The sequence below is a fragment of the Nansenia antarctica genome, assembly GCF_963989245.1.
Source record: "Nansenia antarctica genome assembly, chromosome: 5".
NCBI lineage: Eukaryota > Metazoa > Chordata > Actinopteri > Argentiniformes > Microstomatidae > Nansenia > Nansenia antarctica.
Genome location: NC_137690.1, coordinates 25,930,107 through 26,074,285, shown reverse-complemented (window position 1 = coordinate 26,074,285; position 144,179 = coordinate 25,930,107). Strand labels below are relative to the sequence as shown.

The 144,179-nt window shown below is 41.2% G+C and overlaps 1 protein-coding gene across 1 annotated transcript; it reads left to right on the top strand.

The window, feature by feature from the left end:
* Positions 1-29,711: 29,711 nt before the first annotated feature.
* On the top strand, positions 29,712-137,367 carry adamts3 (ADAM metallopeptidase with thrombospondin type 1 motif, 3; the record flags this gene model as incomplete). Its single annotated transcript, XM_080531521.1, has 25 exons — positions 29,712-29,780; positions 30,438-30,459; positions 31,872-32,317; positions 48,479-48,635; positions 70,873-71,060; positions 79,528-79,611; positions 80,480-80,636; positions 82,111-82,216; positions 85,750-85,893; positions 87,629-87,761; positions 91,483-91,596; positions 91,746-91,891; positions 92,219-92,394; positions 96,024-96,157; positions 96,537-96,660; positions 104,176-104,259; positions 104,874-104,954; positions 110,411-110,574; positions 114,313-114,469; positions 114,915-115,047; positions 118,004-118,211; positions 119,168-119,285; positions 121,216-121,680; positions 132,957-132,961; positions 136,936-137,367. The coding sequence occupies 25 exons, from the start codon at positions 29,712-29,714 to the stop codon at positions 137,365-137,367; spliced, it is 4,047 nt and encodes a 1,348-aa protein (XP_080387647.1).
* Between the last annotated feature and the right edge of the window lie 6,812 nt (positions 137,368-144,179).

The window sequence follows — 144,179 nt, the reverse complement described above, 5'->3', positions numbered from 1 at the left end:
TTGCAAGATATTGATGGCTAGTCTACGAACTAATAATGTAATAACTCGTAATAGAGTGTGTGTAGCTCGCCATCTAAACATAATATGTTATATCTCTCCAGTAGTGGAGATTCATAGCCGGCAAATGAGGAGCACAGTACATCCCACATAATCCAGACGTGTGTGTGTGTAACTTAAAAAACATATTTGTTTTTATTTAATTTCCATGGTTAAACCGGAAGGTCACCTCAGCTACCAGGAATAAGAATTGATACGAACTGAAGAGTAGAACAGTTAATAGATAATCCAATCTCAAAATGAGCATTGAATAAATAACTTGTCAATAGTTAACCAAAACATGTGTTTTCATACTCCATTTAATATATTTTGATCTAATTGATCCTATCAGAGATGCAACTGCATTACAGGACCAGGTTACCTAACATTGTGTACCATTTCACAGGGACATTTGTCGAAATTAAAAAATATTTTAAATAACAATACTACTACTACTACTACTAATACTGTTGAAGTAGTAAAAGTAGTTTCTAAAAGTATATAAAAGTTCAAAAGATAAGAAATAAATGATACTTAACTAATATACTTTCCAGGGATGACAATAAAGTGTTCTTTATTTAAGTATTATTATTATTTAAGTATATTTTTATTCAAAGCATCTTATATTACAGAGAGTGCGTACATGTTTCTGTGTGTGTGTATATATATATATATATATATATATATATATATATATATATATATATATATATATATATATATATATAATCTTATATTACAGAGAGTGCGTACATGTTTCTGTGTGTGTATATATATATATATATATATATATATATATATATATATATATATATATATATATATATATATACTGTATATGGTCCCAGTGGGGATCGAACCCCCAGCCTAAGCATTGCTAGCACCATGCTCTACCAACTGAGCCACAATACATTTGAAATACAGGTAATTATGAATACACTCGAAACATACTTTTCTTGATCCAGTGTATCCTCTTCAGCACAGTATCCTAACTTGTCGTCCTCCTCAGCACCAGGTGGGTTGTCGACTAGAGGGACCCCTCCTCTGACTGTAGTACCCTGAATCCTAACACTTGAGGGCAGTAGAGGGGCCCTGAAACAGCTGGAATGGGAGATCAAAACATCTTTCATTTTTGTATTTCAGCCATTTTAAACGGAGCTATACTAAGCTGATTCCACTGAAGAGCACACATCCATTGGGCCCTGTTTGTCTTGCTCTTTGATGTTCAGAGCTATTTAGATAGGGCTAAGCCTGTGAAGAAAGAGATAAATTGGACGTTAATCCTTGTCTGAGAGCCAGAGATGTCAGCTGGAAATAGTCAGGTGCCAGTGCAATTTCTGCTATTCTTCTGTAGCTTTTGTCAACGGGCCCCACCATCATCACATTCTACGAGCGGCGATAGCGTGGGCCCTCACAACCCCGCACCGATTCAAGGAATTCCTCTCAGAACCCTAGTTGAAATGAGTCATGTATGATTAAATGAAAGGGCCAGGTGCTCTCTATTATTAGAGAGCCTAGTGATCTAGTGTTGTATCGCGTTAACTTTAGTAGGGGCCAACCGGCCCTATGAATACTGACTCTTGCACCACTTAAAAGGACTTGCGGGAAGAGGCATTGTCCCGCTTCAGATTCCCGGGTTCGCTATCGGTTTAACGCATGATTGAGAAAGGCTCACTTCCATACTGTACTGAGCCCTCTCATTCTCCCAAGCAATGCCAAAAACAATAATGGTCCAAAGCATGAGAGAATGGTTTTCCGTGACTTTTGACGACAAAGTATTCAATTGCTACAGATAAGGATTTTTCTGCAGACAAGTCTATCAGAAGTGTTTGCAGAGCAGCAGCAGCAGGGAATTGACAATTGATTTTGAAAAACAGCATGGTGCTGACATCCTGTCTGAGAGGTCAAACACAATTCAACTTCTACTGAATTCAATGAGATTTCTATCCTAATTAGTTCCCCTGATAATAAGAACTATAGAGGCAGTACATGATGACATGATTATATAAAAACAGAAACAGAATCTCCATTACCTCGGGCATTTGTGCTTCTGTAGCCTCTGAGGAGCCACCTCTGCGTGGTGGAGGCATGGTGTTGAATCCATCACCCACCCTATTGTATAACATGAAAGGTTCATTCCTTATCGGTCTTTAAATGAGATTCATGGAGATTCTCACCACGCTTTTGACTGTCACCTCAAAATCGGTCTCAAAGCAGACTGTCACATTAAAACAGTCAACAGCAGTTTTATTATGGGAGTATTACATCTCGTCAGTACCAAGCCATATCTCCTTTGGCAGGTTTTTAGGAGAACCAACAAACGTTGTATACAGTACATCACTTGAGGATGGTATTCATGCACTGTTAGGCATGATGATAATGTTTGTGTCCGCCCATAGCAGTGATTGGCCAGTCCCTTTATTGTCTTTGACAGCACATGTCACTCCAACCAGAACAGTGCAGGAAGGCAGCCAGTAGTGGTAATGTGGCTATCATGTGGCCATGCACTTTTGCTTGTTTTGAATGCACCCACCATCTAATTGAGCCTAAGTGTATGTGACAGGCAGTATACAGATACATGCTGCTACTTCTGCATCTGCTATGAGAGAGGAGAGGATTGAGGCAATGTGGAACAGACTACTTGACAGGAAAGGTTTCACTATCAAGTTGTTTTTATGAAAAAAACATTCAAAGCATGAATTTATGATTTATGATGATCTCTTTCTTTCTGAAACGGTTTGCCTTGAATATTACGGTGGTCACGGTGGGTCATAGCAATGCTTGTCTTAAGTAACATGACCATTTACAATCTGTTCCTGGCATTTTGGAATGGATATGTACAGTATATGGGACATATGGAACACATGGATCTAAACCTCTGTTTCTGGTTGCACTGACCACCATTTGTGATGTTTAATTTGGTTAGATAAGTGTTTTGTAGCATGTTTGTGTGACAACCTTCACTTTGGCTGAATCTCATTACAATAAATACCACAGTATTTGAGAATGGTTGGAACCATAACAGTGCTGATGGATGTGATGTTTAACGACAATATATGGCTTGCCTCTTAATTTTTCATACATGTGGATTTAGTTGTACTTTTTATTGTACTTAGTTGTACAATTATTGTAATTAGTTTCTAAAGGTATTGTTCCCTGTCGTAGTTTCTAAAGGTATTGCTCCCATCGTTGCCTTTCATTTTTGATTTTTTGCCTTTTTAATCAGTGTTGGATTTACTGTAAACCTGTGACACATCACATGGGTCACGTTCATTATCTTATAACGAAAGCAATCGCTTGAAAATGGCACTGTGCCACTTCTCTTTTCTAGTATGGTAACTTGTAGTCCTTGAAAACCACTCAAGTAGACCAACTAAAACATCCCATTGGGATCCTTCAGACATGACAAGTCAAACGTAACTGCTAACATGCCTGATTCTAATAAGAGTGCAGATGAAACATACATCAAGTTTCTGAAAACAGCTCCCTCACTCCAAGCTTAAACCAGTCTCCACCCTGTGTGCTCCGTATTGCCAACTGACGTGACCGTCTCCTAATTACCCGATGGAAACCAGCTATGCCACTGAAAAGCTAGCAATTCAATGGTGCAGGGTGGGGTCATTTGAACTATACAAGTTTACCATCCCAACCTGGTTACACAGATTTAATTGTGTCCTATTAGCAAAATTCACGTTATTCTTATCTAAATTTGACCTTGATGGACTTGGAATAGCCATTAGCAATATAAATAATAAGTCAAGAACACAAATAGAATTTCAACTGAATTCTAGGATGACTGTATTACTGTACGTATCGAACATAGGCTGTTCCTGTTGACAGAGTATAAGCTAAAGCAGTGGTGAAAAACCATTTGTTTCTGTCCAACATCTTTGGAATGGAGTGGAGATAAGTAAAGCCCCCCTGGCTGGTGTTGAATTATATATAACACACTGTACCACTAACTATTGATGATGTCTTGGCACCACCTTACAAGCAATCCTTCAATCTGGGGGACGTGTTGAATATTCTTTGGGCATGTTAATGCTCAATGTTGGTGTTAAGTTAATACAATTAGAGCAGCAATTCCTAGCCATCACAGCTGCATATTTAGATGTAAGTAGTACTATCTATCACAGCTCTGTTCTGTGTGCCGGGGGAGGGCAGGTGGAAAGGCTATGGCTGGATGAACAATCATTGTTATAAGTGTGATTGTAGGCTAAGGGCCATTACAATACACTTGTACAAGGGTCAATCTTCATAAGGACAAACTTATTTATTTATTTGACCTTTATTTAACCAGATAAAATCAGTTGAGAACAAATTCTAATTTTCAATGATGATCTGGCCAATGTGTGAAAAGAGAGCGGGGTGTGTGTGTGTGTGTGTGTGTGTGTGTGTGTGTATGTGTGTGTGTGTGTGTGTGTGGGGGGGGGGGGGCAATCAGCAGGAACAACAGTCAACTGAAGGAGTTGCGGCCGAAAACAGTGCAGGCTTTTGGGATGGTGAGCTTGATGAGATCCCTCGACCTTGAGTGGTAACTGTTGTGAGAGAAGTGCAGGAGAGATGAGAGGTAGAGAGGTGTTTTTCCCAGGATTGTTTTATAGATTAATTGAAGCCAGTGAAGAAGCCGCCTGGTATGGAGGGAGGGCCAGTCAACCAGTTTATAGAGATCACAGTGGTGAGTAGTGAAGGGTGCACCAGTGGCAAAGCGAATGGCTGAGTGGTGGAGTGTGTCAAGTTTCCTGAGGGCACTCTTTGATGCCATTTTATAGATTGTGTCACCGTAGTCCAGCATAGGAAGAATGGTCATCTTCACGAGGGTGTGTTTGGCGGAATGAGTGAAGGATGCCTTGTTGCGAAACAGGAAGCCCAATCTAGCTTTGACTTTAGCCTGAACGTTATTAATGGGAGTTGTTAAAGAAAGAGATGAGTCCAGCCAGAGGCCTAGGTATTTATAGGACATGACAAACTCCAATTCAGAGCCATCGGCAAAGGAGATATTGGGGGGGCTGGGGACATTATTTACCCGGTTGAACAGAATACATTTCGTCTTTTTGGAGTTAAGGAGTAGACGGAGTTTATTGTATAAGATGGTGTCGTCAGCATACAGATGTATCCGGGAACTGCCAGCAGCCTTGGCTGCATCATTGATGTAGATGGAGAACAAGGTTGGGCCCAAGATGGAGCCTTGAGGCACCCCTTTAGAGATGGTAAGTGGTTCCGACACAATGTTTTCAGTCTTCACCTGCTGAACACGGTTAGTAAGACAGCTGGCAAACCAATTGCAACAAGTAGAGGACAGGCCGATGCTGGAGAGCCTATGCAAGAGGATGTTGTGATCGACTGAGTCAAAAGCCTTGGCTAAGTCAATAAAGGCAGCTAAACAGACCTGCTTACTGTCTAAAGCAGTGATGATGTCATCAAGGACCTTCAGGGTGGCTGTAATACACCCATGACCAGGCCGGAACCCAGACTGCAGATCGGACAGGATGTGGTTCGAGTCAATAAAGTGACTTAGCTGTTTATGAACCAGCCTCTCCAGGACTTTGGCCAGGCAAGGCAAGATGGAAATTGGTCTGTAGCAGTTGGGGTCAGAGCTGGAGCTACCTTTGAAGAGGGGGAAGATCATGGCAGATTTCCAGTCAGGAGGGAAGACAGACAGTTGAAGAGACAGGTTAAACAAGCTTGTGATGGGGGCAGCAATAATATGAGCGGCTGCTTTTAGAAACAAGCCCGTCATAGCCAGCAGACTATCTATCACAGCAGACTATCCATCACATAGGACGAACAGACTGAAGGACAGCTTCTACCACAGGGCCGTCCAGGCCCTGAACACAGAAAAGACCTAGGTTCTGGGCCCTGGACAGTCTGGACGGATTGATGGCAGCTGCTGGACTGAAAAAATCAGGTGTAGTGCTGAGGCACAAATATGTACATTTCAAGCCTGCAAACTGCGACACTTTAAATAAATGTGCAATAACACTATTGTGCAATATGACAACCCTAGTCGTCTATCTGTACAGTATAGTATAGTGGATAGTGTACATAGCCTTTATTTATGTAAACCAGCTCCTTCCCTTCTTGTGATTTTTTATAAGTTTTTTTTTTTCTTTCCTAACACCAGGGGAGCCACCCCTCCTAAATTTCGTTGTTTGGTACCTGTACTGTAGCAATGACAATAAAGACCATTCATTCATTCATTCATTCACATAGGATCAAGCCCGTCATAGCCAGCAGACTTGTTTGGATCCAGCTTAGTGAGTTCATTTAGGACTTCTGAGACCAACACTGGCTGAAAGGGGAAGCCGGTGACACTAGATGGGGAAGAAGGAGTGTGTGGTGGGGCAATATTGGGGGCCGGAGCAGAAAGCACATGAGTTCACAAAGTGGTGATTGAAGAGCGAGGCCATGCGAGGCTTATCAATGACAACAATGTCGCCAAATACTATTTATACCGAATATTATTTATACCAACGTATTCATTTATTGTTCATAACAAACATATGAAGCATGTATCACCCCAATAGTAAAGTGATGTGCCAAGCAATACTCATGAATGATTCATAACATATCTATAGAGGTTTTTGGATACCACATAGTAAAGTGACTTTTACTATATATTTACTATAATTCTATATATATGAATACTTCCAAAAGTTAAAAGAAAAAAAGAAAAAGGGTATTAAAGGAGTCAATGAATAACACCAACAAACAAGTTTAACGTTTTTATTTGACAAAAGCTCACTTTGAGACGCAGCCAGCAAAACAGACTGCTGTACAGTATACATATGCAACAAGTGTTAACTTCTAACATCTCTCCTCCATTACTGAACGTATGGAGGATCCATTTCAATAAATTTTCTAAATCAAGCATGGCATCCCATTTGTGGTCGATTCAACGTTGAAAAGACGTCTATGTCAGGGACATATTTGAAAGTAGAAAAGAGTTCTGAGGCTGTTTCAACGGTTCTATTGCAACCCAATTACAACATCTAAGCATACATTAATCCACCCCAATGTCTGACATGTACAGAGTCATGAGTCATCTCAGGAACATATTTCAGTATGATCAGCTTTTTTGTATCCATCACCAACAGATCTCCCTGAAGAGTGCCTAAGGTCTCATTGCGGGTTGACTGTGGATCCTTATTCATGACTACAGCAGCCACATGAACAGAGACAGGAAAATAAAGCAGAAATGTAATGCATTACATTTACATTTTTGGCATTTAGCAGACGCCTTTAACCAAAGCAACTTACAACAAATACATTTCACTAATGTATTAGTCTGTATTAATGCCATGTATTAGTTTGTACTAATGCCCCCAGAAGGGCAACTATGGATGGGTTGTTTAACACAGCCTAGGGTTAAGGTGAAGTATGACAAGGAATTCAGGGATAAATCAATGTCTTGCCGAGGATAAAGCTTGGTGTTTTATTTGTTTATGTCACCACAGCTTCACCACTACCATCTGTGATTGGTGACAGAGGGGTTTGTAGCTGTTGCTCCTCCACCACAAACAACACATCAGCCGTGTCCTCCCAGTGGAGCAGACATAATAAGAGTGCTAAGTTAGGGAGGTTTATGGCCAGGGGTGAATCATAAGTAATCATCTGTTATCTAGGCGCAGGCCTGGAGCCATTGGCAGTCGTCGTGGAATATATATATATATTATTTTGTTTTACACTGGGGAAACAGTACAGGGGAATATTAGATGTCTCAGGAGGGACAGTTCAGGTGTAGCCTGAGGGGATAGGTCTTCAGTCTGCAGCGGAAGATAGGGAGTGACTCTGCAGTCCTGACAGCAGTGCAAAATTAATTTGCTGAGTTATTATTGTATTAATGCAACAGTTCTAGGTGTAGCCTGAAGAGATGGGTCTTCAGTCTGCAGCGGAAGATAGGGAGTGACTCTGCAGTCCTGACAGCAGTACAAAATTAATTTGCTGAGTTATTATTGTATTAATGCAACAGTTCTAGGGGTCTAACAGTCTTATTTCACACTATCATCATACTAACTTCACAAGTCACAGTGATTCCACACCTTATGATTGATCATTGTAGTATTTGACTTGGGTCTGCAGATATGATAGATGATGTCATGGAACTGGAGGGGGACTTCTGTATCTCCAGGCACACATGATGTCAGGCAAGGAAAGGAATACAGCTATCCATCTTGTCATGCTGCCATCAGTGTTGTTGGTAGACTCAATATGACACCACACAACAGGTTGAGACCTTGCTCACAGACACAGATCTGATAACAACCTCAAGCCCTTACCCTCTAGTCTAGCCACCTGCATAGATCTGAGAGGAATAGGTAGGTGTAAATCATATGGCAGTCATTTCATCTAGCTCTCAGAAATTTGAACAAATTCACTAGATATTAGATATAGAGTTACATTTTTGGCATTTAGCAGACGCCTTTATCTGAAGTGACTTACAACAAATACATTAGTCTAAGTATGTGAATCATCTATCTATCAGTCATCATAAGAACAAGTCATCTATCTCTAACCAGGGGCCATTGGCAGTTACAAGAAGAATTACGTTTTGTTATTTTTCGTAGAGAAACAGTCTGCATCCCTGTGGTATTACTAATGGATGTAGAATGGAACCGTAGACTGTCTGCGGGTAAACTAGAACAGTAGAGGGAATAGTATATTACACCAATAGACTGGAATACACCTAACCAATCTCAGGTCCACACAAATGCATAGGGGTATGGGTTTGTGGTTGATACGAATATTAACAGCAGAAATCAAACAGGCTGTGACTGGCATTGACTGCAGGAAAATGATGTGTATATTTATATGTGTATATTTTGGTCTGTACAATAAAAGTCACCCATTGTCATGTGATGATGTGTGAGAATGACAGATTGTACCTTTCCTGCCACTGTCTCATGGCGTAGTTGTATCCTTTTTAGAAATCAGAGATCAGATCTTTATACTATGCCTTACTAGGTCAGGGGGTTCGCAGAGTAGATGACTTCATGCATGTAGGATTTCTGCATCTCAGGCTGTCAAGGCGAAGACCAGCAATAGTCAGTTTTTAAAAAGTTTTGAACCATAGCTTCCTTGCAGCCGGAAACAGTGAGTCAGTGGGAACAGTTGGCACATTAAAAGCCATTTTAAATTAAAACCCAATCATGAATACGAAAACTTGCTAAAGCACTCTAGTAACAATGACAGCTTGAGCCTGCTGTGTCCATAATATTTCTCAGCTGATTCAGTGCATTTTAGCAGTAGGCTATATTATAGCTATATTATATACAGTATAGCTATATTATAGCCTACTGCTAAAATGCACTGAATCAGCTGAGAAACATGATTTCACTAATAAGTTAATAATCTGGAATTTCACGGACACACGTCTGCCATAATTGCATAAAGTGTCCATGAAGACATGACTTGTTCTAAAATAAGCTTTATCCAAGGACATCATTTCAGACAATAATATTTTTCGAAATTCAACATAATTAATCAGCAATGTTTGCATACACGCTATAACACACTGTAAGCATATCCATTAAGCAAAAGAAAAAGCCTCCTGGTGTTTGTTTTGCCGAGGTCAATGACCTGAAATAAAGTCACAGGTGCCATAGCGGAACTCCTGCAACATCGGCGGCGGCCCAATACTAAACTTCGACCAACTGTACCCTGTAACAGTGTTTACCTACGAAACTCTACTTAGGTCTACTACAGTACTATAAAGTACTATACTAGTGTTAGGACACTTACTCTAAGTGGGACCACTTAGCCATGGCTACAGTTATCTGTTGGTTATCTAATCCTAACTTGAAATGTGTGTGTAAAATAAAATGTCCCGAACATCTCCCTTTGACACCAATGCATGATCTAAGGGAAAGTCACAGTTACACATGGAATTTAGGATTGCCCCCTGTCTCTCAGATTCCTCATATTTCAGTAACCAGCACCTGACCTAGATCAGGGCACAATAAAGGGTTAAATCAGAGAGACGGGAGAAGGGGTCGTGGGTGAGGGAGGGGGGTCCAGGGCTGTTCAGTTTGACTGGCAGGTAGGAAGGAGATGTGTGTGGGGAGGGGGGGAGCAAGGGGGGAGCAAGGGGCGAGAATGCATGGCGTGCGGAGAGCACCCATCTCCTGTGCCTGTAACCATGCTGCCTCTCTGTGCCTGATGTGCTCAGGAGGAATTTAAGTCTGAAAGAGGAGTGGGATTAAAGTGCGCGCGGCGCGGGGCCCAGCAGGTGCCTGTGTTGTGAAAAGGCCCATCTGAGCCCCATGGGCCTCTGGGAGCCCAGCACTCCTCTGACAACATTTTGTTGACAGCTGCCCCATAGACATTCTTTATGTTCCAAAATGATAGGCTTTAACCTTGCATGCCACATGTGTGGGACACACAGCAACACACACGCACACGCACACGCACGCACACACACACACACACACACACACACACACACACACACACACACACACACACACACACACATACAAACACACAAGTGCACACACACACACACACACACACACACACACACACACACACACACACTAGTTGTAGCCTATTATAGGTAGGTCAGCAGTTTTTCTGTACCACTTGACTCGGCCAGGAAAAAACTCCTTTGATGTTGGTAAACAAGCACAAGGTGCACAGAAAAAAGCAACACAAGTGTTTTTGAGAACAATTTAAGAGCGGCAAAACAAACACATGTGGCAGTAAAATGGATCAATACACTATCACACTAGAGTGCCCAGGGTTTTCTGGGTCAGGTCATGTGTTCACCTCTTTCACCGGATGTACTTGAATCCATAGCTCCTTCTATGAATCTGAGAGTGGTTACATTTATCCAGCCAAAAAAGTGGCAGGGAGAACACTGTTATAGTTTGAATAAGCCACAGGGAAATTGATGTGTGTCATATTTCAATGTTCACCCTTCAAAACATCTCTATGGGCATTGATTTGGCTGTTAATGAAGACAAACTGTCATGTTTCATTTAGCCATTGGCACAAAGCAATAATGACAGCTAGACCTCTGCGATTCATGGGTGAACACTTGAGCTTATGACTTTATTACACTGAAGTGTTTGAAGACAAAATCTTTGCCCGGGACAGCCTGCCAATTCAAAACATGAAAAGAAAAGCAGCAATCAGAATGCATGAAGGTTATGTAGTATATAAACCTTCATGCATTCTGATTGCTGCTATTCTATTTCATGTTTTGAATATATTGGATTATAGATTAATATAATTATTATATTATACTTGCTTGCCTGGTTTGGCTTGAAAGAATGTTATTATTATTATTATTATTATTATTATTATTATTATTATTATTATTATTATTATTATTATTATTATTATTATATATAATGGATTTTGTCCATCCTCGACAACAAGACCAGATTTAGCTTTTCAGAAAAGTGTTGTAGAGACCTGAGCATAATAATTATTATGTACTTGTATTAGAATACCATAGTTGTTATTCATGTCACATTTCTGCATACATTCAAAATATATAGTGTCATTAAAAGGTTGGGTACAAATGTGGTTATTGACAGTACACAGTCCTGATAGATGACTCACAAAACATTTGAATACTGTACCGTCATGCCACACATCATAGTTCATTTATGAAAATAATTTATTGATGAAAGTGCACTTGTAGGAAAGTTACTTACTAGGAAAATACCCTCATGGTATCTTATAATGAGCTAGCAGGCTTTCTGAGAAACACAGTCCAGAGAGCCACTGATGACAGAACCTCTTGATCAGAAACTAATCAACGTGAACATTTCCATTTCAAGTGTTTCACAGAAATCTCAGTAATTTTACAGCTCTATTTCAGATGGTATTGAGACAGTATCTACTAAGAAACGATATGGTAACAAGGGCTTTCTGGTTCTTACCTCTCCACCTTTGAATTCAGCACAGTTGTTAAAAGTAAAAAAAAACTATGGTCCAGTCTACCTTTGTGTCTGCCTTAGATTATTTAGTCTCCTTTGGCTACACTCCAAATGTTTTAGAATTGAAATCAAACAATGACGACAATTACGGAGATTCTCAGATTTTATGTCATGGTATTTGTGCACATATTGTATTCACCATTTAGAAACACTTTTTATGCACTTTTTATTCATGATACCCAAAAGTGATGGGACAATTGGCTTGACAGGTGTTTTCTGTTTCAAAGACACATCTGATACAGAGTCAGAATCTCATTCTAACAGTGTAGGTGTAAGGTGTCAGTCACCCCCCTCCTTCGCACCCTTTACTGGCTCCCGGTAGCAGCTTGCATCAGATTCAAGACCCTGGTCCTCGCCTAACAGGCAGCAAAGGGAACAGCCCCTCCTTACTTGCAAGCGATGGTCAGTCCCCAAACCCCTGCCCGGTCACTCTGCTCTTCGATGGTCAGTCCCCAAACCCCTGCCCGGTCACTCTGTTCAGTCCCCAAACCCCTGCCCGGTCACTCTGCTCAGTCCCCAAACCCCTGCCCGGTCACTCTGTTCAGTCCCCAAACCCCTGCCCGGTCATTCTGTTCAGTCCCCAAACCCCTGCCCGGTCACTCTGTTCAGTCCCCAAACCCCTGCCCGGTCACTCTGCTCTTCCACCTCAGCTGGCCGCCTGGCACGCCGCCTCTACGTGGATGCAGCAGCCACGGTACTTGGACACCCAAACCACTGAAGTGTACAGACATTTTTTTTACGTTCTTCATGAAGCCGTGAAAGTGTAAAAATGGAGACTGCTGCGCCCAGACTCACAGTAAATCAAAATGTATTTACAAATATTCCTTTCAGGCCAACTGTATACCCAATAATTGTTCATTTCTAGCTAATTATATTTGTACTTGCTTACGTAGGATACTCTCAACGGCGCATTTGGCACCAAGTCTCTTGAAGTGATGCAATTATTTGCCTAATGAGAGTGCTCTAAGTTGTGGCTACAAACCAATAAACAAAGATCGGTGCCACACATGGGAATACTCAACGAGAGCTTCTCTTGCATACATATGCTTTCAAATAATCTATGCAAACCATACATGTTTTTTCCAGGAAACAAATCGTATATGAAGTATTATCATAGTAACAATTGCAGTAAATTAAATAGTTTTTTTCACTTTGTTACCATCTCTTGTGAAATGAGAGATTGGCTCCATGCCCACTTATGCTACAATTGTTGAATTATTGTGTATCTTCCCCTTTGTTTTGTCTATGTGGTTTATGATATCACGAGCAGACAAGACCAGATTGTTCTGGAAATACTGAGCTATGTAATAAGTTCCTGGTTCTCTCCTGAGTGTTACTTGGGGATGGGAGAAGCATTGGGAACAAACATTGTCCTTTATTTCAACTTTGTCATATTGTGAGAAGAATCTGAAGCTAAAAGTTGATTGAGCATTACTTACACCTGGATAAAATACCAGTACACAGTATCCTTGATGTGTTACAATTGGTTCTCTCCTGAGTGTTACTTGGGGTTGGGAGAAGCAAACATTGTCCTTTACTTGAACTTTGTCACATTGTGAGGAGAATCTGAAGCTGTATGTTGATAACTTCTTCAGGACACTGGTCTCCTCTGCTCGTACAAATTTGCCTAATTTTTCAGTCTATTTCATACTCAGCAGTGGCTAGATCCATTTGAAGACAGTTTGGGATTACCATTTAGAATGGTTCAACAGAGTGGTGCACAGAAAGACACGCAGTAGAACCTCATTGAAGTCCCACTCTTATGACTCATTGAACAGCTAATTTGTTTCAGTTTACACTTAAGACAATAGTGCTAGAACATGCTAGAAACAGACTAGCAAGCACACTGGTTATCTTAAACTAGCCATTTGGGCCTTTGCTGGATATGTACTGTAGGACATGGGCAATATTATGCTCACACTGGGTGAGACCTCCTTGTCTTCCAGGGGTGTTTGGGCTTGAGCCGGCACACTCAAAAGGGGGGAAATTTACTCTGGCAGCCACTGAAAGATATCTCTTGTGGATGGAGCCCAGAGTAGCGAGGAAACTGTTTTATGTTGTCTAATTTCTTAACCTTGGATTAGGGTTACCTTTCAAGGGGCAGTTTGTTTTTCTTTCTCAAGCTAATATCTACTGCTGCAGAAAAGGAAAGGCCATGACGTCAGGGTGACTTCAGCGGGGGCATCAAGGTTAAGAAAAGGCTGACACTATTTGTATTGACTGGTGCTGGCTGCTATGGCACTATTGGAAATGGGTTGTGTTTACCTTGTCATAAGCAGTGGAGAAAAGATGCAGAGTTGTCTCGTACTCTACACCAGTACTTGAATGAAATAATAAAATGTGTTACTAACTTTGTCTTTATTTACATTTTCTTGTAAATTACCCACTTTGAAACAAATGTTCAACAATACTCAGGAAATGTTCGTCGAACATAACTTGTAACATAACTACTGGTATTTCATTCAGTGCAGAAGAAGTGGTCTCATTTCTTCTCCCAGCTCCTCGTCTGAAGCTAAGCACAACACAATTTACAATTTACATGTTAACTGAGGCACAGGACTTCTGTGTCAACGTCCTTTGGCAAAGTCCCAAACAATCTATTCAACATTAGATTAAAGTTTACTTTCTTGTATAAGTCATTAATTTAATGATATTATTGCTATAGACATTTACATTTTTGGCATTTAGCAGACGCCTTATTCCAAAGCGACTTACAATCAATACATTTGAATGCTAAGCATGTGAATCATCAGTCCACCATTTGTGGCAGGAAGAGTAATCTAGCTCAGGCCCGGGGCCATTGATAGAAGGAGAAACCTTGTTCTACCACCTTCTTCTAAAAAGTATTATTATTATTATTTTATTTTTTTAATACTGGAGGAACAGAGAAACAGTACAAGGGGGGCAATAGAAGTTCTTAGGGACACAGTAGAGGGGAAAGCGGACGTCTTTAGGAGACGTAGTGCTGGGGGGCAGAAGATGTCTCAGGAGGAGCAGTTAAGGTGTAACCTGAAGAGATGGGTCTTCAGTCTACGACGGAAGATGGGTAGTGACTCTGCCGTTCTGACAGCCGTGGGGAGCTCATTCCTCCAGCGGGAAGCCAGTGTTGTGAAGAGACGTGATCGGGCAGCACGACTGCTGTGCAGAGGTGGTGGGGCCAGTCGGCCAGCCGAGGTGGAGGAGCGGAGTGAGCGGGCTGGAGTTTGGGGGGTTACCATTTCCTTCAGGTAGGCAGGGGCTGTCCCTTTAGCTGCCTGATATGCAAGCACCAGGGTCTTGAATCTGATGTGAGCTGCTATCGGAAGCCAGTGCAGGGTGAGAAGGAGAGGGGTGACATGAGAGTATTTGGGGAGGTTGAATACCAGACGGGCAGCAGCGTTCTGGATGAGCTGCAGAGGTCTAATGGCGGAGGCGGGGAGACCAGCCAGGAGTACGTTGCAGTAATCCAGGCGGGAGATGACCAGTGCCTGGGTCAAGAGTTGCGCTGCCTCTCTGGTAAGGAATGGTCGTATCCTTCTGATGTTGTAGAGGAAGAATCTGCAGGAGCGAGCCGTTGCTGCAATGTTCTCCGCACAGGATAGTCGGTTGTCCAGGATCACTCCAAGGTTCTTGGCTGTCAGGGAGGGGGTTACAGTAGAGTTCTCCATTCACAGGGATGAAGAGGAGCTCGGTCTTGTTAAGATTGAGCTTGAGATGGTGGTCAGCCATCCATGTTGAAATGTCAGCGAGACATGCAGAGATACGGGTTGCCACGTGTACATCAGACGGGGGGAAGGACAGGAAGAGTTGAGTGTCGTCTGCGTAGCTGTGGTAGGAGAGCCCATGTGAAGAGATTACCGAGCCAAGAGACTTGGTGTAGAGAGAGAAAAGTAGGGGCCCTAGGACAGAACCCTGGGGTACCCCAGTGGAGAGGGTTCGTGGAGAAGACAGCGATTCTCTCCAGGTCACCTGGTAGGAGCGGCCCGCCAGGTAGGAAGAAAATCAGGAGTGTGCGGTGCCAGAGATGCCCAGTTCTGAGAGGATGGAGAGAAGGATCTGGTGATTGACTGTGTCGAAGGCAGCAGACAGGTCAAGGAGAATGAGAACAGAGGAGAGAGGGGAAGCTTGAGCAGAGTGGAGGGCTTCCGTGACAGCAAGGAGCGCAGTCTCAGTGGAGTGCCCAGCCTTGAAGCCGGATTGGTGGGGGTCTAAGTGTTACATCTTCCGGAGATAGTCAGTCAGTTGTTTAGATACCGCGCGTTCAAGGGTTTTGGAAGGGAAGGAGAGAAGGGATACAGGTCGGTAATTGTGGACAGATGATGGGTCAAGGGTAGGTTTCTTGAGGAGAGGCTTGACTCTGGCTATTTTGAAGGCCGCTGGGACAGATCCTGTGGATAGGGAGGAGTTGATTAGGGTGGTAAGGTAAGGAAGGATGTCGGCGGAAATGGATTGGAGAAGAGGGGAGGGGATGGGATCGAGAGGGCATGTGGTTGCCCGCTTTGATGTGATAAGTGTGAGAATATCATCGGGGGAGAGGGGGGGAAAAGATGACAAGCCAGAGACCGAGTGTCGAGGAGAGAGTTTGGAAGGGGTGTTAGCATCGTTAGTAGGAGGAGGGGAAAAGGTGCTGCTGATGTCATCCACCTTTTTTTCAAAGTAGGTGACAAAGTCATCGGCGGACAGGGAGGAAGGAGGAGGGGGAGGAGGTGGATTGAGGAGTGAAGAGAAAGTGGAGAACAGTTTTCTAGGATTAGAGGCAGAAGAATGTATTTTGGAATGATAGTAGGATGCTTTAGCAGCTGATGCCGAGGAGGCGTAGTTGGAGAGGAGAGAGTGATAGAGGTTAAGGTCATCAGAAAGGCCAGTTTTTCTCCATTTCCTCTCAGCTGCCCTGAGCTCTAGTCTACAAGCATGTAGCGTTTCAGAGAGCCAGGGAGCTCGAGGAGAGGATCGAGCTGGCTTCAAGGTTAGTGGACAGAGGGTGTCGAAGGATGAGGTGAGAGCGGACAGGAGGGTTGAGGATGCCGCATCAGTGGATAGAAGGGAGAAGGATTCAACAGAGGGTAGGGAGGATAGGACAGAAGAAGAGAGGGTGATGGGGGACAGGGTACGTAGACCCCCCCAAAAAGAAGGAAAGCGCTGCAATACAGTATGAATGTGAAACAATGAATGTCTATCAATCCTATTGAAGGGCTGTGATTATCATCAAAAGGCATAGATTGTCAAGTGCTCAATCAAATGAGAAAGCCTGCTACCATTTCTGCAGCAGCTGCCTGGCAGCAGAACATTATGAATTTCTCATCCACTCTGGTGAAGTGTTCTCCAGTGGTCATAGAGTAGGCAACCATTGTTATTCTGTAAGGATTTCATAGTTAACATGACAGCTGTCATTAAGGAGCACAAGATTATGTTAATAGTCGTAGGGCTCAGCCAGCACAAAACAAATGTCAAAATGCAGTTGTATTGGTAAATTGTGTCGGCAGTAACAGGTGAAATTACCATTCTGCTGGAGCGCTGTCTCCCACTCAAGTGGTTGGAGAAGAATATTGAGCAGGTCAAGTGCCATCAGGTGTGAGAATTATGGCTTTTAAAATAGCCCACATTTTTCAGACACACCCCCTAGCGCCCCTACCAGTGCCTGCATTTGCACTAAGACTGTGCAGTTAAAATACATCCCTTGAAGTTTATAGCATAGTGCTATAATGTCATGTGGTCATGTTACCCTTGACAGCTTTGCCCGTTGAATGTATTGCTATAACCCTTTCATATGAATGGCATAATGCCATGTCAAAACATGCACTTATAATTTATGACAAGGGACATAACATAACATGTACTGTACTGAGCAGAAAGCCCATACATTTTTGGTTGTCTGATCATTAAATGTGTCATGTCAGTCATACAGTATGTCATGTCAGTGTTAGTGTTGACTTGAGCTGTAATGGCACTGTAATTATTATTGTAATTGGGAGTATCCTGATTTAGTCATCTTCCCTGAGGCACTTACAGTATGTGAGAATGACTTACACCTGAAGGAAATACCAGTACACAGCATCCCTGATGCGTTACAACTGCTTCTCTCTATTATTTCATTTCCAGTTTCACACTAAGCTGGAGTAACCGCATAGAATTACAATCTTGTATTTAGTAGTTTAATGGTGTAAGGAGAAGCTGTTATATCTTAATCTTGCTACTTTATGTTAGAGCTCTTGCTCTAGCCTGTCTGACATTGCTATTACTGTTAGACTTTCAATCCCAAGCAACACCAGTTGCATCAGATATCTGGTAGTCTGTACCTGAATGATGAAACAAACTAACACGATTCGCAATCACAAAACACTTCTACTCTTTCCATGCCTCATAGCTCAAAATATATCTGAGTTTGAAATATCTGGACACACCACAGGAATTGATCAAAAACTAAATTAAACTCAAAGTATAATTACAATTGCAATTTCTATTTCAATGTATTGAAATGTATTTTTTGTTTAATTTTACAAGAAAATCTGAACCTTTTAGTCTGCTTTGTATCACTCCATCCAAAGTAGACCATATACTGTACATGTCAATTTAATTGTGAATTCATTAAAAGTTGCCAAAATATCATGGAACACACTTAGATGACTTACTTAATGAGAGAACCTGAGTATTGCATAACTTTGTGGGGCTGAAATACTGTTTCAGTACTTCAGTATTTTATGGGACTTTACACACAAACACACACACTCACACACGCGCACACACACACACACACACACACACACACACACACACACAAACACACACACACACACACACACACACACACACACACACACACACAACACACACACACACACACACACACACACACACACACACACACTCACACGTACTCTCAGCAAGGCAGGGCTGTGCAGCAACAGGATCATCCCAGTATTTTCTCAGTCTGGTTGTCAGCTCCTGTACAAAGCTGACCCTTTTCAGGCAAAACACATTGCAGTGAAGTAAGAGTGAAAAGTTCAAATATTGGACTTTCCTGTGGAGCTGGTTTCGTGACAACCGCCCTGTGCCAACATCAACACAGGGGATGGTGGCGGGTGAGCAGCTCTGTCTAGTCTGTGGCAAGCTGCTGAGATGGCGTATGTTTGAGATGTGAAAGTGCCCCTTCCCATACTCCTTAGGGAAAGAGGACATCTCGCAGTGCCCAGTCTTCTTGCGCAACGGTTTTATGCCTTAGTGAATCAAACTGTACACACGCCATCGTGGCTGCAACCCATCACAGGATGCTGACTTTTGGCTATGTGACCATTTCCACCACTGGTTTGTTCTAATTGGGTATTTTTAGCTCTCGACTGGCATGAGCTAATACTCTGAACAAAGGCGAGTGTCAAGTCAATAATCACCCATGGAAAAAGCAGTGGCACGAAAAGTATGGCCGCATGCTTAGCCACTAAATAAGATGGAGGTGACTACAAACTAAGGCTCTGCAGGCAATTTGAAAAAAATAAATATTAATTTTCAATCATTTATGAAAAAATGCCCAAGGGTCATAATTTGGTTGTTCAGAATCAACAACACCATCGGCTGCATTTGTGACATCATCAGTGAACCAGTGTGTGTTTCGAGATCTAAAGTGTATCTGATATTTACCTGAGAATACCATGAATGAATGGCTAGAAGCCAGATAATTGTCAATATACTTTACAGCTAGCCAACTTTAACTAACATTAGGTTGCTTGGCAGGTGGCTTAACCATTAGCTTAGTATTTTATAAAAATAAATAAATAAAGAAGTTAATGCTTCAGAGACACACCTCTCTGTGCTTGAAACAGAGCAGGCTGGAAGTTGGTTATCTGCAGTGGTTATGTGGTCATACAGTGCAGTATACACTTCAGCTTTTAGATTTGTGGCCTACATTCAGGGATGGAACTTTAGGAATTTTAGGGCACTGGCCAGCCAGGTTAGTAGACTGACATTTCTACTTGCCCTGGTTAAATTCTAATAGCCCAGGGTCCAAAGCCTAAATGCCATAGTTTGAGCACACAATTTAATTGGTCATTTGTAGTTGCCTACTGTCTGTATTTGACTTCTCCCCCCCTGTCATATCATAGTTAGCTACAAATGAAGGTTTTTCATATAGGTGTCATATAATTGCTATAGCCTTGAAGAGTTGTTGATATGTGTGATATCCATGTGCTGTAAGCTACACATTTGGACTCAGCTCCTGTGTGTGTGTGCTTGCTTGAGCTCCGCTTACAACAAGCTCAAACCGTTTCCGATTAACAAACAAAAGTGTGACAATTCATCTAGCCATTACGCAGTCTTTTAGAGAAACAATTTGAATGCTGTTTCTTCATTTACCGAATTCTGTTACTGTAGTTCATAGAAGATTGTGAATGCAAACATTGGTTCAGTAACCACAATTTTGCATGAACTGTTATCAATTCCAATTTACATCAACATAGTTACAGATAGGCCTACTGCTAATTTATCAATTATCATTGGCAGGTACACTTTTATTTAATAGCCCTAAAATATTAAATCATGTTGCCAGTTATGATAGAAATATTTTTGATTGAGCAATGTTTTAGTGGGGGAACCAGGCTTTGATCACTGCAGTCTCCCTTTAACTTTGGAACACTCCCAAACCACATAATCCAGCATGCTATACCCCGTCAAACAACCCCTCTAAATCCCTGCTATACAAAAAAAGATATTCATATTCATATTCATATTCACATTATTATTATTACATTGTGTTAACGAGAGAAGTCTGCCCTTGCTGAAAATGTGGTTGTTTATGACGATATTAATGATAACAACTGTAGGCTACTTTTCTATCCAGTCTCAATCTCACTGAAACCCAACATCCTCCATTGTCTCTGCAATCCACGAGCAGCTATAATAAACTTAATAATTGCACCTTGCTTTTAGTGTATTTTATCTATTTTATCTGTTTTCTTTAATCTGTATTTTATCTCTTTTTTGTGGGGCAGTCCCACTCATATTTTTCCTTTTATTGACAGATACAGTAGAGATTTAGACAGGAAGGATGGGTGAGAGAGAGAGGAGGGATGACATGCAGGACACGGCCGGAATGGAACGGGAACCCTGCGGTTACGTGGTCGACGCTTAACCCGCTACGCCACCTAAGCGCCCCAAACCCTTCTCTTTTCAAACATCCTTCACAGCTCTTGTCACCAGCTTATGGTGGCTTTCAGCTGCACTTCACATCTTGTGTATTCTGCAGCAGCGGCATTAAGGTATATCCCGCCGATATATCATATATATATGCATACAGATCACCAGAATTACCATACAAACGTATATATGATACATACATTGCACATATCAATGAGCAAAGAATAATGCTTCAAAACAAACAAATTGGTTTAGCTCCCGTTTCTCCAATGGAGAGGTAATAATATAACTGTGCACATACTGCATATACATGAAAATATATTTTAAAATGGGGGAAAAAACATGTTGTTGACAATTTGGCAGCACAGTATTGCACTATAGCAGGAAAACTACTACATACTAAATCCCTGTATTTCATAATGACCATCCATCCCTGAATATGAAATTATATGCAATTATATTGACCTTGGCTTAAAGTATTTTTGGGGAATATAAAGTATTTCTGGGGGAGACCAGGTATTGAAGCCTCAATAAATCTCATTAAAGCGCACTACTGTCTACTGGGCTGTTTACAGGATCCAACAACTGTATATTCATTGTGTCCCACCTCAAATAGGGGCTTACACAATCTTCATATTACTGTGTTACAAATGCATGCCTGACAGTACATTGTTCTTGTGTTTCTTGCTCTTTATGCTCTTATGAAGGTAACATCAGTTGGTTCTTTTTTTTATCTTATGAAGGTAGCATCAGTTAGTTCTTTTTTATCTTATGAAGGTAGCCTCAATTGGTTATTTTTTCTCTCATGAAGGTAGCATCAGTTGGTTCTTTTTTATCTTATGAAGGTAGCATCAGTTGGTTCTTTTTTATCTTATGAAGGTAGCATCAGTGGGTTCTTTGATTCACTTCCTATGTCATCCAATCTACATGTCCTGTACATACATTAGTGAATGGAACAGTGGAACATCTCTATGTTCCTGCTCACACACACAAGTTGTTCTCACACACACACACACACACACACACACACACACACACACACACACACACACACACACACACACACACACACACACACACACACACACACACACACACACACACACTGTCCATGTATCATTAATTATATTTTCAGTTTCTACATCTTTGCAACACTTTGAACCTGCAGTTTACTGGACTCTCAAGACAATCTTGGCAAAGTATTGGCAGTAGTATAAATCAAAGTATAGGCAGTAGTATAAATCAATGCTAATTGCGCCTCTTTGGAAAGCTGGGTCTGATCTTAATCTTACATTAAGGCTATCTTATTCTTCATGCTTATGGGAACAGACATGAAATATGGATAGGCACTGGGCACTGACAATACAAGAGAAATGTCCTTATTTTGGTCACAACGATTTGGGAAGAGCAGATATTTTGGAGTCAATTAGTATGGGCAGGTGGAGACCAGATCGGGAGGGTCGTATTGGGTTTTTGGAACTGATGCCAGGGGTTAATACGTCATGCTCATTGCCAGAAATCAGGGCATTCAACAAGTCAGAATCGCTCTTTCTTTTTTTATCCTCTCCATCCTGGCAGCATACCATGCCTCCTATGGTCAGGCTGTCAGCTCAGGGAATGGTGGGATGCCCCCTACTGGTGTACTGATTAGACCTCACAGCCTAGTCCTGTCCTCTCCTCTCCTATCCTCATTCAGGATCCAACCCAAGACTAGCATGGCTGGTAACACATGACCTGACACAGTTTCTTAGACACAGTGTCATACTGTCTCATAAAAAAGCAGTTGCTTCACTTACCCACTTTATTGAACATTCACAATGCTATGGATCTGTAGTATAAGGTGCTGTAAATGTCCCACTTAGAACAAATTACTCCTTTTGTATGATGCCTTCATTGACAAACGATACATCATTTATACACAAATGTAATGTTATAAGGACGGCAAAGGTTTGGCATGATTGGCAAAGCGCCAATGTAAGGACCTGTTATAACATCCTTCACAAAGCTATTTGGCACAGTGAATGATTTAGCATCATTGTAGCATTTATGTAGGCCTTATAAAGGGTTATGTTTGTCTGAAGGCTTAAAAGTGGTAAGTAATTTACAGTTAGATATGCTTCAAGTATGGGTCAATGCATGGGTAGGCTCAGTTGTTTACTGTGCAGCACTTGAAAGGATGGTGTAATTGTGGTGCAATTGTGTGTTGGCTTAGTGGGAATGGCAGCGGACATCTTCCAGATCCTGGCAAGACATAACAAACCATGCCAACAAATGAAACGTTTATTTTAAACATGCATTTTACAAGTTTGTCATAACAAACCTTACAACAACAAAAACATTAAACTAAAATATAGCAAATAAGGCAATAGGCACACTATTTACAGGATGTAAAACAAAATGTCACTCTAGGTTGGGAAACAATCAGTTTGACTGACAATACAGGCATAACATATACACAACATAAGGCTAGATAACAAATGATACAACATTAAGTATTGAAGAAACATTTTCTAAAATTTGAGGCAGATTAACAATCATTAATAGTGAAATGTACAATGTTAGGGGGATTTCTCAAAAAAATTTGCAACTTTACCTGCTACTCAACTTCAGTGTGCTGTTTAGCCTATTTATAAGTTCCAATTTGAAGTTCCACTGTCTTCCTGTGCACTGAATAATGCTGTGTGTCTTCAAATGTTTAATGTATGCATAAACATTTGTCTAAATACACTGAGCTCAGTCGGTTATATCTGAATGTTCCTGGCCTCTGGAAACCCTGCTATGGGTGGAAAGTGGGCATCCCTCCTAGAAGTGGTTGTTTGCAAAGGTTAACTGTCTGGGAAGTCTCCCTGGTTATGTATAAATAACGCCGGGAGGCTTTTGTAAGCCAGCAGGGCGGACAATTTGAATGATTCCCGGGGATATGCTGGCGGACACAAAGCGGAACACAAACTGCTGTTGAACATGTCCCAGGTAGAAGGAGAAGGCTTTCAGACAAAAACTTCAATGTGTCTCTATCACACCACACCATCTTTTCAAAAATGTATTCAGGCAGATTAACAATCATTCATAGAAAAGGCGAGTGCTGCACTTAACCTTTTGAGAGGCATATGTTGTACATTTATTCAGACAGTAGGAAACCACCGATGGAAATACGGACATTGCATTTGCAGCAGAGGTCAAGAATGGACACGATTCATTGTTCACCTTCTTCAGCATTTCTGTGGATAGATATTGAACACCTCTATTTCTTCAGTGTTTACACTACACCACAACTTCATATCATTCTTTCATGTCAAAGACACTATTACCACTGTTTCTACCAGGCTCCTCATTAGGACCATGTTGGAAATAAGCGTTTTCATTAGTGCTTTCATGCACTATCCTCTGGGATCAAACCAGTAACCAGTTTGTGTAGTACTTCTTACCCCATAATATAATCCAATCCAATCCATCCAAGCAAAACTCAACAATATATACATTATTGTCTTCTAAAAAGATTATTGATACGTCCAGTGAAAGGCTCTTCCCATTTAAATCTCCTCATTTTCCAGCAATGACTTTGCCGTCATACTGTAACTCACAAAGCAGTAGTGTGTGCTGATTATCGGAAGTTCTGATGAAAGGAAATAATGAGAGGTCAACCTCACAACTGAACACTTCACTTCTTTACTCAAGCCCCCCCCTTCCCCCCCCCGTAGCCTTCATTGGTTTTGTTTGACTAGGACTCTGGCTGGTGGAAACAGTGGTAACAGTGGCCTATTATTTACCAAAAAATTTCAGAATATACTGTAAAAATCACAGCCCCCCATACAATGTTAGAGGTAGGTCACTTTCTTCTGACTAACCAACTTTGGCTTTACGTGTCTCCATGTCTTGTCAATTAGAAGAAAGAAAACTACCACCCAGGCATCACTAATCTCTTTTAATTATTCTGCTGTGCTCTACTTTCATTTTTAACGTTAACACATTTTAAAATTATGTTTTAGGTTGCGTGGCAACTAAAACTAGGAACCTTTTCTGTAAGAACACTTGGAAAAGGGAGGGGTGGGGGTTGGGGGGTAGTTCCTGTCCTGATACAGTGCCAGTGAAAGTGTTACTACAATGCTGTTTCTGCCGACTCTGCAGCCAGTGCACAGACCTGACGTGTACAAGCAAACTACATAAAGCGGCAGCACTTAAAATTAATAACTTATAAAGGCATGAAGCTATGTCTCGTACAATTACACATCCTTAGCTTTTTCTCTCTCCTCTTCACAACTCCTCTAATTGCAGGACCAAAGAACCAACAATAGAAACGTAGTGTAAAGATTACAGAACTTCTTTGAAATGAATTATACATCAAAAAGGCTTTAGATGCCTTTATCAACCAAATACTGTATTTATTTAGGTTGTTAAAGTAGAATGCTTTTCTTTGAAAACTGACCTAACAAAATACTCTGTCAAATTCCCCAAATGCTGCACTTTATACTGAGTGACATAACACATAATATGGTAACTATGATATGTAATGCTAACTCTGACATGTCTTCTCTCGCTCTGCCAACGCTAGGTAGCATACGTAACTGATTTGAAAAGGTGATAAAACTGACTCCTTACAAGTTGAAATACCCCCGCCCACGGCATTGAATGGTGGCATAGCTGGTTTACATCAGGTATTTAGGAGACGGTGGCCACGTGTGTTGGCAATTCAGGGGTCGCAGGTTCGAGACTCTTGTGGAGCACCTTGTTTGGAAAACCGCTTGCAGCAACTTGACCGTTAGTCAATAGCTATGGCTGTTGTGCAAAACACTATCTGGATATAAGAACCCCAAAATACTCCAGCTACTTTTATGCAGTATAAAACATAAGCATTGCCCCCTTCTTTATATATGTTTTCTTTGTTTCAAGAGAAGGGCCTACTGGAGCGACAACACTTCTGGGCCCACTGAAAGCTTTTAGAGTATTCATTATAAATTCAGTTTTCAATGAATGCTTACGGATATCCAGGATTGTTATTCTAGCCAATATCTTCAAAATGTGCTGGAAAAAAAAGTATTAAATACAAACCATTTCGAACATGGTTTCTTTACCATATTCAAATCACAATGCCTGCTCTTCAAGAATACAAGTCATTACAAATTAGTGATTAATCTCGGAAGTGGTTGAATGGATAGGTTCATGCTGAATCACACTCATACAATGCCTATGGAGAAATGCGGGAGGAATTTGAAAGTGGACCCAGGAACTGCGTCAGCTCCTCTGTACTCTATAAGGCTATTTATGGGCACTCATGCTTGCATAATAGCTGAGGGGGAAAAAATAAATAAATTGCCACTGCTCAGAGGGAGGGAAAGGGGGCTCCCATTCAGAATATGACATGGATGTTTTAAATTATGTCAAATTGTGTCGTTCCCCCCTGCGCAGGAATGCCTCTCTTTGGACTGAAGAATTTTATTGCCATACCTTCCCTCTGTTTCGGTGACATCCAGGGACAAAACTGCCATTGACCCCGAGTAGGGTCTCGTCAACTCACCAGTTAGATGCCCATTGTGAATCTGGCATTACTTCAGAGGGACGTCACAGACTATTGTGTTGGAGATGTTTTGTTTCAGGACAAAGATGGACAGACAGAGAAACAAAACACCCAGATGTCTTTCTCAAATGCACTGACTTGTCCTTTCTAATGCAAGCAGGGTCAGCTTTGTCAGAACTTGGTTGTTAGTTGTCCTTTTAGAAAACCACCTCTTTCAAGCCACATACCTCTGGGTTGTAATTAGGTTAAGGATCCTCATTTTGGAGATTGTTTAATCCAGCCAGGATGGAGCACATTTACAATACAATACTTCTAAAAATCAACATTTGATTTTACACAATCATTCTAAAAGCCAGAGTTAGTTTCAAAGAAATAGACAAATAGTCCACTCAAGATAATTCAGTAAGGTTAACAAGAATCTCTCTTTACAGCCTCATTAGTTTCTTAATAGTCTGAACTTAAATGAAACTCCAAAAAAAAGGGGGGGGGGGGGAGACTGCTTTACAGAACCCGGGCAAAACAGGAAACAAAGGAGGTGCTGACATTGGGTTTTACTCCGTTGTAAAACATTTAGGGCACAAGGACCCGAGGAGAGACCTTTTCTCAGGACCTCAGAGTTCCTCCTTAATCAACGATAACAATGCAGCTGGAATTTCATCGTTCCATTTTGACAAGCAGAAGAGTATACACTTTGGAGGGGAGCCAAACTCAAAAGCAATGAGGGGAATAGGGGAATTTCTGCCACTCTTGTGCGTATGCGTTCCCTGACACACTAAGACACTTTTGCCAGAGCAAAAAGCTACAAACAAAATAAATGAAATCCCCTCTAATCTTATGGATGCAATTTCTCTTTTTTTATTATTTCCTTGAAAATGCAATTTCACTGTACATGCTTTAGCTAATCTGCCCAAGCAACCCATTGCCAATTACAACAGCAACTTATTTGTCTAGATCCTTGTTGGTGAAACAAGCCAGATGGCTGTCTACTCAACACAAAATGATAGACGTTTGCTGGACTGTTTTTCTCTGGGATGAGCAGGATGTTGTGTGGCCATAAACCAGCAAACCAACCAACCTTAACCAAAGGTCTCTCTATATATATTTCCCTCCCTCACTCTCTCTATCTTTCTTTCACTCCCACTCTCTCTCCCCTCCACACCCCCCCCCCCCTCTCTGTCCCTCCCTCTGCCCTTTCCAGAGCGTCACTTAATAGGGGGACATGAATGGTTACTTGATTTTGACATACTAAAAGCTGCAAAATGAGTCACTAATACAGTACATTGTCCTCATCTCTTTTATCAAAGCTCATGGTACAGACACTTTTAATTAAGATAACTATATATCCAACATCATACTTTAATGAATATGATGTTATAAAACAATTATAAAAAGAAAAAAGGAAAACACTATCAGAAATGAAAAGAGAATGAGGAAAGGCAGCAGAACATTTTAGAAGACAGGATAAGAGGCCGATCTTTTCACTCTTCACTTGATAACCATCTTTCAATTAGAGGATCATAAAATCAGTCTTAGGTATTAGGTACTGATGCTAATATTGCAACATTATTATATACTCACTGAACACTTTAATAGGAACACTATACTAATCCTGGGTAGGGCCTCCCTTTGCTTTCAAAACAGCCTCAATTCTGATTCTGAAAAAAAGATGATGGAAACATTCCTTTGAGATTCTGGTCCATGATGATAACATGATTGCATAAAAAAAAAGATTTTTCAGGTGCACTTTCAAGCTGTGAATCTCCCGTTCCATCACATCCCAAAGGTGTTCTATTGGATTCAGATCCGGTGACTGGGAAGGCCACTGAAGAACACTGAACCAGTTCGGGATGACTTTTGCTTTGTGACATGGTGCATTATCATGCTGGAAGTAGCCATTAGAAGATGGGTACATTGTGGCCATGAAGGGATGCACATGGTCAGCAGCAAGAAAACATTCCCCACACCATTACACCAACTGAATGAATGAGAACGTGTACAGGTGTCCCTAATAAAGTGGTCAGTGCTACAGTAGGCCTATATGAAGAAAGTTATATATCGCTCTATAGATGAAGCCTACTGATTCTGTGTTTTCATCTCTGTGGAGTGTCTTTTCCACACCTCTTGTCAATCCCAGTTAGAGCTTCTCAAAACACTTCTAATCTCATTAACAGATGTAACAAGTGTATTTAAATGTATTCACATTTCAATGATATTACTTTGAATCTTTTTAGTCCTCCTGCTGCGTTTCAAACCATCCCTTTTACTGATCATGCATTTACTGTTCAGTTAACCATGGTTCAAGGAAAAACAAGATGTAGCCTAATGATTATGTTATAAGGCAATATAAATTAAATGTTGATTAACCCAGCAAAGTCTCAATGTCCTTCACTGTCTCAAATAACTTCTCAACTGAACTTCAACAACTATCCAATGACAGTAATACATGTGCTTATATCTACCACAAAAAAAGTTAGCAACCAGTATAGGCCTAGTTTGAGATACTAAAGAAATTGCCTTTTATACATTTCAGAAGTTCATCTTTCTCATGACTAACTCTTAATAACCTTATCATGAGTAAGGATATCTGTTAACGTGCTATTAACATCTCGGATAAGAGTGCCGAGCATTTCACACCAGTTCACCAAGAGGGAAAGAGGGAAAGACTACTACCTACCATGTGTTTTCTTTCACTGCTGGTCTTTTTTTTTTTCACCATGTGTTTCGATGGGAAAGAGGAGACGGTGACGTCACGGCAGGGTTGGTCTGCCGTTTATTAGCCAGAGAAGTGCCAGGTTGGAGCTCAGATAGGACTCACTCCCTCAAGGTCTGCTAGGGATGTTTTACTAACAAACTTTCTAAAAAACAGAGTAAACAGAAACATTGACCCAAGTGCTGAAACTCTTTTAAACTTAATTACACTTTAATTACTTTTAGAAGCAAGTTGCACATTCACTGAAGTTTATGACTTTTTGATTTAGCGGGATACAAACCTTTTTTGTTTCTTTCTTTTTTTGCTACATTTTTTTGTTTTGGGCTTCTTAAAACTCCCCCCAAAAAAGTTTGGATTAGTTGACATTCTCTTCGTTTTTGAAGTCAAGCAAATTAGACTCGTGATGGTTCTCCTGTCACTAACGTTACTTGTAGTAGTAGGATTTGTAGTGAATCTGACTTCAGCTGACAAGGTAAGTGGCTCTCTCGCGTTTTGCTATTGTCTAGATGGGAATAAGTCGTGTTAGGAAATGGCCCTTGTGATACAAAGTTGCTCCGAACTTGTAAGAGTTGTTAAGTTGTTAAGTCAGAGAGTGTGCGTCTCTCCAAAACTCATCACAAGTTCATGCTCAGACAGTGACATTGCGTTGAAGCTTCGTGCTCCGCCTGAACTGAATAGCCTACTATAGATGAGATATTGAAATAAATCTCTGCCTAATTAATGGATTGACAATGGTCAGGAAATTGTATACTAATGTGTTTCCATCTCAGAAGCGTTGAATGAGGAGGCAACGAAGTTGAACGTGCGAGTTGAAAATGATATAAAATGATATTGCCAATGTTAGTCAACTATACATGGTCTATAGCCCGAGTACATCGTTTGACCATTTCTTGTGCACAATCATACCAAAACCTTGTCTAAAAACCCTATGCTGAGTTGATATACGTTTGGAATTAAACATCTTTTTAAATGCATTCGAAAGCAAGGAAGTGAAATCGAAAGTTGAGATGTTGCCATATGCCATAGCATTATCCAATGGGGTATTGGACTCCATTCTCAATTCGCTTGTTTAAAGAGTTGATTGATTGATATTGATTGCATTTTAAACCCATCTTGACTTCCTTTACAGGCTGGTGAAGTAGATAAAGAAGGTAAGCCATATTTTCCTTGTAATATAATGTAAGAAACTTTGCCAATAAGTGTTTTTTTTATTCAGCTAAACTATATTATTATATGATCAATGTTCTCGGCCTATACTGTATGAACAACGTGTGTGCGATGAAAACAAGGTGGGAGTGTGTGTGGGTATCCTGGTATACTTTCATTACACGACTGATTCACTTTAAAGGTTTTATTATACAGGGAAAACTTCAGTACCTAGAATCCTGCACATCTGTTATCCATTCTGAGGTTTAGAGACAAGAGAGCTGCAACAATGTCCATGCAGGATCCCTTCCCTTCCTACATCCCCCATTATCTGCTCAGTGCCCTAAGCAGTGTTACACAGTGTAGGCCTACAGTAGGACTTCTCCTCAGTACACTAATGCTAATTCAGACTTGTCAGTGACTCAGGACTTTATAACTGCATATCCAGTAAGTATAGGGATATACAAACTATTACAAACTAGTATAGAAAAAACAAACTATTATGTGAAGATAAGGCAACACTTTCAAATGTCAAAACTGCACTGATGACATACTGTATCTATTTCACACGTATACACTTATTTTCTTTCAACTTATTTGAAACACATTGAACAATTTAATTCAATGAGACAACACATTGAACAACACTAATTTGGCTATTGACTGGCCATTGAGAAGGAGTGCAACAGGGAATAGGCCTTATAGAACAAGCTTTATACATGTGTGGTATGTTTTGGTTAAACTAGTTATGGCAGGTGGCCAATACACATTTATTATCTGTCACACAGCTAGTTAATTGTGATTTAGCTCTCTGTACTTTGACGCAAGTTCCTCTTAGTATCTAACATCTGTTCTAAAAGCATTCCCTTAGATATGGATTATATTGTGTTGAATGTGCCTAGGGACATACTGTAATTGTTTTCAAAGCATAGTATTTCTTCAAACTTGTAATTTTTGTCAAAGGATGACATCTGTTTTGATTTCTTGTAGTCAAAATAATGTGCAAATTACAAGGTACAGACATTCTGGCTCCAGTATTATTATTTCTTTTCTCTATCTCAGTTTTTTTTTTTTTACCTGTATACCCACCAAGCATGGGTGGAAATTTGACTTGAAATGAAAGACTGTTTGAGGGCCCATAAACTTCCTTTCACTGCTAAGCTGACCACAAATGAGCGACTGAATGAGGATCTCAGTATAAATCAAACAACATGTCGAGCTCGGATTAATTGCCGTCCAGAAGCTGATACCCTGATATTTGGTCCGCCGGGAGCTAACTCTGCATATGTTCAGGGAAGCAACAGAATATTGACTGTATTAGTTCCTTTACCCTGTTCATTTACTAATTTCTCATGGCAACAAAATGTATAGGGTTTTATCTGTGTTCTCTTTCCTGCCCCTATGTCCTCTTGTACAGACTTGTTGAAGAGCAGACTGAGGGAGTATGGACTCATCACACCTATCAGCACAGACTCCCAGGGACACTACCTGTCGCACCTCCTCTCGGCCAATCACAAGCAGCGGGTGAAGAGGGAGGTGGTGTCCGACCAATCGGAGCAGAGCAGCGAGGAGCTGTTCTTTAACATCACAGCTTTTGGGAAGGAATTCCACCTGCGCCTGCACCCCAACGACAAACTGGTGGCCCCCGGTGCCATGGTGGAGTGGCATGACGAGGTCCAGGGCTTTGGCAATGACAGCAGTGGTTTTGATGGCAGCGTTGGCGGCGTGGACAACAGAAATGAGTCAAGCGGCGGCACAGAGAGGATACTGAGGAGGGAGCTTCTCAAAACCGACTGCACTTTTATCGGAGACATCACAGATGTGCCAGGGGCCTCGGTTGCCATTAACAACTGTGATGGACTGGTAAGTTCTCCGTTCTCAGCCATAAACCTCTCCCTGCCCCCGCCCCCTCCAAAACCCCCTCCCATTCCAAAGCTTCCGTGACCTTATCAACGGATGGTCAGTGATTTTAGGATGGTCATAACTCCAAGGGTTTGTCCCTTCTCACATCAACACCGGCACTTTCACAGCACATTGGGCATCAGTTGTTTGACGGCTAGAGTAGCTTTTGTTGTGACGTTTGTCATGGATGAGTGGTCATCCTTTGCTCACTGTGAACTTGACGTCTTTCCACCGACCACTTCCTCACATAAAACATGAGCGGCCATTGTGCTATGCATACTCAGGATCCTTATCCTCGCCATCACATCCTATAAAACACTTTAATAGTAATTGGCGGGATGACTTTCAGCCAATAGCTCTGGCCAGCTCCATGTCTGTGTTTAGTAGATTAACAATTCAGGAGCAACCCCTCACAACAGTAGCTGGCAACAGTTACTGTTGCAAAAAAATAGGAAAAGCAATGGGTTGCAGAGAAGTCCATGCTTTGAGTAATATATTTGAACATAGCTTGTTTACACTTTACATTAAATGGATACTGTACATAACAAGGGGTTGATAAAGTGTTTATGATTAGTGTGTACACTTTATGTTCGCCACCATGCTATTGCTCACAGTGCATATAAGCCTAGAATAAAGATGACTCAAACAGGGCCTTTGTGGGAGTGAAGTTACTTACTTACTTAAGTATTAAGTGGAAGAAATTCTGAAACGTGTGGTGTGCAAGCACTGGGGGTAAGTGCTTTGGGGAGGGCTCCTGACTCCAGAACTTTTTCATTTGTTCACACCAAAATGTTATAAGATAATCATCTTAGAAGTTAACTTGCCATTGCATTCAGAGACAACTTGTGCTTTGTGTGTGCTGAACATTCGTCTTCTCATTTCAATGGTCTTACTATTTACAAACGCCTACAGAAACACTTTACATGCTACATCGCCCATTCTTTGATAATAAAAAAAAACATTGTTGATCGTCATTTATCATGACATAGCAATTGCATGCGGGATAAGGCACTTCCAGGCAGCATGCATAACACTCACGGTATAGGCTAAGACAAAAAGATATGGATATTGAATAGAGAGACATTTTTAAATTAGGCTTTTAAACAACTATATAAGTGTACTTATACTATATAAGTATTGTCTATACAAATTAGAAAGGCACCGCGCATCATAAGATCTCATGAGAGAAAAGCTTGATATATTTTCTTACTGGACATTTTGTGCTGCTTTGGTGAAAATCTCTGCTCTGTATACATGTGAATCTGAGATATAATATTGTTGTATTGCCACACCCTGCAGCATCCGAAATTAAAACCTGCCGAGCGCTAAATGCAGGTAGGCCTGCAATGATGCGGGTGCTTGTGAATGGCAACTTTTTTATGACATATCCTCACGATATCTATTCAGTATCATAATTTGTCGTATAATTGTATTTCCTTGCTTTTCAAATATTGGACAGATGCGTTTCTCTTTGACACAGTGCGCAGTTTGAGGCGGAAAGCCTAACTTCCAGAACGAGATTGGTTAGTCTGAAGTTCTTCATTCCCAACTACCAGAGGACAGTTCTGAAATAGCGTTGATTCTAAATGTGAATTCTCAAGGGAAATGTGCAACAATGTTTTGGCTGAGGTCTAGTAAAGAGTTGAATGTATGTGTAGCTTCACTCATATGCTATTCAGTTGCTATTACAACTAAATGACAATGAGTGGGCTGAATGAATACCAAACATCTTGTACATAAAATGTAACGGCAGCTGGTGAAACCTTTTTTATTCATTGTTGTTGTTGAAAATCAATAGTACCCTCGCTAGTCAAGCAAAAATGTTGCAATGCAATGGATTCTGCGAGTAATCCCTAGTTAACTATAACACAACTCTACATTGTTAGCAGGCTCACAAAACAAGCTGTGTTAGTTAACTAGCGAGTGGGTCATTGATTTCCAACTTCCAAATGTATTCAAATCTGAACATTTGATCGGCTGCCTTTGCTGTCACAAATAGTCGCAAAACGGGACCAAATGGACACACTCAGGCCAAGTTTGATGTGTTGGTCCACCAAACCTTCCGAGCATATAGGGCAGATGTGCTTGAGAACAAGATTTATGTTTGATAATCACCTTTTTACCTTACACCATGGTGTGTGTGTGTGTGTGAGTGAAGTATTTCTTCCTCAGCAAAGGACCGGGGGGGCGGGGGTGGGGGCGGGGGCGGGGGGGCACTCTGTGGAGTAACTCTGTAGCCCCAGATTAAACCACAGTACTTAAAACGTTTAGGCCTAATGAAGGCACTCTTTTGATACTGCAGTGGGAAATGGGAGAACTGTGAACTGGTCTCGATGTCATAGTCTGACAATGGACACCGGTACTGCAGGTGGCAGTTTTACTAACCTGACCTTTGTTTAGCCTGTATACAGTACACACTAGCTGACCTTTCTTTACTGCGCCATCTGGCGAGCCACAGAAGTTTGAAAACGGAGAGACTCAACAAGTGATCACTTCCTTCACATGACAGTTTCTGTGGAACTCAACCCAGGTTAAGTGGAAACAACACAGAAAGTGGGATGTGCAGGAGCTCTAAAGAACCGTAGTGGACTGTACACAAGGTTGAAAGCACACACGCCTTCAGGGTCTGTGCTTTGCAAAACCTCTTGAACTGGTGTATTGACCTTGACTGGAGGGTATGGGAGTAGGTGTAGGATGGTGCCCATGGACACTGACCTAAGGTCAGTTCACCTCTAAAGGTTGAAGAGGGCAAGCTAGTCCTTGACCTGTGGTCACTCAGTGAGTAATTTCTACCCAGAGTGGTTCTAGGATTATCAACCCTATTCTCTGTTCTCAGAATGTGGTAAACTCCCCAAGTCTGAAATGTCGATGTTCATCATCAATCAATGTTGATTTAATGAGTTGACATGAAAATCAACTCAGTCCACACAAGGAAATGCCTCCCAACTGTTGTATATCTGCTTGCGTTGTGCATGTTTAGAACAAACAACCCAATAGTATTATCTGTGCCAGACTTTTAGGAATATTTTAATATATATTTTATTTTTTTGTGTAACTTTCTAATTGCAGTGAGCCCAAGCCCAAGTCTTATCATGTGGTTGTGGTTAATAGAGTGATCAGTGTTGTAGCAGTTTTAAGGTTAACCTAAGCATTACTCTGCTTCGTAACAGTCGCAAATCGGTTGCAAACCTGCCTGCAGTTCCCTACTGTAACTACTTACTACCTGAGACATTTTCGTCATGGTTAAGTGTCAAGTGTTATTTTTTCCCTCCAAACTCCAATACTATAAATACTGAGAAATGTCCTCATGCCATGTATCAAACATGGAGAAACACAGAGTTCAGAGGTAATCGTCTTTGATCTCAAGTGGTACCCGTAGTCCTCTGTTAGGTGTGTGTTTTACTGTTCTTAATTATAGCCATTCAGAATCTGGAAGTCTTTACTGCAGCCTTGTTTCTAATGCTTATGAAGCAGATACTTCCTCTGTGCTGGAGAAGCGGTGGGGGATGTGTGGTGTTCTGTGCTGCCTGTGTAGGAGGCAACCTTCATATGACATGTTTTAGGCCTGTGGAAATTCTCTGGGAAACTGAGTAAAGGGGTTCTTGATAAAGATGATGAAATATTTTAGCTCATTTTTTTCTGTTTGTTTTCCTTTAGCAATGGGGCCCTTTCCAAGAACAAATATGGCTAGTTTGACGTTGGATGTGTTGGATGTGTTTTAAGGAGACTTAGAGCTCATGCTTGCTCATGCTTGCTCTGTAGGCCATAGCCTATAGTTACTGAGGACTTCACATGGTTCAGTGCTTCAGAGATATACATTTACATTTTTGGCATTTACCAGACGCCTTATTCCAAAGCGACTTACAATCGATACGTTTGACTAAGCAAGTGAATCGTCAATTCTCCAGTCGTAGCAGGAAGAGTAATCCAGTTCAGGCCAGGGGCGAGGGAGATGAACTGCCCACACAATATGCATGGCCTGTGTAGTAGGTCTGTTTAATTTATGGACTACTGCCCAGATCTCATCTGCACATTCAGTAGCAATTGACCGACCATTTTTGGACCAGCACTCTCCTGACGGCTCATCTCTTGTCATTGATCATCCGTGCAGATTTTTGTCTTTGCACTTTTCTGGCATGGCTTCACAGAATCCCCCTATTGGCAAACCACCAAAGACCTTATCCCATAGAATCTTTTTGTCTGTGGATTAACACTAGTACTGATCACAGGAGTTCCTTCTCTATGGCTCGTGCTGCCAATAGCCCTCAGAGCCATGTTCACGTCTCTCAGTCTCTGGGATGCACTCAGACGCTGAAAGGTCTTTGAACTCATGCCGTTTCCCCCTCTAATTCATGCCGAGCATTCCAGTCAAAGTCGAACAAAGAGTATAGTGTTGAAATCAATGTCGCCTCTGAATCCTTGAGTGCAAGTTTGCGGCATTTTCACTGTGCCTTTTCGAAAGAGTATGTATCGAGGTATTTGCTTCCGTTTAACTTAACTAATGACAGTGTTTGATCCCCGCACACACCTGGTCTCGATATGGCTCTCTGGAAAAGATGACATTTTCAAAAACAAGTCCACCATAAAGGAAAGAAAGAAAAGCGGGTACAGGTAGAAGCACAGTATGGTCATCCTCTCTTTACATAATGTAACTACAGTAGGTCGTAACAAACAGAAAAGAGCAAAGAGTGAAGGAATGCAAATGACCCAAGTTGTCAGAGGTGTCTGTATTATGTATTACGGGTAAACACCCGCCCCCTCACCCTCTCAGATTGTTAACATAACGCTGTGTTCCTGTCCAGCTCTTTTCTTCATGCTCCCTCAGACCACCTTCCTCCTTGCTCTCCAGTTTCCACTGCACTGCAGACTGTAGGAACTCCTGGTTTCTTCACTGTCATACAGCTACACACGAGAGGCTTCAGATTCAGTAATTGTATGTACAGCACTAAGAGATAAGATGGTTCTCATTTGTAAATAAGATGTATGTATGGGGTGCCAGGCAGCACATTTCACTCTCAACACAGCAGTCAGTGTGATTACATATGTATTTGACCTTTATTTATAGAGGTTTGTTGCATTGAGAGACGGTTGATAATCTGTTTGTAACTGTTCCTTGAACAGAGCTAACTTAATTACCTAATTGTACATAGAAAGAAAGATAGAAAGAATAATAGCAATGGTGTACCTGGTGTTTCATTTAATCCTAAGTACAGATCAGTGGCAAGACCATAAAATGCGCCAATTTCAGTCTTGTGTCGTGAAATATTTCCCAGCTGAAACAAAACTCCAAATCCTGTCTTTCTTGGATGATTCACATTTTCACTGAACATTGGCAACACGTGGAGTGGCTTTCTGTCTACACTTCTGACAGACAGAATGGAGGTTAAGCTTGGCTCACCAGCAACCCTCATGGCCCTGAGTCTAGAACAGAGTAACTGACCTAAATAAAAGGCCTACTGGACGCATGCCAGTGTTGATTTTAACCATCACCTCACCAAAGGCAAGAGAGAAAGTTTTAGCTACCCATTTAAAAGTGAGTTATGCATTGTTGCATAATCTCATCTGCCAATGGGTCATGCATTGCTGTGGCACTATTTACAAATGTAAATAGCCCAAGAAATGTGAAACATTACATTTGACCAAACACTAGTTCCTGTTGTAAGCTGTGTGTATGTTTAACATAAACTATTAAGCTCCAAGACATAAAGACATGTTTTTCAGACATCTACCGCTACTGACATGTCTGGATCTACTGTGAAAAGGGTGAAAGCATCCCCTTTGATGAAAAAAAACAAAAAAAACGTAGTCGGTTCCCTTTCCCAGTGAACTGTAGTGAGGCACAAGAGTTGTATTCACTAATAGTTATTGATGCTCCTTGTTGATTCAGCCAAGGACCTGCCTGTTGCAGAGGCTTGACCCCAGAGCTGTTTTGGTATATGGTTTGAGGTACAGGAGGGGAGGTGCACCAGGATATGCAGAGGCAAGCTATTTCTACTTAGTTTTCTCTTCAGCAGAGCCCACTGAGTGGTAGTTCAATGTGTGCTGCTGGCCACTTTTATTGATATATTTATACATTTTTAATCATGACCTATATAAACTTAAGAGGAGCCCACATTTTCTGTTGTTGTTAGAGACAGACATTGAGGCCTATTCACCGGAGCGTGGTTTTATTTTAAGTCAAGCGTTCATTCCTTACCACGTTTCAAAGCAGTATGTAAATGTTTGCTCTGTTTGGAGGGCAGCACAAAAAGAAATGATTGAGTCAGATTAAATGTTCATGTTGTTTTCTCAAATGGAAATGAAAATGAGGTTGTACTCAGTCTGACCCCTCTACCTTCAGTTCAAGTTATACTCCCACACTAACAACCTACTCATCGCCTTTGGAGAGGGGTTCTCACATTTCATTAGGAGCAGTCGGTAGCAGAGTGGAGAGTGCTACCATTTGCTAGTATAATGTGCGGGGCCACATTTGCAAAAACCTTTAATGTGCTCCTGTGTTCACGTTTTGCTACATTACAAAGGTGTGACGTCTCTCGTAACACATAACTTATTCAAATAAATCTGAGTTTTATTTTTACATAAATATGTGAGAAAACTCAAAAGGCAGTGAGTTTGTGTAGGCGGGGGTCTTTATTATGTTAATTTTCCTAAGTACGCTTGTGAAATATTTTCACTCTACCTTGTTTATTATTATTTGCCCTCCCAGAAATACAGAGATTCTTCTTTTCCTCCCTGGTACGGATGATGTTCACTTCTCTCTCTCTCTCTCTCTCTCTCTCTCTCTCTCTCTCTCTCTCTCTCTCTCTCTCTCTCTCTCTCTCTCTCTCTCTCTCTCTCTCTCTCTCTCTCTCTCTCTCTCTCTCTCTCTCTCTCTCTCTCTCTCTTTTTCCCCCAAATCGAAAGAAATTAGCCGGTGTAATTTTTCCTTAAAGTTCTTTTTTAAAGGGAGGGATGAAAATGGCAGGTAATGATGACGAAGGTTTGCACACATTTCTAAACCAAACACACCTTTAAACAACACGGAGGGTGAAAGGTGGCAGTGTCTCGGGGCTGAATCCAGGCCTTTTTGAAAGTGGCAGTACCCTTTTTGAAAAAAATAAAATAAAGCACGTTCATACCGGCTCCTTAAGAAGTTTAGACTGGAAGGGCTGTCTTCGAAAAACTGGACCCCTTCAGCTGAATCCCATATGTTTGTCTTGGCAGAGGAGTGATGTCTGCTTGGCTGGCGCTGATGCTGGGGATATTAACCTGATGGAACACAGAACTCTTGATCCCTTTTAGAGGGCTTTTATTTAGGTAATAGCAGGCTAGGCCTCTGTCAGACACCTGCAATTGTCCTTTCCACGAAGCAGGCTCATTATTGGACAATATTGTATGTAGGGGTGGCAAGATGTAACCACCAGCAACCATGGTTAGTTCTATCTTGATAGATAATACACTTCTTACAGTGGCTTTCGCAGGGGTATTTTTGCATGGGTGAATTTATGTGTTATTGATTTGTGGCTCTTAGTCATGGGAAGACAAGTCATCTTGGCTTCTTATTAGATATTGCCAGTAACTGTTGATAAACCTAATGATCAGAAAATGTTCCTTACATCAAAGAATGGCCATATTGTATATTTTCCAATTACAATTCATTTAGTGTATTATGCAGAATTGTTTTGCAGGATTTTCACAGCTAGTAGATGCTATTGGGACAGATTTAACTTTGTAACTTTAAATAAAGTGTCTAGAGGTTATACTGTATGATACATACTGTAATTGGGCCATACAATGCACCATGTTTGATATTGTTGCATTGCATCCACCCTCTTGGCCTGTTGCTTATGGACATACTACGACATCTCCAACAATTTCTCTTATGTCCCTATCTCAACCAAAGTTGTGAACATAATGTAAAGTCATTTTAGCCTTCTTCCCCCAGCTAATTTGAAGATGTGACCGTCAATCTATTTCATTCATTTGTCCAAGTGATCTATCAAGCAATTGAACTAGCTCTGTCTACCTGTACTGGTTGTTGTCAAATAAGGCCCAATCCATCATTTCAACAGAGCTGCACAGCTACTTAATATGGTAATTTAAGAACTGCACTTGTGGAATTGTAATGACACTCTCATTTATAGAGTCAGAGCTGCGATGACAAGACTAACAGATTAACATGATTGTTTTAAAATGAATATGTATTGGCTTCTTTTCATACCCCCCCCCCCTCCCCCCACCACCACCCCAGAAAAACAGTATGTTGAGGCATGGTTTGTTGAGCAGCAAGTGCACATTAATATTCATTGCACTCAACAAATGTGACAGGGGTTGGTGTTTTGGTCCCCAAATAGTGCAATTATTTGACAATTCTGAAAGTGCAGAAGCTTTCAAATTATGCTTTCAAATTATGTGTCATCAGGGTTTTTCCTGCCACAAATCTTGTTTGTTACATTGAGTACGCTCTTCAACACTTCAACTTTTGTAATATGTAAAAAACCAAAAACAAGTAACAACAACCTTTTTGTCATTTCTGCGACTTCACAATTCCCAACTTGTTACCCCTTTCACCAGCCTCTGTCACAAATGAGGATGTCATTGCCTGGAGAGACTCATCACACATTTTATTTAGCTGCACTATGATATGAAAGCTTTATTTCGAACATGTGAAAAACAAAAACAAAAAGAAAATAGTTCTAACAACAAAAAAACAAAAAACAAGTTCACTATCATTCATTCCTTAGAATTCGGAATCTGTCATCTTGGAAGTCGATTGTTACTTCACTTGAGGGGTATTATGCATAATAATCAGAGTATCAATCAGTCAGAGCATTTGATGTTATCTGAAATGCTGCGATACACGTGGGTGGGACCAACCCGTCAGTTTCCCATCAGGCCACAGGGACGAAAGCGAAACCAGACTGGAATCCACAGAGAATAACGGTAGTGGGCTGAGCAATTAAAGGATGGGTCACCAGGCAAGATGGGTCACCAGGCAACTGTCACGGATGTGTCTTGAAAGTCAAGCTGCATGTGAGCCAGCCGTACAGTTATTTGGCCTTTGCGGATCAGTATTTAAAGGGATAGTTCACATGTTTACACCTTCCGTGGGCCAGGAGAAAATGTAATCCATGGTTCAAAGATGTTTCAATTGCGATCACTTACTGTAGTTCATCTAACTTTAGCCACTGCTATCAATATTTCAATGTGTGTGAATTGGATCAAGAGGGAAAGTTCAACAATGCATGGCAAAATCAACTCAAATGAACTTTCTGACTTGGTTGGTCATTACTTTGAGGTGATTCGGCCACAAAGGTTGAACTGTGTCTCTTGATCCCATTTACACCCATACATTTTCTGTTAGCGGTGGCTAAAGTTGAAGTTGAAGTAGTGGCTATTCAAACAACTCTGACTCCAGGTTGGTTGAGACTGTCATTACATGCAGGTGGCATGTGCAACACAGAAGGATATGATCATGATTGGCCGTGTCATCCGCAGGCATTCCATTGCTATGCGGATGACACACAGCTCTATCTCATAGTTAAACCCACCTCCTCTGCACCCCTGCCACTATACATACTGACCACCTGCCTGGAGGAGATAGAGGCATGGATGAAGCTAAACTTCGTTCAGCTAAACAGCTCAAAGACTGAAGCCATTCTAGTCGGCACACCACACCAGGTCCGGTCATCCAGCATCACCTTCTCTGGCCAGAACATTCCCCTCTCCAAATCAGTCACCAACCTGGGCATCAAAATGGACCTATGAAAAAACACAAAATGGTCACCTACGAGACCCACATCAAACACCTTTGCAAGACGTCCTTTTACCACCTCAGGAACATTGCCAAACTCCGTCCCACACTCACTCTGGCAGAATTTTAAAAAGCTTGTCCACGCCTTTGTCTCCTCCAGGCTGGAACGCAACGCACTCCTCATTGGGATTCCTAGTAACAGCCTTCAGAAACTCCAGTACATCCAGAACAGTGCTGCTAGGATCCTGATGAGGGTGTGCAAATATGATCACATCACCCCCTTCCTCAAATCCCTTCACTGGCTCCCCGTCTCACTCAGAATTGAGTTCAAGGTCTCCCTCCTCACCCACCAGTGCATTCACAGAACTGCCCCCCCCCCCTACCTCAAGGAACTCCTCCATACCCCTCAGACCTCCTCACGCACCCTCCGTTCTGCTGCCACCAACCTCTTCAAGACCCCCAGGACCAAGCTCCGCACCATGGGGGATCGGGCATTCTGCTCGGCTGCTCCCAGGCTGTGGAATGCTCTACCTGACCACCTAAGGGCACCACAGTCTGGATGCTTTGAAACAAGGCCTTAAAACCTATCTTTTTAATAGAGCCTTTTATTAGCCTTTATTATTTTGATTGTTTTATTATTTGTATTTGTATTCTTGTTTTTAATCTGTAGCACTTTGAGATGTCCTTATGTAAAGTGAATTACAAATATTATTATTATTATTATTATTATTATTATTATTATTATATAGCTGAATTTGGACTTCAGAAAAAACGGTTCTATATTTAGTTTGCATTTATGTAGTGAGCTGACTGTATGTGATTCCAACTCAAGGACACAAAGCAGTGAATGGCCCTGCAAGCTCAGCTATGCAGGATAAGATTGCCCTTCCTTATCTTTTAAGAGACACCAGTGCGGAGCCTTATCTGCTCAATACCCATACCACATCACAATCCCCTATGCTTCTGGAGTGTGGTATTGCAAATTGTTAGTCCTCACCCTCCCCATGGGCCTATTTATGCTGATAAATGCATACGTGGCGTGGAACCAGACATACTGTAGGGGAGCGCGCGGTATGTTGTCACACTTAACACGCTGTCTAACATTTACTGGGCACATCACAATTCTATAAATGTCATACCAAATGAAAGAAGGAAGTCTTGGACACATATTTTGTATTCATTATATCTTCATATCTTATTTCAGTATGGGGTTGTAGACCGTTAAATAGAGAGTGTGCACTTGTGACAATTTGCAGTGGGTGAATTGTCACACTACGTCAGGCAAGGTGTCACATTGGATTATCAACAAATAAGAAAAACAAAAAACAAATTCAACTTTATTAAATAACTCAAAATAAAAAACAATCATGCCTAGAGAATCTGGCAAGTCATGCCTTTGAATCAAAACATTTATGCTGGCAGAGCACACATTAATTAAGCGGCACGACCACTTTACTTTAAACATTGAAATTGAACGTTCTCTGGCATGCACATAGATCCACGGTAATGGTTGGAATCAGAATGGAATGGAATGCTGCAGATAACTTGATTAAATGTTTAAAAAGTCTTCACATTATGTCATGGTGTGCTGTCATTCTCTGTTTATCTTTCATCATTTCTAACCATCTTCCTTCCCTCCTTCCTTCCTTCCGTCCTTCCTTCCTTTCTGCCTTTCTTCCCTTCGACCTTCTTTCCTTCAAAAACACATTTCCACATTGCAACTACATATTCATTACAGGCTTATTCCACCCACCTCCCTGTCTACTATCCTTGTTGCATAATACCACATTAAATTCATGACACTGTATAAAGTATGTGTGTGTGTATGTGTGTGTGTGTGTGTGTGTGTGTGTGTGTGTGTGTGTTTGTATGTGTGTGTATACACACACAAGGATTAATTTTGCCTTTAAACAATATCTCTGCTTCAGCGATAAGGCTCCTAAGTGCTAGTAAAGCGTGGCAAATTGCTTTCGGGATGTCAAACCCTGCTTCAGACTCCTCAGCTATCTTCTCCGCAAGCGTATTAAACCGAGATAGGCGAGTGTGTATGGAGGAGAACCACTGATATTATGCTGCACAGACAGCACTGCCCTCTCCTCGCCTCTATTATTTGCTCCTTTGCCCTTTTGTCAGACAGAACAGGATTTTAGGGTCTTTTAGAACTGTCTGGTTCTAATCACGGAGGTAGATCAGCCAGGAGAGTTGTGGAGAGAAGGCAACGTTCGGAGCCATGTGGGGAAGTGTAATGTGAGGATTACTTCAGGTTTGATAATCCACCGACCTTTTCTCAGACATTATTTCATGTCTGCATTCTATATTGGGTAGAGAGATGGTTGCTAGGCAAAGTGCCATCATGGTTTTGTGCAGAGTGGCAAGTGCAGAGAGTTATAGATAATTCCTAGCATTGTCAGGTACTCCCTGAGAAATGAGAGTTCCGTTGGGCCACTGTAGCCAAAAAAACCTTCAGCAAAGAAGCAGAAAAAAAATGGGATGGCTTTTAAAAAGATTTAAAATTAAATAAGGGATTATGTTCATCTTAATCACCAAGAGTTATGATTACTAGGTAGGCATGCACATTAAATCAATAGCTGTCATGTAATAGCTGTACTTGACTCTCCACATGAGTGGATGACCACAATAACCACAGACGCATCGAGAGACTTGGAGAATGTTATGGTCCTGCCACTTTTAAACTATCTCTAACATTTATGATTTTAAGGGGGTTAACATTTGTTTTATTGTTTGTTTGTTTATTGTATTGTTGCTAGACACTGAACAACTGAACATAGTGAAACTGGTACACCTTCTCAATGTCTTAAAAAGAAACTGTGGTTGAACTACACAGTAGTTTGTTGTAGTTCTGCCATTGGATGTGTTTTATCAGAATTCTCTGCCCCATACCAGCAGCATCCTAGTGTCTGAACTCTGAAGTGATTTGACTGTGAAGTGATGTCAAACTGTAGACTAATGGGTTCTATGATTCTGCGAGCAGGCTGGTATTCAGTGACAACCAGGGGATGTGTGCAGTCTGTTTATTAATGGCCATGTTGAGATTAAAAGTAATTGCATAAGCAAAGTTTGGCACCTTTTTGGGTTCCTTTCAAAACTAAGAATTCACTGTATTCACACTTGTATACTGTATACACCATGTATTTGAAACTTTATACTTTGCCATATTGCTAGGGTCAAGAATATTTCCTGACCACATGACTTAGAGTTTGTCTTAGTCAGATCACATGTTAAAGAAAAACCCCCAACCCTACATATGGCTTGTAAAATGCAGCCAGATGCAGCCCGTAAATGAGTGGACGTGGCTAGAACTGTATACGTGACTGTATCCAAATTGTCTGCTTGGGCTCCTTGTCCACTGTAATGATATCCTGTTATTTCTAACCTTAACCCTTACCTTAAACTCACCCCAAACCTTAACCAATCGTAAACCTACCATAAACCTAAATCAAAACCGTAAACCCTAAACATAACCAATTTCTTACTGTAAGCGACTAAGCGTGTGTTTCTGCCAACCAACCTCTGGGTTGATGAATTCCCTTGACTAGCACTATATCTAACCTCACCCCTTACCCTAACTCTAACCTTGAAGGGATAGTTAGACATTTTGGCAATTCTTTTCATTCTACTTTCCGAGCTTTCATTTAATGTTTTGCGTTTTCAGATTAGTTCCACCATTTCAGAATAACAACCCTTTTTATATTGTCCCCATTTTTCCGGACACCAAAAGTTTTGGAGAATTGGCCTGACAGGTGTTTCTGATTAGTCAGGTGTGTTCCGTCACATCATTTGTGCATAAAAGAGCTGTCCATGTCCAGGAACACTCTCCCAGAGGTAGGCGTGAATTTGTCAGAGACTACCATCCGCAGCTTCACTGCAAGGTGCAAACCAGCCTGCAGAGGTCTGGAAAATGGTTGTGTGGACAGATAAGATGAACATTATCATGTACCAGAGTAATTGCATGAGTCAATTTTGGAGAAAAAAGGATCTGCCCAAGATTTACAGGGTACCACCTAATTTGTGAAACATGTTGGAGGGGGTGTTATGGTTTGGGCATGTATAGCTGCCACAAGAACTGGCTAACTTGCCTTAATTGATTCTGAAGTGTACTGAAACAACTTCTCTGCTCGAGTACAAGCAAATGTGATGTGTTCTATCGCATGTCCTCCTGCTCCTAATTAGCATAATGACCACTTTTGTTAAAAACCCTTACATGGGCTAATTTGGGATTTTTAACAGATTTCACTAGAACAACATGTTTAATTTCCATTTCACTTAGAGCTTTCAGTTTGAGATGACTTGCTACCTCCTTACAACTGCATCAACTGTAAACTCACTAGCTAACTGGCTGTCTTGCATTACAGTTCAGCTAAAGTCAAGCTGACAAACTCATTCGCTGGACTGTTGTCACAGCCAGCCAGCCAGCTAGATAGCTAAACTCATTGAATGGTGCTTCATCATACAGTAAGATTAGGTTTTCAGAGCCAAAAAGTGGAAAGGTCTTGACTGGCCAAGACAATCTTCAGAATTAAATCCAATTGAACATGCTCAGAGCGAATTTACGAACGCACCCATTATAGAAAATATACACACCAGAAAAAATACCTAGTGTCTGGTGGGGTCAAGGGGTCACAGACTTCAGACAGTTATTGCATGCAAAGGATGTTGACCAAATACTAAATTGTAACTGTTCTTCCTATTTCCAATACTTGGGAGGGTATTGCATATAAACATTTGTAACATTTATAGTTATAAATAGAAGCAGTTATTTTGCCAAAATGTTGAACTATCCATCCAAAATGTTGAATAATTCTCTGAAGGATTTGATCCGATGCTGGCCAACTATACTTAAGAGCAAGCTCTTCAAAAATGTGGCGGTAATAAAGGATGGTCGAATAAGGAAGTTGCAATATTGTAACGACCAGCTCGATTAAGCTTGCATAAGTGTAGCCACTATGTTAATATATTGGCTGTGGGAGTGGGGAGCCATTATGCAAGCCTTGACTGGAGGGAGCCAAATGTGCAGGATCTCTGGAGCACACAGGATGGCAGTGAGGAGGCCAGGGCCAGGTACAGTGATGAGAGCTGAAAAATCTGGGGTTTGAGCACATTCCAATGTGCCTCTGAGAGGCAAGTCTGTGTACATGAGGCCTGTACCAGGGCAGGAGAGGGGCTCAGTCAGGGACTGAGGGGCTTTTTCTATAGACCAGAAGGCAAGCAGGCAAAGCACTGCACACTGCACACGGAAGCACGCACGCACGCACGCACGCACGCACGCACGCACGCACGCACGCACTCATACAAACAAACACACACACACACACACACACAGACATGCACACGCACACACACTTACACACACACTTACACACTTACACACACACACACACACACACACACACACACACACACACATTTTCACTCATCTAAGCAAGCATGGCATACACTGCAAAGACACAAACAACAGAATGTATCGCCATGTTGAAATTATGTCTCAGAAATAGGCTGACGCTGGTTTCATCATTAATGTGCAATTAATTAGTTCTATTTCGAGTCATATACCCCAGAGAAGCCCAGGAAGAGTAGCTGATGCTTAGCATCAGCTAATGGGGATCCTAATAAATCAAATCAAATATACACTGAAATGAGAGGTGTAGGTGTTGTGTACCCTGGAAACCATTTGAATAATAAGTCACATTCATATTCATGTCCCTTCAGGAGATTAATGTAAATGAACAGGATTAGTCATGAAAAAAGACAAACATAATATTTGCATACCCTTTAGCGGTTTAACAGCTGAGAAAACTACATTTTTCAAGATGTGATGTTGGGCTCTCCTGACAGTTTGGGAGAATGAACAGTAGTAATCTTTGACAGAGAAGATAGAGGGGATTTCTCAAAGTACAGTGTTTTGTAGGTGAACACTTGCCAGCATGAACATTTGTACCCTTTTGAATATTTGTGGCGGCATCTGGTGAAAGGGGGAACAAGTTGGCAACCGACCAAATGTTTGGACTTTTATTCTGAAAAATGTGTATAAATGTCAACATTGTTGAGTGGGATGAGAGACAACACTTTACTCTGACAATGTAATATCAGAACTGTACAGAAGGACTACCAAACCAGTCACGTGCTACTCACATAATATTTATGTGGAGCTAGTGGTGCGTTACATTTTTATGAATGTGATATGTAGCCGTTATTGAGGTCTCCTAAAGCCTCCCTATCATGTTAGCAATGGTTCTAATATCCTCATGCTGATTATCATTTACAATCCCACAGACTTCTCGAATCATCACTCTGGAAGGCATCCTTGCCTTGTTTCCTTAATCAGTTCTCTCCTATAGATAGTTGACTTGCTCTTTGCTCTGTGTCCCCAGGCTGGTATGATTCGCACAGACTCTGATGAGTACTTCATCGAGCCGCTGGAGAGGGGCACCCAGGAGCATGAGGACAAGGGGAGGGTTCATGTGGTCTACCGGAGGTCCGCCATCCTGCAGGCCCCGTCAGACATATCCATGGACTACCAAGTGGAAGGTAGGCACAACACAGCTGGTTGGGGGGAACGGCACTCATGTGATTGGTATGTTCCCCGATCCGTTACCTGTTGGCCTCTAGGCTTTTGCTCAGCGGGTTAAAACAGCCTTGTGGAATGCAGAAGACCCATGTTTGAAGCCAGCCGGTCACATGCTGTAGGCTCTTACCTGTGATACTTCTCCGTTAGCCAGAGAACAGTGCAGAAGTGGCTAGCTATAACTCAGTGTGTATCGGCCCGGAACCTGGGGACCATGTCTCCAGGATATGTCAAAGGAACTTGTTGGGTTTAATTTAAGGGGACCCCTGTGTGTGTGTGTGTGTGTGTGTGTGTGTGTGTGTGTGTGTGTGTGTGTGTGTGTGTGTGTGTGTGTGTGTGTGTGTGTGTGTGTGTGTGTGTGTGTGTGTGTGTGTGTGTGTGTGTGTGTGTGTGTGTGTGTGTGCGCGTGTGTGTGTGTGTGTGTGTGTATCTCTCAAACTACTGTCTTGTGTCAGTGAAGGTTAATAATTGTTGTTAATTGATGCCAACTACATTTTGTTAATTAAATTCGAATGCTGAACATTTTAATTACGCACTTCTGTTATTACTTCTGTAAGATTCCTGATCCCCAATTACACCATGCGGTATATGTCAAAACTCTTGCTAGGGGCTGATTGTGTTTTACACTGAAAAGTGTGTAAAAGAAATCCAAATGCCATCCAGATACAACGATAATGATTTAAATGAAACTCACCCTCAAGCCAACAGCTTCCTCGGTTTGAGTGTATCATAGTAAATATTATGGAGACAATACGAAACTAGATGATTCTAGTTTATTATAGTAGAACATTCGGTTACATTTTTTTCATGCAATAGCTTCCATTGGTTGATTCTAATCAAGTACACAAAGCTATGTGGTCAGTGAAGGTGGCTCACCCCATTATAGCTAACTCACTGATCTGTCTCAGTCCTTTGCCGATCACCCTTAGAAACATCTGTGCAACCCAACTCCCCATTCAGCGACGAACACTCATTCAGACACAACTTTTTTGTTGAAGTCATTTTGTCATTACTTGGGAACAGTGGGAAACTTGGGGCAGCCGGGCTTTTGTCGAGTAGTTGCCGCCCTTTTCAAGATTTTCCCTGATTCACTTTTTTTCTCTAAAGAGACAAGAGCTTATATGGTTGTTGCGGTTGCCATGACAATTCGGCAGCGTGCCATTGTCCCAGGTGGGAAACACTCTGTACCGGATGACTAGCGAGTTGTTCCTGGTTGCTAGGAAATCTGGGCCTTGAGAAGGGGTGGCCTAGGAAGGGAGACTTGTCCTGCTGGTGGATCCCAGGGTCCTAGCCCTCTGCCATCAATGGCCGTCAATGGCTTTGACAATGCAATGACCATAGGCTGCATCTCCCCACTCCCACCCCCCTTCATGTCACATAACTTGCTCAAGCTAGACAAAACAGTCACTAAGGACATGGTAACACTTTACTTGATACACTCTCCTATGTTACTTTGTGTTACAAATGTTGCATTGGATTATAATCATATTCATAGCACCTTATAAATGTGGCATGACAAAACTGTCTCTTTTCCAGTCAAAATCCTTTATACACATACTGTACATACATTACATACATTATACATACCATATATATTTGCTAATGGAGCATACAGTCTCTTGCCAATGTCATTAAAACATTGATATCCCCCTGCCTTTGATGTCACTGATATGGATATACATTATATGACAGTCTCTCTGAAGGTTTGCACTGAGGATGTCAGGGAAAGTGATGCATTGGCCCGTCCACAGGCCCCTCCCTTTAGCTGTGGCAGGTTAGGTAAGTCAACAGGGCCTTGTGAATGGGCTTCTCAGAGAGAGGGGTGGAGAGACATGTTACTGCCCGGCCAGCCGCCTCTCTGCCCTTCCCAACTGTGTCACTTGAAAGACTTCCACGGACCTCAGCACAGTCCTAAAGGGCTCTCGCTTGCCAAACTGCTGCTTTTCTAATCAACACATTTCATCTGTGAGAGAGTGGGCACTGAGGGAAAGGAGACCTCAAACTGGTCGATATGGCTTTTAACCTATCAGAGGGTTCTTGTGTCTCTAGAATTTTGGTGTATGGTGAAATATAAGATACTATGTTGCTCAGTACGTTGTAGGTGTAGTATTCAGCACAGATCATGGAAAGATATGTATAATCTATTTTATATCCATATATACGTTATATCCATATGCACCCCAGCTGGTCTCTGTGGGAATAGTGCCCCTTATGGACCACATGCATAATCCCACTGTTTGTGATGTGACATTTTGAATAAATAATCCATACCGTTTCCCTTAATTTTAGGCTATATGCCTTTCTGCTCAAACAAAGAGTATGATTCCGCTGTCACTCCCACAACTTAAATAACTATGAACATTCCCTGTTATCCCATCAAACGCTCCCTGTGATATTGAACTCTTACTTAAACAAATATAGGCCATGTGATTACACAAGGAAAGTGGTAATAATCAGCAGAACATTGTTTCTTTTCACAGCCTAGGCGGATAAACATTTTGTTCGCGGTGAAATATTTTGGTATTTCTTCAGCATCCTTCATAGTCAATAAAATAGACAGTCTTGTCCTTAAGCCTTGGGGTAACTCAAGGCTCGGATAACTGAATCGTTCATTTGAATTCTTTTCATTAAAATGGTTGTTGATGTGGAACAACATGGAGGCTCTTATTACATTACATTGGATGGAATGACAATAAATCTCCCTCTAATCAAATTGAACTTCATTTATACAGATGCAATACAATGTGCTTTGCAGGGAAAATAAATAGATAAAATAGAAGGACAGCAAGATAAAAACAGAAAGGAGGATAATAAAAGTAATGGAAGCAATGGAAGTTCAAAGAGTAAATACAATACAAGTGCAATGTTGCAGACAATAAACATGTTTTGTCAATGCAATGACATTTCTTCTATAGATACGTCTGTCTAACACTGTGGACCACTATGGGAATAAGTCATACTTGCATCATACTTTCATCCACACGGTCCGACTGCACCCTATCTCTACAAATACTTCCAACCCAAAATAACCAAACAAATCACATCCCTGCTGCTACCCATGCAGTAGATCTGATTACAGCAGCTATCTTGGCTATATCACTCACCGAGAGCTTATTCAATTACTCATTTAATTTCAGGCTTGGACATTTTGGAAAAGCCCATGGACCCATAGCCTGGCCAATAGGCTCATGGGAGTGAAAAGCACTGCAATGTTTATGGTCTGCGAACTGCAGCAGAGCTCAAGTGACAAACAAACTGAGAGCATGCCAAGAGTAACAACCAGCCACAGGTGTCCTCCTCCCACTCTGCTAACACATCTCCAAATGGCTAACTCTTCACTTAATCTGGATGCTCTCCCCTGCCCACCCAGCTGTAGATAGCGCCTTGGTTATCTTGACATGGGAAGAGGCTCTGGAACACAGGTAGCATCTGAGAAACGAAGGACACCATTTATTGTGAATCGTAAACCGGGCAGCCCAAGTAAGCCCAAGAACGGTGTGTTGCTCCAGAGCTGACCTGTTACAGCTGGGGAGCGACTGGTGATTTGTCTTCGGTGGGGTCGCCTAGACCCCCTCCCCCATCCTTCTCCTCCTCCTCCCTATAGATGAGTGTGACTGATAGGAGGGGAAATTACAATTACGGGTTAGTCATTCCCGGACTCCCTGCGGTGCAGACGAAATTGGATCTCCTGCCAACTCCGCAATGTTGTGTAAGTGATAGATCAGTCCGCCGCGGCACCTGGATATTAGGTTTTATTTTCACATGACAGTGAAAATAGAGTGAAAACTAGTTAAACGCCTCCCGTTGGAAGGAGAGATGACTTTCAGGAATGCCATTCTTTTAGGGGAGGTGGACTTAGGAAAACATGCAGATATACTGGCCTGTGTTTCCACACAGAGCCGGGAGAGGATAGAAGATCCCGAACTGGGGAGAGAAAATGGTGATTTATATTTGTCACACAGCTGTGTTAGGCTGAGCGGGGGCCTGCTGCATGAGGAGGAATTTGGTGAGCTGGCAAGAATGAAAAACATTCAGGGGTAAAAAAAGAGGGGGGGAAATGGTCTCTTGTGCATAATCCTTTTAGAATGTGCAAGAAAATCTTGAAAGACAGGAAAAAGTGTGGTGGTAAAATGAAGATAAAGCCTAATGCAATCAGAGGAAGTCAGTTGGTACGTTCATTGATGGAAAGCTGCTTATCAGAGTAATAATAAAGCTCTAAATCACACAAAATGAAATGGGGGTCATGGTGAGCCTTTTGCACTGTCACACTTAGGCTCTGATTTCCATCTCCTCAGCGCTCAAATAAACGGTATAATTTCAAATAGAAGGAATGTGACAATTAATTTAAAATGTTGAGATAAAGATCAGATTACTAGGCGTTGGACATAGTGCTACAAGTAGCACCTTTTCTCGATTGTCACTTGGAAGCGCAGAAATAATTACAAGAATATTGTTCATTGTGAGTTTCAAGATATCCTGGTGAAATTTTATTGAGGACAAAGGTGTTTTTGCACACTGGGTAATGCTGAATGTGTATTCTGTAATGTTTTCCATGGACTTGATACCTGCTATGTTGGAGACCCTCAAAAGCCATTTTTGAAAAGGGTAGAGTAAGGCTGTGGGAAGGAAGATGCAAGCAGGCCTAACCTTTTCCTTTCAGCTCCACACTGGGCTTCCAACGCTGGCATTATTATGCCTGGTTGTGTCTTTCTTCCCCCTCCAGAACCCCCCTCATCTCCGTCTCTTCATATCTCTCTCCCTCTCAGCTGTCAATCTCAGATGCAACCAGTCTGCCTCACTGCCTGCCTGACTTTCTGTCTTTGTGGATGACAGGCGAGCTGGAGTCCCCATGACAAATAAACTGAGGACAGTCCACATCTCTGGCACATTACCGGTAACTGTTCATTGAGTCACGGCTCAACACTAGGAAGTGAGCCACTATGTGAGCCCCAAACGATGAGCAATACTATTAAGGAAATGAGGGGCCGTACATTTGGATGATCCCCCCATTGTGAAGCCCGAGCCAGACGTAAATATCTGGCCAACTTTGGATAAGGAGCTTTGAAAGCTCCTCTCTCGTGACTTGCTTATACAATTTTATAATTTTTCTTTCGAAAGAAAGGGGAGAAAGAGGAGAGAAATATTAGTTTAGGAGTCGGCAATCCCCTCGCGTGTATAGGCAATGTAGGCTGTACCCAATGGACCGAGTGTCATAACTCATAATATGAATTTAGCCTGAACATTTGCTGGTGCAAATGTATGTTGCTGTGACACTGGGCTGCTGCCAGACAGTGAATGCAGTCAGAAACATGTTGGTGTCATCGGAGGAGGCTTGGAACTCTGAGAGTGAGAGTGGAATATCAAATCACTGGACTGTCCACCTACAACACTGTTTGCTGTGTCACTCCCTGAAACAGCACATATCACACATCAGATACAGAGTGATAATCTGATTCTGATATACAGTGCCATCCATAATCCGAATTGGATAGCATTTTGTCAGAAAGTTGGCTTGACAGGTGTTTCTGATTAGTCAGAAGTGTTTCATCACATCCCTTGTGCAGGCACAAGAGAGCTGTCAATGTCTATTATACAACAGTTAGTTCCGACTAAGTTATTTGATTGGACAAGAGGCATTCCATGAGTGCCGATATACAGTATACAGTAACAGCACTGGGACTTTTAACTATATGTATCACTCCCCCGCACAGATGTTCTACTAAATGGCCGTTAATTAGACTACATGTTTGTGTTCAGGTTACTAGGCAACAGTCCATTTGAAGTTCAGTTACTATCGCTAAACTATTTTATTTTTATTTGTATGATTAAATCAAACAAATCATAAGCTGTTGTCACTTATTACTGTTAACTAATAAATGGCGCTGTAGAACTGTTGTATAAAAGCAATATCACACTTGAGGTCGTGCTGTTATACTGATATATATATATATATATGGATTCTTAATAGGACTGGTTGTTAAAATCCCTAAATATTCAGCACAACATATATCTATATCTATATCTATATACTATATATCAGCACCGAAGACAATCACAGCCGTGCTGATATTCAGTATAACAGCACAACCTCAAGTGTGATATTGCTTAAGTATTGATTCTCGGCTTTGGATTCGCCTCTGTTATTGGTGTCTGTCAACATGAGGACTAAAAGAGACATCAATGAAAGTCAAGGAAGCCATTATGAGACTGAAATACCAGAAAAATATTTACCAATCAATCATTTGTAACATCATTAAAAAAAGAAAGAAAACACTTGTGAACTCAGCAATCTACAGCAAAGATACAGCGGATAACCAAAGAAGGCCATAATTAATAAACCCCCCAAAATAACTATCCCACAGATCAGGAACACTCTCCAGGAGGTATACGTGAATGTGTCAGAGACTACTATCTGCAAAATATGTCACCAGCCGATTGAACTGTACAGCATACATCAGCATTGCTTTAACATTCAACCTAATTTAAACCCTATAAGAATTGTAGTCTACTCGACTTGTTTATGAAGTCAAATCTTTCCTGTGCAGTTTGCACACATGGATCACTCCAAGGATCTTTCCTGTGCAGTTTGCACACATGGATCACTCCAAGGATCTTTCCTGTGCAGTTTGCACACATGGATCACTCCAAGGATCTTTCCTGTGCAGTTTGCACACATGGATCACTCCAAGGATCTTTCCTGTGCAGTTTGCACACATGGATCACTCCAAGGATCTTTCCTGTGCAGTTTGCACACATGGATCACTCCAAGGATCTTTCCTGTGCAGTTTGCACACATGGATCACTCCAAGGCTCTTTCCGCTACAGAGAATGAGCCTTTTATATAACTGTGGGCTTAAAATAAATGTTTTTTTATTGTTTTTTTTGCGCCAAGCACATTGCTCAATACTGATGGCAAGAAAGACCTTGTGGAGTAATTCTCTCTTCTGACTGTGTCTTGATGAAGTGAAGAAAGAACATGATGATGATGATGATGATGTGGGGTTTCCAGTCTAGCGCTCCACAAGGCTAGTTGTTGTGCCTGATTGTTTAGTACTTTACTGTAAACAATAGAACCGAGCACTCAGCGCATTCTTCAAAGGTGATTGAAGGATTGTGTTTTAATGGAATCTCCTAAAAACAGGGTTAATCTCCCTATTTAAAATGTGAGAAGAAAAAAAAAATCTTTAAAGGCCCATATGAGTCATTGGTGTTCATCGTCTCACAGTTGCCAGCATATTCCACGACCAAATGCAGGTCTTCAGTAAATCAGGGTATCACCGATAGAGAATGCAATTTTTCCAGTGTGAAAATACTGAACACAATTCATGAGGTCAGGCTGTGTTATCGGGTCTTTTTGGTTGGTTCGAGTATCAAGACTATTTTAATCACAATGATGACCTAAAGTGACAGGAGCGTGTGAAGTAGAAGTTAGAAGTTAAAAGCATGGGGAATTCTCCCCTCCTTCTTGGCTGCCCTGATTAACTGGTGTTGTGTTTGTGGAATACATTACTGTAGATATCTCCCTGGGTTTCCATCATTAGAACAGGCTACAGTGTCTCCACAGAATACCAAACTCCTATCTTGCTCCGATAGAGTATGTTCTTTGTGTTAGCAGATATCTTGATATACAGTATATTGTGTAGCTCAAGCCTGTATCCTATGCATACAAAATGTGCAGTTAGTGGCTTTTCAAAAACCGACAATCGATGTACAATCTGCAATGATTAAGCACCTGTCTGTGTTTTTATGGGAGCTACAAAGTGCGCGTTTTGTTGATTTCTGTATTATGTGATGAAATACCAGAAGAAGAAGGCATTTTCCACATTGCCTGGTGAAGAAAGGAATAGAGTGTGATGAATTCTTTCCATTTCTGAACCTGGTGATAATTACGTACTGCGGCCCTCGCCAAGTGACTGGAGTGTGGAAAAGACCATGAAGTGTTTAATGATATTGTGTATCAAAAATGCTCCAGTGCATTTTGTCCTCACTACAATGAATCACCCCATCACTATGTCATCTGGGGCCCTCAAACAGGAAGTGCTTTATTACCATCCCACAATGCCTTTCTTCTTCCCCAGTCCGCACAAGGTCTGCCAGCTTAACACACTGAGCGAAATGCCTTGAATTCTTGGCTCTGGCGATGATGTCACTGCTAGGTTGGGCTTTGAAGAGACATATATGCAGAGGGTCCGATGAATGTGAAGATGGCCCTTGCAGGTATTACCCTTTCTTAAAGGATCCCCACAGTTCATTGGCTTTGTGGGCTTCACTACAGTAGTAGTGTGGGAGTACCACAACAGCAGTAGCAAGTGTGCCTTTTTTCACATACTTTATCTGAGGTACTGTATTTCACCTGGGTAAAACAACCACCAGGAGGAATTGTTGAGCAATTCTAATGGATGGGCTTATGTGTTTTTGTTATACAGCTGCTCATATCTGCATCTCCACTGCAACTCCCCATTTGTGAGCTGATATTCATTTTATATTTAAGCAATATCACACGAGAGGTCGTGCTGTTACACTGAATATCAGCACGGCTGTGATTCAGTCGTAGGTACGAGGCCGAGTACCGAAGACAATCACAGCCGTGCTGCTGATATTCAGTATAACAGCACGACCTCTCGTGTGATATTGCTTTTATACAACAGTTCTACAGCACCATTTATTAGTTAACAGTAATAAGCGACAACAGATTTGTTTGTTTATTTAATAATATATTTTTAATATATCGACAAAAAATAGTTCCGCAAATGAACTTCAACTGGACTGTTGCCTAGTAACCTGAACACAAACATCCGCAGGCTAGCTACTTTGTATTAACGGTCATTTAATAGAACAACTGTGCGGCGGAGTGATAGTTAAAAGTCCCAGAGCTGTTATACTGTATATCGGCACTCATGGAATGCCTCTTGTCCAATCAAATTACTTGGTCGGAACTAACTGATAACTTCTAGTATGTGTATGAGTAGTATGAGTAGCCCATGAGTTGTTGTTTTCATGGAGGACGAATGATGGTCTGGTTGGATTAATACGAAATGATGTCCTTGGATATGATGACCTTCAGTTGGAACAAATCATGTCTTCATGGAAACTTGATGAAATGACATCAAACATTGGATATGATGACCTTCAGTTGGAACAAATCATGTCTTCATGGAAACTTGATGAAATTACATTTTCAGTGTCATGTAGGTTATAAGCATACTCCAGCAGGTGTGCTGGAGGTGCTGCAGCCCCATGGTTGAATGGGTGAGGAATGGAGCTTGTAGACTTTCTTTTGAATATTTACCATTGGTAGTTTGAAAGGACCTATAAAAATGTACAGTCGAATACAATGATTATCAGCAGCCTGTGCTAAATGGTTAAACCTTTTGTGCGATCCCACAATAAACACGTTGGACAGTGGTGACGCATTCCATGTGAGCTGAGACCCTTGATGAACTGCAGCGTTTATACACTGAGCCAGTAGTTCATAGGTTCACGCCTCTATCGCAGCTGTGGTCTACCACAACGTCACTGCCGCAACAGACACAAGGTAGGAAGTGCTGCCGAAAGAGCTGTGAAGGACGTTTGAAAAGAGAATGGTTTGCCTTATAAGTCTTTTCAGAGAGATTGTCTTCACAAGCAAAACTACAGTATAACTGTTAACATAAAAATGGATATTCGTGAATATCTTGATTTCTTGTGGGGCATATTATTGAGAAAAAAAGATGCAGCTTCTTTGTACAGTTCAGAATAATGTCTAACTGTGTAGTTCGCATGTGTCGGACTCCCGGCCTGTGGGCCGAATGCGGCCCGGCAGCTCATTTTATGTGGCCCGCGAGAGCTTGCAAAGGATATAATTTGCTTATGATACAATTCTATACCGCTTTACAGAAGTTCAGTGTTCATAAACTACATAGGTCGCTGGCATATAACGCTCTATGCTTATGGCCACAACTGCTCGATTTAGCTCAAGCTACCAGCCATCAATCAAAAACTCTGCTACCCGCATCAATTAAAAAATCTGAAAATATTAATAGTACCAAAATGTCCAACAAAAGAGAGGTTGATGCAGAGGGAAGGCAATTTAAAGAGAGATGGGAAAGTAACATGTTTGTGCTTATTGGAGACAAGAAGGTATGTCAGACAGAGCCCAGTATGCTAACCTTAGCCACCAAGAAAAACATAAAAAAGTCCAAGAATTAAAAGACAGCCTGCATCCTCAACAGAATATGTTCGCAAAAGATACAGCAACAAATGATGCAGCAGCTTTATTGTGGCTGAAGTGTTTTTCAGAAGGCACATTTTTAAAGCATTTTTAAAGCAGCAGCCCTGCCCAGAAACAGGCTTTTAACAATGTCAGCTTGTCAAGAAACACTATCGCAGACCGAGTCAGGGAGATAGCGGGAAATCTGACGACACAGCTGGCTGAAGAAGCACGCAGTTATCTGGCGTTTTCATTAGCTGTTGACAAAAGCACTGACAATACTGTGCCATAGGCTACCATACGTGGCTGAGTAGGAGCGCCGTCCTCGAGCGATTTTTTATTTTACTTTTCATGCAAAGTAAAGGAAAACAAGAACAGGTACAATTAGGGGTGTAACGGATCACCTAACTCACGGATTGGATCATGTCACGGTTTTTGAGTCACGGATCGGATCATTTTTCGGATCAACACATAACATAAAAATAAAAATAAAAAGCTTTTTCCTCGAATTCTGTAAAAACACCACTTTTACTGTGTGAAACCCAACAACATTCAAGATGTCAAAATTGGTATATATATATATATATATATATATATATATATATATATATATATATATATATATATGTGTGTGTGTGTGTGTGTGTGTATATATATATATACACATACATAACATATTCTACACTCAAACATTAGTCTACATATTAAACAGAAACACACATTCAACTTAAATGATGCAGTAGGAGAGAGGGAGGAGGCACCTGGTTGCAGCAGTGAATCACTGGGCTCTTTAAAGCAGACAAATAAACATGTTTTATGCCACTTTAACTAAATAATAAAGTGAAACCTTACTTTAAACATGGTATGAAAACATTGGCTACATTATCAGAAGTTGTCAAGCTGCCTTTCTCGTGCCTCCCGTCAACACACCAGGGTGATGTCACGGCAAATGTGTGGCCATGCTCGTACGACTTTCTTGTTGCACAACGCTTAAACACCGTAACTTTTTTATCGACCACACTTTGTCCGTCATTGTTATAATTGACAGAAAAGCCAAAGTGCTCCCATACATGGGATTTAAATGACGAGGGAGGCATTTCGAGTTCTTCTCTGTCGCCAACATTAGCAGCACTACTCTACTCGCCATGATACACATGGGCTGCGTTCGTAAATTTGGTCTGAGAGCGCCGGAGAGCACACTGGGTCCGACGTCATAAAGGGACCAAGTAATTTGATTGGACAAGAGGCGTTCCATGAATGCTGATCAGATTCCAGAGCGAATTTACGAACGCAGCCTTGTTCTGGATTTTTTTTTCATTATCAACCTATCATTGCGCTTTAGAGTAAAACAAAGCACGCAACTGTCGCGTCTATCTTTTCATGGCAACTCTACATTGTGATTTACAAGGGATATTAACTAATATTAAGTAATATTATTACTTGGTTACATTTTGCAATTGATCCGCGGTACACATGCGTGCCGAACCGTGGGGGGGCGATCCGTACGGATCACGGATTATCCGTGATCCGTTACACCCCTAGGTACAATGTAATAGGTATGCATTCTAATCCAGTGTGTGTGTGTGTGTGTGTGTGTGTGTGTGTGTGTTCATGCAGCCACATGTTTATATGCAGACTGTACATTTGCTGTACCATAGTTCTGCCCGTCTCAACTGCGACCACAAGCTTAAACAATGTTAATGTTTGTTTGTTTGTTTAAAAAAAATATATATATATTATTCACTTGAAAATGTTGTCTTTGATGTATGAGTAATAATGAGGGTTTCTGAATCTCATAAATTCATGGGATTTATGTTATAATAACACAGAGAAAAGTGAGTGTGTGTGCCCACATACAGTATTTGTGTGTCTATGTACATGCATATTGAAGTAATTAAATTACTAGACAGGTACAATTCCTGTGGAAATTGTGAAGTGTGTTTGCCCCCCCCCCCCCCCCCCCCCCTGCATCCCTCGGCAAAGACCGCGTTTCTCTAGCTCACCCAGGGGCCGAGCTAGTCTTACAGTCTTACAACCAGCCCTTTGAGGGCAGCCATAATGCTGATGTGGCCCAGGATTAAATTTAGTTTGATACCCCTGGTGTAGTTGATTGCTGTCTAAATAGAGTTATAGCCATTTATAAGGTGTTCATCAAAGACCTCCTCTCTGTCTCCTTTGACCTCCTCTCTGTCTCCTTTGACCTCCTCTCTGTCTCCTTTGACCTCTTCTCTGTCTGCTTTGACCTCCTCTCTGTCTGCTTTGACCTCCTCTCTGTCTCCTTTGACCTCCTCTCTGTCTCCTTTGACCTCCTCTCTGTCTCCTTTGACCTCCTCTCTGTCTCCTTTGACCTCCTCTCTGTCTCCTTTGACCTCCTCTCTGTCTCCTTTGACCTCCTCTCTGTCTGCTTTGACCTCCTCTCTGTCTCCTTTGACCTCCTCTCTGTCTCCTTTGACCTCCTCTCTGTCTCCTTTGACCTCCTCTCTGTCTGCTTTGACCTCCTCTCTGTCTCCTTAGCAGTGTAGGTTAAGTGTGATTCCTTGTTCCTATGGGCTACGATCGAGCTTGAGAAATTGATGGAGCTCTGCCTCCTTGCTGACCATTCGACAAAACTAAACCGTTGGAGTAGGACAGGATATGTCCCTCAGGACTGTTCGGGCAGGTCATGGTCAACATACAGACCGCGATCAAATCCAGGAAGAGGGAAGCGGAGGCCTTTCTCCAACCTTGCATGCCTCGCACTGCACAGACGGTGACTATGTGTCTCTGCCTGTCCAAACTATTTCTGCTTGGGGAGAAGGCAAGGAGCGCATATGGACATTAAACGCTACACTGTGTAACAGTACACAAAACGGTACACCCAAAAAAATCATCAAATGGTTCGGTATTTGTCTAAATTGTTAGCGAGAGGCTGCTTAAATGCCATAGCTGGGTTTGCACTTCACTCAGTTTTTTCTTGTACCAGTGATGTTCACATTCATCCACCTGTCTTTGTCCATCGTCATTGTAGGTAACTGAGAAACTGTAATTTTCCCAAACTTAAGGGAGGTTTAAGGGAAGCTGGAGGAACTCTAGTTTATCTGCGTTCGCCATAACGACTGCTAAATTACTAACAATCTTTCTGAGGCGTGTGTGTGCATGCATACTGGCTGAGATTACTTCCAACACACAAAAGGTGCAGTGGGTAAAAGAACGCTGCATTCATTCGGTACACACATGAACCGAACCGAAGGACCTGTACAGAAAGATTTTGGTACGAATACGTGTACCCGTTACACCCTTACACAACACATTTCTGGTACACTCTAGGTGACTTGGGTGAAGGGCTGGATTCATATGATGCCATCTTCATCAATTAACGCCAATCAGGCTAATCATTGATTCATTTTTCTTGCTGATGACAAGTTCAAACTTTTACTCCTGGTTTGCTCTGTTACTTTGACAGCCATGTGGATGCTGAGCAGTGTTGGCAAATTGATTTACAAGAGTCTATTACTAGGTTATAGCTATATGGTATATGGTTATGACTATATGGTATATGGTTATGACTGTATGGTATATGGTTATGACTGTATGGTATATGGTTATGACTGTATGGTATATGGTTATGACTATATGGTATATGGTTATGACTGTATGATATATGGTTATGATTATATGGTATATGGTTATGATTATATGGTATATGGTTATGACTGTATGGTATATGGTTATGACTGTATGGTATATGGTTATGACTGTATGGTATATGGTTATGACTATATGGTATATGGTTATGACTATATGATATATGGTTATGACTATATGGTATATTGTTATAGCTATATGGTTATGATTATATGGTATATGGTTCTGACTGTATGATATATGGTTATGGATAAAAAGTCCTCAAGCAGGGCATTGTCATTTTTCTGTGTTGTCCAGACTATGAAAGTGCAGATTGTAAGATTTCAAATGATGTGTCATTCATTGAAATCTGACAATAGTTGAAGAAAACTTGAGAATTGCAGACATGCGGCCCTTTTAACCAGATGGTGTCACATGGTATATGGCTACTGTTGTAATTCCGAAGTCAACCCATGTTGAGCTACGAGAGCCTAACAAACAGACAGCTTTTACAGCGTGTATGAAGTGTATCCCAAATAACTTGCAAACCAGCTCACATTTTTTTACGTTAATGCTCTTAGTGTTGCTCAAAATCAGTTCACTGTTATCTGTGAACAGCTGTGTTCATGATAATTGTAGAGTAGTAAGATATTTTCCCTGTTCAATGCCAGAAAGGTTCGTGAAAAAGTCAAAGTAAACATGGATGGCCATATACTATCTAGCCATAACCCTATTACTCAGACAAAAAATAATCAACACCCTCTCAACCAATCACAATCAAGTATTCATATATGAAATAAATACATGCATAAATATATAACATATTATGCACAAAAGAAATACGATAATATTCAAATTCTTGATTGGTCTGTTGTCTTTTCTCTCTATTGTAATAAATACACTGACCCAATCCAGTGACATTCCAACGCCATTGTTGAGAGCTCACCAGTGGGTGTGAAAAGGGACTTGTGTGTGCAATCTGTTCAAGCGTCTACACGTGATAGTAGTCTTGTCAGGAACACTCTCACACTGTTTTGCCATTCAAAGCCAAATGAGTCACCTACTTGGATCTAATAAATGCATTGTCCCCTAAAGATAAGTCAGAAGCTTGTGGTGTATTCCCTTTGAATGGAAAGCGAATGCTTTCATTTATCACGCTGACTGCTTTTGCTCTATGAATAATTAGTTAATTTACAGTTTGCATGAGTATACTCTAGATACTGAAAAGGAACACAGCCCCCAGAAAGGTCTTATTGAAAATTCCCCATAGTTATCAAAGGTCCCGCTTGCCACCAGCACAGCCAGAGCTGATCAATAATGCAGGGTTAGTGATTGCCTGGCATGTACTGGGCCACGTCCCAGGCGTTCAGCATGTCATTTGATTTAGCATAGAGCCCTGCCATTCTCATTGGTCACTGCAGTGTTGTGTTCCCATTCACCAGTGGAAAGTCTCTGAAAGATGCCCGATAGAGCCATCATGATACAGTATGTGTATGCAGTAGGATAATGTTTAGGCTTATATGTATAGATGCAAGATGACATACAGTATACAGTATCTTGCTGATTACATATGGTGGTTCCACAGTGATGTCCTCATATGTTGCCTGCTGAATCTTATCATCCCTAAGTTGATCACCACTGGCCTGTTTTGTGTGTTTTTTCAGCATAGTTGTCCCCCACGATTAAATCTGAGAGGGGACTGTGGATTTGTCTCTGTCTGTTCGTATGTCACACACGACATCCCAGACACCACTTCCCAGTGGTGCCTGGGATGTCGTGTGTTTTGACGAAACTTGGGTGAATGATGCTTCTTGTCGTAGTCTGCATTTACACAATTAAATACCCCTTGATTGGCCCAAGAGAGGTAATTGTTCACACAAGGAGACACACTACTTTATATCAATTCATGTGATATTGATGTTCATCAATATGTTTACTGTAGATTAGTTTTTTCAACAGTCATCAAAAGTGAGGCAGTTGTTCACCCAAAATACAAATTAACATGATTTATTGTGGTCGATTTTCCAAAACAGTTTGGGGATATTTACTTAATTTGCTGAGATACTTGATAGCCATATTTTGTTGAGTCACCTTTGCCATAGGGCCTCATTCATTTGGAATGTATTTAAAACACACTATTGTAAGGTCTGTAAAACAGACGTCAGGAATAGAAAAGTTAGCAGCAGAGAGTTGAGAGGATGTGTAAGGATCTGGCTGACTCTACCTGTTTTGGGGCCTCATTTATAAAAAAAGTACTTTCACGTAAGCACATTTTTCTAAACGGACTTAAGCATTATTTATAAAACGGGCTGAGATGGTTTAAAGTTGCGTACGTGCTTCCTTCTATAAATACCAACGCAGGTAAAATGAACGCAGGTGAATGAGGTTTGTATTAACGCCTGTGATAGCGGCTCAATTATAGCGGCTCAATTAAGACAAGTGCTATAATATAGGGTAGGCGTTCGTCTGGATGTGGGAGAGGGCAGAGAAGGGTGGCTTCTCGGTAAGTTGCATTTGTAACGTTTGATCATGACAACTAACCAGGCACAGGCTTATACTCAGTACTCAAGTTGTAAAAGAAAATCAGGGGAGGTGGTGGATTGTATCATATGAGGACAATTTTAGCATCCCCTCAGCGTCAGTGACTTCAGTGTCAGTAACTTGGTAAAAATGTAATTGCATGTGTGCGTGCCCCCTCGCACCTTGAAATAACAGTAATACCACGTTCATTGATAAAATGACATAAAGTATGGAAAGAGTGGGGCGATTTTGACTGTTTTTATTTCTGGGGGGATGCCATCCCCCTTCAACTCGAGTGCTGCTTATACTGTAATAATATAATGGTCTTATTCTTATCAGGTGGTCTTATTCTTATATGGCTGCTCACTCCCTTTGCGAACTCCCAGACACCGGAGAAAATCCAGTATAATTTAGCGCGTGGCCGGGCAAGGTCCATTGTGGAACGCACCAGGCATGTTGAAGGGGAGATAGACAGCTCCGGAGGGATATAAAGGAAGACTGAAATACAATCATAAACATCAGTTCCTTTTAAATCTAGAATTAAACTCATTTTCTCGGCTGATAACAACATCGTTAATTTTATTACCAGCCACTTGCATGAATTACAGTAGGCAGTGCGGCTCACATTCCTGTAATAACTCCGCATAACCAGTAGGTAATGTGCGTACGCAAGGTCAATACTCGACGTAGAGCTACGATCGTTTCCACGGTCAAATTGACTCACGTTGAAATTGTATAAATCACTACGTTGACGTGGTTTTCTACGGACGACACGGGTAAGATCAACATTTTATCTGAGTACTTTCTATAAATGAGGCCCTTGGTGTATGTGACAGCAGCTGGTGAAAGGGGAACAAGTCAGCAACTGACCAAATGTTCAGACTTTTATTCAGAAAAATGTAAATAAATGTCAACGTTGTTGAAAATCAATGACTATTTTTTCAGAATAAAGGTCTGAACATTTGGATTGGTTTCCGACTTTTACCTCCTTTCATCAGCTGCCGTCACACGTATGCTTTGGCCAATTAAAGTACTAACAAACATTTCAAGTCAACAGGCCATTTTGGCCCATCTGGGCACTTCATTAACATAATTACATATTATGAGCCTACAATATTTTCCAACCATCTCTCACAAAGCCTAATTTATAGTAATTACGGTATAAGCTTGATTTGGCAGAAGTGAGCAGCACAAGCAACAGATGTCCCAGTTAACGGGATGTAGGCCACTCATACATATACAAGTCTGCACGTGGGCTATCACCGACAGGTCAGCCACAGTTAGCTTTCGCACTGCTGCGTTCGACGTGACAGAATGCCAATAACTTTGGCAGTGACTCATTTGATTTGCTGCCCCTCTGATGCCTGATACCGACTTTAGAGGCACTCACACGTCGTTTAATCGTTTGTCAAATCAACTGCTTTGAAAGCAAAGTGTGCTAAAATAGGATTGAGGAGAGAACTATGAAATAGGCTTTTTGTTTGTGTACTTTTTTTTTAGAGAATCGTTTTTCTGTCAGTTACCCTGGACTTGATGTAGTGCAGATTTACATGGTAAAGATGGTATTGTAATCCTACTAACTACTAGATCTTTGGATGCATGTGCTTGTGAGTGCCATAGGTAAAGGTAGACTCAATGGTATGACATCATCATACACAGCTGGGCACACACACACACGCACGCACGCACGCACGCACGCACGCACGCACACACACACACACACACACACACGCGCGCACACACACACACACACACACACACACACACACACACACACACACACACACACACACACATCATCATACCTTCACCCTAACCCCAACCAATTATAATCATACAATAACCTTCACCCTAACCCTAACCGATTATAATCATACAGTAACCCTAACCCTAACCCCAACCAATTATAATCATACAGTGACCTTTAACCTTTCCTTCAGTCATGGCCACTTGGAAGATAACACGTGCCAATAATGGAAGCCTTGGCAGATACTGTATGAATTCTGTTGTTGTTGTTGGTATCTGCAAGCCAGAAGTTGTTCTGTTATGCCCGATAATGTCTTTACTTATCTAGCTTTAATAGGATTTCAAATCTCTCTGTCAAACACAATTAGAAGGAGTTGGTTCTTCAAAAGATACATGACAAATGAACAGTAGTCTATGACAACTTGGGAAGTTAATTCATAGTTTTTGTTTTTGCATTTTCCCTTTGATTTTCAGATCAATGAATGGTTTAGTAACTTAAATGTCACTGACATGACTGACATGTCATGGGGATGTCTCTTGATTGAGCGATAGTATCATGTCGTTATTAATCAGTTAGTGTTGCTTCCTCAAAAGAAAACACTCCTTCTGGCTTTATTTGATAATGACTTGGAAGCCCTCTTGATGAGTTTGACTTTGTAGTCTGTGGTTATACAATGTAGAAGCAAAGCTCCAGGAGCTATTAATGCAATTAATAAGGAGATTTGTAGATGCTACAGGAGGTCTTGAACGTGATTATGCTTTCCAAAATCAAAGGTTGTCAGATGTTTTCAGATCTCAAGAGTAGTTTTTTATAAGTCCAGGTCCCATGTCTTTTGTTATTAATCAATCAATCAATCAAATGTAATTGTATAGCACTTTTTACATAGAAAATGTAAAAATGCAATTTAAGGACCTGGATAATAGTAGACCCTCGGACAGATGAGCAGAAAGAGAACAACACAAGATTAGAGGCTGTTGAAAACTGAAAGAGAACAGTAGGAGAGAATCAACATAAAGCAGATGAGGCTCCCAGCACAATGAAGGGACATCTGAAGGACAAGGCCAGGGTCCGTAATCGTATTTGCGATGATCGATAGCACTGAATCATATGGACCTACAGTAGATGCAGTGCGAATCCCAAAGATAGCTTCGCTCACGTGTAAAAATAAATAAATACAAATCTGGAAACTTTTAGATTTGTTACAGCCTGATGGCATGAAATATGGAATTTTTATGTTAGACTATATCAAGGTTTGAAAATGTCTGGAAAATTCTGTTGTCATTTGCGTGTATGTGTTACGGTACATGTGGGAATACGGTACATGTGTGGGAAAACTAAGGTTAGGGTTAGGTGCTAGGGTGCTACGGTTAGGGTTAGGGGTAGGGTTAGGGTTAGACATGCCAGTATATACCAAGTCGACGTAGCACCTAACCCTAACCCTAGTTTTCCCACATGTAGGCCTACCCATAACAAACAAAAAAAGGTGTTGTAAAAAAAATAAAAAGTACGGCTTTGAAGCTTTGAGTCATAATGCTCTTGATATCGTCATAGAGGTCATCCCAATGTTACACAACCGATTTCCAAATCATGTGTTTAGGTCACACTTTATTAAGGGTGGCACAGTAAGTCCACATTCTGCTGAGATGTAAAAGTAGGCCTACTGTATGCTATGTCACATAATATGCCAGTGTCTCCCATCACCATATGTTGTGGTACTCTCCACACAGTATGACAGTGAGTTGTAGAGGTCCTGTCAATGTTTACGCAGTTTCTTTGTTTACTAGCCAACTACCGGCCATGCACCCACTCCCTTCTTACTGTGAAATTGAAACACTTTTACCGGTGAGGGGAGTCCATCTAGGTAGTAGGCCTATTGGTCGGATTTTACTTTTACAGCACTCAAAACCAGTCTGTGATTTTATTTGAACATGGGGAAAAATGGCTACTGTGTGTAAAATACTGCAGTGCGGGTTTGATTAAATGGAGCCCGTCGACCTAGTTTGCAGGCCATAAACCCCCCTCTGTGCCTGCCTGGCTGTCTGGTAGCTACAGTACAGTCTCCCAGAAGCATCAGGTGGTCAGCGTCAGCATATAGCTCATACACTCCTTAACAAGACCAGCCGCACGTCCACACAAAGCACCGCTAGTCCCTACTTTTTTTTGGTGTGCCCCCCCCCCCCCCAACGTGGAAATAATTTCCTGGGCAAAGCAAGGTGAAGTGCCTGGTACAGCATCTTTTCTCTTTTTTGCTGTTTGTGATTAGGTCGTGGCTGCCGCCGTTCATTTAACTCAGTCGGGGGGTGGGGGGGACTCTCAGTCATCAAAGCCAATTTGATTAGCCCAAATTCTTATGTGCCAGAGGGCTGAGCAAGCCCTTTGTACGACACAGATTGCAAAGTGCCAAATCAAATGCAGTTCACAGCACCTTGTTATGTCAAGCTGACACAATAAGAAAATAATATTAATTTAAGGCTGGTGTGAAATGTTGTCAAACAGAAGGTGCATTTACGTAGGTTATCACATTATGCATTCAAACAATAGTCCTATGTTGTTTAAAGCCCCTTGCTACCAAGCAAGAAAGAAGGAAGACTTGTCGTTTGTTTTGTGCAATATCAGTTTGAAAGAGTAAAGAATCTGTACAATGACTCATTTAACGGTAATAGCAAACAATGTGATGTCTATGTGGTAATTTAGAGAGGTGTATGCAGTTACAATCATGGTAATGTATTGCATTCTAATTTGATTGCATTCTAATTTGATTGCATCAATCAAATTATTTTTAAATTGAGTTTTCCTGCCCTGCAGTGCACACTCCTGACTCCTAAATGCAGTACTTGAGCAGAGCATGTAGGGAGAAAGCTTGTCTTCAGAATCATGCAGTCATAGTGTGGAAAAAACATATGATATTGACTAGAGAGGAACACACTCACACACACACACACACACACACACACACACACACACACACACACACACACACACTCACACTCACACACGCACACGCACACGCACACGCACACACACACACACACACACACACACACACACACACACACACACACACACACAGTAACAGCTTATTTTTCATGAATGAATGTCTTTTTTTGGCACTCGCCTAAAATCATTACATTACATTCCAGCATGTTTATTTAGCACTTTGACCATACATGTGCTCTCAAGGGAAATGGGTTTGGGTGGGGGGGGGATGGAGGTAGAGGAAGAGGAGATTAAAATCAGCATACTGGCACAGTAGATTTCCACTGGAGATGAATGTGAAGGTGCCTGTCGCCTACCCCATGTCATTTTTAGCCGTGGCGGCGGTGATAAACCACCCCCACCAGCACTACCGTGCCACGTGTGGGCTATACCTTCGCCACTGCCGCACGGATGTGCCCCAAGGGAGTGAGCTTGCAGAGCCGCAGCGGGCCGGGCTAGGCCTGGCCGTCCGCCCTCGGGACACACTGGGAGTCTTAAGGAGTCTTGAGGGGAAGCCCTGTGCGTTTGAAGTAAGGGACCTCAGAGAGCCTGTTTACTCTTGGGGGAGCCGGGGCGCTGCACAAGAATGCCTGTGTCATGACGAGAGCGGAGGAGAGGAGGAATGCGCTCCACAATCCCCACACTGTAGGGCCCGGGGCACGGCTGAGGTGGTGGCCATTTCTCCCTATTTATTTTAGCTGTCCGCACAGTCAATCAGTGCCAGTGTCTGTAGGCGTTAGCGTCACTGGAACATGAAAAATGTGAAGGGAGTAGCTTTTGACATGGCCCAGGAGGGTCAGTTCCACTCAATAAGATGTTAAATTAGGACGGTTGGGTGATTTCACAGCAGAGTTCATTATCTTCATCAACATTTCACAGCAGAGTTCATTATCTTCATCAACATTTCACAGCAGACTTCATTATCGTCCTCAACATTTCACAGCAGAGTTCACTATCTTCATGAACATTTTGTGGTGAACATGCAGTGTCAGCTCTGTGTTATCTTGAACTCAGGGAGATATCTCTTTTACTTTTTTTGACTAATTTGATCTATTCCCTCATGATGACAAACCCAGCTACGACATTGCTACCAAAGTAAGCACTTTTAAAAGTTAGTTGGCTGCTAGCTAATTGTCTCACCCTTGTCCCATTGCTTTTTTCACAGAACCAGAACTGGACATCCCTGGAGTTCTGGAAAATGTGGCAAAGCAGGTCAACCAGACGGTCCGGAAGCGCCGCCACGCCGGGGATGACGACTACAACATAGAAGTGCTCTTGGGAGTGGACGACTCTGTGGTGCGCTTCCACGGCAAGGAGCATGTGCAGAACTACCTGCTAACCCTCATGAACATAGTAAGTCTGTCCTCAATCTCTTTCTATGCCCACGGTTAATCCTCAACATGTCTTCTGTTTGTAAACAGTCTACCAAACTGCCATCACATCTTTTTTTTTTTTTTTTTTTTTATCACAGAATTCAGCTCAGCGACACATTTACATTTGCCAGTACCACATATTGGTTTTCAAATGTGATACTTACGAACAGAGTCGTCTGTTTAGAGCAAAGGATGTCAGAAGGCATTTTCCCCAAGCCTTTTTTGGCTTTATGTGTACACTTGCATCGACAAACTCGCATGCTCACACTATAGCCCTTTACTGGGAATTTCAATTGTCTTTGTGTACACTGTTTTTCACAGCATCAAGTCTGTTTGAATAATCAAAGTCTACTGACTGCTGGAAGACACCAAGGGAGTGGGGAAGGAGGGAAAGGGGAGAGTGTGGACAGTAAATGGGGGGTAAATGGGGGGTAGTGGATAGCAGTCCTTCAGTCCTTCAGTAGGCCTTCAGTGATATCCTACACAGTCCTACCTGAATTATTTCACCTCTTAATACCATCATTATGACACGCCATGGCTCTAGAAACTATACATTTAGACAGAAACGCAGTATAACCGGGCGTTGCAATTTTTATTATAGCGGCACCTTGTCTGGGTGTGTTAAATTCATTGCGTGAAAACGAAAGCGTCAGTTATTTCCTGAACTTTGCTTATCGGTCTGTCGATCTCGATAGGTGAACCGTATCGAGTCCATTCAAGGCTGGTTATCTTCCTCATGTTCATACGGTCACGGGGGTGTGTTTTCGACGATAGCACCCCGGGAAGGGATTAAAAGATTGCATTGAAGACCCACTTACTCACACAGCTGAGCCAGTGCGCACACCACACACATATCTACGGACCCCAGGATCGCTCCGTATATCTACATCTCTTGCAGAAAAATGCTAAAATGCTTTGTACTCACCAAAACAACTGATTATTTGAACACAAAATCCATCCTCCTTTCTTTCCTCAAGAAGACTTCTGTTGTACAGTTTATCAGTTCCACCAATAAGTCCTTTTCTACATGGATAGCCTCGCTAACGTCGGGGTTGGCCGTTCTCTTCTGATTATGTCTAGCTTTTCTTGGAAGGTTCTTCTTGAAAATTGCATTGTTACAATATCTGCCACCAAATCTACCTCTTCTCCTCCTGTAGAACAACAGCTGACATCTACACAAATTAGCTCGATCCAGTTCAGTTTGCTAGCTCTGCCTCTCAATAGTGCGTATCCAATCTAAAGACGTGCAGGTGCTGATCAGGTGCTGATCAGGCCAGCAGAGAAGGCCAAATAATCCAAAATTCATCTACTGTATATTTTCATATTTCCACTGGCAAAGTGTGTTTCCATCAACATGTCTATGTTAGTGAGTGAGTAATGGTCTCACTTCCTCTGAAAGCAACCATTGCATAACTGTTCTTGTACCAAAACATGTTGTATTAATGTATTTCTATTACGTTTCTTGCTCAGTTGAGAGAAAAATTGCTTTCCGGGAAAAATCTGCCGAGTTATTCATTACTTCCAGTAGATGTCCCTGCTGGACTTAGCTAGTGGAGTGCATCAGATGCCTGCTCCTGTCAAAATATGCATGATGACGATTATCATTCACACAACAGCTGCCTCCAACCATCCACCACACACACACACACACACACACACACACACACACACACACACACACACATACACACACACACACACACACACACACACACACACACACACACACACACACACACAGTGTCCTGCTTAGGTTATGGGACAGTGAAGCATTTGGCTCTATATCCTTTTAGAGCCAAAAGAAGAACAAATGCTTCCCTTTCCCATTACTTCCACAGGGCACTGTATGATCATGATGATAATATATGCCATTAAGAAGGCACTTTTATCCAAAGCCATCCCACTATTACTACGGTACTACCACCATTACATTCAATACTGTCGTATGAGCATATAATAGAATAGATAATACCTCTCTCTAGGTCGTCCTTGGTCGAGCCCTCCATCGGCGCCTCCAGTCCTTGATCCTCCATACATCCGGCTAGCTCGCCGGTACTTTCCGCTCCTGCATCTTTCTTGAGTATGTCCACGTATGTTAGTGTGGGACGCCCTCGTGATCGATACCCATGTGTTGGCTCCCACAGCACCAGTTTGCTGGCTGGCAGCTCCTGGTGTCTCTGGCAGTGACCTGCCAGCCTCATTCTCCTGACTGCTATTTTCTCACTTACCCTTGGTGACCCCAATACAGATGCTTGTTGGTAACATGCTCGCTCTTGTCGATGTTAAGTACTGCATGCAGCATTCTGGTGTAGCATCCATCTAGGGACTTCTGCAGGGTAGGCTTCAGTGTCCAGCATTCACAGCCATATAGGAGAACGAACTCTACCGTTGCATAGAAGAAGCTGAGTTTGATTTGTCGGGGGGGGGTTGGAGTGCCACACACTGGCCGCCGTTCAGGGCCATCCATGCAAGGACCTTCCTCACCTTAAGGACCCCAGAACTCCTCTATATGTCTAATTAGCAGAACTTCAACTTCCCCAGAACTTGCATAAGATAGCATAGCATTTTTTATTATTATTATTATCTCTCCCTAAAAACCCTGCCAAGGACGCCAATTTTGTAGTGTAGAATGGACTTTTTCATTAAGTGTCTCTCGGGCTGACCTCCTTCAGCTGACTATGCACTGTTACGGCATGTGCTCATATGCCAGTGAACAGTGTATTGATGCCCCTGGTGTCTGTCTCTCGCTCTCTCTCACACACACACACACACACACACACACACACACACACACACACACACACACACACACACACACACACACAGACACACACACACAGACACACACACAATGCCAGCAGCAGGAGTTACTCTTTTCTCTCCTTCTGGCTTTTGACTTGAAATACACAAGTGCTGCCTTTCTCAAAGTTTGCAATGTGCTACCGGTGCTTTATGGAGTCATTCTGCACTTTCTTTAAAAACCACAAGTAATCTCACAGTTGATTATGTAAAACGTTGTGAAATATGGACATTTTACAAGCTCTTAGTCCCTATTTTCTGTTATAGTGTTGAACGCCATGCAGTTAGCACAGATCAGCAAGTTCCATCCATTCAGCCATATTACAAAGTATGTAATTAGATTATTTGAATAGAGCCATGGGGAATTTAATATATAACATGATAATATTTATATTGGGCTTTTTTTTTTTTTGTCTGTGTCAGCAATTCATTAATTTGGAGGCATTTGCTTGTACCGTACTATTTTTTTGTACATTTCTATACACTTCAGAATACATTCTGCTGCTGCTGCTGTCAGCACTAACATGATCAATTAAGAGTTCTAGAGGCAGCTATACATACTAAAACCATAACACCCCGTCCAACGTGTTTCACAGATAAAGTGGTATGCTGTACAGTAAATCTATGGCAGATCCATTTTTTTTCAACTTTCCACTTTGAATCACTCTATTTTGTAAAAATGTTTTACCTTTATTTACAAATTCTCATTTACAGTGATGATCTGGTCAAGAGGCCCCGGCAAGAATAACAAAAAACAAACATATAAACAGAAATACACCAGTTCAACATAAAACAATTCATACAATACATGAGAACGGCAAAGGCAGTGAAGATAAAATACATGAAAACAAAGTCAACTAACCTATGTGTGAAAAGAGAGGGGGGGGGAGTGTCTGTGTATGCACATGTGTGTGTGTTTTTTTTGTATTATCCTTTTTGAGTATAACTAGTGATTTACACCTTGCAGAGAAGCCTCTGTAGTTGGTGGATGGTAGTGTCTGACACATTCACACCTACCTCCTGGAGACTGTTCCTAATCCAAATAAAAGTTGAGAAACTCTACTTTAATCTCATAATACGTGTTTCATTGAAATTTAACTTTCTCATTGCGTACGCACAGCACTGTATATCACAAGCACTGCTTATGATAGTCTCCTTTTGTTAATGTCAGGGAGAGAGAGAGAGAGAGAGAGAGAGAGAGAGAGAGAGAGAGAGAGAGAGAGAGAGAGAGAGAGAGACAGCATATGGTCTGATTTTACCATGCCTGGAAGGATGGACATGCTGAACTTGCAGGCTAACCGCAGTATTCATAACAGAACGGAGCTGAACCTAAATAGAGCGCAGATCCACTGTGTATGTCTCTAGTCTCTCTCTTCCTCTCCGGCTCTGTGGTGGAAGTACCCATCTGTGTGGGCTCACAGTGAGACAGATGCCGTGTAGACGGCAGGAGTCCGGTGGGTGCCGGAGCCACTCGCTCACAAGTAATTCAGTAACGATGCAACGGTTGGGGTTTGGTTCATGATTCCTCGTTCTTCTGCTCAGTGTGCATGTCCTGAATTCAACAGGCCAGTGTGTTCTCGGGACCATTAAGCATGAGATTCACTCTTGCCTCCATTGTTTTGCATTCTACCTTCAGTTCCCAGGTGTAGGAGACATTTGCGCACTGAGGCAGAGGAAGCCTGCAGAGAAACATTAATGATGGTATTCTAGTGAGCCCTCCCTGATTATCACAGTCTAAATCATCATAAACTTAAATGATCATGCATCATAAACAATCAGTTGATCTGTTCACCGGTTTGGATACAAGTTAATTCTGTCAATTCTGCCATAACAAGATTCTAGATATGACATCATCATATACAGACGTCAACAGTGTCCAAAGTCAAATTAGTCAAGACTGCCCTCATTGGATCATAATTCTTTTTTAGACCGAATCAGAAATTGCGGTTTCTTCATGATTTCTTGTTAATTGCCTCATTCCCATGAATTATCACTCCTGTTTCAGCGCTAGCAATGTAACAAGCTGGATAAGACTTTGTGTGCGCTGTCCACTTACATATGTGAGAATTCAGAGAGTGTTGCCAAAATGGTTGACATGCTCCCTTTGAAAGATAATTCAGTATGCAGTACGCTTTCTACATTTTAACCAAAAACGCAAAGGTGTGAGCATGGCTCTTGGATTAAAGAATTAACCCCTAGGCATGGTAAGCTGACTCATCAAAGAGACCAGGTTCAAAGCAATGGAACAAACCAGCGTTACTGTATTAGAGCACACCTCTTTCTATTGGTCCATTAAGATCACAGAATTGTCTTGATTAATGGAAAGGAGTACTACTAAACTAGGTAGACTCCCTTCACAGGGCAACGCTGCTTCCAGTTTTCATAGTAAGAAGTGCAGGTGCATGTGCAGAAGTTTGTTTACAAAGACGCTGTGCAAACATTGCTTAAATGAAATTAGTGTTGTTCCGATACCATTTTTTTATCCCGATACCGATACCGATACCTGACCGTGCAGTACTTGCCGATACCGAGTACCGATCCGATACCACGGCGTTTGAAAAAACAAAACAAAAAAACATGTTTTTTGAGCCGCATACTCACCTCGATGTAAAATTATTGCTAACACTTAGTCTGGCACTGCTCAAAACCTTTGTAAAACTCGTAAAGTTTTTGTAAAACTTAAGTAAAAAAAAAAAAAAAAAAAAAATAAGTTTTTGTAAAGTACTCGCCGATACCGATACCAGCATTTTTGTGCGTATCGGTGGCCATGCCGATACTAGTATCGGTATCGGAACAACACTAAATGAAATAAGATGGTACTTTATTGATCTTCAATGGGGAAATGTGATTACACCAGCTAATACTCCAACCCTTGACATCTAGTGCCTGAGGGTGGAGACTGGAGTTCCCTTGCTACTCGCTCTCTACTTATCTACTTCAGAACTGTCTAAATGGAATCTAACAATATATATATTTTAAAGATGGCAGATTTCCACTACTCTGTATGAAAAACAATGAACATATAAACAACAGGAATAGACAACATAATATAATTGTTGTGAATATGTTATTGGTAAACTGCCTTTACTGTATGGACATAAAACAGTTGTCATAGCTAGCAGGTTCAGTTGAACTTTGGAGTGGAACCCTCCTACTGTCTGTCCAATATGGGGCAGCATAGAACCAGGGTCCCACTCGGCACTCATCCTAGTGCTTTTAGCCTCAGGTAGAGTAACAGACGGTAGGGTAGCCTGCTTCTGGCCTCAGGTAGAGTAACAGACGGTAGGGTAGCCTGCTTCTGGCCTCAGGTAGAGTAACAGATGGTAGCGTAGCCTGCTTCTGGCCTCAGGTAGAGTAACAGACGGTAGGGTAGCCTGCTTCTGGCCTCAGGTATAGTAACAGACGGTAGGGTAGCCTGCTTCTGGCCTCAGGTAGAGTAACAGACGGTAGGGTAGCCTGCTTCTGGCCTCAGGTAGAGTAACAGATGGTAGCGTAGCCTGCTTCTGGCCTCAGGTAGAGTAACAGACGGTAGCGTAGCCTGCTTCTGGCCTCAGGTAGAGTAACAGACGGTAGCATAGCCTGCTTCTAGCCTCAGGTAGAGTAACAGACGGTAGCGTAGCCTGCTTGTAGCCTGCCTGACTCACCGCGGCTCCCTGCTCTCTCCTAGGAGGGGAAGAAAAACAGCTGGGCCTTAAAAGGGCCTCACTGTTACTCTCCCAACAGTGGACCCTTTTCATAACTCACCCTGTACATCCATACACCACGCACACCGCCACCGCTACCAGTGGCCGTTATGTGAAAATACCTAGTAAAAGTTTTTTTTCTTCTTATTGTTACATGTAGAGCTTGTTTTCTCCAAAAGGTGGTGTGTGGTACTGTTGTATATTTCTGAAAGCATGAGTGGAGGTAATTAAAGAACTCTGATTTGGTGTCTCGTTATCTTCAGTGTGCACAGACGTGAGCAGACGTGAGCATGATTGCTGTGCACTCTCCCATTTCTTGTTCTGTTAGTGCCCCTTGTTTGACACACAAGCATTCAGTGCCTTTGTAGATCTGTGTTCTTTTTGTTTGACGGTTGGTACAGGTATAATTAAATAGTACAGCACCTGCTCTTACCCATGGGATTGGAAAGAAGCAAATCACAAAGTGGTTACATAGTACAATGCTCTCATTCACTGACATTCATCGTCTTGCAGCAAAACGTATAGGATACAGTATGTTCAGTAGCCTACAGTAAGGTTTCTGCATATTGAAACATATTGACGCTTACTTGTATGTGCGACACCTGATTGATGTAGTATTTTGTATGAACATCATTGTTTTGTTATTTGAAATTTCTGAAATAAAAACACGGTCCTACTTATCAATTAGAATGTGTTATATCAAATATATATCAAAAATATATGACATTTTCTCTTCTGTTTTCATATCACACGATTATCTCAAGCTCATCTTAAACCGGTTGCTATCCTGAAGGTCTGAAATAACTCACACACACCACAGGGTCATCTTTGCTTTTCCTTAACTCCATATTCCATAATGGCTTCGTCAAGCTCTATTCCAAATGCCAGTTCTTATGTTTAAGACGAGATGATAGCGCGGCAATTAAGTCTTCATTCCAAAGCTTAGAATCAATACTGCATATTGACAGCTCTCTTATGGCTGCACAAATGATGTGACGAAACTCTTGTGACTTACCAGAAACATCTCTCAAGCCAATTGTCCCATTCCTTTTGGTTACCATAAAACTGGCCATCCAACCAAGCTAAATCATATCTATCTTCTTCAAAAACGTTCAGGAATGATCTATACTCAGCATCCTCCAAGTAAACTTTCTCCACGTAGCACAGTTTGACTTCAAAGAAATTCACCACCAGTTTCCTTCTGTATTCAATAGTTTCTTTAGGAGAATCAAAGAAAATCATCCTTACAATACAATAAATAAGAGTCAACTCTTATTGCCATCCACTCATACATGCTTGTCTCAATTTAGTCTTCACTTCAGAGGAGCCAAATCAACTCCCTTTTCATTTATTTGACCTTTCACCCTCATATAAAGTTTACTATGTAAACGTATCTTTACTTTAATTTCTCATTTGTTTCTCCCGTTCTTTCGTTGTTTGTTTGTTTTGTTTTTTTCTTCATTTTTTTGGTTTGGTTTTTATATTCTCTTTCTATTTCCTTCGTCTTTTTTTTTTTTTCTTCTTCTTCTTCTTCTTCTCCTTCTTCTTCTTCTTTTTAAAATTATTATTTCTCTTTTATAGCACGTCTTTATTGATCTCCTTATTTTGTTCTGTCATTTTTATATTTTTCTTTTATTTATTTTACATTAACTGTAATCACATTCTCTGACCAAGGGAGACGCTCCATAAGCCCCTCTGGGTTTCTTGTCTTCCTTGCTCCTACTCTCTATGATGTATTATGGTTATTGTGTGTATGAATTATCTTTTTACTGTGTGCTAAATAAAAGATTTTTTTTTGATTGAGACATAGTTGCCTATATACAATAACAGGCATTAAAGGCTTAATGAGGTAAGTAAGTATGAACAGAGTACTAAACGTACTATGACTGGTAGACTATGTAGAGCATTAGAGGCTTCATACTCCATTCTCTGCAGTCCTTCTCATGCCTCTAATGTTTCTTTCAGGTGAATGAGATCTACCATGATGATTCACTAGGTGTCCATATCAACGTGGTCTTGGTGAGGATGATAATGCTCGGCTACGCAAAGGTGAGATAAGACCATCAAAGACAGGGATGTTTAAGCAGCAGCTTATGATGTTGCGATAGTTTCATAACGACTGTATAAACATTATACATGAGTCCAGAGCCTCATAGATTAGCATTACAGTATGACAGTTTACGATAAAGTAGGCTGGGTTATGTGTATTCACAAAATATCCCAGCTAATTATGCTTCATTCCTCATACAGTGAAGGTTCATAATGCTATATGAATGTATTATAAAGGAGATGTATTAACAAGGATCTTACGCTTTATTTAGTGACAGTTGATTGTACTATGCAAAGTATTAAGCAGATGTATGAGTGGTTGAGGGTGTTCTTTGTGTAACCATGTCAACCACATACAACTATGCTAACTGCCCAGAGGATAATATGTGAAAGGATCTGGTGTTTTGGTCCCCAAAGTCGGCACGGTCATTTTTCAGTTAATTATTATGAAAGTGCAGACTGTAAGCTTTCAAATGATCTGTCATACATTTTCGTAATGTGAAAAAAACCTGATTATTATTATTTATTTATTTAAACAACCTTTTTGGTCATTTGCGCGACTTGACGATTTCCGACTTGCTACCTCTTTCACCAGACCGTGTGACATATTTATTACGCATGCGTATTATTTATTTGTCTTCCCCCCCGGTCTCACTCACATGTCGTGTGCACAGTAAATAGAATTCAAGGCATCCAAGAGTAGCAATGCATGTAATCTCATTTAGACTAGTTGAGTGTGCAGTCTCCTGTGTGGCAGTGTAGACATTCTGTTTAGTTCACTTTCAGTTCTTGCCACATATTAATGAGTGTATAAGCAAACCCTAATGGGGTTTATGTGCTCTGCGCTAATGTTGTTTTCACTCGCCAGTCCATCAGTCTAATTGAGCGAGGCAATCCATCGCGGAGCTTGGAGAACGTATGCCGCTGGGCGTTTGTGCAGCAGAAAGCCGACCCGGAACACTCTGAGCACCACGACCACGCCATCTTCCTCACCCGCCAGGACTTCGGCCCCACCGGCATGCAGGGTAAGCATGGACTTAAAGCAGCACTCAGTAACCTCTGTTTTTCTGTCTACGGTGACCATGACTTAAGCATGAAGTCAAATCAGGCTTGAATCAGGCCAGTCCAGAGAGGTAAAAACATGTCTTGATTGAGGGGGTAATGTGGTCCAGTCAGGATGCCTGGGGGCATCTCAACAGTCACCAGTGGTGTTCCTCCCCTTTCCCTTATCTGTGGAGATCCCACAGTTGGGATGTGAGGACAGAGCAAATTCAGATTGAAATCCCCATAGTTCCCCTCCAATCAAAACACGTTGTTTGTGTTATCAGTGTTCCTCTAAATTGTCCTGATTCACAAACAGGCACAATACTTTTCTGTGGTGTTAGTCGTGCTCAAGGGAATATGCAGTAGTTTGAAAACCCTTTATTTGTCTGCTATTTGATGAAAAGCTAGAAAAGAACCCATCTGTGTTATTATGTGTTATATAAGCTTTTTGAGGTTGGAAATGTCATTTGAGTAGTCTGTTAAAGGTGCATGGACAGAACAAAAGGAACACAATTGTCTAGGTCTGCAGAAGGCATCCCAACATTTCTCAGATAATTGTTTAGAATTGTGCACAACATTGAAAAGCTCTTCCGTTGGTGCAAGATGAGGACAGATTCTGAATAACATGTTTTCTTGTGATTCCCAATAAGCTGTTTTGATTAAATGCCAGTGATTGTACATAATGTATGTAATCTCTCTCTCTCTCTCTCTCTCTCTCTCTCTCTCTCTCTCTCTCTCTCTCTCTCTCTCTCTGTCACACACACACACACACACACACACACACACATGCACACACATGCACACACACACACACACACACACACACACACACACACACACACTTCCTCTACATTTATGATTCCTGTCTTGTGTGTCAGGAACTCAACAAAAACAATTCCCTTAACAACCGTATTAGGTTTGTGAGCTCCCTTTTGATGCTATTGTGATTACCAGGGATGATATGCTTCGTGGCCTCTTACGGTACTTGCACAATCAAAGCCCTAAATGTTCTGACTGAATGATTTCGCCATCACAATTTTGTTGCTGGACCCTAAATTATTGTTCCATTTTCCCCGGTACATTGACCTAACCATGGCAAAGTGACATTAAGTTGTCCTACGGTGGCATGACTTGTCCTTTTTTTCAGAACGTAAACAAACATGTACCCTCAGAGAGTGTGGAACATTAACGATGAAAGGAAAGGTAAAATAAAGATTGAGAGGAGGATAAAATCTAAGTTAAAGGAGCAAATCTGCAAAGACACTAATACCACTACGGGAAAGCACAACCCGCTGTCAGAGGGGAGAGCTAGTGGGGAATGGCAGATACCGCTAGAAAAGGATGAGTAATCCTATTCAACATCTCTCTCTCTCACCATCTCTCTCACTCTGTCTTAATTTCTCTCTCTTGTTTTCTTTCTCACTCCATATTCCTCTGTTTCCCCTCTCTTCACAGGATACGCCCCTGTGACAGGCATGTGCCATCCAGTGCGGAGCTGCACCCTCAACCACGAAGACGGCTTCTCCTCCGCCTTCGTCGTGGCCCACGAGACGGGACATGTGTAGGTTCTTACACAGATGTGTTTGCGCTTGTCTATTCTTGTGGGTGTCGGTGTGAATGAAAACATCTAGACCAAGAGAGTGTTTATGTGTCGATACAACCAAGGTTACATGTGTGGGAATGCATGGCATGGCTTGGCCTTCACCTGCACATACAATGATGCATCGACTTTTACATCATGGAGCAGGAATACTCATTATATATTTGTTGCCTTCCTGGATCGATGAGCCTTGAGGGTAGGTACTCACCACCGGTGACCGGGAGCACCCCACAAGCCTTGCCGTTTCAGAGATGCTCTGACCCAGTCACCTGGCCCTTGTCAAAGTCGCCCAGGTCTTTACTTGTTTCTCCTACATCCAACACATCAACTTCAAGAACTGACTGTTCACTTGCTGCCTAATATATCCCACCCCTTAACAGGTGCCATTGTAATAAGATAATCAATGTTATTCACTTCAACTGACAGTAATCATAATGCCATCGATGTTCATCGATGTATGTCTACAGGGGACTTTTGAATGATTACAATGTTACAATAAATAGCCTCAACAACCTTTCTTTTCCAAGCAAATGCTCTCATCAACAGTGACGTAGCTTCTATTTGACATAATATCCTTTCCCCATTTGCTGATAACAGAAGACAATGATCTCACATAGGCTCAAGGAGGCAGGGAAAGGGTCCAAACCTAGATACTTTAAACCTAAAGGTTCACAAACATAACTCTTCAAACATAGAAATCAGACTGCCTCCTACAAATACTGCCATTCCACTCCCCCCAGAGGAGATAAAAAGGCAGATCACAACAGGCTAGGAAGAAAGTAGATTGGGTTCATCTGGGCAGGTAGGCAGCAGGGAGGAGCTTGGGAGTAACTTGTGGGTCTGTGGCTACTGGGGCTCATCGAGAAATGGTACATTCTATCCTCATGGTAAGTGATAGAAAGAGAGAGAGGTAGAGAGGGAGAGAAAGAGACAAAGACAGACCCATATGATCTGTTACTGTACTCATGGCTGTAGCCATGCCAGCCAGCCAGCCAGGTCATTATCTTCCAAAATATTTATAATATATATATAAACATTTAAAATAAAAAATAAAAAGCTATATAACTGTATAATTGGGAGTTGAAAACATCCAGTCTTTCCAGTGTCTTTCTGTTATGTCAGCAGTTATTCCAACCCTTCATTAGAAATGATCATCAAGCAACATAATGTGATGTAATCAATAAGGTCTAATCAACCTCCCTGATCCCTCCTCCCACAGAACACAAGTCAGACAGACCAGTAACAGAAGAAGAATGGCAAAAAGATTACGGCAGACTATGCTAGATTTATTTGTTTAAAAAAAACTCAAAAAAACCTGAAGAAACCAGAGAAAAATGTGACCATGAGGACAGAGAGGATAACATAGAGCAGGACAGACAGAAGCACAGAGAGGAGGAGCCGAGACAGTAGGCGAACAGACAGAAAAACAGAGGAGAACAGAGAATAATTTTGGTATGAATTCTGCTCGTCCAGAAATGCAGGCTAATTAGGGTTAGGGTTAATAAACAGGCTAGCCATCATAGACGGAGCTCACCGTGTTTAAGCTAGACAGACATTTCCCCTGCTCATTACTGTTCACAAACGTACTGTATGTACTTAGGCCTCAAGAGAGCTTCGGCAGACACCTAGAAACCTCCCGGCAGGGCGCAGGACTTGCATTCCTATTCTGGATCTCACTCATTTCTAAACCCTGCCTACAGCCCTGACTGTACTCATAAAACAACAGCTGGGACCTCTGACAAGAAAAACAGAAGGGAAAGAATCTGTCTTCTACTTCTGTTCTTATACCTGGCTTCAAACCATAGTATTTAAATTAAGAGCTGTTTACAAGGAGAACCAATGAGACCTCATCCTATCAATTCTATTCAGAAGCACATTTGAGAGGTCCAGTAAATATCACAGAGATGTCACAGTAATTTGGCCCATCGAAAGAAGAATTTATAAATTTTTCAAGAAGTCAAGAAAGGAGGGCAGAGTTGATGTCTCCCTCTTCAGTGTCTTGATTTGGCTTACTATCTTATAGGGGCCACAGGCTGACCCTTATCATGGCTTGGGAGAATGCCTTGAGAAGTTCCAGTTTCTTGCGCCTTATTTTTTTCTTTAAGCTTCTTTTCTTATTATTTCTGCTTCTTTCTTTGTCATCTTCAGAACTTTAAGATAGCTTTCTCTAACCTAGCTTAGTCTGGACCAACCTGGAGCCTGTCTCTTAGGAAGCGATATACCCAAAACCACCAACCCTCAACCATTTCCAGCTGGCCAGAGTTGACCTGGTCAGGTCTTAAAGGTATAGGGGTTACAGGGTATTGCCAGCCTGTCCCTCGGGATGTCACACAGGACAAAATATACAGTAGCGTGTATCTTCTGTCCTGTTTTGCCATAAAATGCATGAAGAAACAGAGGCATAAATAAAGCACATAAACATAGAAATACATAGTTCCTAACTGATAAGCCAATCAGTAAAGACCCAATAGAAACAACAGACTACACCTTTAACATCTACCTCAGAGTCTGTATTATATAATATACTATTACTCATATACACCACAGGAACTTTATACAACAGTCTTATCCCATCATAACTCATCATTATAAGGCAGTTTTAACAGGAACTTAAGCCAAAACTGCATAGCTTCAATTAAAGTTTAATGTGTAACTGTCATGTTGATGATAGACCTAGTCCTTTGATCCAAAATGATCTATGAATTTGAGAGTGGTGTCATGGTATCAGCAATATATGATGGGCCTGACGTTTGCATTACACTTTTCTGTCTGGTATACAGAACATAATGAGTGTGCTATTGAGGACACATACAGTATACTGGAGGTCAAATGTATATGTGAAATAATTACAGTAAATGTGCTTTATTTACTTACATACGTGGAACCACTGGAAATCTAAAACCAAGTTCACCTAAAATGATTTTCAAAGTATTTCTCTCCCTCTTTCTTCTTGAATTCACACGCCTAAAAAACCCACATCATTGTATGGCTAATTGAGCAATATTACCTTGAACAGCAACCCTTTTAGCTTTCAAGTGTCTGAGGAAGGAGCACATTATTTAGCCCCAGACTGCCCTCAATTATGGTCTTAGCTCCAACTGAAACCAAACCTCTTCCTTCCATTATGTTGTCAGGGAACACAAGGTGAGGCAGCCATTTAAGTATCTTTTTAGGACAGGACACACTTCTATTGAAGGTAATAGTTGGTCATAGTAGTTTGTAGAGATGGTAATGGTAATGTTAATGTGTAAAATGGCATAGCGATGTGTTGTGTCGGATGACATAAATTACAACAGCTTAATAACAAGCTTCTTGCTATGACTGGTGGATAGATGATTCACTTACTTAGTCAAATGTATTTGTTGTAAGTCGCTTTGGATGAAGGTGTCTGCTAAATGTCAACAATTTAATGTAAATGTCAATAATCAATGAAGCAATGTAGCCATTGAACCCCTAGTTGTTATGCACCAATGACCTCCACCTCTCTCTGACAGACTTGGTATGGAGCACGATGGGCAGGGCAACCGCTGTGGGGACGAGACGGCGATGGGGAGCGTCATGGCGCCCCTGGTGCAGGCTGCCTTCCATCGCTACCACTGGTCCATGTGCAGCGGCCAGGAGCTGAAGCGATACATCAGGTTAGTCCTCTACTTTGGCATTTGCTTTTTGTTAGCTCAAATATGGAATATCCTGTGAGGAAAAGGAAATAATGTTTAAATAAAAGTGTAAGAATCATTCTGTATGTTGTCTTTGCGGACCCCCTTGAAAACGAGATGGTTCCTCTCAAGGGGTTATTCCCAATAAAGAATTTCAATATACTGTATGTATTCATAAAGTTTACAGTATATACATATAGAAATTCATACATACAGTATATGAGAACCAGAAGTAAGTAAGTACCCTGTGATCAAGAGAGGAGGATTACTGAGCTCAGTGGTTGAATGATCTCCCTGATAGGTTTACATTCTTTGCTTGGGGCGACACCTCTCACTGCCCAGTGAAGCGTTAAACCATTATTTTCTATCTAAAAAAGAGTACCATGACAGCATCTAACAGTATGTGGATTTATCTAGTTTAACAAACGAGAATAACAATATATTCAGACATATTGCCTGTTTTTATCAGCAATTGAAAATAGGAAATATTTCTGCATGACGGTTGGAAGTGCATTTCACAGTAGACTCAGCATCCCGTTCTCTGAATACCAACCAGTTTTGCTTCCTGGCTTTTCTTGAAAGAAATACTCAAAGAACATATAAGGCTCCCGCCTCACCGAGTGATGATGTTACCCATTCACTATTTGTGAAAGTACTGCCAGGTATAGCTAAGAGCAATTCCCAATTGTTGTGTTGAAAGGTTGTTTGATTAACGGTAGCGACGATATTGAATTTTCCCCTGGCCTTGAAAAATAATCTATGTGATTCAGGACTAAGTGGAACATGCTCATCATTCTGATAGATTTTGTGACATGCGAGATGACAATTTCCAATTGATTACACTGAAATGGCTCAAGCTTTGGGGATCCAATATATAACCGATCTATAATTGTTTGGCTTGGTTAGCTTCCCACAGCTGAACATAGAAGCTTTGACTTTCAGCTTGAGAGTGAGAAACAAGCCGCTGAACTGATAAAACAGCTACGGTATAGAAATCCAATTCAGTAGAATATGCAGTAGACTTGGTTATTAGATCTGTGTTCTCCAGTTAAAGGGGCAACCTGACATTCAAAGAACAACAAAGTGGTCTCCCTGCCACCTATTACTGTAAACAGTTACGGGATGGGACTGGAGAAATGAAACCACTCTCAAATGTATACAGAGAGCTATGGATGCAAGGATGATGATAAGATGATACCTTTAACCATGTTTTAGAGCTAAGCAGTGGAGAAAAACAAGGTTATATGTTGGGTTCTGATGGGTTAAGACAGTTGACCTAAGTTCATGAGTGATTTATAAGTTATATTCTTCAAGAATCAATGGCTTTATATCATTAACTTAAAAGTACAAACATATTCCTTGTGCCCCAATATCCCAAAATTGATCCCAGTCCCAATCCCAGATTTTCATGCATTTTTACTTTAAACACCTTCTCATAAATGAGATAACAGTTTGTCACTCAAACTTTAAATGAATCAGAGACACATTTACTCTCATATTGTTTGGAATCATCAATGTTGATGATGATGATGATGATGATGATGATGATGATGACGATGATGTCATATGATGATGTCATATGATGATGTCATATAGACTTTATAGATTGGGAAACAGTATGCTACAAAACCCTCCTACAGTATGTACTTTAACTATTGTTCTCTTCTGGTTGTTTTCTCCTGTTTCACTTGTATTTCCTCTCTTTTGTATCTCCCAGCTCCTATGATTGTCTCCTGGATGACCCTTTCAAACATGACTGGCCCCAGCTCCCCGAACTCCCTGGCATCAACTACTCCATGGATGAGCAATGTAGATTTGACTTTGGAGTGGGCTACAAAATCTGCACATCAGTGAGTGTAGCCATCATTTTCATAACTGACAGGCCAGATAAATGGATTTAGCCCTAGAAGGAAATTCAAATAGTTGAAATATGCTGAGAAGAGATTCCTAAAAAGATGCATTTTTACAAGGAGCTGATACTTCAAGTGCTTTTTAGCAGCAGTGAAATGAGTTGCTCTTAAACCGTTAATGTCCGAGCAAAAGTGGTATTTAGCTTTTTTGGAACTGGTGAGAAAGTCTCTCACTCTCAAGTGCAGATTTCAAGTGCAGAGCAATAAATCAACAACCTCAATTGTTTTAGAAAAAATAAATTGGGATAGTAAACATTGACAGACTCCAGCAGCAGAATTAGATGCAGATGCCGTGAATGTACTTCAAACAGACATCTGGGTAGCTAGCAGGGCCACACCTGCTATCTGGCTTCACAGTACGGATGAGCAGATGACGGAATGATTAACTTTCTGCCAGTGGAGTCGTAAACACCTACAAACAAAACGTGATTTCGCTCTCAAAGGCACCCACCTTGCCATGTGGGCCATCTGCCATGCCGGTGCCATGTTTGCAACTTTTATTATTTATCAATACAGGTCATTTTTGACATGAGTTGTGGTTTAAGATATATTTCCATATTTCAGTCCTTTGATAATTCTAAAAGCATGTTTGCCTTTAAACAAGCTTGGTAGTCGGTCCTCAGAGGAATAGGAACCGAATAATTATTTACAGCATTCAATTGTTCACTTGGATGTGTATGTGTCTGCATCTCCGGGACTGGAAAACAATTAGGTCCCTAGACTGTTGATTAGATATTCCTGTTTCCTTTTATGATGCAATCCATAAAGCATCTAACAAGAGAGAGGCTGGCCCAAGGGGAATGAGACCACCATCTGACAGACTAGACTAGCGTTCCTTCGACTTACACAGCAGATAGTCATCCGTGCCTCTGGTCAATATGCAGAAGCCTTCAGATCCTCTTTAGTCAAGGGACTGGTACGGAAGGGAGATTTCTCAAATACAGAACAGAACCTTGTTCAGTCACTGTGATACTGATTTCACACAGACCTCTGTACAGTACTGTATGTGCCAGACAGCTGATTCTGACAGCTGATTCAATTAATATAAACCAATCATTTAAACCTGATGAGTAGAAAGATTAAAGAAAATGTGCATCACCTGGGTGTCCCTCCATGAGGGTCCAGAAACACTGCCTTAAATCTGTGGCTTAAATAGAATAGAATCAGCAATGAGCCTACTAATTACCTCATGTGAGGCACAATTCACAAACAGCATTATCGTATGTTCAATGTTACCTTATATTAGAGACATGGGTTGGTATATGTTGGGGTCAAAGTAGAGATTCTCAGCTTTAATTCAATATGTTCTTTTTTCAGATTGGTTTCACCATTTAGAAATTACAACCCTTTTTATACATAGTTCCCCTATTTCAGGGCACCAAAATGATTGGCTTGACAGGTGTTTCTGTTTAGTCAGGTGTGCTTTTTAGCTTTAATTCTCATGGTATTTGTGCATTTGTACACTTTTTATGCATAGCCAATTTCAGGGTACCCAAATTAGTCTATTAGTCCTTATGTTTAGTATTTTGTCGACAATAAGTGCCTGAAGTCTGTGACCCATTGACCCCACCAGATGCTGGGTATCTTCCCTGGTGATGGTCTGCCAGGTCTGTAATGCAGCCATCTTCAGTTGTTGTTTGTTTTGAAGTCTTTTTTGCCTAAAAACATATCACTAGGAAATGAAATGCATGGTCAATTGGATATAATGTAATCATTGGTAAAATCATTAATGAAAAAGGTTGCATGACGGTTTGATACCTTTCCATTTGCAAACATATAATAGTTAACTATTATGATAATGGTGTTCACCTCATCTGAAATATCTATCTGAAGATATTTCATGTACTGTAATAACTAATATGTGAGTACTCAGAACTACAGAATAGTTTCTGTATACATTACCTGCTAACACCTGTCTATCATTCTCTGTAGAACTCTATTCTTTGAGGGTTCAGTTGTTTTCTGCAGGGATTATTTCAATATAGTTTACATTGCTCAGGCCTGTCAGTTGATGCACCTCACATGAATATGGCAAGCCTGCCATACGTTTCCCCCCACAACCCTTTATTGCAGTGTTTCTATTCTTCTCGGTGTGTGGTAGTAATAATAATAGTCAAGTGGTAAATTAATCATAATTAAAAAGTGACATTCTCGTCCCAGGTTTCGACTCTGAGCTTGGCTGTCATCCTGTTATCACCAAAGAAAACGTGTTGGTCTCTAATGATGACAGCTTCTGGATAATTGCTTTTCCAAAGACTTTAGGCACGTACCACAGAGGGGTATTCTGCTCAAGGGAGGAAAGGAATCACATTTACCTGTGATTATTTCAGCTCAGCCCAATGTAACATTTGAAAAATACTTTGACACCACCTGTGAAACTGTCCCTACATCTACATTTACTCCTTCAGAAGACATCGTAATAAGGCCTGACCGTCTAATCAAATGGAATGCAGCGGTGAGGGATGTTTTCAATAATTGAATTTTAATTTTAATTCCAATTTAATTTCACGATTTTAAAAAGTCTCCAAGGCCAAAGTAGAGCTGCATGAAATTAGATTACTTAAATCTTACATCTTATTAACAGCATTGTAACACCAACATTACTGTTATCGATATTCATTCATTTGGTCTATGTCTAAAACACCTTGTAGGCAAAGTCCAAACAAAATCATAACACGAAGACGTCTGAAAACCTAATCAGCATTACTTCTTGGAATTGTCAATTCATTACTTTTTAAAACAGTTTTGTCTTTGTTGTTAAGGTTCATCAACACGTCAGCATTTATTTATTTTAATTAGGGGAACATGAGTGAAAGCTGATAATAAAGACCTTTTTTAAAGACCAAGTTTTCCATCTAACCTTTGAGAGGATTGATTGACTCTAGAGGTGGGCTAGCCCCAGCATGGACTTACTACAACGGTAATGAACATGCCTGATGGTACAGTCAAATCCATATCACTCTACTGTCACAGCAGTATCCATACCTCCAATTCACATTCTCACACCTCCTTTGGAGGTCTTGGGAATTTTAGATTGGCAGAGCTGGCTTGGATTGAACAGGAGTTCAAGTGATGGGAGAATGTGCTTGCGATTTCATTGGTTGTTACATTCTAAGAACCCTCCCCTACATGTCCATAGAATGGTTGCTTGTTGTTGCTTGGTTTTACTGTATATTTTCCAACCGGTTAGCTATTTTGCAGAGAGTTGTTGCTTATGCTAACTTGCACCATTGAAGAAAATGAAGATAACCTGAATGTTGTGTTTTTTTAGCTCTACCCAAGCAAGGTATTTGATTGGTTTAATGTGTTGTGAGGTGTCACTCATTTCAAATGGGTTTCCACCCCTTTGTAACTACTTTCTACAAAGGATTTGCCAGGCTTTTCGACCTTTCGAAACCCTGGTCTCAACAAGGTTAACATTATTTTAATTGTTTCACCATTCAGAAACACTTTTTAGACATAGTCCACCTATTAGGCCAACAAAATTGTTGGGACTGATTTATCAAATGTCCAAATGATGCAGTCATATTTATGCTGAGAGGTGTGTCTTGGCAGTAAGGGAGTTGGCACTAGACTTGTAAATTGCTAGTGCTGCTGCTTGGGCTGGGGAACATCTCTACCAGCTTTTTGGAAATTATCCTCTTTCTGTCTTTCATCCTAGTTTCGCACATTCGACCCGTGCAAACAGCTATGGTGCAGTCACCCCGACAACCCTTACTTCTGCAAGACCAAAAAAGGCCCCCCCCTGGATGGGACTGAGTGTGCTCCTGGGAAGGTGAGTAACGTCCATCAGTCTCTGTGACCTTTTCCCGATGTTATCCCTTTGTTTTTTCCATAGGTTGCCCCCTGTGTCTTCAAGTATTGTTTGGCTTGTTTGGCTGACTGTTTGACTGACTTTCTCTCTCCCCCATGCCTCCCACACAGTGGTGCTACAAAGGTCACTGCATGTGGAAGAACGCCAATCAGGTGAAACAGGATGGTGCCTGGGGCTCCTGGAGCAAGTACGGCTCCTGCTCGCGCTCCTGTGGGACTGGGGTCCGCTTCCGAACGCGCCAGTGCAACAACCCCGCGTAAGCTCCAGCCGAGGGCCACACGTCTCTTTTTTCTGATCAGAGTTGTTTTATTGATTACAAAAACATGACGAGTATAACAACAGTGAACACGATGGGAAGTGGTAGCAACAGACATACCGTGCCCTGCGTAAGTAATGGGACAGTCAAGCATTTTTTTTTATTTTGGCTCTACAGTCAAAAGGTTTGGATTTCCAAAGGTTTGGATTTTACTATGAGGTTAAAGTAGAGATTCTCAGCTTTTATTTGTATTTCTGTACATTTCACCATTCAATATATATACATATATATATATATGGTGCATAATTCCTGTCCTTTTCTCCATAGGCCTTCCAACGGAGGTCAGGACTGTGCAGGGGTGAACTACGAGTATCAGCTCTGCAACATGGACGACTGCCCCAAGCACTTTGAGGACTTCAGGGCCCAGCAGTGCCAGCTCCGCAACTCACACTTTGAGTTCCAGAACACCAAGCACCACTGGCTGCCCTACGAGCATCCCGACTGTAAGTGTGTGATACTGTATTCCACCAAGGGTATTATCTCCCTTTGTTCTCCAGAGGGCCTAGGACCCCTCTGATCTCTGAGCAGTGCTGGTGGAGTGGGTTTATGCAGGGGGTCAGGGGGTTTCTACAATCACAGGCAGTGCAGATGAAATTATCTGATGTATTATTTTACATTTCCAAACAGACCACCCTAGAGTGCAATTGTCACTGCTGATTTGAATCCCCCCCTACACTCCACTTTAATTGTCAGAATGTGTAATTTCAGTTCCTTTCACTTATTTTTTTCTTCTTTCATTAGCTTTTGTTCTTTCTTTCCCATCTTGGTCCCTGTAGTGGGAGGAGAGGGAGGCCTGTAGTTGGAGGAGAAGGAGGCCTGTAGTGGGAGGAGAGGGAGGCCTGTAGTGGGAGGAGAGGGAGGCCTGTAGTTGGAGGAGAAGGAGGCCTGTAGTGGGAGGAGAGGGAGGCCTGTAGTGGGAGGAGAGGGAGGCCTGTAGTGGGTAGAGAGGGAGGCCTGTAGTGGGAGGAGAGGGAGGCCTGTAGTGGGAGGAGAGGGAGGCCTGTAGTGGGAGGAGAGGGAGGCCTGTAGTGGGTAGAGAGGGAGGCCTGTAGTGGGAGGAGAGGGAGGCCTGTAGTGGGAGGAGAGGGAGGCCTGTAGTGGGAGGAGAGGGAGGCCTGTAGTGGGAGGAGAAGGAGGCCTGTAGTGGGAGGAGAGGGAGGCCTGTAGTGGGAGGAGAGGGAGGCCTGTAGTGGGAGGAGAGGGAGGCCTGTAGTGGGAGGAGAGGGAGGCCTGTAGTGGGAGGAGAAGGAGGCCTGTAGTGGGAGGAGAGGGAGGCCTGTAGTGGGAGGAGAGGGAGGCCTGTAGTGGGTAGAGAGGGAGGCCTGTAGTGGGTAGAGAGGGAGGCCTGTAGTGGGTGGAGAGGGAGGCCTGTAGTGGGAGGAGAGGGAGGCCTGTAGTGGGAGGAGAGGGAGGCCTGTAGTGGGTAGAGAGGGAGGCCTGTAGTGGGTGGAGAAGGAGGCCTGTAGTGGGAGGAGAGGGAGGCCTGTAGTGGGAGGAGAGGGAGGCCTGTAGTGGGTAGAGAGGGAGGCCTGTAGTGGGTAGAGAGGGAGGCCTGTAGTGGGAGGAGAGGGAGGCCTGTAGTTGGAGGAGAGGGAGGCCTGTAGTGGGAGGAGAAGGAGGCCTGTAGTGGGAGGAGAGGGAGGCCTGTAGTGGGAGGAGAGGGAGGCCTGTAGTGGGAGGAGAGGGAGGCCTGTAGTGGGAGGAGAGGGAGGCCTGTAGTGGGAGGAGAGGGAGGCCTGTAGTGGGAGGAGAGGGAGGCCTGTAGTGGGAGGAGAGGGAGGCCTGTAGTGGGTAGAGAGGGAGGCCTGTAGTGGGAGGAGAGGGAGGCCTGTAGTGGGAGGAGAGGGAGGCCTGTAGTGGGTGGAGAAGGAGGCCTGTAGTGGGAGGAGAAGGAGGCCTGTAGTGGGTGGAGAGGGAGGCCTGTAGTGGGAGGAGAGGGAGGCCTGTAGTGGGAGGAGAGGGAGGCCTGTAGTGGGTGGAGAGGGAGGCCTGTAGTTGGAGGAGAAGGAGGCCTGTAGTGGGTGGAGAGGGAGGCCTGTAGTGGGAGGAGAGGGAGGCCTGTAGTGGGAGGAGAGGGAGGCCTGTAGTGGGAGGAGAGGGAGGCCTGTAGTGGGAGGAGAGGGAGGCCTGTAGTGGGAGGAGAAGGAGGCCTGTAGTGGGTAGAGAGGGAGGCCTGTAGTGGGAGGAGAAGGAGGCCTGTAGTGGGAGGAGAGGGAGGCCTGTAGTGGGTGGAGAGGGAGGCCTGTAGTGGGAGGAGAGGGAGGCCTGTAGTGGGAGGAGAAGGAGGCCTGTAGTGGGTAGAGAGGGAGGCCTGTAGTGGGAGGAGAAGGAGGCCTGTAGTGGGAGGAGAGGGAGGCCTGTAGTGGGTGGAGAGGGAGGCCTGTAGTGGGTAGAGAGGGAGGCCTGTAGTGGGAGGAGAGGGAGGCCTGTAGTGGGAGGAGAGGGAGGCCTGTAGTGGGTAGAGAGGGAGGCCTGTAGTGGGAGGAGAGGGAGGCCTGTAGTGGGAGGAGAGGGAGGCCTGTAGTGGGTAGAGAGGGAGGCCTGTAGTGGGAGGAGAGGGAGGCCTGTAGTGGGAGGAGAGGGAGGCCTGTAGTGGGAGGAGAGGGAGGCCTGTAGTGGGTAGAGAGGGAGGCCTGTAGTGGGAGGAGAGGGAGGCCTGTAGTGGGTAGAGAGGGAGGCCTGTAGTGGGAGGAGAGGGAGGCCTGTAGTGGGAGGAGGGGGAGGCCTGTAGTGGGAGGAGAGGGAGGCCTGTAGTGGGAGGAGAAGGAGGCCTGTAGTGGGAGGAGAGGGAGGCCTGTAGTGGGTGGAGAGGGAGGCCTGTAGTGGGAGGAGAGGGAGGCCTGTAGTGGGAGGAGAGGGAGGCCTGTAGTGGGAGGAGAGGGAGGCCTGTAGTGGGAGGAGAGGGAGGCCTGTAGTGGGAGGAGAAGGAGGCCTGTAGTGGGTAGAGAGGGAGGCCTGTAGTGGGAGGAGAAGGAGGCCTGTAGTGGGAGGAGAGGGAGGCCTGTAGTTGGAGGAGAGGGAGGCCTGTAGTGGGAGGAGAGGGAGGCCTGTAGTGGGAGTTGAGGGAGGCCTGTAGTGGGAGGAGAAGGAGGCCTGTAGTGGGAGGAGAGGGAGGCCTGTAGATGGAGGAGAGGGAGGCCTGTAGTGGGAGGAGAGGGAGGCCTGTAGTGGGTGGAGAGGGAGGCCTGTAGTGGGTGGAGAGGGAGGCCTGTAGTGGGTGGAGAGTAAAGTAAGTAAGTAAGTAAAGCTTTATTTATATAGCACCTTTCATACAAGAAATGCAGCTCAAAGTGCTTTACAACAGGAATAAGAACATAAAGTGAATATAAAAACATATACAAGCATAGAATAAATATAAAAGCAGGGGAAAACAGTAAAAAGAAAAGGTAAAGATATACATTTAAAAAAGGGAAACAATGTACAACATCTGCTCGTTAATCCAACTTTCCATATCCCTTTCATCTCCCTACCTTACAGAGTATTTCTGTACTTCTCACTGGCTTTCCACCAGCACCACAAACATCAGTTTTTGGAAAAGGTCCGTCTCAGTCTCTGTGTACGTTCTCAGTCTCTGTGTCCGTTCTCAGTCTCTGTATACGTTCTCAGACTCTGGAGAGGGAGGCCTGTAGTGTGAAGCCAGCTATCCAAGCTTGAAAAGTGCCGAATGGAGCACCACTGTGGACATGAAAACAGCTGTTTTCCCTCAATCTGTGTCCGTTCTTTACAACAAAGCTTTCATGTCTACTGTTGGCCCTCTTCATGGATCCCCTAATGCATAGGCCTTGTCATGTTGGTCGGTGTCCAGGCTCAAAACAAATCAATCACACAAAATAACAAGAATGTGTTTGAACCACATGCTATACAGCACCAGACCTGGGTTGAAATTGGTTTTCATTCCAATGCTTTAGGTGTGATTGATTTAGCTTGCCTGGTTGGGCAGCGTTTGCACCTTTTAGACTACCGGTATTCTACTGACTCTGTTGCGATTATGTGAAAGAAAACGAATGCTATTTTGGTCAAAGTCAGATAATTATGCAGTAATGATGTTATAATATATCATGCTCTTTTTCAGCAAATAAGAGGTGTCATCTGTACTGCCAGTCTAAGGAAACAGGAGATGTGGCCTACATGAAGCAGCTGGTGCATGATGGGACTCGGTGTTCATATAAAGATCCATACAGCATCTGTGTGCGTGGAGAATGCGTGGTAAGCCAGTATTGTAGACTGTATTCATTATATGAACTGTGAACATTCTATGAATCTGCAATCTTTTGACAGCTCAAGTTATATCAAGTAAAAGCATGAGGCAGTCCCAAAAGCTCAAGCATTTGCAGTCTGAAATGAGGGACAAAGTAATAACATTTCCAACAGAAATGTCTGTCATGTGTCAACATCTTAAATATCACTTTTCGTAGAACTCCAGCGTTTTAAACTTTAAAATGTTAAGTCTTTTTCAATTCAGTTGTAAATGGGGCATTAACTACTCTGTAAATCGTCTGGAGTTGCCTGGGGCTGAAAATCTGTCAGTTCTCACAGTCACTACTCAACAAACCTTCCTCCTCTTTATGTCTTTTCTCATCTCCAGAAAGTGGGCTGCGACAAAGAAATTGGCTCAAACAAAGTGGAGGATAAGTGCGGAGTTTGCGGCGGCGACAACTCTCACTGCCGCACAGTCAAAGGGAGCTTCACTCGCACACCCAAGAAACCTGGTAGGGAACCAATACTCAGCCTTGTGGACAACAGTGTTGTCAACCCATGTGCTGTTGGATCTCTGTCATTGACCTGGCAACAGTCCTCTCACTGTGTTACCCATGCATTTAATAGCACCTGTAGCTCTAACATGTATTTCACATGGTATTTCTGTAATTGCAACAAAGTTAGCCTCAACCTTTTTTGACAACATATCACACATACGGTTTATCTCTTCTAAATAAATCTTATGTCCAGCCGCCTGCCAGCTCAACTTATCAATATAACTGGGCAAGTAGTATCCTACTCTAAAAGCACAAAACCTCCTTTTGGAAATACCAATGCTACTAGTGTAGCGACTATCTTATGTCTTCTGTAGCAGTTGCACTCAAAAACTCTGATCTCTGAACTCTGATGTTCAGACCTCAAAGGTAGTCAACATGAACAAAAGACCCACCGCAGAGATTCTGTAGACCCAGCTATTGTCCTCAATTCCCAAATGAGTAAAGAAGATGGGCCCCAAATAAAATCTGGTAATTAAATGGTGCACATCCTTCACATTAAATAATGTACAATTTAAAATTGATATTAAAATTGACGTTATAATACAATATAATATACATAGCGGGGAGCCCATAACTTCTAAACCCCCCTTGAATGAACAATATTGAATTACGAATAAAATGCAAAATGAAAGAGAAGAACCATGAAAACCAAACAAGGAGGCAGCGTGAATGACTGCTCGAGTTGTAGTGGAACTTATAGGCTGTCCCATGAACATGTGACATGATCAGCACAGTGAGAACAGCTGTCCGTCCCTAGCAGTCAGCTGCGTCCTCCTTGCTGTGCCTTACTGAACCTGTGTGCTACGGGCATAGTGATGTGATACGGGTGATTAGGACATATACAGTTGCATATACATTAGGGCATATACAGTTTGTAACTTAGCATAAAAGCATATGACAGATTTTTGATTATGGACCGTCCGTAAAAGGGCTGCAACGATTAATCGATTAGTTTGAGTAAGTTGAATATGGGTGATTAGTATTTTTGCCCCTTTGTCTGTTACAATTTGAAAATGACTGAGACACCCAGCGGCAGTGCAGATCTGGATCTGGATCTCACAAACAAACTAAGGCATCCAGAGTATGGGAGTGCTTCTAAAAGAAGTCTAATAATATGACTACATGCACACTTGTCACTCACTGATCTGCTGTATCAAGGAAGCATAACATAAGTCTGTTTCAATTTTGGACCATAACATACTGCATCTCACGATGCTGAGTTGAGGATGCTAGCAATCCAAGAAGCTCTCAATGTGACATAAATCTAGATGAGTCATGGCAGAATATTGGCTTGAGAGAGCATGTTGTGATGTTTTTATGATAGATTGTTGGAAGGCCCTAGAATATATTAAATTTTCCCTAGGGAATATCAGGGCTACTGCAGCCCAAAGCTTCTCCTGACATTGCAGGACAAGACAATAAGGCAATAGGCATAATTCAAGATAAAAAAGTTACAATGATACAGGACATAGGTGACAAATAAGACAGGATACAATTAGCAGTACAACTAGATATAAAATAGATAGTTCAAGTAGTAAAGTGGTTGTGAGCTTAAGATTTAGGCAGGCCGTATGCATGGGGTGTGCTCTGGGATGATAGTCAATTGTCTACACTTGGCTTGTTCATGAGCCTGATCGCCTGGGGGAAGTAGCTGTTGGTTAGACTCTGAGTTTTGGCCCTGAGGCTCCAGAAGAGGTGTCACCTTTTGGACGGTATTGGTTCAAACAGACTGTGGTTGGGGTGTGGTCTTCGATCTTTGACGATCCTCTGGGATTGTTGACACACCGTTTGTTGTCCTGGATGGAGTTTTTTTCTAAATTATTTAATTAATTTAAGTAGAAATAATCAATAATCAAAGTAATAGTTATTAATCATAGTCCCTTTGAATAATAGTGGGTGAGGGGTTTGTAGTCATCCACACAATTGTCATTCTGCCTGAGAGCACCACATTTAAGACAGGCATAGAAACATAGTAGCATCCAATACTGCACAGACCTACTGACTGACTAACTATTTCCCCTTGCCTGTTGAGAGGGATGCTAGTGTTTATATCTCCCATTGTTGTTGTTGTTGTTGTTCACCATGTGTTTCTCCGTGCACCCCAGCTTATTAATATCTGTTTGACACAACAACACATGGAGTTCATTTCCCCTTTGTTGTTGATGACTGTTGCTATTTTCATATTTGCCATTTTGAAAATGAGATGCTGCACATGACAACATTGTGTGTGTGGTCGTAATTACTTTTGGGGAGAGCAGGGAGCGCCCTACTTGTATTTACCTGATTTGATTTGAGAGATCAAACGCATGACTGGATGACATTAACTAGTTGTGTGACCAAAGGACGCGACCAGTATTGAATTCTATGGTGCACTGTAGATGCTATTGGCAGGTCATATACAATGAAGTTAATGAAGTTTCATGCCCCTGAGAACAACCTTGGAATTGGATGTCTTAAAGATAAGAGACTAGGATTAGTTAGCATTTGAAGCATAGGGTTTTCATATATTGTTTCTTCATACTAGACAGGGAATTCTGGTAAATTAGAGGGTTGTTGATGGATGAAGACATACACACTGTGTTCTACAGTATAAATGGGCAATTCAGAGTAGCCAGTCCCTATTACAAGAGGCAAATCAAGCAATACAGCCTAAAAAAAAACGGAAAAAAACTTTTCATGTCAGTCATGAATGTTGCTGGATCTATCAACATACAAAATTAAGAGATCCCAAAGATCCAGCCTCTGGGAACCCTGAGGGAAGAATCCTTTAGAGGAACAGCTGGACTGAAAGAGTCATTTGGGCCAGCTGCCATCAATGGTAATGACAAATAGTGATCTCTGTAAAAAGAGTTCTTATATGGTAGTATCTTATATCGGAGTATATCAGAGTATCTTATATCTGTCAGAATAGTATACACAATGTTGTGAACAGAACTTCTGTATTTGTACTCACATTGTCTGAACAAATATACAGCAACAAAAAGGGTTCATTTGCAGGGTAGATTGCTTATTTCCCCCATAACAGTATATGTCATGAATTATATTCACCCAACAGTCATATTTTTTAGGAATAGTAATTTATTCCTAATAATATATATATTTTTATTATAAAAACCGGATAAAATTGTGTTCATTTGCAATGAGTTTCACGTTTATTTTTAAGTTGCATTGCACAAGGCTTCGTTCCTGACATTGCAACACAAGACTTGTTCTTAAGCCTGATCGCCTGGGGGAAGTAGCTGTTGGTTAGCGTCTGAGTTTTGGCCCTGAGGTTCTGGAATAGGCTTCGCCTTTTGAACAGCATCGATTCAAACAGACTCTGGTTGGGTGGCTGGGATCTTTGATGATCCTCCGGGCTTTGCTGATTTGTTGTATAATGTCCTGGATGGAGGGAAGCTCACATCCACTAATGCGCTTGGCTGTCCGCACCACCCTCTGTTGCGGTCTGCGGTTCAAGGCAGTGCAATTGCCATGCCAGGCAGTGATGCATGCCAAGGCACGCATGCCAAACTTCTTCAGCCGCCTGAGGTGAAAGAGGCACTGCTGTGCCTTTTACACCACCTGTTTGGTATCCATGTCCCAGGTGAGGTCATCAGAGATGTGGACGCTGAGGAACGTATAACTGTTGACCCTCTCTATGGCAGACCCATTGATGGTGATGGGGTCCTGTTCCCGACCTTTCTTCCTGAAGTCCACCACCAGCTCCTTGGTCTTGTCAGTGTTGAGAGAGAGGTTGTTCTCCTGGCTACAGGTTACAACAATACAATACACGATACAGTACCAAATACAGTTTGTTTCCTCTGAAAAGCAAAGACGAACATTACACTTGCTGCATAGCATGTTGGTGTCCTTTTGGGTAGTGTCTGCAGCATCCTGTCTTCGTGTTCACGGGGAGATGTGTGATTAGGTCCTGGTGTACCAGTGGGCGGTGTACACATGACCTCTTGGCTGGGGCCCCGTTTGGTGGACTCCCATCACCTGAGGAAGGTCTCTTCTGAGCAATCAATGGGCTCCTTCATGTCACCGTCTGTGTTACTGGGCTCCTAATGCCTGAAGATGGCCGCTCTGTCTTTGGTGTGTTGAGGGTTGTGTTCACCTGAATTGGATCACTGAGGATATCCAGACCAGAAAAAAATTGGTATTGGGACTGCTAAAATGATTTTTCATCCAGCAATACCTGTTACAGGGCATGGTGTGTTTGTTTGGTTGGGGCTTGATGTCCACATAATCATCGTCTAGGCAACAGTGTCGTCTGATTCAATCTCAAAATCACTCTCTCCATTTTGAATGGCAGCAATCACATCCTGCACACTGTATAGAAGACCTGTCTTTGCTGGTGGCATGCTGAAATGGAAAAAGTAAAACACAATATTAATAAATATGTAATACATATGAGTATTATATTATAGTAGATGATAACCTGAAGGAATAAATAGAGTGGTATTTAAATGGAAATTCATCCTAATCCTATGTACACATTCCACTACATAATCGCATAATGTATTCACACAATACTGTCTGACTAGGCTATGATGCTCTACTTATCATACTAAAAGGATGCATACAGCACTAGGGTTGCACCTGCCCTAACCCAATGTTAATTGTCCCTGAACAAGCATCCCCCAACACTTTCAAAAACATTCAGAACTTGTTTTTGCCTAATGCAGCTTGTTTTTGCCTAAAGCAGCTAATTGTGCAAACAAACAAAGCCCTATTTTTTTTAAACTGATAAGATACAGATACAGTTTAAAATGCTGCAACCATAAATAATGTATTAATTTATTAAATTCTGGTCTAAAATCAAACTTTTAACAGAGAAAGCACATTTAGAACTGATATAATAATCATCATCAAAGACATTATATTTCTATTAGTATTTTTTCCACGTGTGAACATGTGAGAAGTGTCCCCATGTGTAAGGTGCACATGCTATTCTGACTACCAACCTCACCCAGAGTTGTAGAATTGCAACACAGACATAACAAGCTCAAAATCAAATGTGATGAATGTATTCCAGAATAACTAAATATCTGTAACTAAGAATATGTTCTAGACGATGTAATAATCACATAATGAATAATCTTAATGCATTTTATTTACTTGAATCTTGACAAATCCAGTCCAATAAATAAAGAGATGAGTCTCGAGGAAAGTTTGCAGGTTGTTCATGGCCAGAGGACCGGATCTATAAACATATTTACCATCCAATAATGTTGCGAGGATAAACAATAGGACTCATTTACTATGTAAATGTCTTTAAAAAAAACAGATTTTTTTGGGGTTAGCTAAAAGTGAGCCTTACAGGGTTAGGCGGTTGTTGACGTTTACATAATGTAGTGGGGCAAGACATTTTGGGGGGCTTTTCCATCACAAACAGGAAGACTTTCTCTCAGCCTTTTCCATTTATTGCATTAGTTCTGCTTCACGGCTCATTAAGGAGGTGATTGGAGTGAGGGATTCATAGAGGGTGGTACAGGAGGAGGTTATTAGCGTCATATTAGGCCTCCAATAGCTCTCACATTCTCTCCATACTCACCAGTTCATTTACATTCATACAGATTCTGACAATCCTTTCTTGGATTGCTTTCCAAAAAAAAAGAGCACTTCAGTGTCACATTAATTACAGAGAGATTTTGAACAGATTTAATTACAAAATGTATCAAGTTCATTGATGTCTCTGATATCTTTTTCCAGTGAATTATTTCCTGGAGCAGTTATTTCTTGTGTGTGACTTGTGTGGATATTCTAAAGCAAGTGTTTTGGGAATCAGGCATTTCCCACCGCAAGGTGTCCCACTCAGCTTATTACCTTATTACCTATAGCCACAGCCACACACAGGGCAAAACAAAACGTATCCATGGCACAATAAGTTGCCTGAGGGAGATTAATAATGACACAGAGACACAGGGAAACACAGTAAGCAGGACTGTTGCTCCAATGACAATTGATTTGATGTTATTGCCCAGTGAAAAGCTTGCAAGCACACAGTGAGGTATCTTATACAGCATAATAATGTGAAGGGTGATTTCCTTTTTTGGCAAGTGTGTCTTAACGTTAACTCCCAAAATGAGTGAGTCAGAGCAAAATAACAAAGAGAGGTTTGACTGATGGCATGAACGTGTTCAACTAAGATAAACTATAAAAGCTTAGTGAAGCCATCATTAAAACATGTTTAAGGCCTGCATAGACATTCACAAATCATCTACTGTAAGCAGATGCCATTCTATATACAGGGTTATACTGTACTGAAGAAAGGAACTGTCATATGCCTGTTGAAATCATAGGACATTTGCTTTCATAAATTATTTGTGAAACATCCATGTAGGCCTTATAAAGTATTTATGAAGGCTTCATTTAGCCTTCATAAGATATGCTTTGTGTAGAAATGTAAACCCCCCCCATCAACTCAACATCAACACGACAAAACCTCTAATTGGTCAACTATTTCAACTATCCTTCCTTTTTTCAACCCAGGTTAAACAGTTAAGCAAGCGATGTCAACAGACCATAGGAAATCCCTTTGTTGGAAAACACAACCTGCAAGTATCCAGTGTTACCTGATCCTACCCCCTTCTCACTCCCTTTGTCATGCTTTCTGTTTCATTGACTTTCATTGATGAATTTTCTCTCTGACTGGGTCAAAATGATCAGAAACACCAATTTCAAAGTCTTTATGATCTTCATAAAGCCAGGCAGACACATCTGCGGACCATTGGAGGGCAATGTTGGATAGTAAGTGTCCTGTTGCTGTGAGGTGACTGGCACAAAAGTAAACACCAGTGTCTATTCTTCCCCAGCTCTTGTTTCATACATATTCCTATCTTACATATTTCAAGACAAATCACATCACACTCACTCTCTGAGGTCTCAAAGAATGAAATATGTACCGTAGGAGGAAATTGTTTCTGATCTTTTTGTATCACCCCTGCAAATACAGAATGTGTCATTATACTTAGATCTGCCAAGCGAACAAAGAACATATTGGTCATGTTCAAGCTTTTCATTGCTTGCAGAATAGCTGTTGTCTTTGTGATGTACAGCAGCTAGGAATTCACCTCTCTCCCCTCTTTGCTCTAACCTTAGCTGAACCCCGTGCCAACTGCATTAGTAAGCCCCACTCTAGCTCCCATGCCTCCATGGCAGGCATTTGTGTCTGGTTGTCATACTTAATAGCCGGTACCATGGTACCATGCTACACACACACAATCTGACTCAGAGGCAAGTGCCACACAGCTGCCAATTGGGCACAAAACACAATTTTAGGTCCATTAAAAAATTACGTGAGACAGAAATCATCGTAACTGTGGCGAATAGAGACACAGTTGTGTTTTCTGCCTTTTCTGCCACATATGTTCCCGCTTTGCAAAGACAATTATAGATAGACTAGATTATCTAGTTTAGTGAAAAAAAATGAGAGTCAATAAAAAGAAAGCATTGCAAAAATGACTAACTGATTCATTTTATTTCAAGGGAAGACCAGAGGAGCGTTCTCCTTGCCTAAAGGAGCTCGAAATGTCTTTCTGAATGAAACCGAGGATTCTAGAAATGTACTTGGTGAGTCTCGATGGGTTTGCAGAGGAGCGGACATCCTTGGTATAGAAAAGAAGGCGGCTTTGCAGCTTTTGTGTGAATATGTTGTGTACTGTACCTTATTGAAATCTGGCTCAAGGTTCTCTCATTCATTACTACTATTCAGTGCCTTTGTGTATCATCATGAATTGTAATCCATCAATATATGAATTGTATGAATGTAAAAGTGGATTGGCTGTCCTCCAAGAGGACTGGAACTATCCACTATCAAAAGAATACTTTACTTGTTATCACAAGTCGCAGAATTGTACAAAGTAAGACTGGGCTGGAACACAAGAGTCAGCTGTACTGCATTGACACTGTGATTGTTTGAAATGAATGAAGAACCTTTTTTCACCACGTTTCGATATGACTTCCCCCCCCGAGGCTTCTCAAGGCAGGGGTTAAGCAGCGGTAGTATTATAGATTTATTTTCCTGTATCCGCAGCTTCAGTAGAGCAAAGTCCAAGCCTCTGGAACATGGGGATGTCCACCTCTGCAAACAACTGAATGATTATATTGTTCCTGCTCACTAACCTGCATCTATTATCTTTCCCAACCCCAACTTCTGCTTCTGCTGCTGACACACATGTGCAAAGGTTACCTTAAGATGTTTCTCATCCCACCTGGGGCTAGACACGTGATCATCCAAGAACATGAGGCTTCACCTCAAATTCTTGGTAAGTGTGATGCCATCATCCGTTGAATATTTCAGGCACCGGCACTGATGCATTGACATGAACACTGAAATGATGTAAAAATGAGCATGTGTAATATAGTGGAGTCAAGTGAGTCCAGCATGTCACAGCAGTGAAGGCTGTTGGAGGGAGAAATTGGACACATAATATATTCTCTCAAATGGGTTTGATACCATTTCTCAATCTATTCAATGAGCCCGTCCACAGATTTCACCCTCCACCCACCTCCTCACACCACGTACACGTCCCGCAGCATTTTCTTCATCTTATTTTTCAGGAATTAAAGTAGGGGCATACTGTACTTAAGCGTAGAATTTATTTAAAGCCCTGTCATAACATAGTTAAATTGAGCCGGGATGATCAAAAGGCACCCAGCATGGCCGAGACAGCTCTGGTTTTCAACCCACCACAGTGATGCACATTTTTGTTGCAGCCCAGCACTGACATAATATTATATCAATACTTAATGGCATCATGGAAATGGTTTCAGTCTTAGCAAAGCGTCGTCTAAACCGCAATCCACCTGTTATGGGGGTAAATCTGACTGTGTTTCGCTACTTTCTGTGAAACAGTTATGCCTCAAAGGAAGATTTTGCAAGAGCTCTTAATATTGTAGGGAAGGACATGGTCGAGTAACTTGCCCAAAGCAAGCACCAAATTCACAACCTTCTGCTTGCAAACAGACACCACTACTGTAGCTACTGCAGGAGAGTCAACTCTCTTGGCAGAGATGCTAACAGGCCTTATAGACTCCCTGTTTACAGGCATCAAAACAACATTGACTATGGTTATCAAATGAGTCTGCCTTTAAGTGTAATTTAAATTTAAGTGTAATTTAAATGTAATCTATTTCAATTAGCTTTTCATAACATCATCTCTCTCTGCCGTAATTATATCTGTAAGATTGAATGGGACACACGCCGGTATTACAACTATAATGTCCTATAGCTGTTTCATTTTCCAAAAGTGATAATAAGGAATAATGTTCCCCTGAGCTAAGTGTAGTATTTATCTCCTTTGTACTTTGAATGGTGGTCTTGCATTATGCAGGGGAAGTGTATTCCCCCTCCGTAAAACAATTACTCGCTTTCATCCTAAAATGTTAATGGTGAAATAACTCCTCTTTCATCTGTTAGGATAAGGTTATCAGGGTATTTAGAGATAGAAATGATCATCGACTGGAGGAAATATCCATCATGGGGTTGTTGATCCCTATGAATTCTTTCTCAGCTTAAATTATTAGAACCACCTTCATTTTTACCAGCCAAAATCAAATGACAGCGATTCCATGTCCTCCAATAATATGATACTGCTTTTTATCAATTATCAACTTGAAATTCATTGTCATAGGTGGGAAAGTTATGCAATCTGAAATACATCATTACAGTGGATGGAGTTGCTGTTATTTTCAATAGTCTCACCCCCGACCCCACCTGTGTCTAATTACGATGTTATAGAGGAGACCCTCAAGCTTGACCCTCATGAATCTCAAGCTACTCCGCTGTTATTTAAGGACATTTTAGACTTGTACCGAAGCAGCACAGGGTTGATTAAATATATCACACCATCAAATACTCATTTCATTTCACCTGTTTGTCACTAATCGTTTATAAACTCATCTGTCAGATTATGATAAATAGAGTTTTCACACAGCTCAATGCATTCCAGCAGTGGCTGCACACTTCTCATTACATTGTTTTACATTACCATGGTAAGTGAGCAGATACAGTGGAAAAGGCACCTTAACAGGAACAAATACAAAAGAGACAAACATATGGTGCATGTATATTGCAGAAATACTTTTTTACTGAACAGCAGAACTTAGTATGGCCTTAGACATCACAGTTACACATGGCACCATGTGTTATTTAGCCATATCAGCCATATCAAGTTCTGCTGCTATGCTGTAGATTCTCTATACAGTGCATACAGTGGGGGAAATAAGTATTGAACACAATCTTTGTCCAGTAAATCTCAACATTGTTTTGAGTAAATGTATTTCCAATGAGCCTATTCAAGTGAAATTTGCACCAGACTTTGGTATTAACTCAAACAATCCAGACAGAAAATCTAAACATTAACGTCCATATGTAAATAAAGTTATGTGTAATAATGTGGAATGAAACAGGAAAAAAGTATTGAACATACTAACTGAAATTAATTCAATACTTAGTGGAGAAGCCTTTGTTTATAATGACAGCTTCAAGGCGCTTTCTGTATGAAGTAACTAATCGCCCACAGTATTCACAGATTGTCTTTAAATCTTGAAGATTGCAGGGGCCCCTCTTGTGAATCTGAATCTTCAGATGCTTCCACAAATGTTCAATTGATGAACAAGTCAGGTGATGAACAAGTCAGGTGATTGACTTGGTGCCATTCCAACAAGTTGATTTTCTTTCTCTGAAACCAATTGTGAGTTTCCTTTGCTGTATGCTTTGGATCGTTGTCCTGCTGGAAGGTCCACCCACGTCTCATCCTCAGCATCCTGGTGGATGGCAGCAGGTTCATCTCAAGAATCTCTGTACATGGCTCCATTAATTGTTCCTTCAGTACCACGAGAGGAGAAACAGCCCCACACCATGATACTTCCACCTCCAAACTTCACTGTTGTTATAGTGTTATTTAGGTGATGTGCAGTGCCATTTCTCCTCCAAACATGGTGTGTTGTGTGACAGCCAAAAAGTTACATTTTGGTCTCATCTGACCAGAGTACATGCTCCCAGTAGTTCACTGGCTTGTCCAAATGTTGTGGCAAACCTTAAACGAGCTTCAACTCTCAACTCTTCAAATGTCTTTTTTTCAGTAGTGGAGTCTTGCGGGCTGAGCGTGCACAGAGGTCATGGCGGTGGAGTGCATTGCCTACTGTCCTTTCTGTCATAGTTGTACCTGCTGCCTTCAAGCCTTTCCTAGTGGTCCTTGGCTCTTTGGCTAAGGGTGTGTTCTCACTAGAACATTTGCTTCACTTGGAATCTGAGTTTTGGATAAAATTTGGTTTGCTTTGCGTCCTTTGGAGCTGTGAGAACGCACATTCGAAGTCGCTCTACTGGAGGTAGAGTTGCCTCCTTATGGTTTTCAGCTTGTTCCTTGCCTTTCCTTGCTGTGGTGTACTGTTTTCTCTTAGGGTGTTCAATACTTTTTTCCTGTTTCATTCCACTTTATTTACATATGGACTTGAATGTTTAGATTTGTTGTCTGGATTGTTTGAGTTAATACCAAAGTCTAGTGCAAATTTCACTTGAATAGGCTCATTGGAAATACATTAACTGGACAAAATGTTTCAATACTTATTTCCCCTACTGTATATACAGTATATGGTTAAGAAATGTATTGTTTGTAATATACAGGCCGCTTCTTTCGTCTCATTTGAGCCATTGCTTGGATTTATGATATATGGATTATTGTGGTTCAATAGAATTAATTCAATAGAATGATGTAAGGCTCACTGTACTTAACAGCTCAACATGTTGGCATACATGGCAATTAAGCTTCTGTCACCACCAATGTGGCAAAACCCATCTCTTTTGCCACATTGTTGTCATAATGTCTAAAGTAGGGATGTCCCGATCCGATATTGATATGCATATCGCTGCGATATTGGTCCTGAATGCTGGATCGCAGATCGCACCAGAAAAAAAATAGGCTGCGATCTGCGTGCCCGATCTGGCGTGTCAATCACGTGATGACAACAGTAGTAGTCATTGGTCACATGCATGAGAGTTGGCTAGTAGCTACCTGTGTGTAATGAGTCTGACATGTCATGATGCCAGCTGGTGAAATAATAAACCATTTGCTTAAGTAATTTTTCGGTTATTTACATAGTCTGAAACTACAGATGGTAAGCTTTCAAATGATGCGTCATACATTGAAATCGGAAAAGAATTCAAGACGACACGAGTATTTGAATGTTGGTGCACCGAATGGCAATGCGACAGGAGAAAAGTGACTGATCAAACCACAACAACAAACGCTGCTAACAGCTAGCGGCTAAGAGTGGTACATCTCTAGGAACATCTAAAAAAAAAAAACTGCGTTTTTACATCATCACAACATGCTGAGAGAACATGGACATGCTAAAAACACATAACTACACATAACTAGATGAACACACAGTCCTTGCTTTTGAACACATCCTAAAACAAGAGTATGTTTACAAGTCATTATCACTTACTGGTAGCCTCCGACAAACGAGAACAGTTAATCCAATCCACAGATTATAAGTATTTAGTGATCGTTAAACAATTTTTTTTTTATATGGACTGGGTACTTTAAAACGTCAAACGAAAACCAGATGTTGTTGATACCCCTTCGATTCTGCGACTGGTTTCTGGTCTCACCAGCGGGCGCACTAGGCTGCACGTTTAAAAGGGTATAATTGATTTGCCATTTGTAAGAGAAGATACATGGAATAAAAACCTGAAGGCACTAAAACTAGAAATCAGACAGTAACTCTTTTTTTGTCTACAATGCCGAATGCTGCTGTTTAAATTGTTTTAACCTGTTGGTCACTGAGTACTGCAGAGTACTGTTTTTGTTGCTTGAATAAAGGCTGGCAGTCTTTAATAGCCAACTGTTGTTGTGGACTATATACTGGGGAAGTATTTGTTATTATTCAGGAGTAAAACAATAAATACAAATATTGGATCGGTATCGGTATCGCAGATACCTGAAGCCCAGGTATCGGTATCGGTAGTGAAAAAATGGGATCGGGACATCCCTAGTCTAAAGTCAACACAGCAGTCATATTTCAAAGTATAAATCAGCAAACAATAACAACCATTCTGTGCACTCACCTAGACATAAGTTATCCCACTATGGACCCTGGTTGCTAGCCAAAATAACCAGCGATCTTTACTAATATTTGCTTGACATAGATGTTCTTGCTCAGCTTAGAGAGAAATGGTTGCCTTAGTCCAAATGGTGCACATTTCTTTAGCATAGCGCAATAAAACACATTGCATCCATTATAGTTTCTGCCACCTTCCTTAGAGTGGCATGTGATGATGGATGATAATGAGGATTTGCCGGACACACATACCCATTTGCTTGGATAATTGGTATCCAGTCAAACTGTCCAATCATGACTCCATGATTCCAATTCCAATTCCACAACATTAATGTCTCAATATGTCATGTTACTGTAAAGCTACCCCAGTCAGATAGTACTGCACATCTATGCATGATAGAATGTGTTGTTTACCAATTAGCTGGGGTTGTGTTCATAGCATTCAAATTGGTATTGTTAACTGCAACCTGTCAAGGCCTGTTTATTGGAGGAATTTGATCAATTCCTCCCAGTGTGACAAGAAAACATGTATTATGATTTTAGAAAACTGCTAGTCATCCAGCAATCCACATTTCCACACATTTAGATTAGTTTTTTTCCCATAGTAAATCCATACGAGAGTGTGAATGGCTCCCTAACAAATTATTGATTGCAGCTATCAAGAATCAAGCAACAGGGCATTACATCCTGAACGGGAAAGGAGAGGACGCGAAGTCTAAGACTTTCATTGATCTGGGGGTGGAGTGGGACTACATCATCGAGGACGATGTGGAGACTCTTCATACGGACGGACCTCTGCATGATGCCGTGGTCGTTCTGGTAAACTGTTATTCTACCCACTTTTTAATTTTAATTTTTATTATCTTTTTATTGCAAACAGTCATTGGCACGTGACAAGAAGTAATAGCAGTCTTTGTTTACATATTTATTTATTTTTTAACGTTATTTTGGTTGATTATTCCTCCCCTCTAATAATACCAATTGGTATTGTATTTTATATCGTTGGAAAGCCTGATTAGTCACCTTTACAACGAGGTACACCTTGTAAGGATCATGCATTCGGGGAATGAGCAACACAGCTAAACGTGTGGGTAGCGGCCCAAAAATATTTGCCAAAATCCCCTATATTCTTCTGTTGGTATTCACTCTCGTTTTGAGTTGCTTGGTGGATTGGATGATTGCACTCTCCCACAGTAATAAGGAAAAAACAACACATATTGGCCATTTTTACACTTTATTAATTTGACACTGTCAGGGACCTCAGCAGCGTGTGTAAGATCCATACGCAGTAAACAGCTTGGCACCTCCTCATGCTGGTCACCAGCCTGGTCACACACTGCTGTGGGACGGCATCCCATTCCTCAACCAGGATTTGCCGCAAGTCAGCCAACATGGTTGCGTTGGTCACTCTGGCACGTACAGCACGCCCAAGCTGATCCCACAAGTGTTCAATTGGGTTGAGGTCTGGACTCACGGCAGGCCATTCCACCCTCTCCACTCCCAAATTCTGGAGGTGCTCTGTGATGATCCTGGCTCTGTGGGGGCTAGCGTTGTCATCCTGGAGGATGGAGTTAGGTCCCAGATTCTGGAGATATGGGATCGCCACTGGTCCCAGAATATCATTCCTGTCAATTAGGTGCCATTCAGGTGCCAGTCACACACCTGTGACTGACATACACCTGCCAGCACTTGAAGCTCAAAACGAGAGTGAATACCAACAGAATAATATTGCAGGGGATTTGCGCCGCTACCCACACGTTTAGCTGTGTTACTCATTCCACGAATGCATGATCCTTACAAGTTGTACCTCGTTGTAAAGGTGACTAATCAGGCTTTCCAACAATATAAAATACAATACCAATTGGTATTATTAAAGGGGAGGAAGAATCGACTGAAATAACGTTTCCAAACTTTTTTTGAGGAGTTTATTTACACTTATGAGCCAAAACATTATGACCACCACCCCAATATGCTGTTGGTATTATGCCTAATATGCATCCTGTCGCCGGTTTGTGATTTGTCCCTCCTCGGACCACTGTCGGTAGGTACTCACCACCAGTGACCGGGAGCACCCCACAAGCCTTGCCGTTTCAGAGATGCTCTGACCCAGTCATCTGGCCCTTGTCAAAGTCGCTCAGCTCTTTACTCGTTTCACCTGCATCCAACACGTCAACTTCAAGAACTGACTGTTCACTTGCCACTGCCTAATACCCTACCTCTTGACTGGTGCCATTGTAACAAGATAATCAATGTTATTCACCTGTCAGTGGTCATAATGTTTTGGCTCATCGTTGTATATATTGATTCTTGAAGAATGTAACCAACAGTCTTACCCCATCAGAACCCAAAATGTAATCTTGTTTTACTCCATTGTTTGTAAACCAACCAACATATACTGTAGCTTTAAAACATGGTTAAAACCATAATGTTGATCTCATGGATGGTCAGTACTTGCATCCATTAATGACATTAAAAAAGGTTAATAATAGATGAAAGTAAACAGAAAAAGAATGATAATACCTTCAGTCAATTGTTGCTCCGTCTACTGCTCTTCATAGACCCCCAACCCAAACAACAGTTTTTTAAATTAATTTCATTATGCACCATTTCTGCAGCTGAAGGAACCCTCAACACCATTGTTTTTGTCTTTCACTCAAGGACTTTGAATTTGTCCGTTGCCAAGCAATATTTTTGATTTCTTTCATGGTGATGTGAGCTTCCTTTTACCAAGAGCCCTTGAATTCATTGTGTAGTAGCCTATAGTTTACTGAATAATAATAATAATAATAATAATAATAATAATAATAATAATAATAATAATGTATTTTATTTGCATTGCACTTTTCATTCAAAAGAATCTCAGAGTGCTAAATGTGGGTTAGACAGTGGAGTTGCTGGTTCTTTGTTGTAACTGTATCACAGAAAGCCTTTAGAAGTAGTGGAGAATAGATTAGAGAATAGAATAGATTTACTATTTCAGGTAGGAGCACAGCTCTCAATTTGCTCAATTGGTTACTCTTGTTTTCCAGGCTGAAACTCAGTATTTCTTGGGTGATATACTATTTTAGTCCCTCTTGTTACCTTGCCACCTTGAAATGGTAACCTCTCAAAAGTGGACAACTGGACCACATTATTATTGTCTTTTCTTAGCCCGTTGTAGAGGCATTGAGGCATATTATCATTATAATTATAATCATTATTATAATTATAATTTGTGTTCAAGCCCACACAGTGTTTTTGTTGTTTCTATTATTATTCAGCCACCTCCGTTTAATTGAATTTTAATTGAAAATGGTTACATAGTATGCTTGTGCCAGTCCCTGCAAAGTTTGCAAAGGACAAGTTCATACTTCTAAAAGTACACAATTACATGTTTTATATGTTAATATGTACCATAAATGATGACATATGCAAATAGTGCTATGTCAGTATTCTTAGTCTAATCAATCTCAAAGTTAGTGTGCTTAACAGAGTCATAACAGAGGTGTAGCAAATTTGAGGTTAAGCCTTGCGCCCTTAATTGCCACTTACGGCTATATTTAGAATTATAACTCATAGGCATATACTATATCTGTCTATAATACTTTTTTTCAAGTGACAGAAAATGATATAGCTCAGGATCATTAGGATATTATATCATTATGCTAATGTCATTCATGCTCTTAGTCTATATAATGCGCTATGAAGGCCTTATTACGGCAAGTGTTACCACATTGTTTTGTTGAGTAAATCAATCCAAACCTCTTGCAGAACAAACATGATTGACTTACTGTACTTCTACTTCATACTACTGTACGTCGGGCCTCACATTAGATTGACTTGGCCAATCTTTGTCATTCTATGTCTGAATTATAAATTGCAGAGTTTCATTGCAAAACCATATTTTCACAATTTCCAAAATGTGCTTTCATTTTTTGATGGTAAATGTAGCATGTCCATTCCTAATAGATATACTGTATAGCGTTTTGGAATTTAATTATTCAGTGGCAGTCAATCTTAGCAATGATACATTTCAACCAGTAACTGACATGATGCTGTGAACACGCACCTCACCAGGATATTGGTTTAGCAGCCTCTCTACAGCTGAACAAAATTGGATTTGCTGTTTTTACATACAGAATTGATATGACAAATCCTCTAACATAATCCACAGCCTAAATTGCTATAAAACCCATGCTAGGATAACGTAGAGATAACTGTATGATGTGTAGCACAGTCTAGGTACTCTCCTGAAAGCAAGGCAATGTGATAATGAATACTATCTTGCTGTTCTGGATAATAGTCCTTCAACACAAATTTGCCAAGATAAGTAGCTATAATCATAATTAGTTTTATTATGAGCGATAAGTTGACTTTTATTTATTTTTCATTGTGAGGTATGACTCATGCACTGCACCAGTTTTAAATTAGACGAAACAAGCTCTCTCCAGTCACTTGCCATTAGGAAGAAATGCATACATATGCATATATTTTCCATGCATATTTAAATACAACCTTTTACCCAACTCAAAATAACGCCACCTTCATTGATTATTCTTTTCCTTCTATGTTTTAAAGATTATACCCCAGGACAATGAGACGAGGTCTACACTGATGTACAGATACATCATCCATGAAGACTCTGTGCCAATCAACAACAACAACGTCATCCAGGAGGACACCTATGAATGGGCGCTGAAGAGCTGGTCTCCGTGCTCCCGACCTTGTGCGGGAGGTAATGCATACAAGCATCACTATCATACTGTCTCTGTATGTCTCTGTCTCATGATGCATACAAGCATCACTATCATACTGTCTCTGTATGTCTCTATCTCATGATGGGTAGAGGCAAAGAGTGAGAGAGAATGTGAATAGCTGCAATGGAAATATGTTCAATTAAGAAATTGTTGATGTGTTGAATACTTATTTCCCCCACTGTATACAGTACCAGTTAAAAAGATTGGACACACTTTCCCATTCCAAACTCTACAGAGTATAGAGTCAAAAGAAGAAGAAAATGCTTTGCTGTCCCATTACTTACACAGGGCACTGTATGTATCCATGTGGCTCATAATGTATTAACCCCACACTTTTGTATCACAGGGATTGTCATTTTATTACTAATATTTCCAATCCATACTCTGCCTAAGCATCTCCCCAACCTGCTATTTTGGATTTAGGGTACCAGTACACAAAGTATGGATGTCGAAAGAAGGGTGACAGCAAGATGGTCCACCGAAGCTACTGTGATGTCAGCAAGAAACCGAAACCTATCCGCAGAATGTGTAACCTACAGGACTGTACGCAACCACAGTGAGTATCCATTGTTCCATCAAATGAAGCCTCCCTGTCACTGAATCTACTTGACATTTGACACAATCTATTGTGCATACAGTTCGATTTCTGTTGAAAATAATGACATACAATACAGACTCCTGACTGCGACAGCCTAGCCCTTTGGTGATACACTTAATTCAGCTACAGGGAGGATGTGAGGCTCTGGTTCATGATAACCCACACTCCTAAAGTCATCACAGTTTGCTCAGGTACATCTTGACTCTTCCAACCATGTTATGCTTGCTTCTTACAGTAGAAAGGCCTCAGAAGTGAAGATCTTTTCATCCCACACTCAAAGCCTCCCTCAAGTCGATTAACTCAGCAACAAGACCGAGAGAATACGCCCAGGGAACAATGTAGTGCATTGACACGTAAACAATAGATCTTCGCCAGACATGTATGCAAAGTAACTACAGACAGTATTTTTTATTTTTTAACTACAGACAGGCAGTCCCACTCTTATATTTCTTTTACATTTGTATTGGATAGAGATAGCATAGAAAGACAGGAAAGTAAGGAGGAGAGGGTATGTCAACAGAGAATACATTTTAGCTGTATCTGTAATGTAATGTGACCTTTATGTCACCTTTAGTATCTGAATATTACGAGTGAAATGTGCAATGGACTTAACAAATAGTTGTATAGCTAGCTATTTCCCGCAACCCTCGCTCAGCTCTACCAACGACTATCAAGAAAAAGCTCAATTTCCTGTGTTGTGTACACCAGGTGGATTCCCTATAGATTGAAATCTCCCTTAAAATGTCTGAATACCCAGTGCAGGGAATACCCGATTGGAATGCAATACACCCTATGACCGAGAGTCACCACAATTCTTTTTTACTCACTTGGTCAAATGACCCCATCCATGTCTGTTCTAGTGTTATAAGTAGTCGAGTTGTAACACTCCATCATAGTTAAGCAGTGTGACATGATCACTAGCTATGAGAGTGATATTTGTTGTTCGTCCCACCCACTGCCCCCAGCCTCTGTATTTAGCTTACCTACATTACTTTAACAAGTCACAGGCTACCTGCCATAATGGTATTTGTTTGTTAGGGTTGTTTAAACTCCAAGCAGGGAGCTATCCAGAGCAGACTCATCCAATCAAGCCAAGCTTAAAAATATTACCATTCTCACCAAATAAATGGTTAATAAACGCAAATGTCCTGACTGAAATTGCTGTTCGATTTGTTCGATTTGTATTTGTATTGTTTATTTTACTTCACTGAAGACACATTATTCTCTCTCATATTCGCAGCAACGACCTGCAAAGAGTTGCGAAGGTGGTGGGTTAACAATGATATTGTGACCATGATAGTGTGATGGCCAGATTGGGAATTTAACTCGCTTTAACTCACTTATCACATAATAGCCTGTATTTTACAGTTTTTTTAATTTTACTCTTTTTCTCTTCTGTCCGGCATATCATGCATCATAGTTGGATACAAATGAATAACTTTCATTTAGGTGTCATATCATTGTTTAAACCTTGGACAGTTCTTGATATGCATGTCATCCATGATCTGGAGGCTACATTTTGGCTCCTGAAAATAGCTAGGTTTGCTCTCCTCAATACACGTTCCCTTAACAACAAGTTACATTGCATCAATGATATCATTCTGGATAATTAATTCGACCTCTTGTGCCTCTGAAACCTGACTCCAACCTAATGAGTTTTTGACACTTAATCAGGCTATTCCACCTGGCTACCTTGGCCCCCAATCCATGGTAACCAACCATACCCAGGCCTACTTAGAACACATTACAACCTACCGATCAAAGAGCAAAATCCTCCTATTATATTAGTAAGTAAGTAAGTAAGTAAGTAAGTAAAGCTTTATTTATATAGCACCTTTCATACAAGAAATGCAGCTCAAAGTGCTTTACAACAGGAATAAGAACATAAAGTGAATATAAAAACATATAGAAGCATAGAATGAATATAAAAGCAGGGGAAAACAGTCAAAAGAAAAGGTAAAGACAAAATACAATAAAGGTACATTTAAAAAAGGGAAAGAATGTACAACCTCTGCTCAGTCTGTGTACGTGAATATAAAAGCAGGGGAAAACAGTAAAAAGAAAAGGTAAAGATAAAATACAATAAAAATAAATCAAACTCGAATTCAAAATCAAATCAAATCTGATATCCACAGGTCAAGGAAAACAAAGTTCTCTTCTCCACCATTAATAGACTCCTCCAGCCCCCCTCCACTCCATTTACTTTCAAAAGTAAGATTGATGGCATCTGCCAGCAGCTCAAGCCCACCCCCCCTCATTCTTCATCTATCCCTCGGGCTGATACAACTGCTCTTCCAACCCTCCCTGTTCCCTCTCTGCCTTCTCCCCTGTGGAAATTGACTTTATCATGAAGCTGGTCTCAGGCTCCCGCCCATCCACCTGCTCCCTGGACCCCATGCACACTTCTCTGGTCAAGCCTAGGCTGCATGTCCTCTGTCCCCTCACGGTCAATATTATCAAGTCATTTATTTTAACTGACTCTGTCCCCGCTGCACTGAAATTGGCTGCTGTCACACCCATATTAAAGAAGCAGGGCCTGGACCTCAGTAATTTCGATCCAGCTCCAACCTCCCTTTTCTCAGCAAGATTCTAGAACATGCAGTTGACGCTCAACTCCAGAACCATATGTCACACTACCAACTGTTTGAACCACTACAATACGGTTTCAGGGAAGCACAGCACCAAAACAGCTCTGGTGAAGGTGGTCAATGATCTCCTCTTGGCTGCACTTTACAAAATGGGTTGTTGGAAGTGGTGTTGGAGGGCCAGTAAGGAGACCCCAATGCCATAGAGCTTGTCATGTAGGATACCGTCCTTTGGATATGTTAAACCACTGTAAACTATAAAGGCCTACCATTGAGGCTTAGCCTGGTTCCCTCCTGGTGTAATTCTATGTTTGTTTGTGTTGATCCAGGTGGATTTCTGAAGAGTGGGAACATTGCACTAAAACCTGCAGCAGCCTGGGATTTCAGATCCGAACAGTTCGTTGTGTGCAGTTCCTCCATGAGGGTACCAACCGCTCAGTCCACAGCAAGTACTGCAGTGGAGAGAAGCCAGAAAGCCGGAAGCCCTGCAACAGAGTGCCCTGCCCGGCCCAATGGAGAACTGGGGCTTGGTCTGAGGTACACAGTGACTCTTATCTCACACATGTTTGCTTGCTGCTCAATAGTTTTGTTGTTGCCCACCCCCCCCCCCCCCCGTGTATGCTTATAAAACCTCTTTCACCTAGCTGGGTACATAATGTACTGGTTGTGAGCTGATTGTGATTGTTATAGGTTTGGCATTCTCTCTGTCTTAAAAGTGTAATGTTACCAAAAGTTTGTGAATCTGATCTTGTTGAGGAGAAAGAGAATGAAAAGTAGTGAATGTAACCCAATGACATCATATATTTTCCTTTTCCTTTACTCTACAATTGTTGAAATTGTATTCAACAAATAAATATCCCGGCGGCTTGGATCAACATCTGATGGGATGATTTATGGTTGGGGCTCTTCTATGGTTGGGTAGCCATAGAAGATTAAAGTCCCGCTAAAGTGACTTTGTTTTCCATGTGGAATAATTTCTGGGTAAACATTTGGTTAGAAACTTTAAATGTTTACAATTAAAATGGTAAAAAATAAACAAGAACAAACAGAAAGCTTTTTTTTATTTTTATATTTGGGTGATGCTAATTTGATCTGTTGAAGGCAAAATTCTAACCAAAATACTGAAAATGATGATTTTCACTTTAGTGGGTAATGATTTGTAGTCCCACCTCAGCAGAATGGAGTTGTGGTTGCCCTCTGTTCTCCTCTGTGAGCTGGTATTCCAGGGAAAACCACAGAGTTTAGTCTGACTAGATTGAACCGTGACTTGAGGTGGGAAGTTCAATCTTGAATGACGTTCTTTACGATCTTACGATCTTCTTTTCTTACTTCTTTTAAGCAGCATGTTTTGTCTGAGTCTGGATGTTTGTTATGAATAATCCTTGAGGTTTTATCTGAGGTGTGATGCGTGTTATGATGAAGGACAGACATTTTGTCTGACTTATGTTAGATGTTTGCTGTATGTGACTGAGTGTGTTTGACTGTTTTCCCAGTGCTCCGTGACCTGTGGAGAGGGGGTGGAGAGACGATTGGTGACATGCCGTATAGGAGATCAGTGCAATGGGGAGAGACCTGAGGCCCTCAGGCCATGTAGATCTGGACCATGCCATGGTGAGCCATTTATGTCTCAATGTCCTGGGAAGTTTAATCAAATAGAATTTAGATATAATCTAGTCTAATACAATACAGCGAAATCAAAAACACAATTCATGTTTAATAGTTAATTCTGCACACAAAAATTATCCTTTTGAATTGTCATTTATTTTAACATCAACCTATGTCTCTTTGAAAGACATTTAAATAGGTCGTGTTATATCTTAAGCAGCACAATACATCATTTAGGTTTTCTATTCATAATCCATTTGGTAATATTGTTTTTATGCCTTGTTTTCTCTAATTTGACTACTGTAAGAGTTTTTTCATATTTCCCTTAGCGCATTGAGAGCTTCACCTTTTTAAAATGTAATTAACAGCTGAACGCAGAGATTTGCCAAGAGAGTTACTGGAATATATAGAGTGGCTGGAACAATAATCTAATGTAGTGAGTTGCTTCTCTGTTTCAGTTTGGTCTTTTAGAACATTGCTATTCTTCAAAAACTGATCATCTGATGTACCTCAGATCTCCCATATGAAATGCCATCTTGCCAAATGTGTGACATTTAAACACTGTGAAAGTATTTTTATTTATTCTTATCAGTGTTTCAGTTGGTCTCTATCAGTTTCTATCTATCAGTGTCTATTTCTGACTCAGATAATACACCCTTTTTTCGTTGATCTTCTCTTCAGTTTGATTCAATAAATATTGATAACTCCTAACTTTCAAACGAAATGTTTGGTTGACTTTGTTGACAGTTGCCATTGGTGAGGAGGCCCAACGCAAACTGTTGTCAACATTGTCATGAGCGCCCTTAATCTATATGCAGTCAAATAAGAGGATATAAGGAGAGCTTTGAGCTTTTTTTCATAACGTTTTTGTTAGTAAATCAACCTCCCACGCGTGAAGGGAACAAAAGCAATGGCACTTAAACCCACTAGGATATTGCGTCACTAAAGGAGAGGGAGGGTGTAAATCTGTGGTTGGATTGAGAATAAAGATAGCTGCTCTGGGGTGATGATAATGGGCTTTTCAATAACCGAGTCGACTGAAAAAGAACTTTGGGTTAACCCCTCGTTCTCTGAACGAGATGAGGGAGAAGATCACCAGATTGCCCCTCTTTTACAGGCTGGACTAATAGGCTTCGAACTGAACCTATAGGCTATATATCTGTTGAAATATGTAGTGGATTTAACCATACTCTAATAGTTTCAATTACGAATCAATAAAACAATTCAGGAAACCGGAGCTGTAGATTATCAAAAAAAACCTTTATTTTAGTGAGTACAATGCAGAGCCAACATCAGTTCATGAAGAGAGGTCCTGAGCACTTCTCAGAGCCTCACATTTATACAGGTTGGCAAGGCCTCCCAATCCTTCCCAGGATCCTCTGTGCAGAGTGATCACAAAAGATGGATGGGTTACATTGTTTCCAGTTTCTGGGTGTTCCAGACAGACCCAGGGCACACAAAAGAGCTGATCAGGTCCTTATGACAATGCAAATGCCAGCACGTGAGTGGCGGAGCTGGTCTCCATTGTCTCAGGTGTAGAATAATTACGTATTCTGATTTGCTCAGACGGACCCCTCCCCCCAGTTCTTGTGCCTCAAAGGTGATTTCATACAATCTTAACACAATTAAACCGTTACAATGTATATTTTATCCCCCCAAAGGGTTATCCACCATAATATTGATTACAGACATGTTTTTCTCTGTATCGTGTAGGTACACAGTGTGTTTGTGTCGTGTAGGTAGACAGTGGGCGATACAGAGCAAATATTGACACTTGAGTATTGCTATGGTTGATCTTCTCAGACTAAATTAATCATATAGTTCATATCGTACATTATTATGTGATTCTGTTTGCACAATAAATGCAAAGGTTGTCCTGTTTCCCTTTTATAAAGCCTCATGAAGTTCAATGGACATGATGTTCTTTCACTTGCAGATGAGCCTTGTAATGGTGATAAATCCATATTTTGCCAAATGGAGGTTCTAGCCCGATACTGCTCCATACCAGGCTACAACAAACTCTGCTGTGAATCTTGCAGCAAGCGCAGTGGCACCCTCTCCCCTCTCCTCTCTGAAGCAGCCGAGATGGAGGAGGAAGTTCGATTTGGGTCAGCGTCACAGCTCCTTGAGACACTCGGCGCATCTGTAGATTCCAACGACACTCGCAGTTTCCCTCTACGAGGCCGGCAGAGCCTCAAGGGAGCAGCGGCATCAGGCAGTGCTGCGAAGCATGCTGCCACCGCCCCTCCGAAGAAAAGCTCCTCACAGACCAGTAACACACACAGGCGCGTTCCTCCTCACACCAACCCGGGCACCAGGCACCTCTCAGCCCACAGCGCCTGGCCTCAGGGACAGGCCGGCCACGCCACAGATGCTCAAAGGTCGGACAGCTTCAGAGAGAGTAGGTGGCCCACAGCGTTATCTGAGGTGGAAAGATGAAGCTGAACCCCTCCTCCTCTGGACTCCAATGTAGATATCCAGCTTCGTTCCGCATCTTTTACCTCACAACACTGTAGTAAAAGAGAAGGAATGAGAGAGAGAGAGAGAGAGAGAGAGAGAGAGAGAGAGAGAGAGAGAGAGAGAGAGAGAGAGAGAGAGAGAGAGAGAGAGAGAGAGCGAGAGAGAGAGTGTAAAGTGCTGGTTCACTTTCGTTTTAGAGACCCCCTCAGCAGCTGTCTGAACTGACATTTGTGTCATTCTTACCGCTGCTTGAGGTAAACGCACCAAAGATCTCAACAAAAGCAGACGGACTGAAGCTGAGAGATGTTACAGCGGTACTCGATAGGAAAATGGTTCTAGTTGTATAGAATTTCAATAACCAGCTATTTCTGTTTACTGGCACTCTCCTATTTCTTTGACAAATATAGATATTTATAAACGTTTCTGTAAAAACTGTATGTAACATGTCAGTATTATTTTAAAGAAGGCTAACTGAGGATTTTGTTCAATTACCCTTTTGTTGCCTATAGCTCAACATGCAAATGTCAGAACCATATTCAGACAATACATTCTATTTGTTCTCTAATGAATAGATGGGTAGGTGCATTATCTTATCCCCTATCATTTTCAGCCACAAGGGCTACTGTTGTAGAACACATACAATACATTGTATGATCACCCTGCCAGAACAGATTCAAGATAAAACATAATGTAGCTCTCAATAGTTTGAATTATGAATAAACGCAGAGAGTAGGATTGTCATGAAAGCCTTCAAGACCTGAAGATCGTATTACTATAGAGGGCTCTATTTAAATTTAGGTCACATCTGCCTTTTTCATTTGATGTGCCTGTGTGAGGCCATTATGGTTATGATTGTCCTCCTTATCATCTTCATCCTTTTGATGTTATATCACCCTGGTATACTGTACTGAATGTCCTTGTTAGGAGGTTTAAATGGCGAGGTACATAAAATAGGGAAACTGAATGTTGGAACACATTTCTTTGTCAAACTATCCTCAAACTATAGTATTCTTTAAAAAACATGTGAAGCTGGACTTACAAAAGGCCATTATGTGGAACATATTTTTCAAAATGTCTTTGGCTTTGTCTGAGAAAAGGTTTGAGAGAGAAAGCTATTTATTGTAAAAGGATTTTATCACAACCACAATGCATCTGACTGCAATAGCAAAGGAACTGTTTATGATGTTTCAGCGGAGTTCAATGTGCAACCATTCATACTCACTCCTGTGTGTCAATGTATAGTACTTGTATATAGGATTGAGACGGTAAATATTTATTGAGAATTAAAGGTCCTGCTCTGTTTTATGTGCAGCACCGCCTGGTACTTGAGGTGCAGTAGCGATAACAACCAAACTAAAAATGAATATCCATTAAGTCCACCTCATTTCCCAGCCAATGCTTTAACTACAAATTAATTGGTACTGTACTTGAAGGACTAAGAAGTGGTAGAAACAGAAATTACATTACATTTTTGCAAACAATTAGATGTAAGTATACATGCTCAATTTTGAGATGTTTCAACTCTGAGAAAGCTGTGTTTTACAGCTGTTTTAGTAGAAAGCCTTAACAATGCTGTGTCCATCCCAGCCAAATGTAGTGTGTAGATTATGCTAGTTCAGTGCTTATTGTGTTTATCAACAGAACATAAATATAAATATGATGTCACCCCTCGTAAACCAAGTCTAGATACAAACTAAGAAAATAGATGGTGAGCATAGTTGTCAGTCTTGTTTAATGATTGTTTCAATACTTTTTTTCATGTCATTTTATGTTGTTGACTTGCTGCCTATAAGACATTGCTGCTAATGTTATGCAAAGCTTTTAATGATCAAGAGCATTCTCGTATTTTTTAGATATTAAGTTACATTGACAATCCCTGAGCCTCAGACAGATATACTGCATAGGATGTATGATCTATGTATCCCCAGTGCTACCCATACATTTAAGCATTACTGACCTGATGCCTATAAAATTCATTCTCATCTCTAATTGCTTGCCTTTTCTACTTATTTCTGTAGATTGAATTTAAGTGTACACTACTGATGCTGTTTGCTGTAATGGGGAGCACATAGTAATAAAAGATATACTAAACAACTTATTTATTTTCCATGGTCTTACTTGTGACGTAAGAATGACATTCAATTCATTGCAATATTGTTGTGATTGTATGTGATTTGTGCTGTATAGTGTAGATTCATTGTGCTAATTCTTTACCTCAAAATGTTACATCATAGGCAAGAGGTGCATTCGACCATCACAGCCGGTACGATATCCTAGATATCCTAGATATTCTACATAGTGTGAGGCCCTTTTCCCCTGAGACTATCTGGAGAAGACTGACGGTGATGCAGTCCAGGAGAGCCCGACGGGTCAGGTCTTGGGTATAATTTTCCCCACAGGGACTGGGTGCGCATTGGGGAGTTTCTAATAACTCTCCATAGGCTTATAGGTCTGTGGATAGAGCCCAGTTTTACATCACATTTAAATATTGGTGTAGCTTAACATAGGGATATCAGAAATGGCCAAATCCTCACATAGGCAAAAAACCAAACCTGTCATCAGTCAATACGCACTTATTTTCCTGGACCACTTTCCTGTACAGTATGTTGTCGCTCATAGAGTAGGTCAAGGTTTAAAAGGTTTTGGTTGTGCAATGTTATACTGCAGTAAACTAGCCTTTTAGACATTACACCTTGACATTACAACTACCAGGGGCCATCGTTGAGCAAATCTAATGAACGGGCATGTTGTGAAACAGTAGCTCATTTGCATCTTCACTTTACATTACATTAGTTTTGTATTAATATACATGTTTTTCATTCTGAATTAACAATAATGGCAGCCTGGATGAGTTAAGTAAAGAATAGTTTATTTAAGTTAAATTAAATTAAATACATTTGTAATGATGTCCTTGGATAAACCTTAATTTAGAACAAATCATGTCTTCTTGGACACAAAGTATTTCAGACATGGTATATACACTCACTTAACACTTTACTAGGAACACCTGTACACCTTCTCATTCATTCAGGTGGTGTAATGGTGTGGGGAATGTTTTCTTGGCACACTTTGTGCTTGTTAATACCAATCAATCATCGCTTGAATGCCTTAGCCTAATTGTTGCTGACCATGTGTATCCCTTCGTAGCCACAATGTACCCATCTTCTAATAGGTACTTACAGCATGATAATGCACCATGTCACAAAGCAAAAGTCTGAACAATGAGTTCAGTATTCTTCAGTGACCTTCCCTTTCACCAGACCTGAATCCAATAGAAAGCCTGTTGGATGTGGTAGAACGGCCTGATGCAATCATGTCATCATAGACAAGAAAGGAACATTTCCAACATCTTGTGGAATCAATGAAATGAAGAATTGAGGCTGTTTTGAGAGCAATGGGAGGCCCTACCCAGTATTGGTATAGTGTTCCTAATAAAGTGTTCGGTGAGTGTATGTGGCAGTTTGTCCGCAAAATTGCATATTAATAACTCAGTGATATAATGTTTCTCAGTTGATTATGTGCATTTCAGCAGTAGGCTATATGTGACACAGTCTGATCATTTGGCATGTTGGCAACCAATCGAAATGTTAAGTTTTGAAACACAAGCTACGTTTCAACATTGTTGAGAATCACAACACAAACTCTCTAGTCAAGCCAAAATACTGGAATGCAATGGATTCGGTGAGTAATCCCCACTGCTACCTAGTTAACTATAACACTTACTTACTTTACTACTTACTTTACATTGTTAGCAGGCTCACAAAACAAGCTGTGTTAGCTGACTAGCGATGTGTCATTGATTTTCAACAACGCGGAAATGTATTCACATTTTCTAAAGAAAAGTCTGATCATTACATCGGATCCCGACATGAGGACCAAACCATTAGAACGTGTCACATATGTACACAGCATTAGAACGTGTCACATATGGACACAGCATTACAACGTGTCACATATGGACACAGCATTAGAACGTGTTACATATGGACACAGCATTAGAACGTGTCACATATGGACACAGCATTAGAACGTGTCACATATGGACACAGCATTAGAACGTGTCACATATGGACACAGCATTACAACGTGTCACATATGGACACAGCATTAGAACGTGTCACATATGGACACAGCATTAGAACGTGTCACATATGGACACAGCATTACAACGTGTCACATATGGACACAGCATTAGAACGTGCCACATATGGACACAGCATTAGAACGTGTCACATATGGACACAGCATTACAACGTGTCACATATGGACACAGCATTAGAACGTGTCACATATGGACACAGCATTACAACGTGTCACATATGGACACAGCATTACAACGTGTCACATATGGACACAGCATTAGAACGTGTCACATATGGACACAGCATTAGAACGTGTCACATATGGACACAGCATTAGAACGTGTCACATATGGACACAGCATTAGAACGTGTCACATATGGACACAGCATTACAACGTGTCACATATGGACACAGCATTAGAACGTGTCACATATGGACACAGCATTAGAACGTGTCACATATGGACACAGCATTAGAACGTGTCACATATGGACACAGCATTAGAACGTGTCACATATGGACACAGCATTAGAACGTGTCACAAATGGACACAGCATGCTCATGACACAAAGAGCCCAGTTTGTGTCATAGATTTTCTGCTCCGGCACCTCAAGTTGAACATATTTTACTTCTATGTGCAATGGCGAGAATAAATCTGACAAGGGCGTCAAGGGATAATGGGAGCAGGCCAGGGCCGAATTAACACAGTGTGATGCCCCAGCTTGACGACACTTGAAGTGCTCCCCATACATTTCCATGAATTTATAGCTAAAGTACAGGCTCACTACACAAACTACAGAAATATGTAAGACCCAACCCAAAACCCTGACCTTGGCCCGGTCTGAATTGTTAGCGAGAGGCTGCTTAAATACCATGGGGAGCTGGGTTTGCACTTCACCTTTTTTTTTCGGGTGAGTTCAACGTAGTTCAACGTACAGCCAGCCGCATACCCGATCACAGTTGAACAATGCAGCATATAGCTTTGGTCTGATCCACCTGTCTTACCTATCTGTAATTTTCCCGAACATGAGATTTAAGGGATGGTGGAGGAACTTTAGACCTTTATATAATAATAATAATAATAATAATAATAATAATAATAAGGTAGGCTATAAAGGTCTAAAGGTCTAGTCTCGCCCACTCGCCCTATCATCCATATGGATAATCTGGGGCAGGAGCAGGCTGGTGGGGCTAAAATGAGGTACAGCAAGGGAGAGTATTCTCATATATTCTCTTTATTTCACATTGAGTGGATAAGAGATGGTTACCTTTGCTGAAAATGTGGATGTTTGTCATGTACTATTTAATGTCATATGTTCGTCATGTCATTGCTGTAGCCCTGGACAGTTCTTGATATGTTTGACATTACATTTCTAATCATTTTTAGGCTACCCAGCTTGGAAGTGTGGGCTTTAGGGGTATCTTAACCAGTGTGATGTCTAGGCATGTTGCTATCGGTATATTAAGGAGTGAGCTAAGATAGAGGGAGTCGTGTTCTCTATGACGACTGCATCATAACATGGCAAGATAAGATAACATTAGACAGATGATGGAACCTGATGAACATCTCTGCTGCGATAAGTGAGGCAGTCAGGATGATGAGGGTTCAGTAATTTATACAGACAGGGCAAACTCTTTTCAAATGCCAGTGATATGCGAATCACACTATAGTGGGGGAAGGTGTGAGGGAATAGGTGGGGGAAGGTGAGTGATGTGGGCAGATTGATCAGTAATCTTCTGGTGTCCTTGTAGGTTGTTATCATTAAGCATCACAATAGGCCCTTCGAACATTGCCATCCAACTGATAAACACTTTTAAAATGCTATGGTTCTTTTTTGGTTTATATAAAATAAAACCACTATTATCTGAACTAGGTCAGTCAGAACAAAGCAAAGCAAACAAAAAAGTGTTCGGCTTCAAGTGGCTTCTGTAGTTGCTGGCTTGTTCCACATAGGCTATAGCCTACACAGTAAATCCATGCACACTTTATTGGAAATCTGACTGCTGACTATCTACAATGACAAATTATGCTTAATCAGCTGAAGTTGTTGTTTTTTTAGCTGAAATGTTCACTAGCTATCATGGATGACAACAAACCATGATGAGTATAAGCAGAAACTATAAGTATATAAGTATGAGTATAAGCAGTATAATTGGTTGAATCAATTTAACAGTGATTCAATTGAGTACTGTGCGTCACAATCGAGTAACGTTGTTATCTATTACCTTATTTGAAACATTAATGGAGCTATGAATAAAACTATGAATTAGCCTTCAATGTGACACATTTGAAGCCATTTTAAGTTAAATAAAACAATGTAGCATGTTGGAAAAAGATATTCCTCTTCAGACAGTGTTGAATATAATGTATGAGACTTATGAGATCAGAATTGTGATGCATCAATAGCTTATGTTTGTCTCTTCTCTGATCAACTGCTAGCCAAATCTGAGTTTTTTTGATATTCTATAACAGGATATTGAAGATTTCAGATAATTCTTCTCAAGGACTGCTTTTTGAATTGTTGCTGTCCCAAAACACCCTTACAACAGCTTGTAGGTAATAATAATGTGTTGCGAAAGTCTTTAAGTATTTGACAATCAATTGTTACAGAAGTTGAAATTCAACCTAACTTTTATCTTACTGTGTACTCTATGTGGACAGTCTTGTTTCTCTCTCCCGACTCCCTGTGGTATGAATATACACACACTCACACCAGAAGAGTAGAAGCACACAGTGCAGTGTCCCTGGAGGAGTTTGGGGGGTGCCTCATTTACGGACAGAGCATGTTCAGTCAGGACACTCACCTTGATTTAACCATGTATTAGATGAACATGGTACATACAAACACATTTAAGCTTGGCGTAATTGTATGGCGCTGCTCTATATAGCTCCCTGTGGAGTTTCAACAACCATAACAAACAAATACCATTATGGCAGGGAGCCCATGACTTGTTAAAGCCCTGTAGGTAGGCTAAATACAGAGCAACCAAGCGAGTGGAGGCTGGGGGCAGTGGGTGGGACAAACAACAAATCTTGCTCTCATAGCCAGTGGTGGAGTGTTACAATGCGTCTGCTTTTAAGACTTACATGAACATGTGATAGACGTTTTTCCATAAGTGTGTTCGACTTAAAGTACCCTACCTGAATTAACACAAGCTTCATAAATGGCATCTAGGATTGTGATGCCAGAAGCCCTCTAGCTGGCTGTTCCCTCCCCCATGTCCACTGTTCCCAGGCTTTCCTAGGGTTTTGAACCTACAACTCTGCAATTGGTCTGCTTCCAAAAGTTAAACAATACAAAATAAGATAATGTAATTACAATATATTCCTAACTTTTTATTATGAAAAATAGCATTATATAGAGTTACCAGATACAGCTGTCCTGTCATTAAATGCGGTGAAAGCATTTGACAGGGTGGAATCGGCATACTTATTCGAGCTTCTTGAACGATTTGGGCTGGGAGAAAAGTTTTGTAAATAGGTGAAATTATTATATAAAGAACCATGCAGAAATAATTACTAGCAACAATCTATCCATTCCAATTAAAATCAACAGAGGATGCAGACAGGGATGCCCTTTGAGCCCTCTCATGTTTACGATAGTAATTGAGCCCTTAGCAATTGCAATAAGAGTAACACAACCATATCAGGCATATGTATAGGTCAACTTGAACATTGCATAGAATGTGTGGCGATCTAATCATGTTCCTTAAAATTCTGACATATTGCCTCATTAAAAGATTCTGCAATATTTCTGTGTACAAAGTAGCCAATAGCCATATCTGACATATTGCTGCTCAATTCGAATGAGAGAGATAACCCACCCAATTATGTTGGTCACTTCAAGTCAGTTGACAGATTTACATATTTAGGAATACAAATTACCCACAGGTTAGAAGAGAAGTGGTGCAAACTAATTATAGCCCTATTAGCCCTATATGTAAGCATTTTATTTTTATATTTACAGCTCAGGAACAAGTATTGTGCAATGGTTTAGGGAGATGTCTCTCCTTGGCGGTGTGAAAGCCCTATCTGTGTCTACCATTAGAAAAAAAAAACTTTATTAAATCAAAAGTATTTGGGGCCCATTCATAAAATATCTGGAGGACAAGGACTTATCACACTTGCTGGACGAATCTGGGGACGAAAAATTATAGACTCTGTAATAAGCCATTTGAGCAGTTGTTATGAATTGACCAGGAGTAGTGTAGGAGTTGGATATAATCAATGTATCTGTTGCAATATACCATTTTCGTTTGTTTTCCTTTTTATTTTGTATGTGTATGTTTACATTTACATTTTTGGCATTTAGCAGACGCCTATTCCGTCATTTGACTAAGCAAGTGAATCATCAGTTCACCAGTTGCAGCAGGAAGAATAATCTAGCTCAGGCCCAGGACCATTGGCAGTCTCCGTATGTACCGTATGTGCTCAGTTATATTATTACCTCTCCATCCATATATATACCATATATACACTTGTTTGGTAATTCTGGTGAGTTATTTGCATTTATGTATGTACATATAATATACTTTTTTGTAAGATTTGTTTGATCTTTTTCAAAAAACTCAATAAACATATTGTTGAAAATAATAGTATTATATTATTATGAAGAGGTAAGATCACATTATTATTATTATTCAACACATTCACAAAAAAAAAAAAAAAAAACATTTACGGACCAAAGGCGATTGGAGGAGATGAGAAAATTGATGGTTGAAGGTTGAAGAGTGAAGATATAAGATTTAGAGTGAAGAGATATTGAATATTGAACATCCGAAAGATGGCTCATACAACGCCTAGTAAGTTTTGTAATGTATATCTTCACTCTTCACACAATTTTCTCATCTCCTCCAATCGCCTTTGGTCCGTAAATGTTGTGATTGACAACCAGGCCAGCCAATCAGACATTTTAACACATTTAAGAACTGGCCAGCCAGCCAGCCAATCTAGCAGGGTAAAATGTTTTGAGAGAGAGAAGAATCAAATGTTGCCGGTCAAGCAAATGTTGACGATCAGCTGTGCTGCGTGCATTATCGACTTTAGCAGACATGCAAATAAACAACTTTTATTGAGTACAAAATTGATTTTCCTTTGTTCAAAATCGATTTTCCTTTGCGCAAAATGTATTTTCTTTTGCGCAAAAAATTGTTTTTCTCGAAATAATTGTGGCACATAATTAACTCCATACTTCTCCACCATCCAATTTACTTAGTGTTTGCCAATTAGTGGATGTCTTTTCCGCTAAACAGACTAGGAACAGCCAGCCTCCTAAACTCATCACTCATTTGTTAACAAAACCTCAAACTGATTATTACCCACAGAGTTGTGAAATAGAGCGTGCCAGTGAATCTGCACAACAGTCTAAACAGAAAATCACTGAATATATCAAGTCAGAGTAGGAGATCCACTTAAAGGTCCAGAATGTCAAGCTGTCTAAAAGCTTCCTAAAAAAACAAAATTCTTCCTTCCTCTAGCATTTTTTACTGCCAATGGCCTTTGGCCCAAGCATGGATTACTTTTTCTTGCGATGACTGATGGATAGATGATTCACTCACTTAGACAAATGTGACAACATCTGATGCTTTAGTCTGCAAGTAGGGCAAGGTCATTTTTCAGTTTTTTCCAGATTATGAAAGTTATGTGTCATACATTGAAATACAACTGAAACAAATTGAAGAAGGTGTGCGTATTTGATACCCCCCAAATCAACAAACAGAGAAATTCAGCCTCAATGTTTTCAGACACTTTTCATAGGCAGCTAATGAGTGAAAATAATAGCTGGTTAACTGCACCCCCAACCACTCCCCCAGGACAACCACTCCCCCATTACACTACCTGTCATTATCTACCTGTGATCTGTCAGTGGAGTTGTCAGCTAATCCTCAGGAAACAAACTTGCAGGGCTGACATATTTAAATTGTGTGACACAGATGGGAGAAGTGAGTGAGAGCAGTGAGAACTGATATTAACCCTGACTAGGTGGTCCATACACACTATGCAGGACTCTGTACTGAGGCCAACCCCTTGTGCAAGCTGGAAGGAGGTGATACAGGCTGCAGAGACAGGAGTCTATTGTACCCAATTTCCTGTCGTGGGGATGGCTTTGATCCTAGTACATTTCACAGCAGACTGCCTCCACTTATTTTCTACACAGTGTACTGAAGGATATGGTTTCTTAATACTCAATATTATTATTATTTAAGAAAAAAGGGGAACCAAGGCACTCTTATTGTAGAAAAAATTAAAAAGCCTTTATTAGGAGTGGCTATGCCGACGCGTTGCGGTCTTCTGACCTTCCACAGGGCACATGGAGTACTGGTACAAACATTTCACTTATGAAGACAATGAGTGGATTCATTATTATTATTTATTTTGGATTCTACAAAAGGGACAGCATCTGGTTTATCACATGTATCTCTGGGAATAATCATCAGAAACTCACCAAATTTGGACTGTATGTCCGCAGGCAGTTGATGCAAACAGTGAAATAAGAAAGTCAGGAGGTGGAAATTGAAGGTGGAAATTGAATAGATAGTTAAAAATATAAAATATATGATGTGCCTTCCAGAGGGACGGGGCTGCGACTGAAAAGGCCCTATCACCTCAGGTCCAATTAATGCCAACAATCACCAAAACATTCTAGAAACTGTTATCTTGTCATGAAAGCAAGTTGTTTGTCTATTCAAGTTGTTTGTCTATTCAAGTTGTTTGTCTATTCAAGTTGTTTGTCTATTCAATTAGTTTGTCTATTCAGTTAATCCTCTGGTGTCACTCGCCTCTAATAGACACCCCATGCCACCAACACTGCACAGTGAAAGATACAACAGTGCCCTACTGGTGTAATTGTGTTAAAAGAAGGACACAAAACATGTCTTAATTTTAAAAAAGGATATACATTTAATTCAAAGATTTTCTGACATTGCTGATGTATGTCAATATTTTCATATATATCAACAGATAGATCTGTTTTGACAGGTAGATATTTGCCCAACATTTAGGATGCAACTGTGCTTTCATCCAGAATTATATTGGAGCACTCTAAAGGGTCACATGCACAGAACTCAATGCATGGCAAGCCGGCTGCAATACAAGGAAAACCCCTTTCCCTGCTACACTGTTTGTCCTTGCAGTACAGGTGAGTACATCTCTCAGTACATCCATCGTTGGGTTCAGTAGATCAGGCATAGTGATTCCCAACCAGATGATGGTAAGAATGAATGACAGCCACACAAACCGTACTCTCATAATACAGTATGATCATGTCACACTGTTTAACTATGTGTAACATTTTTAAGCCTTATCCCTTGAACATGAAGTTTTTGCATATACTTTTGCATATTACTTAAAATGTGCTCTTCTGAGACTGGAGCACTTATTAGTCCAACTACCAAACTGGGCTCCATGGGGGAACTGTACTGGTCACCTTCCCCCGAACTCAGGAAAAACCCCAAACAGACACTGATTCCAACACCATCCAAATAATTGTATATGATCTTCTGTGTCCGGTATTTTGCCACATCTAGTCTCTTTGAAAGAGTCGCTCACATAGAGTAGTTCTGTTACTTACCTTTTAATGTTTTGCAGGTGCTGTGATGCTTCATTGTCCTACGCAAGATTGTGCTTAAAGTCTCATTCTTGTGTGTGGCAAATGAGTATACCGCATGTATATTTTATATGGCAGGATAATGCCCCACTTCACAAACAACAGTTTTTGGGAGGCCATATGGCATGAGATGTACAGTACCTAATTAATCATGCTTGTAGTGGGAGGGGGAAGGGATCAGGAGTAGGAACGATTAAAATGGTTAAATATTCAACAAATCCATAAATAGCTCATCAGTTATTTATTGCTGATGTGGAAATACAGAGGCTCTGTAGAGGGACCACAGCTGTGTAGCTGTTTGTATCAACGGTATAAACTGGTTAAAGATCACCTAATAGAACATACAGATACTGCCCCTGTTGCAAGTCATGTCTAAGCATAGGTAAACTTCATCTGCTACCATATGATATAATATGCATTACTTGGTTGGCATTAAGTGAATTTATATTAATTCTCTCTACCATCAGGAGGCATATCACGATGGGACATTTGTACATTCTTTTTTTGATGGGATGCTGTGTAGGAACGAATCCAAAGGAGGATTAATATGTTATGACTTCTTTTTCCACAAACAAACAATTAATTGGAATAATTCAGGTTATGGTATGTTTAACTATGCGTTTATCGGCAAACGGGAGAGAGGTCAAGGCACAGGGGACTGTACGATGAACTGCATCCTCCCTGAGGTCAGGAGGAGACTCTTCTCAAAGCCAGAATCACGTTTAAGAGATGCTACTTCCATTGTGTCGCTGTTAAATGACCTTGACGTTGTGAAGCTGATCTGAACGCGGCTGAAATGGGATCATGAATGAGTTTCTCTGGTGTTTATTTTATAAAAGATAGCTATGGAACGAGTCATCTCGTCAGGAGAACTAGAGGTGTTGTTGAACGATAGTTAGATAGTAATGTCTGATATGGCCTGTTCAACTAACAACGACTAAAAAGTGAGGCAACACTGATGATGTCATGAGTTTCAGTACATTGTACAGGCTAATGTGGGTGAGGGCTCACACTGCCTTAAAAACACTTGGCTTAATCCTGGTACCCCCCCCCCCATGAACCCCTTCACTGACAAAGTGAACCCCTCAATAAAGTTAGAGTGGTACTGAGTTGTTATGGGTCGTATGAGATGGAATCTCATAGGGGAATATACATCCCGGGGTATTTTGTCTCAATTAAATCACTACAACCTATACAATATCATCTGTTGAAGTCCTTTCTGCATTTCAAATGGGCCCCAACATTGTATTCTATGGCTATGCTTAATGACTTGCATACATAAGCATTTTAGAAAAGGAAGGCAGAATTCCTGATGTAGCCATAAATTGCTATCGTTTCCGCCTCAGTTGCTATGTTGCAATACTGTTATCCACCATGGCTTTCTGGCCTCGGCCTCGCCTTTGTGTCCTCTTGGCTTTACAGTATTTTTCCCTGTGATGCATGTAATCAGTCACTCCCAGTGCATCTTCCTTCACACTCCCATCAGTAAATAATGTGCATTAGAACTACACCTACACTTCCATATGATTTCCCTTTAGAAAGCTGAATTCGTTCAGTTGATGTATTGTTTTTGTATCTGGTTCTGTAGAGATGGCTATATGTCCATACGTCCCTCCCGTCCCCCCACACTGGGGTTTGGGTTCAACAATTTATTTTATTTATTTATTTTATTTCATTTTACAATATAAACAAGAAACAACTCAAAGACACCCGCATACACAAAAGAGTATATAAAGAAAACCAAGTTAGTTGTTCCACTTCTCTGCTCTCCACACCTGGATCAGTGTGGGATAAATCATATTTGGATATATCAGGATTGGTGTAATGTGTTCAAATGTATTTGTTTTAGTTAGGACCTAGCAGCGGTGTTTTGGATGAGCTGCAATTTGCGAACAGCTCCTTTAGATAGGCCTGTTAGTAGGACAGCTCCTTTAGATAGGCCTGTTAGTAGAACAGCTCCTTTAGATAGGCCTGTTAGTAGACCAGCTCTTTTAGATAGGTGTAACCCAGACCTATAGAGCCTATTAGACATACACATACACTACACAGACATGATAAATAGGAAATCAAATACTTAACTAAATGAATTAATTCTAACCTACTAGATACAAAAAAGCAGTCAACAATAATTTAATTAATATTTATTAAAACACTTGTAGTGATGTTTCACGTAATAAATGTGAGCAATGATAGAGCGAGAGAGAGAGATTTATGAAGATAGATGTGGGACTTTATTCATGAGGTTGTAGGTTCATTTTGTGCACATGTATCTTGAAAGTTGCACTTGCAGATTTTATTTGAGAACTTGTATAATAAATATTTGCACTTGTATCTTGAAAGTTGCACTTGTAAAATAAATATTTGCACTTGTATCTTGACATTTGCACTTGCAGATTCGATTTGAGAACTTGTACAATAAATATTTGCAGTTGTATCTTGAAAGTTGCACTGGCAGATTTGCGACTTTCGCTGCTCGAGTTAAGTCCCATTTCTTGCAGTCGGCTTGGGACAAAACAAATCTGTAACTTGTAAAGCTGGATGTGAGAGCGCAGGGAAGGGCGGGCATGCAATGATTGATTGACCAATCACAAGAGAGCATTTTCGAGTGGGCATTGAGTGATTGACTGCAGTGATTGACCAATCACAGAACATTTTCGAGAGGCTTTCGATGTAAAGCTCAGTCCAGTGGTCTCACCTACGAAGGCATGATCTCACACTCTATAAAAATGTTATAAATATAATACAAATCAGGATAAAAGTCAGAAAAAAAAATCAGAATAAAAGTCAGAAAAAAAAAATCAGAATAAAAGTCTAAAAACAAAATGTTCAGAATAAAAGTTTTTTAAAAAACCATTTCAGAATAAAAGTCCCAAAAGTTTTTGGGGGGACTTTTATTCTGAAATGTTTGGGGGGGGACTTTTATTCAGAATTTTTTGGGGGGGGACTTTTATTCTGAATTTTTTGGGGGGGTCTTTTATTCAGATTTCTTTTTTTTCGGACCTTTATTCAGATTTTTTTTTTTAGACTTTTATTCTGAAATAAAAAAAAATCGGACTTTTATTCTGAAATAAATGAATTCGGTTGTTAAGTCTGACATCAAACGTGACGTTTAGCAATTTCCGGGACAAACCAGAAATTCCCTGCACCAGAGTACCAGTGTACTCTGATCTATTCATACAACAAGGGACACCGCATTTCCCGTTTTTCCCATAATTTGTCAGTGTCTCTGAGCTTCTGAAAAGCGCTATATAAATATAATGAATTATTATTATTACTGAGGCATTTCGAAGACAGCGCCTCAGCCAACTTTGGACCCGGATACACGTCACGACTTAACAACCGAATATAGGCTACATAAGTTTAGTTCCTATACAATGTCATCTGTTGAAGTCCTTTTAATAGCACATATAGAATTGTTATCCACTTTGTTATTTGTTATCCACTTACAGTATATGAAATTATTTTGTCATGACATGATTGTGTGGGCCCAGAGTTTCCCCCCATAGCACCGGACCTGGCTCTACAGCACTGGACCTGGTTCTACAGCACTGGACCTGGCTCTACAGCACTGGACCTGGTTCTACAGCACTGGACCTGGTTCAACAGCACTGGACCTGGTTCTACAGCACTGGACCTGGTTCTACAGCACTGGACCTGGTTCAACAGCACTGGACCTGGTTCTACAGCACTGGACCTGGTTCAACAGCACTGGACCTGGCTCTACAGCATTGGACCTGGTTCTACAGCACTGGACCTGGTTCTACAGCACTGGACCTGGCTCTACAGCACTGGACCTGGTTCTACAGCACTGGACCTGGCTCTTCAGCACTGGACCTGGTTCTACAGCACTGTACCTGGTTTTACAGCACTGGACCTGGTTCTACAGCACTGGACCTGGTTCTACAGCACTGGACCTGGTTCTACAGTATCTCTTATGAGTTCTTTAGCACTAGCTGCCCTTCATTATTGTGACATTTTATTGTGACATTACATTTGTGATTTCTATACCACATAAATTCCATGTATGGATCATCAGAGGAAAGATCCGGCTGTCAATATGATGCATTTGCCTGATGCTATACCAACAGGTGAAATGCACAATATGTTTATGCTGTCAATATGAGGCGTTTTAATTATGCGTTAGATACTAAGCCTACATAGTGCCAATGTAGACGTGCTATCTAATTATTCGATTAGATTACTTTTCATGCAGTACTTTTTCCGATCACTATGGGGTCCTGGTCAGACTTTGATTCTACCACTATGTCTTTGTGTGTGTTGTTCACAGCCAAGTGTTGGTTATTTTCTGTCGCAAATATGATTTGATACTTGATATGTAGTTTTGTCCAGATGGAGAATTACTTTAATCTGAAAAAAGAATTCACAGGTACAATATGATTTAATACTTGATATGTAATTTTGTCCAGATGGAGAATTCTTTTAATCTGAAACAAGAATTCATTTAGCTGCAGCTCATGGGGTCAAGGACTTATTCATGATTGTCATTTGCATGACCTGGAGCATAAGATTATGCTCACAGGTGACAGTATTCTTTCAACGCCTCAAAATAACCACTAACATTGAACATACATATTCTTATGACTCATTTCAGATGGCTTGACGTCAGACTTAAAACTCCGTAGGCGATTGCTTTTGGAATAGAAATTGGGCTGTTCATTCCATGGTTCATTTCTATTTCAGATTCAGTCCTCTGCGGCATAAACCATGATGAAAACTATGTCATGCTTTTGACAGATGGCTATGACACGCTATCCTCTGCAACATCTGACACTTGCCACTGGCACTTGCCAGTGCCAAAACAATGGAACATAGTCCACACACCATGCCGCTCTGGGAAAACACTGTGATTCTCTTGCTCAGGGGATACACACAGCAGCCAGTGGCACAGACATGCATAGGTGGATCTGGAGAGGTGTGTCATTGGCTTGCCATGCTCGATTAACCTCATAGGAGCCAACGGACCCCATGGGCATCCGAAGTGATATAAAGAGTTTACCTCGATCAATTCTCTTCATCGATATCACATTTTTTTCACAACTTTGCATGCTATACGATGCCACCATTTTTTTCCAGAGACGGTACACACGGCCTAAGTCACATCCAGTTTTCTCCAACTGGAGAATGTGTCATGTCCGGTTTCAACGCCGAATTTCCATACCATTGGTCGGCCAACCCCAAAAAATCCCCCCCCCCCCCAAAAAAAAATCTGATACATGAGAAAGGTCAAAGGTCAAAGATGGTGCCAACATATCTCCAAATGGCCTAAACATATAGGTGTCCGCCTAAACATACCTGTACTAAAACAGGTACAAAGTTGCATTTGCTCACATAACTAGCATCGACTTTGGCACAAGTACTAATAAGACCCTGGAGTACTGATTCCTAGATGATTTGGGCTTCGTTATCAGGTTTTCAAGGTGATATTCACTGTAAAAGCTTTTTTTTTTTTGGGGCGGAGACTGAATTTGAGATGTTTTATAATGTTCTAGCTCTATTTGCTCTGACACAGTAACATAGATTTTGACACTTCTACAGCCACCCCACAGGTGTTAGCTTTCATTTGATAACAATATCATTATGAAGGCCCTTGTGATTGTGGAGATATTCTATATTCACTGTGGGCATGTCATTTCGAGCAGAAAACCAGAAAAATGAGGTGGATAAGATGTGGATAAAGAGGATGGTTCCAATCCCCTTTCCCCTTTGGTGAAATGAATCCTGGGTATTCTGTAGGAAGGACTCCTCTCCCTCAGGCATGCTTGAGTTTATTGGTTTTCCACTGCAGATCATTTAATAGGGAAAAGATCAAAATGGCTCGGGGGTTAGTAGTTAGTTAGGTTAGGAGTTAGTTATGTCATATTTGATTTCAAAACAATGCACATTATTCTTTGTAAAATCATGGATGTGAGGCATGCAGCCATTTACATTTTGACATTTGACATTCAGGAGACATCCAAAGCGACTTACAACAAATACATTTAAGTAAGTGAATCATTGTTTCCTAACTGGAGCATTGCGATTCCTCACTTTGTTTAAGTTGTATGAAGCATTCATAGGCATGGTCTAAGTTGTCCTCTAAATATGCTAATTCCCAGGGAATTACGGCTAAATCCCTCTGAAGTTCCTCACAATTGAATCCCTTAAAACTCCTCTTTACTATTACTCTGGGTGGTCTTTTGGAATCTTGGTTATTTTAGTTACAGATACAATAATTATCGTGGTCTGACCACTAGTAAAAATCTGATCAATGCATGTCTCAGTACATACGCCATTCCTTATTGAAGATCTTATTGCATTTCTTACCCTCTGTTTCATATTGCATCCATCTGTATCTCAGTAATTTCATTTTGTTAGTGTTCTTGTTATCACTCCAATTAGTATTCAGATCTCCCATGAAACATGTCCTATTCTCATTAGTTGCATTATCTAGACTAGTACATAACTCATCTAAATATTTGTTTTTATTATTTTATTTATTATTACCCATTTGAGCTAGGGGTATATGCACATCCAATTATTAGAGTTTTTTTTTAAAGGTAGATGCATCTGTATCCATATAGCCCCAAGGTGAGTCATTGTTAGGTCATCTCTCTTTTTGAAAGGCAAATTATTTTTAATATACATTTCCACACCTCCCCCACTCCGATTCTTATCCTTTCTTATGAGATTATACCCATTAACATGGATTTGCCCATCAGTGATAGAACTGCCTATAGATGTGACTCAGTGATTGCTATTACATTAATATTATTAGTATTTAACATATTTCATTAATCTAATTTGGCAAACTACAAACATTTATAAGAGCAATATGTAATCCTTCTTAGGTAATTGTAGATTAACAGAACCGGCTTGGATCATTCGATTTACGACAGTTTGAATGTTGACATCAAATATCTATCATCAAAATAACCGGGGAGTTGTCACAATCACTCAGGAGCCTGTGTTCTTTCATTATGGGATAGAGTATCTTCCTCCTGTTGATGATTTCATGGGGAAATTGATCATTTACACCAAACGTTGTGCCCTTAAGCTCTTTTCCTCGTTCTTTGTGTTTAAAATATAAACAATTGGCATAATTGGTCTATCCTTCAATACCTTACCTATTCTGTGGACTCGGGAGAAGGTGACATTTGTTACCACTCCACTTAGCAATTTCAGCTGTTCTACAAGGTCTTCACAACAGTTTCACAGTCAGCATTGTCCTCCTCAGCAATTCCTGAGAAAACCAAGTTGTCCCTCATCGAACGACATTGTTGGTCAAGCAAGGTTTCAACCCTACTTTTCATGTTTTGCCGTGTGGGTAGAGTCTGACTGGTTGGGGTGGATTTGAGGGGAAGGGAGAAAGATAGAAAATGATGATCAGAAACTGGAAGAATGGTAACAGTGAGGTTTGAGTGGGAGGACCTGATGCAGACAATGTTGAGCTGATTGCCTGACTTATGAGTCAGAGGAGAGTGGGACAGGGTAAGGTCAAAGGAGGAGAGAAGGTCAAGTACTCCAGAAATGTGAAGTATTTATCCACTCGTCATGTTTGGTCAAATTCGCCCACACTTCAGTACCTCCTGAGAGTGACATGCTGAGACTCCCACAACAATTATACTTTACAATAAACTTTAATGAACACATTCCCACAAACATTGTCCTTGAGCAAATTAGTGGCACATTAAAAGCATTAACTAGCTGACATAGACTTACTAATCATAGCGGTATACTCATGTGTTCTTAATGTCAAATATCACTGAACTGTTCAACTGCAACATAAATATCACAAAGCTGTTCATTATCATATCACCCATCAAACACAATCAACTATTCATATTTTTTCAAAGCAATGTTTTTTCCCAATGTGTATTTTTTATTTACAGAGAAATAATGGGAACATTAGTTTACAAGAGACCGTAGTTTAAAAAATAACTGGACTGAATTGACAACACAAATTAAAAGAAGGTTTGACAGAAATATTTCCTATGTGCACAAACAACACATTGTGAAATCAAGTCATTTATGTTCATTACATTTGTAATAGCCATGTATTCCCTGTGAAAAAATAACACCAATATGGATCTAGTGTTTGAGAAACAGTTGACACAATATACAGCAGTTAATACATGAAAGCTATTCCACTTGGATTGTTTGGACTTGCAGGCAATACCATGAAAGAAAACAATCAAGAATATCTAAAAAACACTCACACAAAATAGATATTCATTGATGTTCTACATAACTCTAATCATTCATTGTTCTGTGGTTATAACCAATCAATCGCAATGGCACAGGCTTTTCTTCTTAACCCTGAAATCTTGTTTTGTTCTCCTCATAGGTCTGCCGAGACAGATGGAAAAACAAATCACTCAGATTTGCCTTTTTTATTAGACAAATTATTTGTATAAAAACAAAGTACACTTTGTGCTGCTGCCTATCTTCCGCCGTAGACTGAAACCCCATCTCTTCAGGCTACACCTGAACTGTCCCTCCTGAGTCTCCTGCCTAGTGGATAGATGATTCTCTTACTTAGTCAAATGTATTTGTTGTAAGTCGCTTTAGATAAAGGTGTCTGCTAAATGTCAAACATGTAAATGTAAATGTAATGTTTTCCTGCTGCTGCCGCTGCTGCTGCGGCTTCTTGTCTTATGGCTAATAATTTAACTTCTAATGCCAATTAAGGTTATTACAATTTTAATGTTTAATGTGGAACCTCTTCCATTGTCAACACTAGCTCAGTTATTTGAAACAATCACTTTCTATCAGTCAGATCATTTAGCTTGTTTCAGGTCTATGGACATCTGTCTAATACAAATCAGAGTAGTCATTACTGAATGAATGGACCCTCATGGGGCGGGAGGTAGCCTAGAGGTTAGAGAGGCAGGTTGCTGATTAGATGCCCACTCCAGGAAGGAGTCAGATGTGAGCTGGTGACTGGAGGGTTGCTGGCATCATATCCAAGCTACCACTTTGAGCAAGGCTCTTAACCCCTAACTGCTCCAGGGGGGGCTGACATTGTGCCCAGAGCTCTGTACTCCCTAGGAGTGTGCTGTGCTGTGCTGTGCTGTGCTGTGTGTGTGCTGTCTCAAGGGCGCACTGGGTGGGTGGGGCGGTGGGGACACAGCACAGCACAGCACTCTCCTAGGGAGAATATTCAGCATATCAGCACTGCTACCTCATACATACGGCATAAATACTTCATGATTTTGGAGCTTTAAAAAAAAAAAAAAAAAAGAGTGTTTCTTGACCAACGGAATGATTTTGACAGTAATGGAACATTCATGGTTATTTTGGTATATTTTATTGAAAAATAACTTGTGAAGCATGTTAACCAGATTCTCAAATTTGATTCTCTGGTTCCTCCTTAGTTCCATTGCTTTGACATCAGTATCCTCTTTGAGGAAGTGTTGCTTGTCTTGTCATAGACAATCTATGACGGAATCAGAGACATAAGAAAGTTCTGAAGGTGCACAACACTAAAGCGTGTAGGCTAGACGTAATTTCTGTAGATTGACAGTTGTCGGCAGTGTGGATCAACAAAGCATAAATTAACCTTTAAAAGTGTGCTGGTGCTGTTGGGTAAAGTGGTTCTGTGCCTCTGCTGTCCATGTCTTCAAGAACCCCTTAAATGCTTGAATGAATGAATGAATGAATGAATGAATGAATGAATGAATGAATGAATGAATGAAGACTTTATTGGAGAATTTGCTTTGCACAAGGAGCTTAGAATATCAAGACACATCATCAAACATAAACATACTCATGTAAAACATCATAGAAACATCATAAATAATAATTAAAAAGTCATAATTTGGGAGATCATGTAATCAAAGCTTGCCTCTTTTTTTCTGCATTCTGGGCATGCTATACCTTCACCCTGAATTTGGATGCAGTGGATCTGCTATAATCTTATGAGCTAAATGTATAGTATACTGGTCTGTCATGTAGATAATACTTCACATTGGTACCACGTTTATCTTGCCATGACATTTCCCATGACCTCAATTGTTTGTGAGTCCAGTGATGCTTGAAAGAATTTAGTGAACAGGCCTACAGGGCTCAACTGCTCAACACTTCTGTAGCGTATTCACATCTATTCCATCAGGACCGTTTCTTAGTATTAATCTGGAAGAGGGTGATCCACCCTCTCTCCAGTCCCCCTTGGGCTCGAATTGGATTGGTCTATCAGTCTCATAACGCTCAAAAAAGAAATTTAAGTCATTTGCTAAACGCAACCATTATCTGTATTCCACGCCACGCCTCCCTTGCGTCTTTGGCCTTGAGTAGCTGCTCCACTTTAGCTTTGTAGTTCCTTTTAGCTTGGTTTATTTGCATCTGTATTTCTCTCTGAATTGGTTTTCCTGTGCGTCTGTCATTGATTTTAATTCATCCAGATCCTGGATGTGTTGGTAAATAGTCTCTGTGGCCAACTTATAGTTTGCATCTGGGGGGATATAAATCAGGATCACTAAAATCTGTAAAAATCCCTGTGGCAAATATGTGGGCCTCAGTGAAACCGAAAGGAGTTCTATGTTAGGTGTACTTGTGGTGTGTCTCACCATACATTTTTACACTGGCTTACCCAGTTATCCCCCCTCGACGGCCTGATCAAAGAGTGGGGACCATTGTGTTATATTGAACAGTAGTCATTTCCAGTATTGTGGAGTACAATGTTGAACAAAAATGTGTTTGCCAAAGGCTTGAAGCTCTGTGCCAAAATCAGATGCCTAAAGCTGCATGTTTG